Here is a 117899-nt window from a genome sequence, read left to right as displayed (position 1 = left end):
AGCGCGTATTCACAAAATTGAATGTGCGTAACTGACAATGGAAGAGGATCACGCTGCCGGTTCTGAACTCTTAACTGAGACAGAGCCTCGGGTTGAATCTGGTGTTATGGACTACACTGTAAAAAAGCGGACTGTTAAATTGAGAAAAAGAGATACTTGTTGATTTGATGGGTGATAAAGGTTATGTAATAGAGGTAAAAGGTACATTTGAAAAATATAATGTTCTCTGTGGTGACGCAAAAGAAATACATGCAACGTTGATGGGGTTGTTACCTGAAGAGGAGGTGGATCAGCATGAAATGTGGTATAAACTAAAAATGCTCAGTGTCAATGACTTTATTGCTGATGTAAACAAATGGTTGTTTTGCAATGAAAGTCACCTCAATAGTGAAGGTGATCTTCATAATGAGGGGGATAATGTGAAGCCTCAGGACAGCATTTCAAATGTTGAATCAAATGCTTCCAACAAGGGCTCAGGTCGAAAAAGTAATGTCTCAAAGGGCAGCAAGTCTACAACGTCATCTGCACGGCGTCAAACAGAGGCAGAGAAGGCTGCGCTCATGGCTCCTGCTGCAGCACTACAGAAAAGGCATGTCTTGGGGGAACAAGCGGAACATATATATATATATATATATATATATATATATATATATATATATATATATATATATATATATATATATATATATATATATATATATGTATGTATATACACACACACATATACACACACATATATACACACATATATATATATATACATACATATATATATATATATGTATGTATATACACACACACATATACACACACATATATACACACATATATATATATATATATATATGTGTGTATATACACACATATATATATATATATATATGTGTGTATATACATACATATATATATATATATATATATATGTGTGTATATACACACATATATATATATATATATATGTGTGTATATACATACATATATATATATATATATATGTATGTATATACACACACACATATACACACACACCTATACACACATACATATACACACACATACATATACACACACATACATATATGTATATGTGTGTATGAATAAATACATATATATATAGACACACATATGTATGTCCCATGTGCAAGCATGTACATTCACCGAACTTATACATGATTACGAACAATGCACATGAATAGTTAAGCCATTTGTTTGCTGTTGCCTCTACTTGGAATGTGCAAGAGGATGAGCTGCTGAAAAGCTGCAGTGGGTGTATGAGTGCACATGCGCTCTCTGCCTCTCTTGAAGGCACACATACTTCATCTCAAATACCTACACACACACACATTCCCCCTCTCTCTGACTGAATCTGACTGCACTATAACCCTCCTGGCATTACTGCCTCTTTTCTATGGTAAAATGTCTACCCATGATTCAGGGCATTCATTGTCGGAGACTGTTCATCGACAGGGCCCCACATTCACCCTCCCTTCTACCCCACCGCCACTGCTACCCCCAGTAAAACATGATAAGCATCTGTTATTGCTCTGCAGGAGCTGTGTGGGCCCTGACGCCTCGGTCTGCCTCCCCATCTGACTGACTAGACCATGTCTGGGCATTTATTTACAGGTCAAAACTTGTAGGATGCGTAGTGTGTTTGTGTGTCGCAGAGAGAAAAAGGGAGAGCGTGGAGGGAGAGGCGAGGGTCGGAAAAGAGGCATATGCATCAGGGAGGACACAAACAAGAAGTGTTGCAATTATTCCATACATTCACTGGAGGGCATGAGCCATATCTCTTTGACATATAACATCTATTAGTGCAATTTTAATGCTGCAAATGTTATTTGGTCAGAAGCAATAGCCGTGGTGCTGAGTGGTTTTGGTCCACCACGTAGCCTGGTCGAAAGCAAATTTTGCTGATATTAAATCTGTATCTTGATTTCAGGACTTGTAATGTAACATTTTGGCTGTGGTATTGCTACCTGCGTGAAGGATGTAACACCGCTGGTTACTGTCACTATGCTATCATTTATCTGAAAGGGATAATGTCTTCCTCACAAGACATCTTGGATACACATCTTGCGTCGGTGTCAGCTCACTAATTCACAAAATTGGAATGTATGACACAACATATACACTCGAGTTAACTAAAAACACACAAAAAAAGCTCTTGTCAAGAGACTCGGCATGCTGACTCAACAGCGCAGTAGAACATTAGGTCGTTTGTTTTTCTTTTTTTCCCCTCCACCAGTCGCTTGTACCCTTTGTGAAGGCAGTGGCAGAACATCTGCTTAGCTGGCTCCCTTTCAGATGGCCGGCCGACGAGTGTATGAAGAGGAAAACTGTGTGTGTGTGTGTGTGTGTGTGTGTGTGTGGGGGGAGAAAGATAATATATATGTGGGTGCACGTGAGTGTGTGTTGGGATGCGGGGCTTTGCAGCTCTCCCCCTGATGGCTGCCCATTGTTCTCTCTCTCTCGCTCTCTCTCTCTCTCTCTCTCTGTCCCGGCTGGTTTATGGGCCTTCCCATTTTCTCAATGCACACCGCAACAAAATGTATGCCCTCGGACACAAGCCTTTCTCAGGGTATAAATCAGTGTGGATGGTCCCTGTCAGAGCAGCGTTGCCAAGGGCCTGCAGCTTCACGTTCCATTATTGTCATAGCTATTCACTCATATTTTACCATTGAAGAAAAACATCTCAAAGGAGCTCTTATTGTGCCTCACTGCATTTATATCCACACCAGTGTCCTTTTAAAGCTGTTGATTTGTATGTTAGCTTTTGAACAATGTATCTTAAAGCTTTAGAGTGAACCTTTTAATAGCCACATTTTGTGCAGAGTAAAAATCTTTGAATTTGACTGATTTCCATAAAACAAGGAGTCGGTTTTAAAAATCTTCATGAGCACAAACAATCATGTAATTAAATCATTTGAAAACAAATAAAATGCATTGCAGTGTTTTGCTGCATCTGTGTGATCATAGCAGGGACAAACATTACAACCCGTACAAGTTAATATCCAAGCCATAATAAAAGGCCAATATCAGTGACCTGATTGGTGTTAACGTGAGCGTTCAGTGTTTGAGTTGGTGTGAGCAAACATCATATTGTGCTGTCCTCAACACAGATAAGCTTCTTATCTTGTTATAGATATAACCCTGAATGAGAGAGCTGCCATATTACCTCAATATTCAGTTTGCTCACTTTGACTGGAACATCTGTGAGTGTTATATTAATAAGAAGCATAGCATACAAAATATAACAAATAAGGCCCCTCTTAGCTGTCAGTGTTATCTCCTGTGAAGCACACACGGTGACTTATGGGGGATGACTTTACCACGGTCGGTATAAGACTCTACAACCTAAACGTCTTTTCACAGAACCTGCCAATAGAGAAAATGAAAGCAAAGCGCTCATTAATCAAACATTTTAGGATCAATGATGCCAGGGAGGATAGTGATCTGGATAAGATAAAGATAATGGAATTGGGCTGCATTAACCTTTTTTAGTAGAACACAAAGACCGCAAAAATAGACAGAATAAAATAACAGAAAAGACCATAAGTACCCAAGTGTCACATGGAAAACAAGTATACATATCCTTAATTCATATTTTAATAAATTATATTTATGCATTCATATAATTATATTATCATGATATGTTTATTTTCTTGATTAATCAATTCAATATTTTAAATATGATCAGAAACTGTAAGAAAAAAAGGAGTCCATTCCAATTTCTGGGCGCACAAGGTGACATCTCTAAATAGCATTTTTATGTCAAAGCACAAAGATATTAATTTTACTGTAAAAAATAAAAAAATAAAAATTAAATAAATTTAAAAATCAGGAAATCACCACATTGAAGAAGCTGTAACCAGCAGAATGCTTGGCTTTTATGCTTGAAAAATAATGTATGACGATGAATAGTTTATCAAGACAGTCTCTCGATTGACTATTAGTTTCAGCTTGGACAATTTTGAATGGATTGGTCCGGAATACATTCAAACACAATCAGTGGTGTTACTTTTATACACATCCCCACGGAAAAGAACACTGAAGACCTACAGTATGTGAGCTAACCGAGCAAAACAACTCCCTGCACCCACTTAAGTCTGATTGGGTAAACGGCAGGACAAGGGTGGAGATCACAGAATTCTTACAGATTGCATCTCCTGCATTACCGACCAGCAGCCAGGTTAGAAGGCCGCCGCTGACTGAGACACGCACACACACGCACACACACGCACACACACACACACACACACTGGGCCCGTCTAGTCGACTGTTCCACATCCTTATCAACAGACCACCTCTGACATGGTTATCATGAGGGAGGTCAGACTGCTTGTCTCTTGCTACTGTTCTCTGTCACGTCTGAGCTGAACGTTCCTTTCTCTGAGTGCATTCATCATGTGTCCAGGCCTAAAATCTTCAGCTTTGCAAGTCCATCTTCATGTTCCTTCTGTCTCTACGAAAACTAAATCACCGTGTGTGTTGCTATCACTTATCTTTGCAAGTGTTACCTTAGATTTAAGACTGCACTCAATATTTTTTAAAGAAATCAATGATTTAAAGAGAGTTTAACAGATAAAACATTGATTTTTTTCAAAGTGCTAAACCTTAAGATTCCCACATTTTAAATAACTTGACATTGTTCTTTGTGTTACGATTGTATAACTGCTCCTAAAAGTTGTCACTGGTGCAGGCAGGCATCATTTGCCTAAAAAGAATAAGTCATGGGACATAATGTATAAGTTAAGTTTAGACTTTTTAGATATTTTTACGATAGAAATAAATGGAAATTTAGTTTGACAAAGTACTTACTGTATATGAGTTTCAAAACCAACTGTGTTATTGTTTCTCCATTCCTAAATGTGTTACATTTCTTAGTAATTTGTTATCCCTCGTTCTGAATTGTTTTTGGCAGCCGATGAAGATCAGATGAAATCCTACAGATGTTCTTAGGTGTTATTGGAGGAATGGAACCAGCACATCAAGGGGGATTGGAAACATTCAGCTGCGATCAGTGGCCAGAACCACAATCTTCCTGTAATTTACAATATTATATTACTGCCTCACCATTGTTTGGAAAATTTGACTCCACGCTAAATAAGAGGAAAGAATCTGTGAGTTTCTAGACCACTGTCTTCTCTGAGCCAGGCAGTCCTTTTAATCTTTTTTGTTTTCTCTAAAAAGAGACGTGATTTCAACATATACCATACATTGATGATTACGCTCTTAATATTCTTCCTATCTAAAGTGAAAGCTCAAATGACAGGTTAGAGGGATCTGTTTGTCTCCGGCGCCACAGAGGTTTTCTCTTCTGCTGAACATCTGTTTCACACGATCGGCATGACTGCTGGGATCCTGAATGTTCCTACTGTTCTGATAACTGTACTTACTTGTAACATTGAATCTAATATGAAAGGCAAGAGAACATTCTGTTTGTTTAAATGATAGGAAATGAAGAAAATAGCCGGTTAACTCCAGCTAAATGCAGTTATTTGGTCTCATTTATAAAGTATTTGACATGTATATCTGTTGTCAATAGTACATGCTTATAACAAGGTGAACGTATATCTCTTCAAAGGGGCTGGATTACCTATTCAAGATAATGTAAAGTGATGCAGAAATGGCAGTAACAATGGTCAGGAACGTTCATTTAGGGACAAATACGCTTGTGGTTTGGGAAACACTGCTAGCACCATGGCTTTATGGAATGAAATGTCCATCTGTCAGTTGGTCGACCACTTTGATCCAGACTGAGATATGCCCACAACCATCCAATGGATTGCCATACAATTTTGTAAAGACATTCTTGGTTCCCAGATGATGAATCACTGGCTTTGGTGCCACCATGAGACATTGTCATCGTTAGTTTTGAACAGCTTGACAACTAGATATTTAAAGGGCCCTAGAGAATACATACTGACTGATTCCCTGACATTTCAAAAACATCCCCACCAGCCTCAGCTGTGCTTAGTGTTCAGCGCTAATTAGCAAATGCATGCCAACCTGCTCATCTGAGAAGATGAACGTGGTGAATATTCATCAGCTTGTTTGCACTGTGTGCATGTTAGCTCAGAGCACCACTGTGACTTTGAGTACAGCCCCACAGAGGTGCTAGCTGGGCTGCAGACTCGTAGTCTTCTATCAAAGAAAAACAAGAGGGGGAAACCATTCTTCTTGTGTCGGCCTCGGGTCCCCTGCAGCACCACGCAACAGCCACAACTCGATTTCCATACAAGCTGGGACATTGTGCCGACTGTGTGAAAATGTCATAAGTCAGATAGCAGCAGCTGTAGGCAGCCAGCTCAGTGAAGGTCCCTGAATGCTCAATGGCCATCATGAGGTCTTGACCTGCCAGTAAAGGTGTCACAGTGATAAACGGTTAGTGTGACTGACACTTTTCTTCGCCCTGACTGCAGCAGAAAACACTCCTCTCGTGATTTAGTGAATAAGTCACAATCGTTCAAATCCTGAGGGTGAGCATGGCACGTAAACCTTGTTTTTAAATTTTATTTAGACATTGGGGATTTTGTTGAGGTGAAATGTATCTTTTAGGGACGTCAGTGACTGATGCTGTGATAGTAAGACCGAGATGTTTTCTTTTATTCGATGAAAATAAGGTCAGTCATCTGTGACATCCAGTGGGACGAAAAAATGCTTTCCTCTGGTAACATGATCTCTATGATACAAAAGGGTCCAGGAATACAGTAGATGTCGTATCATCAGAGAGTAAAAATTCAAAAGCACAAAAAAATAAGCTGGAATTTATGTTTTCCACACAAATCTACGAATAGAGAATTGCATAATATATTATCTGGGAACTTTCCAGTCACTGATTCCTAAACACTGATGGATGTGACCTCGCTGGTCATTACTCATACAGTCCAGAGAGAGAAGTTATTTGTGCGTAAATATGGCCGATAAAATCAGTCTGCTGCTGCTGCTGTTTCAGACCAGGCACATACCTGGAGGCTGGAATCTTATCAGAAGCATATTTTTTGCACTATTTCATGTCAACCCACAACAGCAGATAGGCCAGGAATTCCCCTGAGCACTAAACTGTTGCAAAGTGGGAACTTTTTTCTTTTCGCTTCAATGCTTGGGAAACCATTATATCTGCTCCAATGGTCACAGAAATTCAAAGAATTATTTGGGGAATGTAACAAAAAGTATTTCGGCCGTTTTTTAGAACTTTGCTTTCCACTGAATGTGACCAAGGTCGGGGGGGGGGGTATTCCATCTGTGGGATGGAATACAAATATTTGTTTCTCAACAAAATGTAAAGTGATTCCAGTATGTTTGAGCATAATTTAACGACGAAGCGCAGCTATTTCGTCCAGGATAATCGTGACATGAAATAGTAATATCGTCCCATGCCCACTTCCTGTAGCACATTCGGAAATTGTGTCTTAATTAAGTCAATTTCAAATGACTGACGGAACAGTATTCTGCAGTAAAATACCGTATATGACCAAATGGATTATGATGAACACTAAAAACTATTTATAAAATGATCTGCAGACGACCAGTTTACACTGAGGAGCAGATTTGCATAAAACAGAACATTCCAAAACCATTTGGATACTAAACATGCAAGACGTTTTATTTCACACAGGTGTAAAGTGTTGCGTAATACAAGGTGCACGAGACCGAACGGTCTGTATGCATCGAGTATCTCAAGAGAACTGAGATGAGACTAACTTCCAAAGTGAAGATCAGAACTCCCCTCCTGACGAACAGCACGGACCCCTTCTTGTAGTTTGGGTGCCCAATGTGCACACAGTCAAAGTGAAGCAGACTTCACCACAAAGATGGAGGGAGCGTTTCCTAGTGTAGCTTAAGGGCGACATCTAGTGCTCATAAGCAGGAAGAACAAGCAGTTTAAAAAAAATGTAATTTCAACAGATTCACAGCCATTTTAATCACATTTTTTTTTTATAGGAAAGTCACTGTATTAACACAACACACACACATATATCTCATATGTCAGTGGTGATTGGATATTTTATACAACACAAGACAAACACAGACAAAGAAAAGCACCACAGCTGGACTTCACTGTTATTTTAGCTCGTTAAATTAAAGCAAACAAGAGGCAAAGCCACCTAACCACGTTCATGTTCAATGGGTCACAGCAGGCTAAACCCTGGTTTTTTTAAGTGAAACCACTTGGCCTTCATCATTACGATAACATTTATAGTCACCGACTTCTTTGCAAAGACTCAAACAAGAGCAATCTGGCAGGTTTAAACTCTCACGCCGCCTTGTCGTCTGGACTACATATAGGGAAGTAAAGCGAAGGTGATGCCCAGTACACGCTGTAAAGCTGTGTCTCGGGATATCCCTCATCCCCGTGAAGACAGCTGGTGGGTAAAATCAAAGAGGGACGATGACCAAAACTATGCAAAATACAACTCAGACTATAAAACACTTGGATTTTCCTTATACTTGGGAAAACAGTCCGTGGAGATTTACCAGAACCTGAGTTCTTAAAACGTTAACAGTGGGACTGTTAAAGTCCTTTAACAACAAAACAAACACGATAATATTGCAAATGATGTCAACACGTAGGTGAAATGTCTATTTATGTTTTGCAGCATACCACCTACTTGACCACTGTGCTTATATCTTTGAGCGTTTTCAGCCGACATAAAATATTTAAATTAAAAAACAGATTGTTGCGGGAGAGTTTGGGCCTCAATCGATATTTTGCCTGAGGATCCTTTTCTCCTCCTCTACGAAATTCTTGTCCGAGGTCGCTTGTCCCATGTCCCTCTTCCTCTTCTCCTTCTGCTGGAAGGTCTCCACCCGACGTTTCTTGGCGGACAGGTCGAGCTCTGATTCCTCATCTGATCACCAGGAGAGTGGTGGTGGTGGTTGGTTTAGGGATTTTGGGGGTTGGATGGAGAGCGGGAAATGATGAATTTTTGAATTACTCAACAGCATGCCAGTCAAACATATAAATAGGGACTATTTCCAAAGTGCGTCGCTGTCAATGCATTTCAGAACTAACCTGATTCAGGGAGTTCCTCCTCTGTGGGTAAGAACCGGGCGTTGCCAGCGAACGGCTGTGGTGCATCTTCCCCGTTGTCCTCGTACACATTGGACCACTTTATTGCCATGTCCATGCCTGGGGGAGGTCCCTTCTTCTTCTCTGGCTCTGCAATGTAGCTCTCAGGAGGGGGCACGGCGTTTGACTTCCACGGCTTAAACTCTCTGGCAGGCTTCAGGTAGCACAGAAGAAGAGGGTGTAAACTGGCTTAGAGGAGGTAACAAAGGAAAAGTCTGTAATATTTACTAAACTAGACACATAAAAGGCTCGAAAGAATGAGCTGTAACCTCTGAGTTAGTTTGAACTCTTTCCCCTAGGAGTTAAATATCGATAATAAAACCTGTACTGAGTATATGACATAAGTCACAGGTAGTCTGTCTACAAGAAGGCAACACTGTGCTGTGCTGGTCAAACATTGCTGAAACAATCAGTTAGTCAACTGACATTATATCCAAAACAATTATGATTATCAACTCATAGCTCAAGTCACCTTTTAGGACAAAAAAACAAAAGCAAAAATGAAAGTATTTAGTTATTTTGTAAGAATAAAACTGCAGATAGTTTCCAGGAATTATATTTTAACACCTCAAGCTAAAGGGACCAATAATAGATGAATGTTTTAATGACACAATAACAAACTTTTTTCCTCCAAGACTTTCTTGATGACTTGCCCATATTAGTGAAAAATGCTGTTACAAATTATGCCAAATAGGTCTCATCTTGCGCACTCATTTAGTGTATACGAAACAAATTTATTTTACATGAATATCAATGAAATCAACTCTAAAATAATGTTGCCCTCAACACCAATATGAAGACGTGTGTCTCATCTGTCCAGTCTTGTGGTATTGATTTGGAATCAATAGGTCAACTTACACGGATTCCTATATTTTACTGCTGCACTTGCTCCAGTCACGTCCTGTTTCTTCTTCATATTCTCTATATATTAGCCGAATAGTGCTGTCGACACCAGATGAAACGGAGTAAGAAGCAGAGATGCTCACAAGTCAAGTCCTAACTCTCTTATGGTTGGAATGAATGCTCCATTGTTATGGTTTGTCTGCTGTTTACAGTCCTTGTGATGCACTACAGGAATGTACCACTGTTTGTGTTTTGTTGGTCATGTGTTTGTTGTGTTACAAATGGACAACAACTGAATTGTTTCGTTGTGCATCCCTGTGAAGCACAATGACAATAAATGATCCTTGAATCCTTAAATCACCGGCTGCATGCCATCTAGTGTGCTTTGCACACTGCACAGCTACATCTAAGGGATTCAAACCGTGTACTTTATCATCACTCCTTTATATATTAGCATACGGTATCAGCATTGATTAGAGGATTGGTACAGGACCACGATAAGCAGGCTATCGCGATGTAATATGACAACTTTCCTAGTAAATACCAGTGTTGTGCCCATAGGAATAGATACAGACTCGGGTTACACGAGGTAACAGGAAGACAATGCCAGCATCATTAGGCGCGCGATGAAAAGTGTAACCCTTTGTCAATGACGTAAGTTAACTCTACGCATCGCTGTCCTAACTTGTGTTTTTACCTCTTCTGGAGCTTTGACCGTGAGACTCTCCCAGTCGATCTCCTTGTTCAGCGGGTTGTAGAGGAAAGCAGGCTTGGACACGGAGCCGAACAGCTCCTCCGGTTTGGGTAACGGGGCTCCACCGGCGGCTCGTTTGGTCCCGTGTTGGGAGGACTGGGCTCCGCTTCCCGTAGCGTCGGTGCCCGGTTTCTTCTTTCGACGTTCTGCCTCCTCGTCGGAGTCGCTGCTGTCGCTCAGATCGTCGTAGCTCGAAAAGAAACCTAGAGAGCTGGACTTATTTTCTTCTGTCATGTCTGCAGCGGCTCGTAATGTTTCCAACGAGTAACAACCTGTTTCTGTAAAAAACAAATACAAATATGACTGTAAGGCTATTTCGGTTGGGTTCGGATTAGCACCTGTAAGCCCTACTCCATTTTGAATCAGCCTCCAAGAGAGTCGTAAAGTGTGTAAGTAGTGTCGTGGCGACTGTCGTAAAACGATTTCATTAAAGGAGCAAGCCGAGTAAAAACAAAGTACTGTTGGCTTTGGACTTCATGTCATTTTGTCAACATTCAATCGACTTTTTTACCAGAAGAAACGTCTTTTTACCTTCTATGTATTTGCATGTGCTGTAGTAATTTATATTGTTGTAGTATTTTATCAGTAAACAGCCGCACAGTCGGTGTCAACTACAGATGTGAAACAACAAGATATATTACAGAGTGCTTTCACAAAACCTGGCAGTGAGACTTGGCGCTGCAGTCATGCTTCAGCTGTCGCCCGAGACCACTGTCACTGTTAAACGTATTCAAGTTGCACTGATGTCAAAATGCAATGAAATTAATTTTTATTTTTGCATTTTGACACATGATATTTTAGCCTGGAATCTTTTTCTGACTGTGATTATGTGAGACATGTGGACAGATTAGTGGGCTTGTAAACACATACTAGATATTATTGATGTTACGAGATGTGCCGACGCTTCGAAGCGTGTGTCGAGTAATGGAGGGGGCGTTTCCTCGAAGCGCGTATCGAGGCTTGCTTCATTTAGGGGAGGAGCCAAAAATGATGACGTCCGAAGCCTCGCTGCCCGGCTGTACCACGTGACTGCTTCGGGAAGTGGTACAGATTTTGCGGGAGGTTTGACAGCAATATAAACCCCTCAGGCTCCATTCAAAATGTGGGTTGTTGGTGGAGAGTTGCGGTCAGTTGAGAGTTTGGATAGTTTGGATAGTGTTTATATAGTTTGGAGAGTTTAGAGAGAGAGAGATAGTTTGGAGAGTTAGGAGAGTGAGGAGAGAAGGATAGGTGATAAGATGGAGCCAGCTAGGAAGAGGAGGATTTCCCCTGTGTGGGAACACTTTGATTTGATAACTCCTAATAAGGTAAGCTAAATCTAACTCTATTTCAGGCACATTAGGTTTGCTTATCAAGAACTGTATTTTTCACAGTTTCTTATTTTATTCAAAGGTGAGGTGTTTATTGTGCTCCAAGGAGTTGGGGTACAATAACAACACCTCATCCATGCTAAGGCATTACCGTGCCTTGTATGAGAATAAGGAGGAAACTGGAGCTTCACCCAGCCATGGGAAGTCATTACAATATTACAAATGCACCATCACAATTTTTCCCTGTTCACTTTTGTTTATTGTGCAAATAAAGACAGGTAACAGACACTGTATTTATTCTCTTTTAACCAGCCACCAGAAAACAAGAGCTGAATGAAGCCCTCGTCTCCATGATAGTGAAGGACACACAGCCCTTCAGTGTTGTGGATGATGTTGGATTCAGGGCATTTGTGTCCAAACTTCCGAGTTCCACAAGCACTTTCACTGTCCTTTCACTGCCAGTAGGTGGTTTCGTGTGCACATGAAGCTTCGAGAAATGAACCCTTTCTCGAACCAATTGGCTGAAGTGGTTCGATGCCTCATGAGGCTTCATCTCACCATCACCACTAGATATCAAAGACAGGCTTCAAACAGTCCCAACGATCAGTAAAGGTTTTTGTTAAACACTACAGCTTTTATTCAGCAGGCAGTGTGGCAGCATGACCATCAGCTTGTGAACTAAAGAACAGCAGTGCGCCATATGCATTAATATTTTCTGACCACTAGAGTGCAGTATAGTCCCACCAATGAGCCACCCTAAAAAAATACTGAGGAACTGACAGGAACTGAACACCAGACAACCAACCCTGCATTGGCCTGATCATTGTCCACTCTGGTTTGGAACTAAACTCTTACACTCAATAAATATTGGCTGTAGAAGCATGACCCTCCAGAACAAATTCATGATCTCTCATGCATCATGTTCACTCGTGCTTAGATGTTCGTCCAGTGAAGATTCTTTCTCTGCTCCCGTTACTTGGACCGTCGCCTTCAAAACGCTCAAGAATGCAGAGGGTCACATCTCTTCTCCTGGTGATTTAGAGCAGTTCAGAGAACCTAAACAGTTTATCTTGGGTTTTTTGGAAGTCTGCTAGACTTAGAGCGTTCTTTGCGCAAAGAGTCTTTGCGCGTTCACAGGTCAAACAATGACTATAATGGAAAGGATAGACAAGTGAATATAAATAATATACTGCTCCTAATTCCTCTCTCCATTCCCTGTTCTCTTCCTCACCATGCTCAATACTAATGATACAGATGCTTCAAATGAGATGTTTTGCATTTTTAGGTGCAGCTTGTGATCAGATTTAGATTCAACAGATCCAGAATGTAAATGTTCATGTGCAGGAAAATATTTAGATTGTTTCACTGCTTCCTTGTTGTGATTGAGGGTTTGACATTTTCTTTCTTTGTCTTTATTTCAACACCGTTGTGCTCTTTAGCAAACGTAGTAGTAGTAGCACCAGCAGTGGTGCTGCCATGATACGCACCTAAAGGAATCATTGGATGGGTATGACTGTCAGTGCATATTTCATGAGTATGTTATGTTTTTTGGCAACTAATGAGCAGGTGTGACCTCAGAGGTGATATTCACAGATATTATCCTTTTGACAGTTTATGGACCGTCTGGACCGTTTTAATGAACTGGCAATCGATGTGACTACAAATTCTAAAAACCTAGCTTCCGGAGGTGGTACCCTGTCTTTATTATCCTCATTGTTCAGCTGCACTACAATTAAATCAATAAAAAAGCAACATCTAAAAAAGCACAGCTTCAGCATTTAAGATCTACGTGTCTTAAAACGATAAACGTCGTGAGATAATTCCACTTTTTTCCCCAGTACAGTTCCCCTTGTTTTCCAGAATTGAGACTAGATGTTTGCAGATAGTTCATCAAAAAAAATATAACTTGAAATCAATTTGAATAACTATTGTATTGACCCTAATCCCTGTTTTCCCTCTTACCGGTCCCACTAATAGGACTATGAGACTCCATTTGCCCCCATATGTACTGCAGTTTCTTTTTTATTTTTCTGATCATATTGTTGGTTTTCAACCATTTTAGGCAAACCATATAATAAATCCAGCAGGGAGGATACTGTGCAGGGAGGATACTGCCCTATAGATGGGACAATTGGCCCTTCCTTTTGCGAACGTTTTTCTCTCCAATCTCCACAGAGACTGACCATGATATGAGAAATTCCCCATGAAGGTGAAAAGCCACACCTCTTCTTGTCTCTGTTTAATTTAGCCATTCATAATATCTTGAATGACTTTAATTGATCTATCTGTCTATCTTAGCTCAGGTCAGGACACATCTGTGACAGCAAATCAGTGGATAGTTTACTGTTCGCAAATACAGCATTGGGCAGATGTTTGATTCTCTCTATTTCTCTTCTAACTTTTCTACAATTAAGAGAGAGATGCCGACTAATTTGAGCTGACTAGGACTTTGTTCTCGAAATAATCCCTATTGGTTGACAGAAGGCATCTCCTCAAATGTTTTATAACACATTTGGTGATTCAGAGCATTTTTGATCTTGGTTGTGGAAATCCTGATTACATTTTTGATAATTAAACCCACGGTCCATCTTTAAGTTGCCAAATAACACCTGGAGAATAAAAAAAGGGTTATGATCTGCTTGTTAAACCCAGATGGAATTTTTCACTCTTTTTTTTAAAACTGTAACTGTATATCTTTGTGATTTTGTGTTGCAGCCCTCTTTGGAACAATCCAGCTGTTTTCTCCGAGGTCCAATCTGGTTTTTACCTGAATATCATTGTTTGTGATTGGTTAACTTAGTAAGGGAAGATCCCTTTAATATTCCTAGACTCTATCACTGCGTGTCACCTTATAAGAGTTAAAACAGCCTATACCACAGTAGTTGCTACCACTGGCTGATGCCACTGAGGTGACATTTGAACTCACGCTTTGTTGATGTAGTGGGATGACACAGTGACCTTAAAAAGGTTAATGATGAGAACAGACGCTGATGTCAAGATCATTGTCATTTTCAATGGACGTGAACGTGGCCTGTCTTTATGATTTAGGGGTTGTGTTTATTTATTTTGAGAAGTCATGTATGGCCCAACCAGCATTTCTATATGCAATTTCTATATAATCCACGAGATTCAAGTCTGTAACACCCTGGAGCTGCCATGCTGACAAAAGTGTATACCCAGTTAAAGCTAAATGATTGTTTGTACAGATAAACTATAATTTGGTGACACGACAACATATAAACTCAGTATAACAAACCAATCTTTATTTCTAGTTAACTTATGGACCGTATTATATTACGATGATCATCCTCTAAGTAAATGATACTGTACATTTCATATGCTGTTGCTGTTGATGTGTGTATGCAGTTTTTGTATGTATGAGAAGAAAGCTGGATACTGTTACCATTCCTAATGTTAAAGGCCCTTCTCCTGATTATCTTGATTTCTCAAATAAAACAAACACACATGTTTTTTAAAAATAACATTTGATATTGTATTTATTTAACCAGGATATATTTACATACATAAACTAGACATAATTAATTTACAATGTTCACTTACACCAAAACAAGAGAGGACATGTAAGGTATGAAAGATAGTGGCTTGACTCTTTAAAACAGTTGCAAGTGTTTTAAATGTGTAGCATTTGTGTGCCTGATGTGAAATGTTTCCATGTTTCTAAAAGTCTGTCGGATCACATCCACATCATGCATCTATATTGTGAAAGCCTCGAAAAATTGTAATTTCTAGACTTTTGTCATCATACCAGTTAGACTAAGTTTGAATTCCTCTTCACCTCATTGTCTGACTAGCTTCATGTACAAATAGGGAATATGTTTTTTTCCGTGATAATGGGCATTAGAAATTGATTCAGCTTGACATTCTCCAACAAGTGTTGAGGATTCAATTATTGTCATCATAAATATCATGTGTCAGTTGAAATATAAAAGAAATAACTGTGGCATTTAATTCATTTTCTTTGATATACAATTCATGGCCTCATGCAACTTGCAGCTGCACCGTTCCGCTACTGAAAATAATGAGTCAACTCCAATTGTCAAAGCAACACCTGGGGGAATCAAATATTCATGCTCACCTTTTTTTCCAGCATTACTCGACATAAATGTCATCACTCCTTTTATCTTCTTCCATCTCTTTTTTCCATTTCAATATAATTAACGGCTGAGGTGGAAATAACATGTGGTGTCATGACAGGTCTTTTTTTCCCCCTTTTTTTCCAGTAAGAAAGACTCAGCTGGAGCCAAGAGGCGACATTCATGTTAAAACTTGCATTTTTATATTCATACACGGTGCGTGTACATGCGTTGTCAAATGATGCATATTCACTTCCGCACTTCATCTTCATTCTTCAAGACTTTTGTTATCCATCCCTCGTGTTCCTCGCTTTCTGTCCTTCTCTTTTGATTCCTCTCATGCACTTCTGTTGATCACACCAATGTGTTTTCTCTGGTCACTTTAACACTTAAACCTGAGAGGTGACATTCTTTGGCTCGTCACATTAACTCGAGGCTGTGTTTGCACTGCGGCCTGTCAGGGCTCGTGGCTGGAGTCCGTAACGGGATCCAACTGATGTGGCAAGAATAGAGAAAGTGAGAGACAGAGAGACAAAAAAAGGGAAAGAGAAGAGACGAGGGGGCTGCTGGGAGAAGGTGTGGGAGATCTGGGTCAAAAGGACAGTTTGGGGGCGAGTGGGATGTGGTGTGGGCAGGTGCTGGGGGGTGGGGGGGGGGGGTGGGGGGTGATCATCCCCATCACATGTTCCACGGTGTCCTGCAGCGTGGATGGCTGTGGGCTAAACACACACAGCACAATCAACCCCATTGCCCTGATGCTTTGATTTTCATCGCTCTCTCTCCTCTACAGCCTCCACAACATGCCCATACAGACACCACACACACACACACACACACACACACACACACCTTGAGATCTCGACTGTACTTTGATCAGACCCATTCATACAAAAGTACATGTTAAAGAGAGGTAGTCAAGGAGGTTGTGAGTGACAGGACACTTTTTCCCACTGCTCTAGTTGATGATGGAACATCAGAATGATAAATGCGTACTGTATGAGGTAACCACGATGTCAGCTTTTGATTATGGGTCTTCATTCTCTCCATGTTCAACTACGTTACAACATGCAGGGGGGAACTGCTAACCGCAGCTAAACCTCCCACTCCCAAATATGTATCATTTGAGCTACATTCACAACTTGTTGACACTTATTGATGCTCAGTCCGTGGCAGTCCAAATCAACATCTTTTGGCTGTCCAAAACAGATTGGTCACTCCATGGAAAACCCCCCTTTGTCTACATGTTCTGCACATGTCACAGAAGAACGCTACTTCTACTTTTCGAATGCATAATTCAAATGACCCTTCTGTCCGCTAATCATCTCTACAAACAGGAGAAGAAGAAGGGGATTGAAGAGGTTAAGAGCCAGGTAGTGAATGAACATCAGCAAGGTCTATAAGAGAAGATCTGAAGCTCAGACAAACGGAGCCTTTCCACCTCATACTGTTGCACTTCTATCTCCTGTATTGAACGTTATTCCACATTTTCAAAGTGAACGAGACAGCGCCTGAAGCTTTTGCAACTGAATCTAGTAATTTGTAAGGAAGAAACTTACAGAAGAAACATTCTCTGAACAAACAGCTGTCTGTCGACGGAAACATCAATGTTTGTTGTCATTTGTCTATAGGCGATGTCGTCAAGTCAGAACTGAACTGTCAAATCGAATGAATTACTGTACATGTTGAAACCATGCGGAGAAGACATTTTCTTTTTGACAGCTTTAAAAAATCATGGTCCGTCTTGCAGGTTATTATGCTCTGGCTTTGTCAGTTGTTTAGCACCACTTTATAAGGAAATAATGCATGACCTCACATGTCCAGCGAAAGCTAGAACATGTTGATTGAGTTTTAGAGGTGCCAGTCGAACTGTTCCAATATGCTACCTGTCTTAACGCGAAGCTAAGTCACCGAGCTTCATATCTAAAAGACAGATTTCAATCTTCTCATCTAATTCTCAGCATGCATAGACATAATTCCCAAAATGTCGAACTATTCCTTTAAACATGAACCAATAACTCTACTGCTTCGGCAAATGCCAAACACTAACAGTATGACAACGGTCTGTTCCTGTGCCAGTCCTTCTCCTGCTGTAGGTCGCTGTGTGATGGGGCGTGAATGAAAGGGATTGGGGGCACATTTCACACCTTGGGGGCAGCTTGGTGGAGGGTTGGCAGTGTCTTGATGAACAGAGTGCACCTGGCTGACAGTTGAGGTCCCCCAGCCTCCCTGGTACAGACAAGGTTTACAGATCAAAGCAGGGTAATCCCTGCTTCATCCAGTCACACACTCCTCCTCCTCCTATGCCCTCTCCTCCTCGTAGCGCTTCATCTCCCAAACTCCTTATCCTCGGACGCTTGCTTTGCTTCTTCAACAACCCGCAAAGTGCTCTCTATGAAACTCACCTCAGCCTCCCCCCCCCCCGTGCTTGTACTACCTGTTTCCCCTGATGCCCATTTTGAACCCTGAAGCTCCGGCTGTGGGATTTTCCGACTCATTAGCTCTGCTCAGTCAAGTGGAGAAGCCTGCGGATTCCTTCCAGCCAAGTTCATCAACCCAGCCAGTGGCTCCGACTGTGAGGTGATAAGAGAGAGAGGGCTCCAGCCATCGGACCCCGCAGAGACTTTGTTTCGTGTGAAATGAGATGAGGAGGAGGGGGGACAAGGAGGAGTGGGAGTACAAAAGATGGGAGTGCTAATCAAGGCCTGTGGACGGGTTTTGATGCAGTGGGATACGGGCAGCGGGGCAGCACCACACCCTAACCCAGTGCAGCGTATTTAACGCAGCTTAGCAGTGTAGTTACGGGAGTGTTAACGCCTGTCAGTTATGTGACTGCTCCTCTTGGCAGCAGGTGTCTCTTTGACCCTGGGTCTGATGTGCAGACGCTGTCCTGTTGACCTGGTCTGTTTGAAGCAATACGTCTAGCACAGAACAACATGGAAAGAAGGGCGAGCACCTTTTCACACCAACATTCTCCAAAGGTTTACCAATGACCCTAACTGTTAAAAGAATGATGGTTGCTCATGTCAGATGTTCACTGACATTTGAACATTGTTCTTTTTGGGGGGGGGGGGGGGGGGGGGGGACGTATCTGAAAAGAGTTGCAAAGTTAATTGTTGCTGAAGAAACATGAATGTGTGTATATCATCATTACCTGAAATCTCCTCCTGAGCTCACTTTATTGGGCTTTAAAGGAATAGAAATCTAGATGACATCTGAGATTTTTGTTTGTTTCTTCTGAAACATGGCTGGTGAAAATAAAAACAGTAAAGTTGTAAACAAAACAATGAGCTAAAAGACATGAAGACACTCCGAGGGGAACTGTAGAGTCAGGTGATAATTGCCTTTAGGTTTGTCAATATGAGTGAGCCCTTTGACATTGTTCACGTCATTCTTTCCATTCTTAAACCAATAATATTGATTGGTAGATTTGGTGAGGTTTATGTAACTGAAACTACTTGCCTCTGAGAGGCAACATAAATCACATGACCACAAGAGGTCCTTGTCAAGTTAATCTAAATATAGGTTGTAGGCATTTGAACAAATGGTCCATCCTCTCTGCATGAGTGGTTTGAGTGGTGTCTATTATGGTAAGAGTTTTTGCTGTGAAACTGGGTCACCATTGGAATCCATTGTAACAATTTGTAATCCAAAGTAATGCAATGTTTGGTGCAAGCTTTATACATTTCAGAGCCACCTTACAAGACAATAGGATATTATCTGATAGGTAAACTATATTCCTTAAAAGTATAAATGGAAGCAAAATTATCTTTCTGTGTTATTATTTTCCATTCATGATCTAAGATGCAGAGTTTTATTTTCAGGCTTCTGGGGACGATGTACTTTAAGGCTGCAAGAGGACAGAGGTAAATCACACACCTCTGTTTGGTCAGGAGAGTCACAGGGTCCCTCTGTTGGACATTTACAGGAAGAACTCAGAGCGGTCTGTCAGACGCTCCATGTTACAAGAAGACATCGTCCAGCACCCGTGTTACTGCACATGTCAAAGCTCACAGCTCAGCAGAGCTACTGTGCAGCAAGTATGTGATGGGCTTGATGGAAGTATTTGAGCTGCTGTATTAAATTCCACACAGATTTAATGATTCAACGACAAAGCTCTGCTTTTTCTATTTAACCAAGCACCACTTCTACTCAGATCAGAGCTGAATTCAAGTATAGTTTAAATTGCAGGATTGTTGAGATAAATGGGCCATGGTGTTGAACATGTTAAATATCTTCCTCCTAATAGAATGCTTACCAGATTCCTGCTTTGTTTTCCTAATTTCTGGACTCTTGTCTCACATGCTGCTCACACATGTGGGCCTAATTTGTCTTGGCCCTGGAGCCATTTTTGTTTAAAAAAAAAGGGCTTATGCAGAAATAGCCCTGTGAAAGGGGAAGATCGCGTGTCCTTGTTTCTATGCTGATAAATGCAGAGGGATTAGAGTTCACAAGCAGCCGGAGTCTCTTAAATGACAACATGGTTATTTAGCCCTGAAACACCAATAGTGACACTCGCAACTCACACAGGAAATGTAAATGAGCATAAAACAGGCAAAGATCATGAAAAGTATGACTTTTATTTTTCAATTTGTGTCACGTAACTTTACAGAGAGCCATCTTGTTTCATTTAGGTGCATTTTCTACAATTTAGCATTCATTTTTCCTTTGAGTTGTCCAGAGAAGAATGCAGTCAGTGTGTAAATCCACCAGCATTTACAATGGTGGTGATTTTCTTCGATGTTTTACTTCAGTGGGTGCACTTCTGTTGGTTTTGATAACTCTGCTCACTTAAAGGTTCTCAATACAGAATTCAGAGGATATCTATTGCCTCCACACAGCTCTCAACATGGCAACGGCTGAGCCGTAGAGGATGCTGTTGCAGTCGTCGAGTCTGGAGGTTATGAGTAAGTTTGACATTTTTGGAAAATAGCCTACACTTTACATTTTCTTTCGTTGGTAAGATCACCTCTGAGAGTGGTATTGACCTTTGAGCTTGACTCGAATGAGCATATTCCCCAAAGTATCCACCTATTCCTGTAAAAATCCTTTCAAAACCAGTTGGAAAACTTGAAAAAATGTATTGTTATCAAGCTAAAAGTAAAACATGTTTCTGAGTCCGTTAATCATGTTATCCAGGATATTTGAACAAGATTTTCACATTTTCAACATCGTAACAAGTTTTATTCGATAAGATGAGCTACATTTTGTTCATATAAAAAGTGCTCAGTTACAAAGGCAAAAGATAACATGATGATGATTAGATTAAGTTATTTTGGGGGACATTCATTTCGTCTGTTTATAGACTTTATTACATAATACAACCACAGCTGACAAAGCCACAGTCTTGGCCAGTTCAATGTTTGGGTTTCCATGAAGTCCTGTGTCCAGCAGAGCTAGTCAGCTCAAAACAGTCTGGAAGTCATGATGGTAATGACCTCAGGGGTATCTCCGTCTAGACTGCTTGGATACATCTTTTATTTTCAGGTTAGCAACAGGATATGTTCCCAGATATTTATGTTGTTTTAATCACCACTCGTGTACAAAACATCGATTCATCTTTCCATGTATTGGATAAAGACATGTTGAAGGGTGTCCTACTGGGCCACAAGCACTGAGCAATTTCTCAACAAGTTAATATTACTGTAGTGTCTTATTGGCAAACATTTGGGGGTAAATTAGATCAAAACCTCTCGGAGTCCCAGTCTGGTAGCACAAAGAAGTCATTTTCAAATATTCAGTAATTTCTACTACAAGACATGAACTGACGTGCTTCAGTCAAGTCTTGAATTTCTATCCCAAAATGTAAATTATAGAACGATCACATTTCATATTAAAAAGAGAAATTACATAAAAATTCAGATTTTCAGACACGTAATAATAAAAAACACAATACCTGTAGCCTCTCAACTCCAGGCCAATTTGTTCAAACTGAAGATGTGAAAATGATGTCCTGCATATATAGTTTCATTTTTTTAAAGACTCAGCAATTATTTAAAACAGCTGAGCACCTTTAGCAAACGATGCTGAAACAGGAACATTTGTTGGGAACTATTTATATTTTTACATATTTGCTGCTCGAGTGAGTATTTACGGCAGCAGGACTGTGGATGTGAGATTGACTCAAAATAAACTGTACAATGAAGAAACATGTCACCCAGTGCAACAGTGTGACCCAATGAACTGTTTTTAGTCGTTTTTGGAAAACAATCGGATCAATTCGTGGTTGGTTTGGGTTTTTTCAAGGGATTTGCTGACAAGAGAAATATAGAATATATCCTTTAACAAAAAATTGTACTATCTGTTTTGGCTTTCACACATACTTGGTAATCGTGAAGTTGTAGAATCAAATTCAGAAGTGGAGAGTAACAGTCACTCCAGTACTGAAGCTTAATTTGAAGGTACTTGTACTTTACTTGAGTATTTCCATTTTATACTTATTATTTAATTTCGATACTTTAAGTACATTTTGCTGGTGTTACATCTGTACTTTTATTTAAATTAGTCACCTCTTAGTAGTTGTCCAATCAGTTTTGATAGACAGAGAACACTGAGTTCGCAGCTGTAAAATCTGTTGTTCCTCCTGCATGTCACGCCATTTGACGAGAAGGAGACAGTCACGTATTTGGAGGCGAGAATGAACTATAAGCTATTTCAGCTTCTCTTTCTCTGAGGATATGGCTGGCGTCAGAAGCTTGCGTGCGATGCATCCTGTTAAGGCCACAACTTCTGGACACAGGGAGAAATCGCCCCCCCCCTTGCAGCCATGCTGTCTCAATCGCCTCCAAAACACAACAGCAGGTTAAAGTAAAAATCAAATGGATTTATTATCCAAGAAGCATAAAAACAGTTACAAACCGAATCACACAATTATTAACAAAACAAACCTATATATATAAAATCAAATGTGAGATCCAATCCGAGCCACCCAGAAGGCTGGTCTGCCTCCTCGGTGGCCAGCAGAAGATCTGAAATCCCCCAGCGCTTCAAACCCTTTGTCCCCTCAAAGTTGCATTCCTCAGCTCATCGATCAGCTCACTGATTGGCTGAAGTCCAACAAGCCCCACCTGGGCCTATGCCCCATTGTCCTAAACTTCACACCTCTCCCTGCCACTTTCACACCACCCCCACTCCAGCACATTCCTCAAACCCCATCTCACAGACACTGAATGCATGAAATAAAACTTAAAACCCTCACAATTCCCCCTTTACTCACTCTTCAGAGTGAGTACATGAAACAGTTGTATCCATCAATGCATCATCCACTCATAACTGGTTGCCCTGTATATTAAAAGCATTTATAACAGTTCTCGTGTGGCATTGCTAAAGTAAGTACAAGCTGTTGAGGGAAAAGGATTATTCTTTACACATAGGTGTCATCATGATGTGTAAGCAGAATAGGTGTTACAAATTACATGCTAAAAACAGCAGACAACACATTGTGCCTCTAAGGTCACATAGTTCTGGGTGTTTCTTCGTCGTCCAATGGTGGGGAATTTGCTTTTCACTCATGTAAGTGTGTATCACTGTCAAAAAGTTCAGGTGAGTCTGTGAGTGCAGTGACTGTGCAGGGAGCTCGTTCTCGTGTGGGTGGTGAAGAGAACTGTCCATGACACCGCTCAGCTTGCCAGTGCCTTTGTCCTTTCCGGTTGGGGGTTGTGGAGTGGTTTGGGGGAAGGGGGGTTAATGAAGCCGCTGTCTCAGTGGGTGTAACCAGCTCTGCTGCCAGGATCATCGGTGTTTTTTAAGTCAGTGAATTGAGTCTGACTTGCTGCCAGTCAGACATGTCCTTTCACACCATTCCTGGTCCTCGTACCAGAACACATGTGCAATCTCCACCTTTTACAACTCAGATTGTGTGGGAGACAGAGAAACAGAGACAGCAGTATTTTTTGTCCAACAAACTCATTATACATTCCACTTCTCTCTCTTCTCTAAGCACACTCCAAGTTGATCACATTTTAATTGGCAAAAACTGCCTTTTTCAAGGAACCCCAATTCCTTATATTTGCCTCTGGTTTAACAGGCTATTTTGCGGGACTCCAACCGGGCCTCTCTGAGGTCTTATTTAGCACATTGCGGGACTCCAACCCGGCCTCTCTGAGGTCTTATTTAGCACATTGCGGGACTCCAACCCGGCCTCTCTGAGGTCTTATTTAACACATTGCGGGACTCCAACCCGGCCTCTCTGAGGTCTTATTTAGCACATTGCGGGACTCCAACCCGGCCTCTCTGAGGTCTTATTTAGCGTAAATGTCAGGAGAATGCACTTTTCCAGCTACAGGTTACTCTGCGGTCTTTCTCTGTGCCCAGATGCGGCCCTAAGGGTCTATGCGGTCCGTGAACACTTTCGGCTAAGATTACCAAAACAGATTTTTATTAAAATGGCTCTGCTCACCTTTTATTCGTGTACACTCCGAAAGTATCCGCGGCCCCACATCCCCGTCTTAGAGTTCGTCAAGTCCCATCTGGGGTGCCAAATTTGTTAAGGCCACAACTTCTGGACACAGGGAGAAATCGCCCCCCCCCTTGCAGCCATGCTGTCTCAATCGCCTCCAAAACACAACAGCAGGTTAAAGTAAAAATCAAATGGATTTATTATCCAAGAAGCATAAAAACAGTTACAAACCGAATCACACAATTATTAACAAAACAAACCTATATATATAAAATCAAATGTGAGATCCAATCCGAGCCACCCAGAAGGCTGGTCTGCCTCCTCGGTGGCCAGCAGAAGATCTGAAATCCCCCAGCGCTTCAAACCCTTTGTCCCCTCAAAGTTGCATTCCTCAGCTCATCGATCAGCTCACTGATTGGCTGAAGTCCAACAAGCCCCACCTGGGCCTATGCCCCATTGTCCTAAACTTCACACCTCTCCCTGCCACTTTCACACCACCCCCACTCCAGCACATTCCTCAAACCCCATCTCACAGACACTGAATGCATGAAATAAAACTTAAAACCCTCACAATCCTGGTACAAGTACTGCCTGCACAGCTCTGCGAGCAGGAGAACTCTGCTTTCTCGGTCAACATTGCACGCAGAAATATATTGCTTCAATTTACCATCAACACTGATTTGACATTGACATAAAAGGCGGCAAACCTCCCCTCTAATAAGGGGTTTGAAAGCAGGACTTTTATTTTAACACGGTGATATTAGTACTTTTACTTAAGTATGTTATCTTAGAACACTGACCTGGCTTCACTGACCATCTCATTTATAATCAAACAAGAGCCAAAACTGATTCTAGGTCAGGGTTATCCCACTGTCATTGAGAAAACATATGAAAGGAGTTCCTTCAGCAATTTAAATCACACTGCAGGAAATTCTTAATCTCATGTTCTTTTTAGTCCAAGAAATGACCTAAGACTTTGTTCTGTCTGTAATACTGCTGGTAGCCTGGATAGCATACACATATGAGTTAATGATGATGAAGTCCTTTGCAGCGAGCCAGACACACCAAACCTGGCTGTAGCCCTGATAGCCAACACATGAGGTAGTGGTGATTGCCCATCTGTGTCTGGGGCCTGGCTTTTTAACCTGTGTCCTGGCTAACAGGTGGTGTTACTTTGCCCCAGTGGACAGAGGGGCTTACAGGGCAAGGAAGCCGCGGCTATTTTTTGCCTTGGTGACACGAGGCAGCTGATGGATAGAGAAGTGCCTGAGCTTAAACTAGTCCTGACATGCAGGGGACAAAAGGTCCTTGCCACCCATGGGTTGCTGTAAAAAAAACGCAGAGTGGAAATTTACTGAAACATGACCTCATTGCTTTCCGATGACCAGTTTTCTTTTACCTTTGAAGCAGCTATTACTGTTGTTGGGATGTAATACTTGTAATCCTCATCAATATTCAATTGATGAAATTACTACCAGTATGTGCATGTGAAAGGTGTTGTTCTGACAAACCAACAGATAAGTATCACTGTAGTTCCCCTCAGCTCTACAAGGCAGTTTAGCACCTTTCAGTACATTGTTTTGGTTTGTTTTGAGTTTGTTTGTTATAAAGCCACTGCTCACTATCATGTCATTACCAAACAATGAGCAGTCAACTTAGCAACTAGCTGGAGAACAAAGTGGAGCGTTTAGCAGCGTAAGAGTAGTGGAGACAAAAACAGAACTGAAAAAAGAGCGAGTATTGCATTTGTCAGATGGTAATGAAAACATCCAAATGAATAATGCTGCTCCGAATCTGTTGAATGTGCATATCAGCTTAAAAGGTAATAATGTTGTCAGTGTTTTGTTTGCAGTGTGTCTCTGCTGCGGCCAAAAAGTTTTCGCCGTTTCCAAGATAAAGTATTTCAAATCTATCTCCTTTTACCAGTTTGAGACATGCAGCAGATAAAAGTGATCTATCGTACATCATTTGAAAGAATGAACCAATTGTTACACATTCTTTTATGGCCAAGTCAGCACTTTCACAATCTGAAATGTATCTACTTCGTCCCACTTTTCGGCTCAGATGTTGAATGCTGTCTGCTTCTTGTTCAAGTCTTCTTCGCCTCCTTTGGGGCGTTACTATGGAAACCAAGGATCACAGCGCGTCCTCTTCTCCTGCAGCAGTAAATGGATGTTACCCCCCCCCCCCCCACCCCCCACCTTGAAACTGGCAACAATTTTCTGTGCAGTTGTTACTAATCTTGTGTGTTTGCTCTCCCAAGAAATAAACAGTGAATCTGTTTGTCATTCTTTGTGTTTGAAGTTTTGAGTGAATGCACTTGGATCTCTCAATGCATCTGCACGGCTGCAGTTTCATGCACAGGTAAGTCTTAAGAGAGGAGGAAGAGCTTGCTTTTCACTCAGATGGCCTCACAGGGGCCGTCCACAACTATTGAAAGAGATATTAATCATCAAAACATGCACACATGTAAAAGCCATGAAAAAAAAATCTGGATGTTTCCCAATGTCCTCTTTCTCTGGTTTCTCTGAGCACTCCACCATAAAAACCTGCGCCAGATAGTATTTTAAACATCCCGAACGTTTGTTTGAATCCATTTGGAGTAGCAGATGTGGAGTGTGTATTCATAGAAAACTGTATTAAAAATAACTTTCCTTCTCAAGATAATCTGAACTTTTCTGCACTTACGCTGACTTTATGGCTAAGCGGGCTAAATCGAGAATCAAAGAGACTTTGTAAAGCCGAGGAAGAAGAGTTCAAGAGGCCAGGGATGCCTCTGTTTTCCAAGCTCTGCAGAAGCATCACATGGGAAAAAAAACCTGGTGGTCCATTTTCACAGAGCCACCGTGCTCAAGTCTGGTGTTGTGACAGGTGTCTGCGGTAGGGTTCCTTAGCACCTTTAAAAACATCCTAATCTCTCCCTCTGAATCTATGGACTGATATGACGGAAGACAAAAGTCAATTTGCGAACTCCAGTTGTTTCATGAACTTCGTTTGTCAGTGAAAATGGGAAGAAACGACAGTTTACTTTCTCCAGAACAACCCTCTGCTAGAAGCCATAATTAAATGAAGAATGATGGTCGACAGCGAGTGAGCTGGTGTGAAGTCTTTTCTGGGTTGGACACGCCTGTGAAAGATGGATGTACTGCTGAAGCCTCGTGTCATGGCTGCCATTACCGCCAAGGTCTCTGTTGAGCAGCACTTCACTTCTGTCTCCTGTTGTCGCTCTAGCACCTGTGTGATCTCTTCGACACTGTCTGAAACTGGACCCAGCTGCTACAATCTGCCCTCCAAGTATCTCAGCGCGGCCAAGTTTAGTTTAGTGTTCGTCAATTGCACTTCAAATACTTCCAAATATATATAAAATGTGCATTTTCCACAAATTTCTCACAGTAACCGTTTGGCTGAGGAAGCCCATTTCAGTCCATGCTGAGTAAGACATTCCCTGTTAGCTATGGCAGCACATGTGCTTGTCTCATATCCTGATAACAAAACTGAGCTTAAAGGAATGGTTTGACACTTTCTTGCCAATAATTAGATGAGTAGATTGATATCACTCTCAATTCTACTGTAAATAGGAAGTTAGCAGGCTAACTTAGTTACTAGCAGGCTAACTTAGCTTAGCATAAAGACGGTTGTATCCAAAGGTGATAAAATCCACCTACCAGCCACTTTAAAAAGATCACAAATGAATGAATTAGTTTAATCCGTACAAGAAACAAAGTGCAAAATAAAGTGCGCACATGCCAAATGATTTCTTTATGTTAAGATAAGTTAGCCAGATGCTGCTTATAGCTTCCTACAGACATGAGATTGCAACACATATTCTAATCTAACTCTCGCCAGTAACATGAAAATGAATACATGCATTCATCCAACGATCTACTACTGCTCATTAATCATGTGTTATGTAATTGGTCTTTGCTTTAATGGTCACAGTGAATGCAGAAATCATCGGAAGAGATGAAAGGATATCTGCAGCACACACAGGGTTTGGACACATGACATGCTTGAGGATTCATGAGATTTCAAAACACAACAATGATTTTCTTTGTGATCTTCTGGATCTCTATCAGGGTTGTTCAACACTTTATCCCTGCGTAAAGATTATCGTCATCAACGCTGGCTTCACTTGACATGGAAAATATATGGGATCAGGTCTAAATTACCCGAGGCCTACTGGAGATAAGACGGAACATGCCTTTCAAGCCATTCTCTCAACCCTCTCAAGAAATGAAAAGGGATTTTGTGTGAGGAACATTGTAGTAAGCAAGCATGAAGCCACTCTCTGTTCCACAGCCAACTCCTCAGAGAATTCAAGCCAGACAGAGGATCAGCTCCAGAGATGAAAGTGAGGTCAAGGTGGCTTTTTTCTCCTCCTCCTCAGGCTTCTCCTCTCCTCATCCCAAACGGGGAGCAGACAGAATTCAAATTATATAATAAGATGCTCTTTTTTTCTCTCTCTCGCTCTCGCTCTCTCTCTCTCTCTCTCTCTCTCTCTCTCTCTCTCTCTCTCTCTCTCTCTCTCTCTCTCTCTCTATATATATATATATATATATATATATATATATATATATATATATATATATGTACAATTGCATCCACATTGTGTAACTCAATATGCAGTTATGTGATACAGAAATCTACTTTTTTTACTGCAAGATTTTCAAAATAATTGCCTTTTGCTTGAATAAATCCTGAATCTTCTCAGAACAACTCCGCGTAAACAAAGTGCTAACTAACTGTTCCTTTCACCATGTTGCTCAGATTCAGTGAATTGAGTGGATTGAGAAGGGAAAGACAACCATTTGCTCAACAGATTAAGTTGATTGTTAAGTAGTCCTTCACCTGCTTTTTCTTACAGTTATTATTTGTTCTACCAGATTTTCTAAAACGGTCTTGTCATCACTTGTAGCTATAACTGTGACAGGCTATTTAGTAAATGCATGTAGGCTATTTGAGGATAACAATGCAATAAAGAGGGTTAGTGTGAGCAAACCAGGCTCGCAAGTTGAGCTAAAGAAAGTTTCCCATCTCATCAGTGGTAGTAATAAAAAAAGCATTCTGGATAAAATACAGCGATATCTTTCTAAAATCAATAGAACTCTTCTTCTAAGGAACATTGTTATCAAAGACATCTTCATGTCGTATTTGTCAGAGCCTCGGTGTAATCACCATAGAATGAGTAATCTAGCTTTTCAAGTTCACACAGAACAAGGTCAGAGAAGCACTGAATGATATATCTGCGTTTGGGTGTCAATTTGCTGACGTTAATGATGCCTTGCCACCACTCCACAGTCATTCATCATGTTTGCAGCGTCACCATAGTGGATGTATACTCCTCTGTGTCTTAAAACAGCAAATGCTTCATTCGGGTTTATGTTTGAATTCTGTTCAATCGTTTTAAAAAATAACTAGTTAAACACTCTCATTGGCATGTGCATTATGTGCATTATCCCCTAAATTAAAGCTTAAAGGCCACTTCCCTTCAAATTTCCTCTGAACTTTGCGTTTGTTTCATTTGGAAAATCCACAGTGTTTCTTTGTCCCCTTCAGTGAGATGGATAGGAAAGCCATCAGAATACTTTGGGATGAAGGCCTGATTTTTAACAACAGGTGATTTTAGAGAAAAGGCAGGAGTGGGACATTAATTACATTCACAGTATACAGAGAAAAATGTCTTCATCTTACTCAGCACATTTCTTCTTTTCCTGTTTTACTTTTCTTGCCAGGCAGTTGCTTCTCTCCTCGGTAGCCAGATTCAAGTACAGGCACTGCACTGGTTCCCCAAGCACTGTTAATTCATGATGTTGAGGAAACCATCATTTATTTAACATTCATCTTAAACGTGAGTCATTTCTGATGTGATTATGGCAACATTTGAATGCCAGGGGTTTTTAAAAGTTGACAGATGGGCTTCTTTTTGTGGGTTTGGTTGACTTCTGCTCGACATGTGCAAAACTAATTACACACACACACAAACCCCTCTGTTTGTGCAGCCGAACAATCGGAAGTGAAAGAAAGATCACTTTCTGGCAACACTATTAAACACGTTTACACATAATGATTTGTAAAAGACCTCAGTTTTCTTTGAATCAAAATGATATTTGTGAACTTGTTCAAATGAACCATCAGCTGACCAGACAATGTTTCAAGGGCCATAGCTGCAAAATCCGTCCGGAGTGCATACAAGGTTTCACGACGAACATGAAAAGCCAAACATGAGGCAACACCTCACTGTGCAGCGTGTGTGTTCCCCCTCTGTGCCCTCTCTCTACCCCATATGACCCGCAAAGGGACTTTCACTCTCTCTGCACACTCTCAAACTTCCTCTCAGCCCAAACACCCCCTACACCCTGGACTCCCCTGGCCCCTCTCTCCCTGCTTTCCCATGGTCCCACAACACACACACACACACACACGTTCTTACATGGAGCATTGTTTCAGCTATCGACTGCTCTGTATTCCACCATCTGTTAAGCACTCTCCCAGCTGTTGCCCACCCTCTCCCCGCTCGACAAAATAACAGCCCTACGAGCGGGTGACACGCATGCAGGACAGAAATGACACAGGGCCGTGTCTGCTAGAGACGGAGGCAGGTTTAGTGTCTGGTCAGGCTGCAGGTAGAGTCAACTGTCAACCTGGTTGCACACACACACACACACACATGCCGCCCTATTGCCCTCCCTCACACTGATTCACTGCAGACGCTTACTGATGAGCTGTTTAACCTAGCGAGGCACACTTAATCGTGTCTGCAGCATCATGTCAAGAAGATGGCACTTACAGTCGGCACTCAAAAGCACATTTTTATTATGTCTACTGGCCGGTTACAAGACAACATTTTGTTTTACGCTCTACCAACCGTAGAGCCTTCCCTCTTCCTCATCTACTTTCCAGTCCGGTTGACTTTGGCTTCACTCTGGTCCTGTGAGGCTTAAAGTTTCCACACACTCCACTTTTACAAGCTGTTACTGTATTATGAAATGTTAACTTGGAAGACAATATGCTCTCCAACCAGCACATGGTGTTCGAATTCAAGACTTCCAGAGGGAAGCTCTGGAGCTGAAATCACGAGGATGCAGACAGTGATACATGGAGCCCCTGGGACTGGGGCCAGTGACATCCCCGAATCCAAGTTAGGTAAAGAGACACAACATACTGCCAGAAAATGCAACCTATAGTTGTTTTTGTTTTGTGCTGAAGAAATTGAACAAGAAAAGGTCATTCTAATCATGTTAGAGAAAGTATGTTTTCCATTGCTTCTAAACTATTTCCTAATTTTGGTACAGTAAGAAGTCAAGCTATAACATACACATGCTCTCTGTGCATTATTCAACAGTTGATCATATGGAAAGACTTTGTTTGTGACCACATTCTGCTCTGATCAGAATCCTGCCTGGCCTTCGCACACTTCTAAAACTCTGTAGTCATTGTCCGAAAAACACGGATCCATTGACTAACATGGTGATTCTGGCTTCATTACAACACATTTATTGATTGTCTTATTGGATACATTATGAAACTGCAGGAGAGGAATACCACATGTGTTAAAGGAGGGGGTCAGTGTACACTCATCTGTGTCTGTCCATTCCTTAAGAGAGAAAAGGAGAGGTGATCTGATTCTGCTCATTGGACACCAGTCATTCCGTGGGCCGTTGAATGCTGTGGTGCTCAGTGCACAATGGACTGATTAGTACACATCTGGACATGTGAAAAAAAGAGAAAATTCATCTTGAAAAGTTTGCTGTAAATCTGCTTGCATACTTGGCTGAAGTAATCTAATGGTGTAATATAGTGAAAAGCGTTACAGAACCTTTTTGCAGCATGAGAGGCCCGATATCAATTATTTCATCAAGGTTTTATGAATATGACACATCTGGATTCAAACTTTCTCAAGTGTCTGCGAGACATTATTTAAGCAATGGCAATGTCAGGGCTTTGCTACAAACTGATCATCTAATTAGTTTGTTCATGATGTTGATTCACAGTCTTGTCAGAGAACCAGAATCTCAACATTTTTGCTTTCTGGAAGTGGAAGAAAACATCTGGTAGAAGCATTGCTGTCCCAAGATGCTGGCTGATGGTGAAGCAAGAGAGAGGGAGAGCATCCAAAGCAAAGTGCTTCTTCCTCTGAGATAACTGTCTTTGATGAAGAGGGGGAAGAGAGTCACTGCTGCAGACACACACAGACCTCCATAGCGTGTTTGCAGGCACCACGACATGAATGCTCCTTGTTTGGGCATTGTGACTGTTCACTGTAACTGTCCTTTTGCTGTTTTCAGGTTAAGAAACGCTGTGTGCTCCACGTGGGATTAGAGGCAGGGACAGCAGGAACTGCAGGAACTGTCTCCTTGTGGCGTCGCCCCCCCCAGTTCCCTAAACTGCAAACCATATGAACCCCCTCTACGTCCAGGCTGCGGACGTCTGGAGGAGGATGCTGGGGTGCGTTGGGGGTGGGGGGGCCCAGGGATCCACAGTGCTCTGTTTGTTCTAGGTCAATGGGTTATCCTTGATCAGGAAAGGTAGAAGTGTATTAGAGCCGGTTTGTTTGGAAAAATCGATGGGAGGGATAAAGAAGAGCTTCGGTGTCCTTTTCAAGAAGGAAACACGGCGATGCTGATCTCAGACATGGTTACAGAGAAACAAAGAAGGGTTATTTCTAACTACACTACATTAAGTGCCAGAGCAAAAATGTTTCATGATAATCACTGCTAGGGTTTATACAACTTGTACATTTGTGTTGAATTTCAGGACTAAAAACAATGCAGCAGATGGAACTGATGCCAAATCAAACGCCCCTCAAACTGCATGCATTGCTACCTATAGCCTGTTAAACCACCTTCATGTTTCATTTTCTCAGACCTGCACAGGATTATGTCACATGGTGGTCTGTACAATTTGAGTAGAAATTCAGTTATTAGATCTCTGGCCCACACTGTGCATTGCACTGTGAAGCCTGCAGGATCATAGGGAACCATTAACCAGCCAAACGATGCCCAAAATACTTTCTCATTGACCTGTTTCAAATGAACTTTTGCTGTGTCCAATCATAGTACTCCATCCTCTGCACCCCTGCTAAGAAAATATACTCTTAGATAAGGGTGCACTTTTAGGGATATGTGTCCAAAGACGTTTTGCACCAACAGTAAAAGTTATAAAGTAACCCTGATATGAGTTGCCGAATGATGGATAACATATAATGTTGCCATTGTGCCAGAACAACAGTGCCTTGAGCTGCAGCACCTGCAGATTTGCTTGTCAGCATAAGTCTGACATTGTCTGGTATTATTTCAGTCTTGGTGTGTACTCTATGTGTATGCATACACATATGGCAGGAAGTGCTGGTGTGTGTGTGTGTGTGTGTGTGTGTGTGTGTGTGTGTGTGTGTGTGTGTGTGTGTGTGTGTGTGTGTAGGTGTGTGTGTGTGTGTGTGTTTGTGTCTTTGCATGCAAGTTTATGCATTTTCGCGGGGGCTTCACTTCGGCGAGTATCAACTACGCTTTAGTTTTATGGTCACGACGACTATTAGTCAATGAACACGAGCCAAAAGTCCACCCGTGATGTCACGAGCCCGTAACTGGTGAAATTCAACACCACCGGCTGGTAGGAGTTGTGTCGGGGTGAATACGGATCCCCTTGCATCAGTGCAAGTCAAGGCACATAGCAGAAACCACCGCCTCGGGGTAAAGACGCTCAGAGCGCGGATCTGCTGTTGTGTTGGAAACCACTCAGTGAGAAGCTGTCGAGCTGTGACTCTCTGTATCGCACACAGCAGTTGAGTTAACTCTCCTGCAGTCCTCCAAGCCAACTTTTCCATGCAACTGTTGCGCGTCTCCACTTTGGATAGAAATAGTCGGATCACTGCGCGCCGCAGAGCGCAAAGGATCTGAGACGAGTGGGAGAGATCTCTCCTCCGGACTGCGATACGATGAGGACATTTTGAGGTGCAGAACTCATCCGTCCACTTTACGCTTCCGTTGGCTGTTACCAAAGGGCTAGCCCAGGAGCAGGTATCCTCTTGAGTGTGATTCTGTTTTCACCCAGATCTCTGCTGCCTGGACAAATGCATACAAATGCATTTAGGAGCTCAACGGACAAGGAGTGGACACGTTTCCGCGGCAGCAACGTAAGTGTGCAACGATTGGTTTAATAGTATGCAGATGTTAGGCCACCTATGTACATTTGAAACTGTTCCTGTGACAGATTTTCTTATAAAATGGCAACTGGGGGACTTATTTACGCCAATTGACGAAGCAAAGTGCTTGCAGAAATACAGGGTTTGCCACCAAAACGTGACTGAAAATACAGTATTTTCAATTCGGTCAATACGATAAATGCATTGAGTTTAATATTGAAATGATTGGTCAGTTAATATTGTTTTTCATTTTAGGATATTTTCAATTCGATCCTTTTGTTTCTGTTGACTTTTCGTCCCACAGTTCTGCACAATAATCATACAAGCCACAGCTGCACCTGTGTACTTTAAAAGTTTTGAATATTTACTGTGAACTTCTTTTTCATGCTGAGTTTATCTTGATGAATGTAGCTGACATCTTAGTAAGTGCAGGACTTGGCTTTGAACTAGCCCCATGAACATGCATTCTGAGATCTCCTCCATTATTATCTGAATACCATGTGGTCCACTGCTGAACGCCCTTTCACTGACTTAGCTACGATAAGCCGGGAAATGAACACTGAAAATGGCTTGGAAGCAATGATGCTTACTCAGCATCTCAGTGATAATTCCCTGTCGTGCTCTATTATGACAAGCACAAGAGAAACTGTCACAGACTCAAGATCTAACACATTAATCAAACTCTGTCATCGTGTTTGCCTTAAATGGGGGTCCAAAAACCATTCAGTGCCTTTGAACCTTAACATTCCTCATGGAAGTGTTTATTATTGACATCCTGCATGCAGGTTTTGTTGTCCTGTTACATTCAGCTGGGACTGTGGAGCTACAGAAATGTGCAAGCCTCCATAGGCTACTAAACAGGAAATGTATTTTCTTCCATCAGAAGTGAGTCCAAGTTGTCTGTACTCCATTATGAGTTCCTTCCAGATACGATCTAAAGAGAGCAGAGCTCACAAAGCATTCTGTTGTTCTCTCCGCTGATACCGTGTTTGCTCGATGGAAAACAAAGTGAACCTGAAATCCTGAGAGATGCTTTTTTTTCTTACGGGGGAAGTGTGTTAACTGAGAACAGTCATGGCCTCCCTTCATGGGAGAGTTAGTGTGTATGCATCAGTGGTTGACTGGCTCCTGAGCTCCAGACAATCGCCCACTGTTGCAAGTATTGCTGCTCCATTGCTGGTGGTGGTTGGACTGTAGAGCTGCAGCTACTCGCATACTGTACACGTTAGTGAGAGCATGCTGTCTCCTCAACGCTAGCTGGTGCTTCCCATGATAAGTGGATGATGCAAGTTTTTCAGGAAGTGGAGATGAGCTATACTTTGGAGGAGGGGAATCTCGACTAATGGCTGATAAAAATGGTAAATGTAATAATGGATGATGAGGTGGAATGTTTTTTGCCTGGTGCTCTGACACAGTGGTTAGTTTACAATTACTTTAAGTGTGATTGATTCATCTAAGGTGTGGTGCACCTGTGTTTTAATGAAAGGTGTGTTCAGTAGGTTGCTAAGGTGTTGGATACAGGGTTTCTCTTTTATTGTCAACATCAATGGAAACTAAAGAGGGTACAGTACTATTTATTTATATGAGGATTCAAATATCAACGTACACACTCTTCTTATTTGACTGGACCACCAACAAGTCGACTGTGAAGAACTACTCTCCAACTCTTGTTGTCGTTAAGTACAGATACTGTAGCTCGCCATGGGGCCATCATCACACTTACTGTGATGATGGCCTCACATCTTTTGTTTTGTTTTCTGTGTATTTTAAGCCAAAGAGTCTGTAATCTTTGGCCAATAAGAGTAACAAGCTCAGTTCAATCCTATATGGGTGGTATATAACATGAGGCTGAAGATAAAGAGCAATCCACCATTAAATTAAAAAAAGAAGTCTCAATGATTGGTATTTAGCTATGTAGCTAGTTTACTTCGACTTATACACCACCCCATAACAATAGAGGCGAGTAAAAGCTGTTTGTGAGATGTGAAAAATGTCTGCCCATGGTGAGGAACTGTTGATAGGAAAAGCATTGCCGAGGTGGCGTTATTATTATTATTGTTGTTGTTATTTTCATTTTTTCATATCAGAGTATTCACTCCTGTCAGCAAAAATAATGCAAGGTGGAATCACAGCCTGCCCCTTTTCCCTTGCTGCCATATAGTCACCTTTCTCCGCACCATTGCCTGCAGGGATTTTGGCCTGTCTGTGAGAGTGAGTGCATTTAGCCCTTCTAACATCTGCAGGTCCCACCCGCAACAGGAAAAGGGCAAACTATTAAAGGCCAGTGGAGGTTTACTCACAGCTCTTTGTCTGCTCGCTGTCTTGTGGACTAAGTCAGTCTTTACTCTGGTCTGCGGTGACCTCCTGACTCCAGCCAGTGAGCACAAACCACGCACCACGCTCGGCTCTTTGTCAATTAAGACGCCGGCGGTCTTACAAAATAAGATGAATAGTTTTGTTCACGACTTGCTTGGAGTTGTTTGGAAAATGCACCAGATCTGCAAAGTATTCCGATCCTTAGCCCGAGAGAGAACATCAAATGGCCAAATGAAACCTGGAAACTTGTCAACCTGCTAGTTTTTCGCTCACGGCAGTTTAGAAACGAGAAGAAGACAAGCCCTCTTAGTGCTTCCATTATGAAGTAATTATGACCAGGATACAGGTGCTAAAGCTGAAACATGGCCAGTAAGAGCATATATTGGCTGTGGATCAGTTACTTGCTCATATCCAGGCATTCTTTGGTAGAGACTGAGAAGCGAAAGCATGCAGTAACAGAACACCTGATTAACAAGACACTCAGATGCTTCCGTTGAGAGAAATATCTGCTTGGTCTTAGCATCTGAACGCTGTGTGTGTGTGTGTGTGTGTGTGTGTGTGTAATGCTGGGTATTAACAGAAGAACTCTACGGTTTATATGATGGATGCCATTTTTGAGCTTTCCGAATTCTTTCTTTCACGGTTTGATGTCTTCGCAAACTGACTAATGTTATGAAACTCATGACAGCGAGTGAGAGCACTGTGTCAGTTTATGTGTCGAAGCTATTTGCTTCACTCTATTTTGAATCCCGCTCTATTTATAACGTGGGCTCAACTGAGCCATATTTCTGCCACGAAGGGCATATAACAGTGGAGGTTAGGCAAATACTCCAAGATCAAGCTCTATAAACCTCCATTGTCTGAATGATGACTCCATGTGGACTACTTCTAAACAGTACTGCATCTACTCTTGTGCTATTCTGAAGGCAGAAACAATCTGATGGGTCAATCAAGGTGACTCCCATCGTGTTTGTTTCGATGGTCGAGCATGTCAGAGAACCTTTCCACCGAAGGCGAAGTGAAGAGGCGCTGCTGTACATGTTTTTTTTTACCCCAACACAGATCAACAGATCAACATTTTACGCGTACACCTTCCGTTCTGTTTATTCCCTCAAGAAGGCAAATATTTTAGAGTTGTTTGGGTAGATTAACAGCTTTGCATACTTTGATGATGCTAATGGCTTTAGCAAGTGGCCTGCCAAATGAGACATGTAAACATTGTACCGTGAACGTCACTGCTCACAAAAGTCACCCCCTGACAGACATCAACCATGAAAGTAAACGAATGGTTTCCTTCTCCTTATGAGGACTAAACACACCTTAAGTGACATTGCTCTCTTTGCCAAACCAGATGAAGCACTGCACCTCTCCATTTGCCCCTCAGCCCTTTTTCCTCAGTTGAATGAACCATTGTGAGGGATCCAAGCTAATTCTGAGAGGAGAAAGGCAAGATCTGTTACCGCTGGAATGATTCATTGCAGAGAGGAGTTTTAAGTTGGGATTATTTATAGTCTTGACATGACACCCACTCCCCACGTAGTGGCATTTCCCTCAGTCAACAGAGCAGTGTTTGGGGAGCTTTGTCTTTCAGTCTTTTCCATTAACTGCAAGGGCTGGAAAGTATGTCATCGTGTGCTGTCACTTAGACTGGGATTTACCACAGGATTTAATAAAGAAACAATGAAACTGGTGGCTCTGCCTGTACCCTAAATTCTGGGCAGGGGGAACTCAGTTCTGTCGCTTCCTTCCTGTTTGCATACAACTAAATAAAAAATCTTTAAAAAAGGTCTCACAAAGTTCACCAACCGATGCTGAGACGGAAGAATGGTAAATGCTAGGATTAAGGTAACTGCATCGCGGTAGATGTGCTGAAGCGATGACCTGAGTCTGGTCGCTTGATGAGTCTCAGGGATGCCTTAAATAGCCCTTTACAGGGAGACTGTGTGACTGTGTGGATCAGCATCAGATGGCCCCACTTGACACTCCAAAAGGCAATGTTACGCGTTATATTTCGGTTTTTTTCTTCTTTTTTGGTCTACTTTTAAACCCTGCCAACTTTAATGCAGAACCAGCTCGTCATTGGCTTCATAAATGTCAGTCTTATCCTCTCCCAACAGATGAATGATTGATCGTTTTTCTCTGTTGCATTTTCCTACTTCAGGGATATGTCTGTTCCCGACAGTGGAACGTCACACCACTTTCTCGATGGGGAACAAGTGACAGACACTGCCCATAGTGTTTCTACTTGCGCTCAATCTTTTTCTTTCCCTTTCCTCTTGTTGTCTTTTTCTCTTCATCTCTTTCTTTCTCTCTTTCTCTCGTTCTTTTCTCTGCCTGCGTCTGTTTCTCTTTGCTTTGCTCAAATCTGCAGGGCCACATTGCTCTGGGAAGACAAACATGGGTGCCTGTCTGTGGCTTTCCATCCAGCAGGGCCACACAAACACTACTGGTAGCCTCTTTGCCGGGTTAATCTTGTCCTCAAAGGCCATGAAGGAGAGATGTTTGTAGCCATAACAATCCCTGCATTTCTAAGGTGCGACAGCACCCGGTGATTGATAGCAGTCTTACATAACTGCATATTAAAATAGCAGAACTACGGTCTCCTCCTGTCATTTGCCCTACCGCCGCTGACAATCATCCAGCTAGTTGTCAAAAGCCCCTTCAAGTTGTGTCAGCAGCTGTTACTGCGTCCAGGACTGTCGATGTGATTGATTTGGTTTGAATGTACAGAGTATGCTTTGAAGCAGTCTGTAACTGCTCTGTAAAGTGTGTTGTGGGAAAAAAGAGATGGCGTGTCAGTGACGAGGACTACTGTTTAAAGCAAAATCCAAATATCAGATCATATTTGAGTTTGTATGCAAAGTTTCCCCACACTTACAAAAAAGTTATTATTCCATTTTTTTAGGTTTAATGGCTTGGTGTATTTGGTAGTTTGACATGTGATTTGACTGAGGAAATGATTATGCTCACCGGTAGTATTAGTTTTTATAAAGATAGGTATGGTTTAATACTAAAACACTGCTACATATCTTGCTTTGCTTTTTCACACCCCTATACTGGTTGACAATGTGAGTAAATGTTACACTGCATAGGATACCCACAACACGGATGGTGAGAGTGTATCGCCAGGATGAAATGTTCTGCTGTTGCTTTAGTTTTAGAGATTTCATTGAATAAAGACTGACGACAGGTGGGGACATTTGTGCACGGTGGTCTGTGTAATCGCTGGCCTCTGAATTACAAACGTTGCACATGCTCCCCATTTAAATCTGGTATTAACGTAATATGTAGTGTATGTGAAAATCTCTTCTGAATAATGGAAAATGAATGTCAATGTGACGTGTGAATGCACACTGCACTGGGTTTCTTTACATTTCTTTGGCTTGTTACTGATGGTGCACAGCACAAGCTGCCCTCCTAGCTATATGGTGGGCACTGCCACCTAGAGGTGGGGTCAGTGAGGGTCAAAGTACTGAAGTACTGAGGTCATGCAGTCATATATGAGTTACACGTATAGGTCCATCTCATTGCGTGAATATAAATGAGTGTACAGATTATGTTTCTTTCAATTGTAAGTGTTTAGCAAGATAAGTGTTTAGCCTTTTCTTTATCTGTTTTTAGCATGATGACAATTTCAATAGCAGTAGTATATAACATCACTGTATTATCATGTATGGTATGTGTGGCTTTTCAGAATATATAAGCAGATCATGATCTTATTTTATATTTTAAAAACGTGAACAAGAGAATGAGAATGAAGATCGATGAGACAAAGTGTTCTTTGCAAGTTAAACATATAATAATCTTGAAAAGCAGGCGGGGCTCTTATCAGTCTAAATGTCAGCTGGGGATTTGCCTCTTTGTGGTCAAAGCGTTGCTGAGGCATGCCTCCATGAACAGCATTTAATTGTTAGGAACCAAATGTGCCTCTGAGACAAAATCCACGATTGTTTGTGAACAGTAAAGTACGACACAGAAATGCTCCCTGCATGACTTATATTTAGGTTGCCTTTTAACAGATTCCCGCTTCTTACATGTTCCAAAAACTGATTTTGACTCAATGTGGTCTTGGGCTGAAACTTTTACTTTCACTATCAATCAATATGTCCAATCAAATGTCCAAATCCAAAGGTATTCAATAGACAATAATATGAACGATGAATGATTATGAATATTGTTACCAATCATTTTTTTGGGTTAATTGACGAATGAATTTACAAATAATTTCAGCATTAATGTTTACCATTAGCCAGTGAGCCTATAATTACATTTAATGTATAACGTTTAGATTCATTATGTGGTTTACAGCATAAAATATATTTGTTTTGTATGTTTATGGTAATAATTTAAGTAATTTCCTCTGCTGGTTATGTATGTGTTTACCATCACATTGCACAAGGTTTTCTTCCTTTATTTTGCCGATGGTGTGTTTTGCCCATGGTTTCCCATGGTGTGTTCGTCAAGGTCTTTTCTTTGTGCCATCTCATATCACGTTAATATGTGAATGTTACAAATGTTTATGCTTACCTCTGTTCTACTTTGTTGTCTTTAATGTGCTTGTTTTTATTTTTTGCATCTTTATTTTTTATCCTCTGTATGTACGTTGAGAGCAACTTGAAAACCGGAGTCAAATTCCTTGTATGTGTTCGCATACGTGGCCAATAAAGCTGATTCTGAGACATTTTGGCAATCACACGACTGCTTTCCGTTCGCTTTAGGTGTTTGACTTCTAGGGCCCGTGTATTGTGCATGCTGGTTCAACGTCATTGTTTACTGACTTACCTAAATTGAACATGGTCATCATTCCTGTTATTGATTTGTTTTTTTCTGCTATGACCTGTCAAAACAGCTGATGCGAGAAACGTTAAAGGCAGAGTTGGTAATCTTAAGAAACTAGCAAGAGTAAGCTATATTTAAAAAATGATCCAAGCGCTGGCAGGGATGGCATGCCACTCTTGTTCTAGTGGCATGTGGCAAGCCTGAGTGGTATGCCACTGTCGGTTTTGGTATACTGACTTCTGGCACTTATAAACAGTAACATGCCACTTGTGTTCTACTTTCAAGAGGTATGCCATCAGGCAATCTTAACCTCATCACTCAAGAGGCCCGTGCCTTCGACTCTAAATTGCTGATTTCAGGGAGACTCTCCCTATGTTGGCATGGTAAGGCTAAACCTTTAATAGCTAATGACTGAATCGAAAAAAAAGTCAATTTCTCAGACTTACCACAATTGTGTGCTCTATATTTCACCTGTGACTGAAACAAAACCTCAACAAGAGACAATTGTTCTTGGTAGAGCTGATTTATTATTTGACTTGAGTGTTGGCTCATCTGTGCGTCTCAGTGTACTCAGCATAATCAGTATGGTGTCTGAATGTAGTATACCATCATCTCTCTTTTGACAGTTTCACATGCAATGAAAACCTTGTGGCATGCATCTTTATGATGAACAGCAATTCCTTGTATGAACTATATCACCAGGATAGTAATTGGTTTGGAGAATGGGTGCCACCTTTGTTAATAGGTCAGCATTATTGCCTCACAGCAAGAAAGATCAGGCATGACTTTCCAGTCCTGGTCCCCTCGTATTTACTCATGGAAATCTAGTTTTCATCTTAGGCTGCAACACACGAGGCGACTTAGACACTCTAATCAGTCGTACATGAAAATGTGTTTGTTTATATCTATTTTCGCCCTGTGATGGAATAGCAACTTGTTCCTCAAATGATTCAGTGGACATACTGTATGTACAATTTGTAGAATGTCGAATTTTGATCTGAAAGGTCCTTCATTAGCTTAACACGATTACTGATTGGACCATCTGCCTACATTTCTCTGTTTCAAACTTTCAATAGATTGCAATTATAATGAGCTGAGCTGTTATTCATTTGTGTTTGTGTGTCCCTCTAGGTGGAACTTTATCCTGCTCCTGTCAGTATGCTCAGCAGTACTCTCTGGAGAAGAAGACTACCTAGCTCAAGGTAAACAGCAGAACCCGAATACATGAATTCAACATTAGCATTAGGATGATCACTTGTACTCGTTTTATATAAAGGTCCCCATCTTTCTTTATGTCTTTGTGACGAGTGAACTACTCTTTCTGACATTTGATCATGCAGCCATATCTACTGTCAGTTCTTAGAACTTCATCCATCTTTTGACATTCAGAGGTTTCAAAAGAATCGGTTTCAAAAGAATGTAAAGAAAACTGATATGTCTTGATTCCACGGGTTGCTCTCTGGGAATTTGTTGACGGGTTGCATCACTGGACCCTCTGCCAGAAATACCAGATAGTGTATGCACACTTAACTTAAGGGTGACCTACCTCTCAATGAATCCTCAATATTCCTCACATCTCCACATATGTGTGCATTGTCTAATTTCCCCTTGCACAGAGGAAACAAACCGCCTCAAGGGTCCCTACCTTTATTTCATCATTGTCACGAGCCCACTCCTAGCAGGATCAATCCATCATAACGAGGGGAGGAGGAATGCACACAGAGTTCTAGAGCAGCTTGTCTTCACATATGAGACAGGTTAATTGGAATCTGGGCTGACGTTACCTCGGGCTAAGAATGTCAAGGACATCTCAATGCGTGCTTAGATCAGCTGCAGATAGATAGTCTCCCTGCCAGGACTATAAATCCTGCAAAACAACATCCAGGATGGTGTACCGTTCTGAAATGTGACATACGGTATATTTGACAGCAAGGCTCTAGGCTAACTTTTCCCCACTGTCTACAAAGAAATATTAACCCGCTCAAAGTCAGAGTTAACAAAAAAAGGCTCTAAATGTTAACCTTATACTTTGTTATTGTCATGCATAAAAACACACAACTGAAATGATTAGGGAATACATTATTGTATTTTAATTGCAATAGTTGCTTTGATTAAAATAAACATTCTTGGCATTAGTAGTTCTAATTATGTATAACAAGCTGCTTAGAGCTAGTGTCACCAAGTTGAACAGTTTCTCGCCAGCCAAGTCAATGAACCCTTTGTTCATGTTAGCTGTTTGCTCTGTTAAAAGCTGTGATTACTCTGAGCTGCATGCATGGGGATGAATGACAAAATGATAAAGTGATGAAGTCACATGTTACAAATGTTTTTTTTTTAAGTTGCTCATCCACGACTTATGTTGGACTCGCAGTTGTGACAAATTGCGAGCTTTATGTCGTCTTCTCTCGCTTCTTCTGAAGAATTCCCACACCGACATCCTGTAGCGTGTGTGTGTGTGTGTGTGGTCGTGGTTGTGACATCGCTGTCTGTGCCGCTGTGTGTCAAGGCGACACTATCATGTGGCACGCTTGTCTAAATGTGACCATTTAAAACATTTGAAACTTACAGTATGTGACTGATAAAATGCTTAAATTCATGCTGCTTTCTTGTACAGGCATTCCTTATACAAAGTCCATCTGGTTACATGTTGAAACGTTCCTGCAGTTGACATTTCAGAATTTCAGAAGCTATTGGCAGTTTGATTTAATCCCTGATCAAGGTTACACGTCAAACATTTACATGTGCACCTCATCGGAAATATGTAATCGCTTTGATGTCTTCTTTTTTAGATTTAAAATTTTTGAATGTCTGCAGTCTGAATGGTTGTGAACCCACAATGCTCTCAGTTCAACCAACCTTTCAAATATTTTTTAATCTTAGGTAAAATATATAACAGAAGACAATGATTCAATTAAAATGTTGGCTCTGTAGGTGCAGAGTACTGGTTGAGTTATATTCAGTTCTCTTTCTTTCGCAAGTGAACATAAACACAGGCACACAGGTCAGGGCAGCTTCTTAAATGGCCGACCCATTTCTGATTCACTTGATATTTACATTTGTCTTTCTGGAAGTATTACTTCTCAATACTGACACGATGTGACACGTGTGACCCATATGTCTATTGCTTTCATTCAAAGCCAACACTGCACGGAACTTCCTCTGTCTCCAAATAATGTTTGATTGAACATTCAACATCTGTTACCTGTGGGCATAGGAAAAGAATGACAAGATGCTGATCTCATGAATCTTTGGTGGCAGATTGATTCAAAAGGCTGTGTGGACTGGTTTCCTTGATCTTCGTTAGGCCTCATCCTTTCTCGAGTCCCTTCCACTCATCTGGGCCACAGCTGCCTTTCTGGTCACTACTCCAAGAGAATAACTGGGAGGGGTCACCAGCAGCATCATTGGACAGCTGGTGACCAGTGACTTGTTTATTTTTTACTTGAAGGATATTTATTAAACCTGTGATCAGTGAGAATTGCAACACTATCTACAGATATCATGTGCGTGTTACGGTGGTCTGTAATGACTTGAATATGTTTGTCTGGGGACCATTGTCCCGCGGCGTTGCTCCCCATGTCTCTTGTTGGTCCTTGTCGTCAACTCTCGACCAATTACGTTTTCACAAAAGACATCAAAAGCCAAATTCACACTCCACGACTTTTGAAATTGTCAGATCGCTGTTCACACGATACAAATTGCTGTCTTGTAATCGTGATTCTTGAAGTCGTTGTGTTTCTCATGCTACATGACAGGGGGTCACACACTACAACTTTTCTCCAGGAGGAATTCCAGATGAGGTCTCTAAACTATGTTTTGTCACGATAACACACGCCAGAGGTGACACTGGAATAGCATTGCTTGTTGATGTTGGTGTTGGCAGACATGCTCACATAATAGCCAGTGTCAGCACATCCTAACTATTTCCCTATGTAGATCAGTCACTGTGTTAAGTTGTATGTTTATTCATGCCAACATCTAACACCCTAGGCACAACATCAACTTTGGTATTGCAAATGCAATACCGGTACATACAGTACATGAAGTGTCTCCCGCTGTCACTGGCCTTGGCTTCCTGGCAGACTCCCTTACAGCGTAAGATATTTAGTATTCTAGATATCTGGAATGCATTTGCCTCTTGGCTCGCGTCATTGAACAGTTCACACATTGCGTTCGCAAGCCGATGTGTGACTTCCGAGGCAACGTGGATTTGCCTCTGATCTGGGGCTTTTGTCGGAGAGAGGAAAATCAGGGCTAAAGTTGTGAGAACTATTGCTTTCATTAAATATAAACACAGGCATTATACATAGCAATGGAATGGTGTTGCCCCCTGTAGCTACAAGATGCTGAATCTGGCTTTGTCAGGCTAATTAAAAGATATTTGTCTTTTTTGGTTTATGATCTTAAATGGTAGTTGTTTCCTAAGGATCGTTGTAATCCGATAAAAAGTTAAAAGGTCTCTCAATTACATTACCATTACTCTTTGCTCTTTTTTTTCTATATTATTGTATCAATTTAATAGTTTGTAATTCGGTTTAAAAGTTTAGTTTCGTGGTTCTAGATAAAAGAGAGAGGGAGAGAAAACATGGTCCCCAGTAGGACTTGAAGTAGACTCTTCACAATTACATGGAATTAGACTGTTGCATAGAGCACAGAGCTACCTGTCTTATTATCTTTTCTTTTAATATTATTGCTATTTTGGTTTTGTACAGTTCTGTAGATGTGTCGCCTTTTATTGTTACAATTAACTATTGTGCGTTTCTCAAAATCCACTGCAAGTACCAATCTCAATTCGACAACAAATCCATGAAGATGACCTCGGAAAAATTCTACTCCAAAACAGTTCAAACTTGACAAACTTGACTTTATCTCGAAATTAATTGTCAATATTTACAAAAGTGAGTCCAGGACATGTTTAGTTTTCTTTTTTAGAAACTATTTAACCAAAGCTTAAATTTCTTAAATATCTGCTTTGTGATCCAGTTTAGGCATCTTAAACTTACCATTGTCTCCTCTGTCCTTCAGGAGTGGATATCCTCTACCGACTGGGGCTTTCAGCTCGAAGCAGCACAGAAAAGAGGACAAGCCCACCTTCGACTGCTCACGCCACTGTTCCCTCACCTTTCAATCTTCCTGTTTCTGGATATGGGGTATTATTCGACTCAAACTCCCTTTACGAGGCTCCGGCAGCCAGTCTGTTCCCACCTGAGATTGGCGAGGAGTTCTCTGTTGTGGTTAGCCTGAGCTCCTGGCGAGCAAACAATGCTTTTCTTTTTAGTGTCAAAGATGGCAGGGACAGGCTGCGTTTTGGCATTCAGCTGCTGCCACGCAGAGTGGTGGTTTACACTGCAGAGCAAGCCTCCATCTACTTCACCTACAACTGGCAGGATGGGCGCCAGCACCCTTTTGCTGTCGGTGTTCGTGCACACTCGGTGTCATTCTACGCGGATTGTGGAGCAGTGCAGCAGCGGGAGCAGACCCTGGGGAGATCTCACACACTGGGAGATTCTGGGGGTCTCTTCACTCTTGGCAGGATGAACTCTAAAGCGGCAGCGTTTCATGGTCGAGTCTGCCAACTAGATGTCTATCCGTCTGCCGAAGCTGCCGCACACTACTGCAACTACCTTAAAACACAGTGCCGGCTGGCCGACACTTACCGATTGCCTTTGCCACATCCGAGTTTGAATATTAAGGCAAATGACCCTCCTTCCGACCCTTTGACAAAGCCCCTTGTTGGAGTAGCAGCTACCCATCACACTCCCTTAAAAGCTACAGCAGCTTTCAAACTGTCCCTAGGTAATTCGGCCATGCAGTATTCAACACAGAGCCCATCAGGACAACCTCATCTGAGGGATCAGAGCCACATTTCCAAATCGGATCCCCTTGCTCTCTCCACCTCATCTTCGTTTCAGCGTGACAGCCCTACCTTAGCCACCCCGAGCGGACGAGCAGTTCTGGATCTCGCCTATAGCACAACTATCACCGCTAACAAAAATGTGTTGGCAAAAGGGAGTAGCCCGCAGGGGGACACCGATCACTCTGAAAACAGCACAGAGGAAGAGATCAGCTCTGGGAGCCTGCAGTCTCCAGATGCCACCCCAGGCCTGATTTCCCCAGTCAGGCAAAGTCGGGTGAAGGAAGGACTCAGGAACAGCACCATCAACAGCTCCAGGGACTCTCACTCTGGGCCTAAACAGACTCATCAGCTCCTGAAGACTCATCTGAGAGTCAATGGCACCACTTTGTACCGAGAGAATCAGGTGGACACGTCAGAACAGCATGAGCTGGATGGCAACTATGAGGATGTAGACATGGGAGGATATGATTATGGGTATGAGGATACAGACTATTCCTATGACTACGAAGATGGTTTCCGTGGCCCCAAAGGAGAGCCAGGTTCTCCGGTAAGTAATCTATGAATAACAAGTAGAGCTATGAGTGTTTATGGAACATTATTCAAAGAGTTGAGACACAAGTCAGTGCAATGCTGTCCATGCTCAATAGCAATACGAGGGACTCAAAGGTAATTTAGGGCCATCCGACTTAAAATGCTATGTAAAATTTGGCCCTGTGACATACACGCAGTATATATGAAAATATATTTTGGCAGGGCGCTGCAGTGATTTGTAGGTGATGGCATGTCCAAGCACTGTTCTTTTTTCATGTATCTACAAGTTGTTAAAATAACATGTCATTCCCTCGCTGAAATACTGGCAGCCACTTTTGCTCTTACGTTAGAGAGGAAACTCATCTGAAGGTTGGAAGTATACCCCGGCTAGAAAAGCTAGCTGTACATCTCGCCGTATGATGTAAGCAGGCTTAAGTCAGGATACCTTTGCCTCTGAACATGCTTTTACAGCTCAGACTTACAGGTATTGCTTAAGTTTCCATGAATGAGATGTGTCGGGACTGAGGACTTAAGAGTTTGTGTAATGATGTAAGATGTCTGGACTCATCTACCAGTTTCCATAGATCCACTTTAAGTGCCTGCAGGTCTGTGGGTGCAACACAGCTTTGCCAGCACTGAGCTGTTGCAACATATCTTCATGTCTCAGAGCACGAGTACACTGTACTGCAGTATTATGAGCAAGATACAGTCACAGACTTTTCCAGTCGGTCACAATTTGACATAAATATTGATATAAAAACATTCTTTGTCAGTCTACGTCTTGGCTACTCTCACCACTTTGTTGCAGGCATGCTTTGAATGCTGGGTCATCTGGAGGTCGGTGGCTCACTCTGTGTCATTGGCTCTTCGTTTGAACTTGAAAAGAGCTGGTTTACATCCTCAGGGGAAGTATTTCATAGTTTTGCAGCCACACAACTAGACAGCGGCATGTGCAGGGGGAAGACGTGAGCCTGGTTAACTGTTTTCTGAGCTTAACAGCAGTTAACAGAATCTTTTTCACTGGAGCTAATTTACAACAATGATAAACAATCTAATATGGATCATATATAAGTGTGGAAGTGTAGACTTCAGTCAGTCATCACGTCCGTAATGCATTTCCCGGCATTTCTTAGTTCCATGGTCTGTTATTAAGCTCCCTACAACAGACAGCTTGCATTTTTAACCACATGTTGGGTTACAATGCAGGGGCGTTTCAGCTCAAGTTAATGTCACACAATGCAACAAGTTCAAAAGATGATTCATTCTGTACCCTTCAACTCGACAGCAATTGTACTTCTTGAATTGAGTCCATTGGGAAACATTGACCCTTGTCTTGTGTGAAGGATATGAGTATTATCATTCCACTGCATGAGTGCCTCTCTTTCTTTCGGCCTTGTTGTTGTGGCGAAGTTGTGTGCTCACAGTTTCCATGTGTTTGTGTGTGTGGGAGTGCAGAGGAACACACAACTGCTTCTTTATTCATGTCTCCCTCGTGCCCATCTGCTCTGACCGGGGTTACGGATGCTCCAGAACACCCTGTCATGAGCTCTTGCTATAGCAACAATTCAGAAAAGTAAATAACAGTCAATGAAATAGCACAATGTCTGTTTTTCATCTAAAAGTGTGAGCTTTACCTTTGGGGGGGTAAAAGAACAACTTGAGGAATAAATAGCTTCCTTACCCAGAAGGGGATTTCCTGCTGACTCCTAAATGTGATGCAGTGTTGGTCATCTCTGTTCAAGTGTGTAATGTTCAATACAGCGCTCCTTTAAGTGAATCAATTAACACCTCAAATCTATTCAGCGTTCTAGCTAATGCCCTCCACTAAGTGTTAGTATTTTTAAACTCTGCCCCTTTTCCGCTATTTCTCTTCGGCTACACTTTGGCAATCAAAGCCGAGTGAGAAGAAGTAAAAGGTTTGACATGCCTGATGTAAAAGATCGGACTCAGTATTTTTGCATTTGTCTGTATCAAATGTCAGTAATTAGGGCAGATCGTTTAATATAACTGTAATTGTCCCTTAATAGAGTCACATCTTTGTGAAATTACCGGATATTGTGGTTCCGATTTTATTTGAATACATGTATTTGATATTATAATCGATTTTTCCAGCAAAACAATACAAAAACAATGGATATTGTTTAGCATGAGACTCCTTACCAGAACATGAAATGCAGTTTTTCCATGAAGAAGGATTTGTTCATGCCACAGACTGACCACGGGCTGGTGGTGTCAGTCTCATCTCGAGAATGTAACCTGACCTGTTCAGAGAGATTCCCAATAGAGCTTTTAGTTGAAAACACTTGGCGCCTGTCTTTGAACTTCATAGCTCTCTTACATAAATATAGCACATACTCATCATTGCAGGGCCTTGGACAGTGCACTGCATGTTATTGCTTGCCATTCACCTACTCTCATCTATCCCCCCTTCACTCCCTCTCTCGATATAACATTACCTTCTTGCTTTCCCTGTCCCTCTGTCTCTCTGATTCAGGGTCCTCCTGGTCCCCCTGGTTTACCTGGTCCTTCAGGAAAAAGAGGTTCTCAGGTGAGTAACCTGCGCAAAGGGGAAGGTACACAGGAACATACTTTAAATGAATTATTAACTATTTATCAGGAGGAGCATTCTGACCATCTCACTCTATGTGTTAGTGGTATTCAATAAAGAAGTTCTATTTAAAATGGAGGATTTATTTTCACTACCAGATATGTGTCTTTTATCTCTCTTCATGCATTCTCTGCTTTGCATCAAGGGCCAAACAATGCCCCTTAGCTTTGATACAATAACATCATATCACAGCCTGTTGTAAGCGTTTATAGACAAATTCCAATTTGAATCGGTTTTTATGAACACATGATAAAGTTCACAATACAATAGATAACCACTTATACTAGGTTTGCTTTTATTTGTTAGGTGGATGTGTGTTACCTGGCTTAGTGAGGATGTTGCTCCATCAATACGGAGGCGGTGGTTAGTGCATTTCTGCTACGCTCCTGAACATTCCTTTCTCAGATGCAGAGTGATACTGAAAATGCAAAGTCATAACAGTGGTATGTGGGTATTATATCACGGCTATGAACCAATCAGATTGCTTGATTTGAGTTACCCGTGTTATAAAACTCTTTTAGCTGAACTGAAATTTTGTTTTTGGTAGACTGATCTCAGAAAATATGAACAGAAATACCTGATGGAAGGTCATACATCACACAACAGAAAAGAGATGAAAAGGCAATCGTGTACAAAAAGTGCTGTTTTGTTTAAATGTAGACTATTGTAACATCTTTTGAGACGCTGGCCACTCGTCAGGGGCCAACATGCAATAGAAATGAAGTTGGTGCTTGGTTACCTATTGACAGTTTTGAACACCTGCTTTTGGAGAATGACTCAAGTGTACGAATAATGATCACTGACAAGTCATTGCTCATTAACACGGGAAAATGTTTTTAAGTGCATGAGCATAGTTGTTTCTTTCTGTGTATTAAATGTAGGCAATGTGTGTGTGGTTGTCTTTGTCGGTTTGTGATACCCAAAGCCTTTACACCGATTTTACAACTCTGGAAAATGGTCAAGGCAGCTATTATTTTATCTTTTGTCACGATGATTGCAAAGTTAACAGTCGAAGTGCAGCATTTTAGAGTAATGCGACGCATTTTGCCAGATGATGTCATGTTGCATTGCAGCAACAGTTGAGCCAGGTTCAACGTCTTATTGGATCCCCCTGCTTTGGCATCTCCACTGCGTTAAAATTCAAATTACTCTGAAAGCGGACGTCTGTTCTGCTGCATTTTAAGAGAGCACGACAGGTGGACCAGAAGGCAGATAGTAAAACATGTCTCCCAGTAAAAGGCTTGGAAAGCACATAGCTAATACATAACATACTCTTAACTCCATTGGCTAAGTCGTGAAGTGGAGACAGAAGGGAGGCTTGGAATCATTACGTGGTGGGAAGCCGAGGGCAGTGTGCGGTACTGTGGTTGTGTCTTTGCTGTCTCAGCACAGAGCAGCAGACGTATTTTGCTATTATTGCTTTAATTGTTAACGTTATCAGACTATGAGTCAGGGTTTACCATTTGGCGTGGGCATTTGTCATGGAAACAGGCAAATTTACTTCAGAGGTTCTTTTCTTTTAAACCATCTCTAAAGGTGGAGACAGTTTAAGTATTCAGTTGGTGATTGATACAATAGTCACGTATTATTAAGGAATGAAGGAAAGGGCTGCAGTGATTTTTGTATTGCTGTTTTGCAAACTTATTATATCACGATATATTGTTTTTTATATATCTTTGAGGCATACGTAAGCAAAACGTTTTGTAAGTTAACATTTAAGACTCTTTAATCACACTTTACCAAAACCAAATAATGACTTGAAGAGTTGACTTATATTCGATTTGTTATGGTCAACATGCTCTTGCGGAAACCAGGCTGAGATTACTGACAAAAAAGGTGCTGAATTTGAATTTCACAGCATAGCTAGTGCATACACTGGGCTCTATGGCTCATTGATGAAAGTATTGCGAAGTTTATGTATTTACAGTATTACAAACTGGGTGTCTGTGGTGACATTCCCGTAAATCAATGATGTATTAAAAGACTTCAGACTCCTTTAAACAAATGACAGTGGGAGAGAATAAGAAGGCGAGAAGGAGCGCCTGCTTCCTGTTTCTTGGCTGCAATGCAGAGAAAGCGTGGTCTGCAAGCAGCAGGATAACAGATGTGCAGGAATGTAGTGCATTTATGGTGTGTGTGTGTGTGTGTGTGTGTATATGAATGTGCACGAATGCACTAGGCATACATGTGGATGTGGGGTTGTGCATTCATTGCACACCTGTGATGTTCAAGGAATTCTGTCCCATGACGGACGTGGTGGTAGTGGAACTATCAAGGTGCTTTCCATTGAGAGATCTGAGCGAGATATGAAAGAGAGCCAAACTATTCAGTTATTCCAAAGACAGTATTTTCTGTCACAACTTTATTTCTCTTTAGTTCTGATTGCTGCTGGAAATGTAGCTGGCTTATGACTCGTCTTAAGACAGAACCAGGATAGGGTTGATTGCCAATTAGGTTATTCACAAGAAATAATACAATAAACAATGCTGATGAAATACAATAAACATAATGAGGAAATACAAATTATACAAAAAATTGTAGTGTACATTCAACGATAAAAACACAAGTAATATCAAGGTGACATGTTGCATCGCTACACAAACGGTGAAGGGCAGAGAGTTTGATCAAATATTGTTTTTTTTAAGCTGATCTTCCGCAATGGATACGACTGTGTATTCTCGCTTATAGCTCCTCTGGCAAGCCTCCCTCTCAATCCTTGCCCCCTGGAATGCATCCTAGGCTTCAAGATGAAGTGCTGAGATCAATTTACTGGGCGCAAGCCGGAAGACTGTGGAGCGAGGAGATGAGGAGCTACATAATTTAGAAATGGGAAGCGCCCCAAGTCAGTACTGAACTGTTGCTTTCAGCAATGCACAGCCATTTAATGTCATGCTCTCGCTCTCTCTCTCTCTCTCTCTTCCAGGGTCCCAACGGTCCGCATGGAAGCCCAGGACAGCGTGGACCACCTGGGCCCAAGGTGAGTGGCCTTCTCCCATGCTAGGGAGATACAAACAGTTACATTTGGCAGAAAAGGGCTCTGCTGTTTGAGGGAACTCTCAGAATCTGGATTCTGCTCAGAGAAAAATTAGAACAATGAACACATGGGGCTTTAACCAGATGGTTGGAATTGTGGCAGTCTGCAGCCAAAGTTAAAATCTTCAATTTATTTTCATAACCTATAATTTGACATCTAAGAAGTGGTGATGAATATGATAGCACCATTGTTAGTAATGGCACAGTTGGTTGGATTTGGGAGTCATTGTTTGACAGTAAAATTAAGATTTCAAAGAAGGGGATGACAGCCTGAACTCTCTACTGCCTGAGGCTGTGTGCTGACATTGAACATGCTGGCCTGCCGATCACCACCATCGAAAAAAACACAACCAAGAACGTGAGATGGCAATGTCATTGATGCCAAGTCTTTGATGCCTTTCTGATCAAATTGTCTGTTTTTGTCATTTGTAATCAAGAGCCATCTCCTCTCACAGGCAGGCAAACAGTCTGTCTGTCTGTCTGTCTGTCTGCATTGCAATCAATATCCTTTGAAGTTGAATATTGTTTGACACTAACATCTAATGTTTAGAATGAGTATTTATACTTTCGGATGGAAAACCAGCCAAACTCAGATCATGTGTCTGAATTTGTCAAGCCTCCCATACTTGACTCGGGTTGTTTTTCAGAATCTCTTCAGGAAATCTCTGCTGCTCATGTTGTTTTCCCTACAAGACTGTGTTGTAGTGATCTTACCAGGTCACTTAATGTCTTTTAAACCTTTGACACTTAAGTCTACTCTGCTGCAGTTAAAGTTTTCATCAAAAGGAATGAATGAATTAATTAATAGCAGATAATGAGCCAATCTCTGTTATTTAAAACCGTGCAAGTGGGATTAAACCAGACACAGCCAGAAGTCGGTAAGAGTGTTCTCACAGTGCAGCAGGAAAGGCTGGAAGAGACAAGGACGGTTGTTGGCCTAAATGACAGACCCCATAGCAGATATTGTTGTAAGCCGGGCTTTTCACCATTCCTTGCTCATTAGCCATGAGGCTGACTTCATATGAAGAGAAAATGAAAGAAATTAGGCATTTTTTAAAATCTTTGGTAAGTTTTTCCCAGCATGGCATCAGATGAAAAGGATACTTTGGTACAACTGAGCAAGGATGTGGGCCGATGGTTGTGGTGACTGTGGTCCCGACTGACTACCACAGAGTGGCTGCATACAGCATGCACTCAGTTAGGGAGCAGTCATTCTATAAAAGCTGAAACGAAGGACAAGTGGATGGTCCAACATCCCCTCCTTTGTCTTTTGATGTGAAACTGCTTGCTTATAAGTGAATAGCTCTTCATTTGGAATTGTAATACATATACTTTATAGCTAATGACAAGACACATATATGGAAGTACTTTTCATGAATTATGATCTCTTTGTCTGCCTCACCTCACACACATAAAGAGAGGAATGTTCTGTTTTCCTCCTTGATCAGTCAAACAGCACATCGACAGAGATGTATTTGTTCCGTGTCACCCTTGACCTTGCTGGGACACTGCGCTTCTGGCCGAGGGCGTGAAATATGTGGCCACCTGCTAGCTCGCTGTTCCTTCAGCTTGTAGACCCACGTTGGTTTGCACACAGAGAAAACTCGAAATCAGCGTATTTAATACCGTAGTGACCCGTTAGTGAGTCATGCTCACATCCCGAGCCCCGTTGTGGAGGCGGAATAGAGATTGAGAGACTCTTTGTCTCAGTTTGGAAAAATATCTCTTGTTGAAGTGTGTTTGGTTACTAGGACGAGAATACAAAGTTGTTTAGTCCCTGAAGCTGAGCTTAGTTTTAAGCACAGTCTGAAGTGCTATGACAATAAGCTTGCTGAACTTAAAAGATCTTCTTAGTCTGCTTCATGCACTGCTGACTTTTTCAAACAGAACCTGGTGTATTGATTGACACTTGTTTGACGTCTTTTCTTGCTTTCCAAACCCGTTTTCGTTATTGTTCACTTGTGTTCCTCATGAGCACAATTATGATAGATTTATCCCATTGATATCGATAAAGTTTAATGTTGTGATATATAACACGTATATTTTCCTGTGTATGTGTGTTAAACATGGTCAGATCTTGTATTTGTTGTGTGTGGATGCAGTCTGTATGTTTTAAGAGTAACGTATATGGACATAGCTGTGTGGACGAGCGACAGAGAGAGAGAGGGGTGGATGCGCTAAAAGCAGACTGGCGATCAGAGCTTAGGTTTGATAGTTTCGTTTTCACTGTGTGATTCAGTTTGTATTTGAAGAAGCATTGTTGCTCCTCAAAGCCAACAGTTGAGGATGTGGGCAATGGCATGTTCATAATTCTCTTGGGATGCAACTTAGGCAAGGACTGGTCTGTTTAACAAAATAACATTAATTTCACAATAACTCTTTAGATGAGTTATCTAGAACAACAAATAGTTGAAAAAAAGCACGATTACATTGTTGAATTTATTTAAATTAAAGCAGTCCTCAAACGTAGCTTAGCCATGTCATGTGATATGATGTCTGTTTTAATAAAAGCCACATGTGGCTTTGACTTTCAACTGAACATTTAGCTGAATTGTGCTTAAATTATGTTGAGGTATCCAAAGACTGCTGCTTCGTCATGCCATATCACCTCTGTAGATGCAGCTCTATCTGTAAGAATGTTTGAGTTCAAACTACATTTTTACATGTCTGACAATAGAATATATTTTATGACCCGATCCGCATCGGTTTAAGAAGAAAAGCCTGAAGACCTCTGGCTTTTGAAATGCAATATTGCTGTTCTTTGGAAATGCACTTACCATCAGTTCCACTCTGGCAGACTCTTTGATTTGTCTTCTGCCTTGTGGGAATAACACATGTGGTCTGGGATGACACAGAAACTGAGTGAGGTCCGGATCCTCAAAGGCATTTGTACTTGCGCTTCGTGTTACTTGCTTAGGATGGCAACTCTGCAATGACTTCTAGAACTGTCCTTTATACATGAAGAATTGTATGTACGTTTAAGTATTACATTGAAAGATCAAGGGTCCTTGATCGCTGCAATGTATTCAGAATAGGACTGAAATTCCTAAACTATATAAATAAATTGATGTGTCCAAGATGTACTCTTTTCTGGGCCTTTTTTGAATTTCTTGCTGTTTTAAAAGTCACTTAAAATGGTAATGATACTTAAATTATGCATCCATACCATTCACTGATATCAATAAATTGGGTGGATTATTGTCATGGTTGATTGAAAACTGTGGCAGCTGTCACAGCAAAATGCAATTACAACGAAAATGTTCGGAAAGCAAAAGTGGTCTCTTCAAAGGCACATACATGTACACATATTCACCAGTATTGCAGAGCATAAACCTCCCTCCATAATGCCTGCTGTGTCACGTATGGAACTGAGCTACAAACGGTTGAAACCACAGACTGTAGAGAAACATGGATATGACATCCTTGACTTAACCCATAGATTTCTAAAGGGAGATTTTAATTGTTTCAGCTGTTTGGAGCCACAATATCCTAATTTGAACAGCAGTGTAATGTTCATCACAGCGAGCAACTTAACTGTCCTTGCATCACCTATTTATACCTCTATTTTTAGAAAGGTTGACTTCAATACAGTTGAATATTTTTGTGGCTCGAGCATCCTGCTACCATTAGAGGAGCTGCATCTCAAGACATCTCCACATTGGCAACAGATTTTGCCGCTTGGCTATAGCCAAAGAGACAATGGGAGAAGCAGTCCCAATTATGAGAAAGAGAAAACATGCAAATCTGATTTAATTAACTTGCTTACTCACAATTAATGCACTTCTAAAAATCAACATCTTTCAGTTGTTTATAAAAAACAACAAACTTTAATGCTGGTAATAAAATAGGTGTTTCATCAGATTATTGAATAATTGATTTTTTTGAGAATAACCATAATTTGAAAAATCTGGTGGTGCCAAAATAATGTAGTTGATGTCATCATAAATCATCCCTTATCCTTTGACCCTGTTTCTATTCTAGGGCTCAAAGGGAGACCCAGGGCTGTCTCCAGGCCAGGCTCCACCAGGAGAGAAGGTAAGACATCTTCCACCGGTCTCTGTGTCAAGCTCCTTTGACGGTGATTCTTGTCTTGAGGCATTTTACCTGAGCTGGTCACACAGACACTTAATCTCTGCTTTTTATCTCTGCTTTTGATTTAATGTATCCGAATGTGGGCAAAGATATTGTGAAAAGAATCCTAAAATGTTTGTTCAGATCAGTAGATTATAATGGTTTATATATACTGTAGTGTCTATGATGAGTCACTTAACGCTTTCTAATATGTGGATGATGAAAAACTGATTTTTGAATTTCATCTAATTAACCATTTTCTGCATATGTGTGTTCCTTCAAATCCCCCTTTCTGCATTTGTGACTCTATTATCATCCATGTGTCTGATGACAACACAGCTGGTTTCTCTTACTCTCTACTCTCTCTCTCCATCATTGTCTCTTTTTCTTCCAAACATCATCACAGTTCTTGAGCAGCACAGCTAAATGTCTTGAACTAATTCAGCTCCAAAAGCATCCTTTTCCCTTCAAGCTTTAATACTTTGTGCATTAAAGCTCCTGAGAAAAACTGTCATCATGTCTCCCTCTCTATTATAACCAAACATATAACATTTGTCATAACAATTGTAACATTTGTTCCAACAGGGGGACAGAGGTTCACCAGGTCTGCCTGGGCTAGATGGATTTCCAGGTCCAATGGTAAGATTTTAGAAGGATGTAGAAGGATGTTACCGCTTTTATTGTTGTAGCCTGAGTAACGTCATATGTCGCTATATCCCTTTCAGCTGAAGTGAGAAAGCAGATAACAGCGGACGGTCCGAGATACACTTCAACGGTTAAACAAACTACATCACAGTAGCATTAGTGCGAGTATACACCACGAGGCTGGAAAGGCTGAGTAGATGGCGCAATGAAGTTGCGCCGTCTCATTTCGCCATGTAAAAGCTAATCTAGTTATTTTATTTATTTTATTTGAAATCAAATAAAAAAATGCATAAAGTTATTTCAGACATCTAACCAAAAATCCATTAAAAAAAATCCATTGACTTCGAGACAAGAGATCCAAAAATGCTACCTATGTCCGGGTAATAAGGCTCATTCCTGCAGTACTCTATTGCGGAACGTGCAGTCAAGCCAGCCGTTCCTCCCATCTCCACCGTCAAATCAGCCGATGCTGCAAATGAAGTGCACCCACATACTGACATGTTTGTGAAAAGCATTCAAACTGCCCAGATTGAGCTGACCATACATGTATAAAGAGAATGGAGCTGATGCTGAGCCGACAGACTGATGGTTTGGGCAAAGTTAGCGGAAGCATACATGTGTGACTACATCTGGTTTTCAAAATAAGGTGATAACAAAGGTTATACACAAAATAAATATATGTAAATAAGATTAATTCGATTATATTCACAAGAAGAAAGTCAAAGATGTTTACTGTATCAACTGATTTTCCAGAGTAAAAGTCCCTAGAAGTGTATAATTCAACTTTCTCTTGTTTATATTTTTACTACTGTTAAACCAGTAAACAAAAATCGCAATAAATCTTAATAATATATGTATCTTAACAATACTTGCAAAATTGCAATAGATATCAAATCAGCAGTGTTTTGAGCATCTCAAAGTGGCAGATAACCATATCGTCCCAGCCCTATAAGATTGCTTCTTATATTTCATGTTTAGAGCAGCGTTTCTCATCACCTTTAAAACAGCAGCTCTGTCTTTTAATCGCCTGCATTAATTAGGCACGAGGAGGCACACGTATTACTGGTTAACTCAAGGTAAATGTTAGTTAAAGAGGAAGTTTAAGGGTTAAGATCATGCATTCAAACACACGCGCAAACACACTTTGCCTATGTGTGCGCGCGCACACACACACACACACACACACACACTGGATCGGTGTTCCCACTGTGTTCTAGGTGTTAGCCACAGACATCAGCTGAGGCCTCTTGTGGCCTAATGTGGTCAGTATTAGGTTACCCTGCCAGAGACAGCCTACAGCCCACCCTGCTCTCTGCCTGGCTTCATTATTTACTTTTATCTCAATAGAAAGAAACATTCAGAGAAACCAATAACCTTTTCTTGCTTTCTTTTTTTCATATATCTTCCCTACACTTGCTTTTCTTATTCACTGTCCTTGCATATCTCTCTCTCTCTCTCTGTTGTTGCCCCTCTCTCTCTGAGCCTCAAACCTGGCTGTTAAGATTTGGTGCTGCCACACTTAAACTCGATATGCTTCGAGGTCAAGATCAAAGGTCTTCCAAAAGAGGAAAGGCACACTGTTAGGAGGTCAATGACGCTCACGATATCCCATGCCTCCTTAGGTCAGCAATTGTCATGCCTACGGAGTATTTCAAGGATACAGCTATCGACAAAATGCAGGACACTGCCATTCTTCCTATATCCACCAGTGAGCACATATTCACAGGCACACTCAAGCCCTTTACCTGTTAACTCAGATTTGTTCTGTTATGCTGTATTGCGTTTCATTTCTTCCTGTGACTAGAACTGAGCTTGTGGCTTTACAGAACAGACGTAATCTGTTCTAGCAGATCACACTGCTGCCTTGGCTATATCTACACGGAAGTCCTAGTTGCCTCTTATTGAAGCTTTAAGTCTTGTCTCCACATAGCTGGCCTTCACCTTGCCTCTCAGGAGGCCATCCCAGTGTTTGCAGTCGCTGAACCTAATATACCCAGCACATGACCTGTGCCCTCTCAAGTATTTCCAGAGGAAATGAATGGCTCGGGTCCTATGCTATTTAACCCCAAGTTGGCCTTATATAGAGTGTGAAGGTTCATGTGTCACAACCTTGGAAGCACCCAACGGAGTCAATGGTACCGTGCAAGAAGGTGTCTTGCTTCCCCATAAAGACAATGACCTGGCTTTGACCATTGTGTTTTGGAACTGTTAACATCTGTTGTTGATAATCAAGTAGAATAGAAAAATAAAAGGGCTGAAGAGAAGCTTGGATTTACCGAACAATAAATCTTGTTTAGTTTATAAAGAAGTGCCTGTTTAGCAAAGGAACTAGCAGAATTTGGCGGTAGTACAAAACTGACTGTGGATTAGAATGAGCAACTTATTTTATAGATTTTCTTTTTAGTCGTGTCAGTTTCCTTTTAACCTCAACCACACTGTACTCTGCAACCATTCAGTCAGGAAGTCCTGACAACTGTTGACTGACATTAACTGACTTTTGTGTAAAGCCACCAAAAATGTAATTAGACCAACACTTCAGCCTTCCATTAGCCTCAGCTTTACTTTGTGTTCTAATTGACAGATGCTAGCCTGCTAGCATGGTAAACATTGTACTTGCTAAGCATTAGCATGTTAGCGTTGCCATTTTGAGCATGTGAACATGCTGACATGAGCATTTAGCTCAGCTGTGCAGCATTCAGTACAGCCTGATAGAGTCACAGCATGGCTGAAGACTCGGCTCGTTCATGTCTTTGGTGTTTTTTGGGGAAATCTGCTCAAAATACATTTGTTTTATTCCATTTCCAAGGGTCTTAAAGGTTATCCAGGGTCAGCCGGACTGCCAGGAGAACAAGTAAGTTGTGATGTCTGCTTGTGTGTGTGTGTGTGTGTAAGCAAGAGAAAGAGTTTTATTATTCCTCTGCGTCGGCAACAGCTGTGGCCGTGGCTGTGGTTGGAGGGCTGCAGAAAGGTACAGTTAATAGACAGGGTTGTCTTGGTGGAGGTTGTCCAGAATGAACAGTGCTCGTTTTATTCCTCAGTTGGCAATGCTGGTAGAGGTCTGTGTGTCTCCTCTTTCACTTTATCCATCCATCTAATCTCCCTGTTCACCGTTCATTCAGCTCTCTCTCTCTCTCTTCCTCTTTCTCTCTGCTGCAGGGCATTCCAGGACCTCCAGGGGAAGCCGGGGCTGCAGGTTACCCTGGCAGGCAGGTGCAGTGAAAAATACAAAAATACGCTTTCAGGTCCTCTATCGATCCTCTTAGATTCTTTGTTGCGCTATCAAGAACTCTACAGAAAACACACAGCAATGATCATGCTAACTGCATAATGCACACTTCTTTCTGCTTTCCTATGCACGTTTCTTACCCATTTTGGATTCGGAATTAAGCGGTAACATACTGCTATTTCCCTTACAGCGTATTGGAAAATATAGTTTACAATGAAAGGCATTATTCAATGCAATTGGTGTCATGATGTATTTTCATGTTTGCCGCCTGTGCACTTAAACCCTGTGCAGTGTGGACGAGAAAATATAAAGTCCAACTTAAAGTATAAAAAAAATATTTTGTTTTAGCTGTCTTTCAGTCCATTTAGAGTCTGATGTGTTGATGTTTCTCCCACCATGTGAAATCACAATTCACCTGAGTCCTTCCTTTTTTACAGGGCTTAGCTGGGCCACAAGGTAACCCAGGGCCTAAAGGTGCCCGTGTAAGTACAAGTTGCTCTTTGCTCTCATTCTCCCCTCTTTTATTTTGCAGCGCTGGATGGAACAGTTAATTTCCTGAAAGGATTAGGACAGTGTCAGGCCGACAGCCTTATTCCAGAGAGGCTGCTCTGAATCTGAGTTGTATTTCTGACATACTGCCTGATGAGAGACTGCTTGTGGGGGCCGGTCTGGGCAAGCAAAAATGCCCCAAAACAGGAGAACAGAAGAATGAGAAGAGGATGGAATACAAACAGATGGGAGAAAATATTCAAGCAGACGGACAGGGGTCAAATCAGCTAGTGAGACAAGGGAGTTAAGTGGATCATTGCAGCTCAGAGAAAGAGGATAGCTGGGATTACTGTGTCAGAGTGAGGCGTGCAACGTGAAAAAGAGCCACAGATAAGCTGAGATACAGACACTGATTAGATTTGAATGTGAGAGTGTGTAAAAGAGCAAAAGAAGGAGACAGGTTTGTGCAAATTTCTCATACACACTGACTACATCTTATGACACTACACTACAGCCAAGGTATTGGTGCCTGAAAAAGAATCTCACAGTCGTCATGTCCATAATGACAGCACAGCTAACACATTTCAGTGTTTTACATAAAAAATATTATAATGCGGCTGTCGTGTTTCACACTATTCACTGATCGACAGGAAGCGGTAACACACAAGGTATGCAGCAATGTGCCAGCAAAGTCAGGAAAGAAGACCTCAATCATTTATGATATCAAACATCATAACAAGGTTTACGAGCAATGTGCAGTGTTCATGCTAAATAGAAGTGTTGTGTTGAGGAATGTTTTTAATGAGATACTGATATCACGCTGCTGAAAAATGTTCAGACAATATTTTGATGTGAAATATTGCTGATTTCCAGGGTTTTATTGGGCCTCCAGGCGTTGCTGGGCCACTGGGGCTAGAGGGGGACAAAGTGAGTGATGCATATGATGCCAAGGTCTTTTTATACTCTATTCCTGTGTACTGGGACTTTCTCATTCCCATTATTAATCACATTAATCTCTAATAATCTCTATTTGATGTCTTCCCACTTTTGTTCTCCATTTTATTATCACATATTACAAATCTCTCTGTATAATTGTCGTTGTATAAGAGGAGGGCAGTTTTCCTATGGTACATTTTATTCCGAAAAATTAATCAGATCGATACGGGAGATTAGAGAACCAATTCCCTCGTAGCAGCACAGGTTCATGACGCAGATTTGAGTCACTTATCCACTTCTTTTTCTTTTCTAGGGTATTCGTGGTCCTTTTGGAAAACCTGGCCTCAAAGGAAGACACGTAATAATTCTTTTTTTTTTTTTTATTCCTGCCCTAGGTCCTAGTTGCTTCGAGACAAAAAATATATATACCGTTGTCATCCATCAATAGCTATGAGGAGACAGCTGCAGGCATGAATATCTGCATTATCTTGTGTGATAAATCAGGGAGATTGTAAAAACTGATAAAAATGTCATCCATCTGATAATTTATACAGTGTCGCCTCTTAAAGTAGCAGTACTCCACATCCACAAAAGTCCCGGAGACAATTCCATTAATTTGTGAGCTGCATCTGGTGTTAATGTGCTCAAGCTAAATCCTTTAGATCTGTGGTTCTCAACTGGTCTGGCTGCGGGACTTCTCAAATGTATTTAATGAAAAGATGGTGCCGTTTGAACCTGAGCTGAAAATGTCCTCTGCAGCCGTAGTATAGTGAGCTCTCTTCTGCAGAGAAATTGTTCCTGTGAGTCCCCGTCCCACACATGTTTCACGTAAACAAGTAAAACTGCTTTGTTTGTTATGTCTGTAGATTCACCATTTGTAATGCAAAATGACCACTTGCCTAAATTCGAGCTGTGGTCTGTTGTTTGATGTCATCCGTCTTCAATTCGCCTACTTATAGTGTAATTTGACAGAGGTATAGTTTTCAGTTTATCCGTTGCGGATTGATCTAACACGTCCATGTCCATGGCTGCAGGTAAGTGAGACACTTTTGTGACGTCCTCGGGTCTTGAAGTCGTCTTCTAAAGTACTCTCCATTAGCATTACAAAGCATTAACGCCAAATACTGTTAATGAATAACTCCGCTGCATAAAAAATCCCCTTCAAAATAAAAGCACAAGATTTTTTTTATTCAGGCAAAGTTCCGCGAGGGTCGTGACCCACCAGTTGAGAATCAGTGCTTTAGATGACTTAACAAGATGTGTCAAATCACATTGGCAATGTTGGATGGCTGTATTTTGGCATTGGTCCTGCAATGCCAAGTTTGTTCCCGGGTGGCATTAAAAAGAAACACAGATTGAGATGGATACAAATGGAATGTCAAGATCGGAACCTCACACTGTGAAAAGTTAATGTTTTAAAAACAGGCCTTGGGTTGTCTGTTGAAGTTGCCAAGCGGGCAGTGAGCCCAGTGTTTGATCCAAAGTGTTTTTTTTTCTGGAATGTTCAGCGATGTCGAGCTAACTGGATCAAAGTCTGTGGTCTCAGGGCTGTTCCTATCCACAAGCTCACCAATAGACAGGCGTATCTTGCTTCATTAAATAAGTATTATTTTCACACCATGTCAATGCAAATTTGATCTTGATCAATCACTTGGGGGAAATTGCATGTTAAATGCTATATATATATTAAGTAAAGATTGGAGGCCATGAATAACATAGGAATTAAGTAACAGTATGGAAAGTGGACGGTATAACTGGCAGTGGTTGCACTTATACCTTAAATTGAGTGTGGATGTACTTCTCCCACAGGGTGTGGTGGGACATGTGGGGGTGAGGGGTCCTCCTGGTCCTGATGGCAATGAGGTGAGAACTCCTGTCCACCTCCTGGTGAATTAAGTCGTCCTCTTTTTTTATTCTGCACTTTTTATTTATCTCTGCCTGTTATTTAGCCTTTCTGTCCTCCATCTATAAAGTCTAGTTCTCCCTGCTTGTTACCTGTCCTCTTTCATCACTGACTGTGTGTGAAGTGTATGTAAAAGTACTGGGCTATTTCCTACTTATTCACATTAATATGCGTGAATCATTCCGTGCATGTTCAGGTCTTTTGTATCCACTTCTGAAATGTATATATAATGTGTAATACAAAAACAAAAATATTTTTACACACATTTTTTGAGATCACAGAAGGTGGACGGATAGTTTATTGAATCGTGTTTCTCGATTTATTCGTTTTTGGGTTCAGACATAGATATGTTAAGATGCTTTGTCATCTCAGATGTTTGCACATGAAAACATTAAGTTAATCTTACAGTATTTCCAATGAAGCCTTTGGGATGAGGAATGCGTAATACTGTAAGTATCCTGTCCTGTGTACTTAGGATGTTGCTGTGATGTTTCACAGGGGCCTGTTGGTGGGATTGGCATTTGTGGCTTTCCTGGTCTGAGGGTGAGTATCAGTTTTGCAACGTTATCATTTGTATTAATGTGTTACATTTCCCATGGCGACAATGTTTGATCTGTCATTCAATTGGTTCACAGTTCTGCTTCTGTCTCTCGTACTTGTTACCGAGATTGCTAGTCTGTCCATCTTTCTTTCGGCTTGTCTGTCTCGTGGTTAGATTGCGGTTAGGATGATGGATAGCGGGATATGCTGTGTTTCTTCATGCGTGATAGATGTGAATTTTCTTGCTACCATCTATGTTTTGGTTAGATTTGCTGGAGTACTTGTTTTTTATGGCAGTAGCTCATTTCTTACTATTAATGACCAGCCACGACTGAAATCTAAGTAATCTACAGGTACTCAAAGGAATACAATATAAATAGGACAGGATTCAGAGTTAAACTGTTTTGGTTGCACCTCATGCATCCTCAGCACTACTAGGTCCATGGGCATGACGGTGCCAAAAAAGGCAAACAGCTCCAAAAAGTTGACTTGTAGACTTAAACTTACATTTTGGTGAATTTCCTGCATGTGTAGTGACAGAGATGTGCATTATACTGACACAGTTGTTCATGGTTGGGCACAGTGAAGATACTGTAAATATGTTTAAGTTTGACATACAGTATGAGGGAAGCATGTAAAATGTGAATAATGGAAATTAAAAAAGACCTCCAGTGTCTAGCTGCCGAAGGTTTAAATGTTACCAGCACAACCACTTGGGAGGCTCTGTCTTCTTATGGCAGTGAGACAAACATCTAGACTGTCACAGACCTTATAGAGAGCATGCTCTCTCTTTTTTTTTTACTGCGCAATATACAACTGTTAAAAAAAGTCTGAGTTCACAGAGGTCTCCTAAACATCCCCCTGTTCATGTCAGAGTTTACCTTCATATCTCAGGTCTCACTTAGACCTGACACTATAAATCACTTTGCAAACAAGAACGAGCAGCAAACGGCAGTAAATATGCTCCATTTCTCTGTTATTATCTCAAACTATATTATGAGGGGGTGGGTGTTAATTTATTGCGTGCCTTGGCAATCCATTTTGCAAAAAAAAAGAAAAGAAACAAGTGCCCTTGTTGATGTCTGGAAAGCGTGGACACTGAGTTGTTTGTGGTATAATAGTTTTGGTCATAGCATTACCGGTATCTCCCCTTTTTTGCTCTTTAAATTTGCATGTGGTATGGTGAGGCCTGACTATATACTGTAGTAATGCAATTGTGCTTTCCCCACTCGCAGGTTGTATCAAGTATATGATACAATCAAGTATATGATACACTGAAACATGTTGTGTTTGATTGGCCTTTCTGAGGCTACGGTGGTTGTGTTAAAACAAGAGGTAAAGGAATGCTCCAATCTGGATTCTGTCAAGTCTTAACCCACTTGTCTTAAGTGTGGCTGGGAGATAATGGTTTGGGTGGTGTCAAACCACCTGGCAGTCAGGCTACATCTTGACAGCAGTGTGGGATGTTTATGTACCAGATCCCTTCAGCTGGGCTGGTGGACACCTGAGTTATGGGGGGAACGTTCTTTTTTCTTGCCTTATCTCCCCCAGTATGACATTTTTCATGTGTTCTCTGTTGAAAGTTTCCTTTGATAGAGTACGTTTGATTTGTGCCTGTCCCGTTGCAGTACCACAGGGGAGGCGCAGCATCAAACACCAGACTTACAGGGTCCAGATGGATTCCTAGTTGAAGCCACATGTCGTTGATGACAGAATTAAGCCATGTCCTCTCACTCACTTAAGCTTTGTTTGCATATATTTTTAATGTGATAAACTTTTAGATTGGATTAAGTATGATAGCAAATCATTCGCCTCTATGTTCATCTATAATACTGGAAATGGATCATTTTAACATACGTATACAAACATGGTATTCTTGTTTGTCCACGTTTATTATGATATTCATCAACTACCCGCCAAAGGGCTTTTATTAACCCCTCTAGTCTTTAAAATATCCCCTCCTCCCTTCCCCTACCTACCCCATTAAGACAACCCAAGAAAACAAAACTGAAAAATAGAAAAGCAAAATATATGTTGTTTTACTTTGTTTGATGGCAGATTGTTGTTTGCCATTGATTCATTGCCAGCAGCACAGTTGCCAATGACATGGTTGCAGCAGTCATAGTGAAAACCACCATCATCAGTGGCCATCAGTGACCATTCTCACCTTGCGTCTGTCAATTAGAATGGATGTTGTTGGCTGGAAGTGATGAACACGGCCAAGCCCATACCCATAAAAAACAGCAGATAGTGTTTGTGTCAAAATAACGTCCCTGCCAAGAAGAAATCTGAAACATTTAGTGTGAAATATGCCAGTGAGTCTCAGGTAGCAACCATTGGCCAGTATAGAAGTGTGCGTGTGTTTCTGTTTATTTGTGGTACATCATTTCCATTCTGTACCTCCTTCCCTCTACAGGGGGAGGCTGGGCCTGAGGGACTGCGAGGACTGCCTGGTTTGGCGGGGCCTCAGGTAAGTTAGACATTGGCTACTGGAAAATGCTGCAAATTTTAGGAATATACTGTACAGTACTGTCAAATCATTGAGATATCTAAAGTATCCACTGTATGTAACTCCACATCATAAATCTAGCACCACCATAAATACATTTTCTGGCCTGTCAAAATATATAAAGACAAATAAGTTTCAAAACATTTGCCACAATGTCAAGTTGTATTATCCATCAGCCTCCTCCTTGACTTCACTTCATTTCAAATTCCTGCTTCAAAACATCTTCTGTAACAGAACATTCCTGAAGTCACATTTTCCCTTTCTTCTCTTCTCATTAATGGACTGATTCTTCTATTTCCCCCTCCTTCTTTCCTCTTCCTGTGGCAGGGGCCAGCAGGACCAGCCGGCCTGCCTGGATTGAAAGGTGATAAGGTGATCTAAATATTTACATTATTGCAGTGTGTATCTGTGTGTAATGTGTCAGTAGTAGCCCAGCTCACATCCTGTTAACATTTGGATAATGCAGCCACTATGAACTCAAATGTAATAACATGATAGTAAACAGAGCACGTTAACAGTAATTTATGGAAGAAATTGATATTGCTCCAAATGTGTCTTTACAGTGTTGTCATTTGTTTTTCCGATATTCAAACTGAATTTTAACTGCAACTTACCTTGAAAGTTTACAAGTGTTGCTGCATGATGTTCTTATGTATACAGTACATACTTTATTTACAGGTACACCTTTTTGTATCTACTGTAGGGCCGTATTGTGATCACTGTGGCAGACTAGTGTTGTGTTATATCTCTGTATGATACTGTGACATTCAGGGTGAAGTGGGACGAATGGGCGAACCTGGAGAGATGGGGTACCAAGGTGATAAGGTACGTCTCCCGTCACACAAGTACGATTTTAAGTAAAACACAGATGCACACCATTTCAACATTATGTGCATGGAACTATTGTTCCCAGTCATTTAAAAAAAGATAATTCGATATTTTATTCCCACGCTCATAGCGCATGACATCATTAGAAAAAATACTTGATAATACTTTTACAATTCATGCAGTGTTATATCTCTTTGTTTCAGGGTGTTGTGGGTGCACATGGTCCTACTGGGCCAAAAGGGAAACCTGGACCACCGGTATGTGAGTGTGAGTGTGTATGTGTCTCTGCAGCCAAGGGTGCATGTGTAGCAATTCCTGAAGGTGTATTTATATGCGTGTTTATGTGTATTTGTATATTTATATATTTGATTCTGTATTTTTATGTTGGATGTATGTGTGTGTGTGTGTGTGTGTGTGCGCTTGCCATGTTGTACAGGTTTTATATACAAAGCCAAGTAAACACGGTGTGCCACAACGAGATCGTGAATTGTTATGTGTAAACTGAAGTAAACTCTGTCACATTCACAACACATCACCTTTATTGTGCCCTTGCTGTTTGTGAGTTCCAATGAGGGAAGAAAGAAGCCTACATTATTGTGAATTAATGTCTCTCTTTTCACGGTGGAATACTGTATAAACAAGTCCAGATGCTGTCCTGTTCCAGAGCACCTAGTTCCTATGCAGCATCAGCTGTTGCCGTAGTTCAAGTTACCACAGTCCTCTGAAGAAACAGAATAACCGCACTGTTCACTACAGTATCATTTGACGAAGAAGAAAAAGATGTGGCGTACTACCACGCAGTGTTAAAGTCTATCCAAACTTAATTAATTCAGTATCGTTTCAGGAAAACAGCTTTCTTGTCCATAGTTTTGCAAATGCAGCTGCACAACATGCCCACACAATGCATACTAAGCCAGCAAGCATTACTTGAGAGAGAGAGAGAGAGTTTAGTCTTGATCCCTGATAGCAAGTGTACATGCAGCATCATGTTGTGACCGATTGGTGCTTAGTTTGTTGTTGCTCTCGACACCCATCAGTGCGATTAAGCATCATATATCGAATGGCTACAAGAACACAATGTGGCATCACATTAGTCACATCTATACTCAACTTCATGTTGAAGAAAAAACAACAGAATACATTACCTAAATGGTGACAGAATGAACACGTAATAATTATGATGTGTTCTGTGTGTTTTAAACAGGGTAAAATTGGTGACATCGGGGCAAAGGGACCACATGGACCTCCAGGACCAGAGGTAGGACATACATATCAGCAACTGTCTTGATAAAGGATTAATTGTTAAAAAGTGTTTTGTTGAGAAGGATCTGAGAACAGTAAATCAGTATAGTCAGTGTACTCCGTACAGTACATCAGTAAGTATCCATTCCATCTAACATGGTGTTGTATGGTGTGATGTTTGAGGCCTATGGGAGCTGTTGGTATTTAGACATTTAGTCCTTTTATTTCATTTGACACTATTATACGGCGTTTCATAATAATAACAAATTGAAATGTTACTTAGACTCAGTGGAATAGTTGAATTATTCATGGTTCACTTATATTGACATATCTATATATCAGACATATATATATGAGCGCGGGCAATGGACACATTAACCAACTCGTCTTACTAGCCCTAAAATAGGCTGCAGTACTCGATATACAACAAGATGAATCTTGTGCTTTTTCTGTTCTGGCATCTCCCTCCAGCAGGTTTCTGCTTTGGAAATAGAATACCTCACCTTTTGTCAAAGAGGTCATTGTTGATGTATATGGAAAGTATGGAAAATGCCAAAGACACGCAGCAGTGCAACATGACCATAAGTCACATAGGCCACAGCTAACAGGTATAACTCTCTAAAATGACTAATTGTGTCATGGCAGGTGTGCCTGAAGGTATTCAGCCTCTATCTGCTCACTAGCAATCCATCACCATCTCTATATCGGTTTGCAATAAGTTTGCCTACACTCTCAAGAAAGGCCTCACCCCTGTGTCTGCCTCATACAGATGTGTGCAGGATGCTTCCAGTGATTTGCAAAGAGTAGCTGCTGTCGTACATCAGTACCTGCCTTTTTAAATGCAGTATAATTCTACCCCTCCTGTAATTTAGACAGAGATGTAATGAGTTAATTTACTGTATGGAATCAAACTCCACCAATAAGTCACGTCACTCATCATTGCAGGTGAATTAATAACATATAATGATAATAATTTCACTCTCCTCCTGTTTTTGAAAGGGATTTCCTGGGGACATTGGAGTACCAGGGCCCAACGGTCCACCTGGGCCAAAGGTAAGACAGCATCTCTCACTCTTTCTCTCTGTACATCCATCCATTCGTGAAAGTCGTCCAACTGAATTCATGCATTTGGCTGTGTTTCAGGGTTTGCAGGGTGCCAGAGGGCCCCAAGGCCCGCCAGGACCACAGGGAACACAGGTGAGACAATTCAACATCTTACTTAATCCCACACGTCTGCTCGGTTCTTGACTCGCTGACACAGAAAAGTGGGAAATGTGGCTCTTGAAGAGATTTCCATTGGATTATTAGTCAAGATTAACTTAAAGCCACGATTAACCAACACAATACTTCTCATTTGGTCACGGTCATATCTCAAACAGTTGAAGCTTGGATCCTAATGGGAGTTTTTTTTCAATACCATAACTCTCGGGGCATGTTCCACCGGGTGAAGTCATGATTCATCATTGGGTGCTTATAAAAACAAGACTCAAACATTTCCAGCTCTGGAAAAAAGGAACAGAAGCCGTTGTAAGGTGTACAACATATACACACACACACACACACACACACACACACACACACACACACACACACACACTTTCCTGGTATGGGTCACAGCACCTCAGTCAGATAGACTGCAGAGGCAAAGCTGTTTGACACCTGAAAGTATAAAAGTGGAATGTAAAAAGTACCTTCACTTAAGTGCTGTTCTTGAGTAGTACTGCAAAGTCGATTACATTTATCTAACTGTAGCTGGAAGCAGGTTTGGTTTCAGAAGCTGGCGGAGCACAGTGAAGGAGGGAGGCTGAGAGTTAGAAGTAATGCAAATGGAATGGTACCTTTACTGTGTGTGCATTTCTATGTGTGTTTTGGGGTGCCAGCTGTATTTACTTGTTTGTAATTGAGTCTGCCGTGTATATGTGAGCTTTTGTTTGTGTTTATGTTTGCAAATATTTGTGTATGATGAACTATACTATGCTTCCGCAGGGTGATGAAGGACCACTCGGCCCACCTGGCAGCGCTGGCCCTACCGTAAGAACTCCCAGATTCACATACGTCATATACACTGATACACAAAGAGAGACATGCACACAAAATGAGCCTTTTGCAGGTGATTTGAATGAAACAATTTGCTTTGATATTCTCTCAGGAAGCAGCTGGGATGAGATGTGATAAATACATTATAAGCTTTGCTGTATTTTGATCATTACGAGTATGTGTGCGTGTGCGTGTGTGTGTGTGTGTGTGGGTGTGTGTGTGTGTGTGTGTGTCTGTCTCTCTGCCTCTCTTTTTAAAGGGGAGACCTGGAAGGAAAGGCTACACAGGCGAACCTGGCCCGGATGGTTTAGAGGTGAGTCTCGTTCTGTAACAATGTATCATGCCACAACATTGGGGATAACAAAAATGAGTTAATATATGCATTGTGGACTTGAAAAATGGGTTGCAGGATGAACCTCTGATCAATTCAATGTTTAGTGTCTTAATTGTAATGATATCATTTTTATTTGTATATTTATTTTGCTTGAGAATGAACAAGTAAGGTATTTTCCACTGTAAACCCCTTATCATCCAAAACTGAGACTAAAGAAGACTTTGATTCAGAAATAATCTTCAATGTCGGTTTTTGGTACAGACCAGAGTTGGTTCAGGGTTCATTTCCAATGTGTGTTCTAAAAGAAGTAGGTAGGTTTGTACTTAGATTGGCCTTCTTTGTTAATTAACACATTGCAGTTGAACTATTTAGACAAACACTCTTCTACCGAGTTACTTTTGCCTCCATTGCTTGCCAGGACAAATTATTAGACATTAAGAAAAATGAAAAGAATGCCTCTGTATGTGTCGTAATAGATTGCCTCATTGTTCTTCTTGTTAGCTTCCTGCCATTCACATTGTTGTAGACCTATGATTCGAAAAACAAATGAAAAGCATCTACTCTAGCTACTTTACCAGAACAGCCTCCATCTTAATGAACACCAACGCTCAGTCTTATGTTTTATTTAACTGTCAGTTTGTTGTGCAGTTTTTTACTTCAGCATACCACAGCATTCCCGACTTCATCCTCACCCTTTTTTATTGGCTGAAATTGGCTTTTGTGCAAACCACAAATGCAGTGTCATCATCACTGTGTCATGTGTTTCAAAATGTTCTTACTTTGTCTCCTGCTTGCCTCTCAGTGCCAGTTTCACCATGTTTGTGAGCCATTTATTCTAAGCCGAGACTTACTGTGTCGTAAACATGCTTTTGATCAGGAGAGAAATGTATTTCTTCCAGGGATATCATAATACACATTGGCAAACCACAAAGAGAAGCAGCACAAAATGAATTTACAGTCACATGCAATCTCTGAGTGTCCTCCTTTTAACTCTTGTGATATGCTGAGTCCTGTGCCAGTAGCAGGGCAGGATGGTGACAGAGATCTCTTTAATTACAGGAAGCTAACCAGCACACTGTTTGATGTTTTCTGCTTTCAGGGAGAGAAAGGGGATTTGGGAAATGTTGGAAAAATCGGACCACAAGTAAGTTGCTTTCGCAGTTGAGATGTACTGACATTAATTAACAGCCCTCCTGCTGTCGATTAGTAGCTTCTCATTAAACCCCTTTTTAAGAGTGTCATTGTGGAGTCTGTGCAGTAGCTTTTATTAGCTTGAGTTCCTGTCCTTGAATGTTTTAATAGTTTGCTTAAAGATGAATGTACTACATGTTACATTGAGATAATGATGTAGTGCTTCCACAAGTGAATTAAACCTCCCAGTGTGGCAACTGTGGAGGAAGTAACAGGAGCATTTTCTGATGTCTTGCTGTTTTCCTGATCCACTTTAAACATTTAGAGACATTTGGAGCCTCTCCCACCACAAAATAGTGTTCTCATCATGAAATCGGCCCCCGGAGTAGAACAAAGGGAACACCAATCAGAGATCCTCTGTGGAAGTCGCCTTATTTGGGTTACACACTTGTTTATGGCTCAGACCCTGCCAAAGTGTGTTTGCCATCTGGTCTCGCCAAAGAATCAAACTTATGGTGCATGTTTTAATATACTGTATTTAACTTAAGTTGAAAACGTACCAAAAAGATGTTGGTCTTTGTCCATCAAGTGGCTTTGCCAGTGTCCCAAAACATCTGTGTTAGGATTGTTTTATCAATTAACTGTAAAATCCCAGTTCCATGTGTATTTCCTTCTGCTTCAGTTAATGTTTTATACCCAGCACAACTACTGGAGAGAATTGTTGGGGCATGTATCCCCTTTCTTAAAGTACACAACTGCGCTGAACATCCAAAGTATGTCCGTCCTTCCCGGAGGCCCCTTAATGTTAATATTTTCATTCTGTTCATAGTGGAAGCAACCAAGTGGGCCATGTTGGACTGTGTTGCTGCAGTGCACATATGAGAGGGATTAAGCACTTACTGCGTAGAGGGGCCTTTGAAGCCAAGGAGGAGACATGGGGCTATGCAGAGAAAATCCAGTCCATGGCTCATAAAACATGTATCAGTCCTCAATTACCGAAGGCAACCAAAGGTGTGCTTAGAAATACAGTTGGCATGTCAACCTCTGTGTTTTGATTTTAACGTCAGTGACCCAGTGTGTACTTGCATGTGTGCACAGGAAAGAGGCACGTATGAGGGAGAACCTTAATACTCTATAAGTGACTTGGGCTGTCTTTCTTCGCCAACTGTAGGGATTAATGGTCATACCAGTACTTTTGTAATCCAAGCTGTGTCTGAGAAACCCGATCGCCTTCAAACAGTGTCATGGAAACCCCTTTCAAACAATGTCCTTCTTAAATAATACGGTGTACCACATTGTACCACATTCATCTCCCATTTAAGGGATTTGAGGTCCATTTAGAGCTCCTGTTCCCATGCCTGCAGGCTGCATCCCTTCACAGACACTCTGCTACTAATCCGTCGCTCAACTGTTTACTTGCATCCAACAGGATAATACTGTTTGGGAGATGATACATGAGTAACACTTGTGAGGCTGTCAGCCTTTCTAGCTGAGTTATGGAAACGCAAATGGAACAAATTCTCACTGTGTTGATCTTACTGGCCTGTTTCTTTTCTTTCACTTTGTTGCACTCACTTTATGCAACTGTTAAGTTACTCTCAAGTTTCTTTTTGTCCTTCTTTCCCTCTCATCCTCTAAACACATAGAGGGACACAAAAAAAGAAAAGAATAAAAGTAAATAACAATAACATACACTGTATTATCATGTGACAAGTAAGATTAGCGGTCATGTAGAATTGTGTAACCTTTAAATTATGGGAATAAATCATTTTGCAAGGAAGAAGCGCAGCAATGGAATATAAGCAGAGGGAGCCGCAGTCTGACCATGCTGGCTTTTGTGGTTGGCCAGAAGTGAGACAGTGGTCTGTAATTGGGCTGTCATAGGAATTATTACAGGAACACAGTTGGGTTCAGATGTTGTGGGAGCTTGCAGTGTCCCGGTGGCTTTAGTGCACATGCTGCGGTGCTGTGCATTATTGTGGCTTGGTCTGACATGTTACTCCGTTTATTGGCCACTCTTCATACTTTTACTATTGTCACACAAAGTTACGCTACGTTTTGTTTTGCTTTCGTAGAAAATTAAAACACGATGACAGGATTTCAAAAAGTACCGTACAGCTGCCTTTTCTGGCTGAATGTCGACCCAGCCGAAACCAAGTCTTACATTTGGTCTGAAGCTCCAGATTGTCCAGTGGAGAGGCTGGCACTGGTCCAGACCACAGACCCTGTCCCAGACGACTGATCTGGAAGTGGTTAAGATCCTCCAATAACCCTCATATTTACATTAGCTGTTCTTTTCCCCATGAGGGGAAGTAGTTTGTGACTTTTGGGGGCCATCTGCATTGATTTACTTTATGCTGCGATGCTACCATGCCCCTAGTAAATTCCCAATTGTTGATATTGTGGACAAGAAAAAGCGAGTATAATAGTTAAGTTCCACGATTCACAAAAGCTTCAGAAAAGATCAAGGTTGTAATCTTTTGTACAGCTATCTTTGTTGAAAAATCCTATATTTTTACGTCAACATGGACTGTAAAACAGTTTTTGAATCACTAATAGTATTCCATGGTCACTGGCAAATATTGATGTGTCATCTGCTTTTGCTTTGTTTTTCTGTCTTACTTTAAACTGAAGCAGGAAGTGTCTTGTTTACACTGTGCAAGACCCCTAAATATGAAAAACATTCCTTTACAAAATGATTTATTTCAAGATGTAAAGCTTTTTTTGTAGCATCTGTAAAGTTCTATTGTGAATAAATTGAAATTTCAAATGAAATTAAGCCTGCAGGTTTGTTGCAAAATCACCATTTAATGGATGAACCAGGCCCTCACACTAACATACTTTCTCCTCGTGTTATCTCCTCTCCTCTCCTCTCCTCTCCTCTCCTCTCCTCTCCTCTCCTCTCCTCTCCTCTCCTCTCCTCTCCTCTCCTCTCCTCTCCAGGGTCCACTCGGCCTCATTGGGATAGCTGGTGTGACGGGAGTTCCTGGTGAAAAGGTAAGCTCGGGTTGTCTGTGATTACGCTGTCAGTCAGCATCACCTAGTTGCCTGTCAGTGGCAGACCCCTGTAATTTGGGCTGTGTTCAGCAGCCATGGCGTTAGGCCCCAGAGGGCCCAGAACACATGCTTTGATAAATACTCAACACTCTCACATCCACATCAATAACAATAAAGTCAAAGCCATGTCACCATTACTGCCCCTCATCCATCCTCCCCCCTGCCCGAAGCAAGTAATTATAAGGTTGATTCAGGAGATACCGGTCTATGTCAGAAAAGTGTATTTCTTCCTAAATGGTGACATATATACATTATATATACTACTGCATATGCAGTCATAAAACATATGAAAAAGGATAGCACCACACAGCCAAGTCTTAGATAATACTCGTGATGTAATCTGGAGAGGCCCTGAGGCTTTATCCATGTTTGGCTCCCATTGCCTCGCTCTCAGCTTAAAATCATATATTTGAATTGGCTCTGCTCAAGTGAAATTATTTAGAAAGAAGTCTGGATGTTGATTATTGACTTTCCAAAACAAACCTCAACCTGTTCCCCTTCCCTTCCTATCTAGAAGCTGTGTGCCAGAACATGTTCTGGAGATGGGAGGCCGTCTGCTTGTCATAGTCTTACTTGCCCTCAGCCCCCTCTTACACGAAATCCTTCTCCTGGTTCAATCTGTCAGCACCAGCCATACCTTGACAGCCCCCAAATTCCTTTCACATTATATATTGTACAATAGCAATCCCTGGATTAGACTTTTCTTTCCACTATAGAGCCTTAAAACTACTTTTCTCACGGTTTGATTGAAGTGAAAGAACTAGACGTATACTTGTACGGTCATGAATGTAACGGACCGTTCAAGAAGGATTGAAGCATGACTGACACAAGTGTTGTTAGAGTGGAGACCTAGGCAGCTGTACTGCTCACCTGGGGTTACCTTTGCTTCACGCAATATGCCACCAACTGGGTTTCAAAGTACCTGCTCAACCAGGTGTCAATCTAACCTTCTGCATTTGAGAAGCTGCTCTCGAGTTTCATGGGTTTTTATTAGGAAACGGGTTTGTGAGGCTGTGTTGGTTTTTTTGTGTGTTTAGTTTACAGGTCAAAGTTTAATAATCGGCTCTCTTTCTGTATTTCTTTTCCCCCTAGGGCGACCGAGGACCAGCGGGTCCAACAGGTCCAGCCGGGGAGAAGGGGCCGATGGTAAGTGCAGTCACACAGGATGTACTGCAGAGCTCTGCTTCCTGTCTGAGAGGTGGTAAACCCCAGAGCCATAGTGTACAAACGGAAAAAAGGATTTCCCCAGAAATGAGCAAATCCTACCCAAGCTTGAATATATTGTTCAGTTAACTAATGTCAAAGGATGATGAGTATAAAGCTGAACCACTGAACAATTTGGGCTGTAATCTTTGGCAGATGTTTTTTAGCTGCAATGTTTATTTCATGGAAATGAACGCAGACTCACACGGTCTTAAAGGTTTCAGACGACTCAATGTTGCAACTTTTGTCGATATAAATCTTCATAATTCAGCTGTGTTTAATTGTTTTTTCCACAGTCATGTAATGCTGAAAATAAAAATAAAAACAGCTTTTATTTGAGTGACTCTTTTGGATCACTCAATCTGGTATGTGTATATATATATTTTATAAATACTGGATTTGGATCTGATGCAAGACCTTTTGGTGTTCTGTCTGTGATGTCTCTTTGCCGCCCTAAAATTCTTTGTCAATCCTCTGTTGCTGAGACCTGTGATAAATCCAACTAACTGAAACAATGACGTTTGGTTTATCAGTCTGAACAAGAGGCGGGTCAGTATCACTCACTCCCAGTTTGTACCTTATCGTGACAGTAAAAGGCCCCAGCAGCATTCAGGTTTGTGTTGTATTGTTGTTGTAATTTGAAGTTGGAGATTTGTGGAACAGGAAAAGCACATTTGTCCAATCTTAAAGCGGTTTCAAATGCCAGAGTGGGTAACCTTGTGTCTTATTGACGGTGTTAACATTTTTAGGGACTACACCAACTCTTCAATACTGAAAAAGAACAAAACAAACTGATCCCTGCACACACCTATGTGAAGTCCAGTAAAGACTGAAATAATATCTTGCTGAACGAGAGTATTCCTCATTAACATTTTTAATGACTTTTGCACAAAAATAGTAACTCATTGTGAATTGTTTCTGTTGTTTTGCCCTAAATCCATACTTTATGTTCATGTTGGGTTTGATAAATGTTTGTATATTTGCAGGGTAATAGCGAGTAAATGTTACAACAGTAACCCACACACTACTGTGGAAAATGTGTTTTCATGGAAATTATTTTGACAGTATTGATTCTCTGGAGGAAAAAATAAATGCTGCTGTCCAGTGCAGCAGTGTCTCCGCTGTCTCCCGTACTGCTGCATGAGAGAGGTTGTCCTGCACCCCTCACTGTCCTGGGGCCTTGGATTATTAGCTCAATGTCTGTGGCTTTGGGCCCCAGTCCTGACCCAGCTGGCTAGCAGCCTGGCTGGAAGAGAGGGTGACTAATTTGGCGGCTGCCTGGCTGAATAGTTAGATGATTGAATCACTGCTAGTGTGTGTGTGTGTGTGTGTGTGTGCATGTTTGACTGAGAGAGCAAAAAGAGAGCTTTGCGACATATTCAAGGAGTTATGGGGATTTGTGTGAACCAGTTTGTGCTAAAACTAAGCCACTTTAGTGAGGAGTGGCAGTTTGAGCTGTACTACCACAGATGACAATGATAATTTCATGAAGTTCTGTTTCTGTTCAAAGGCATTATAATTTGCAGGGATTGTAGCATTTCTAAGAAAACGTAATATGAAATGCAGTTCTGCAGAACAGTCCCTATCCACAGATGTTACAGATGTATTAACATTTTACTGCACAGTCTTGCCCTGCTGTTGGGCTTTTCCTGCACACCAACAAGTCATTGTTGAAGCACTATTGCAGCATCATTTGAATGTGTATAACGGTAACTACTATGCCATTAAACAGTCACATGGTTTCTTGTCTACCTTTCTATAATATCTGTCATTTCTGTTTTGGTGTAAGGGGTATCCAGGGTTGCCAGGAAGTCCAGGGGACTTCGGCCTGCAAGGTGCAACAGTAAGTGTCATACCTTCCTCAACACTGTAATACCATGTAGTGATCGTTTGCATTGGGATGAGCGGTAAATCCAATATATTATAATACATTATGTATTGTATTACTCCTTGCACTCGGGCTGCAGCTTTGAATTGTTTTAGTAATCAAGTATTTGACAGGTTATTTCATCAATAATCGAATAATTGGATATAAATTACTTTTGCTTTATTGAGGAGCAATATACAAAAGAGAATATAAGACTGAACAATGAATTGGTTTCCTTTTTAGAAAAATCTAAATTTGTATTGCTTAAATTGCGTACAATGATATTATCTGTCAAAACTAAACCATAATATCGTTGTACATTCTGGGTTTTAAGGCTCCAGACCAACTTTTTTCTCAACTGTCCTGGAACCGTCTTGAAAAAAGAATTTCAACCGTTCCGAAGTCAGAGTAAACTGTAAAAAATTAGAAATGTTAAATTTTGACCTTGTTATTGCCATCTACACAATTTTATTCAGATGAGAAATGAATGATTTTATTTCTTGGCATTAGTAGTTTTATTTATGTATTGCTTGTGTAAACTGCTTAGAGCTAGTGTTCGGAGGTTCATAATCCCGTCTGTAATATCTATTTTATATTGATGTGAAAATATCTACTTCAAACAACTGGATTTATTTCAGTTTCCTGCCAAAAAACAAATTTGACAAGATTACATTTGAATACATCATGATGACGTTATCACTTATCTTCGCTCGATACAGATTTTAAGCTTGAATGCATCATAATGTAACTCAATGCTAGCCATTAGCATTGTTATTTAGCCATGCACACTGTTGATAAGCGACATTGCAAACCTGCAGGGGGAGTTAAGGGAAGGGATGATTTTTTTGAAATTCAGTTACTTGCCAAGCTTTATGTTTTCTCTTCTTTTGCTCACTCTGACTTTAGATTGAGTCATAACTAAATATACTTAATGGACTGCGAAGTTTGGATGCATTTACTCATCTTCTCTACTCACTTTTCTTTGGCTTGATATTATAAACACTTTAACACAAGACCAACTTGGACCCTTAAACTGAGTTGGAGGAAAGTACTCTTGGCTTTTGTAATAAATACATAACATTTAAGGGGGCGATTTGATATATCAGTTTCCCTGTTTCCCACAATTTAGTTTAGACCCTTCTAAACAGTATGTCTTAGCTGGCAGATTGTTCAGTAGTTCTGCTGACGCCTTCGTAATGCATCCAGTGGGACTAATGTTGGTGTGGACTAAAAGTTTGTGTAAATATTCACACTGTATTTTACGGTTTGTCTAACTGCACTATGCCAAAGGAACACGATGAAAACCTTCCGAAATGACTACGATTTCCCAATCTTTATTCTCTCTCTCCGATCCAACTTGTGTCCGTCTTGTTTTTTCTCACAGGGTCTACAGGGGCAGAGGGGTACTGCAGGCATTGCTGGGCCAAAGGGCAGGAGGGTAAGAGCAACCTTTATCTTTGGGGCATTAGTTGTACTCGTCCTTTGTGTGATATGTATGTGAGCCCACCTTAACTCAACAACTCATGGAAACTTCACTTATCAGACCCTTGGCGGTCTGTTTTAGTTTAAAGCAATTTAGGACGTGTGTTTGTCCCTCTACTTGGCCCGAGCTTCTTTATAGGTGAATTAAAACTGTTTCATAAGCCCCATCAATCTCACGTTGGCAGACATGGTAATACTGGTGAGACATCGTGTGGCTGAGAGGTGAATGACACCTTCAGATAAGGCGGTAAAGATCATCTTAAATTAGACACAACTCATAGAGACTAGATCACGGTTTGTGTGAGTTGCCTTCGGAAGCAAAATGAAATCGTTTTTATTCAAGAGCAGCTTAAATGATGGGATTTAAGGTGTCTTGGGCCAAATTGCTGGGTCTTCAGATCACAATAATATTTGTTGGTGCTTGTGCACATGCACATGAACAGTTTGGACCTCCATGGTATGTTAAAATGTAAAAACAAAAACAAAAGAAAAAACAACAGCAGCACAAACAATATAGAGTTTGCTTTACTTTCTGGGATGCAAATGCTCAATCCAAGTTTTGTTATTGACAAATATAATATAACATTAATCTCTGTAACAGCATATACTATAGAAATATACTGTAGTTTCTAAACAGTGGCCAAAGCACATGACTAGGAAGCAGTGTACATACAGCTATGAATATCTATTTTCACTGCATTAATATGAGATGAACTGTTATCTTCTCACTAAACTGATGGTTTGCATGCACTTTACCTGAGCAACAGACTGCCTAACAATGCTACATGACTAAAGCTAATGCAAGAAAATGGATGAGGAACACTAACAAGCCAATGTAGTTCTACCTGATACCACACTACTTCCCTCACACTTCATCACTTATCCATTATTCACTTCCATTTAGGCCGAGCATGTGGCAGTACTTAACATGCCATGGCTTGTGCTGTTTACTGTAATCCAATCACGTGTCAGTCTGTGGTTGCATTTCCTGTCTGGCTGAGGTAGGATATAGTTACCCTCATCCCCCCCCCCCTCTTCTAGGGTTTATCTCCATTGTCAAAGCATTATGATCGATCATGGACCAGTGAAAAGGTTAATCATTTGAACCAAAGTCACAATATTCCCCTGCTCGCTTTTGCTTTAGGAAAACTTTTCAGAAGCAAACACCATTTCTTTCTCAACACATTAGAGATTGACCTCAGAATGCAAGATAAAGGAAGCGAAATGAAACTGCTGCACAGCTTATCACTCGTTCTTATCAGTTCCGCCTCTAAGCTCTAAAAAAACAAGTCATACCCTGGAGCTGAATTATTGGTGAGCACCTGTCCTATTTGCCACACATCTGCAATGGTTCTAAAGTTTCAGGTCGCTGTGGGAAAACAGTTCCTGCCTCCTCTGAATTATGAGTTGCTACCGTTTCATCGAATCTATCTGTCTCCGATTCCCCTTCCCCATTTTAATGATCACTCACAGTGAAACACACCTTACCTGCTCCAGTAATGTTGCCGTAGATAAACTGTTGTGTCATAATTTGTGTCATAACTTGTGAATAAGCAGTTGTTGAATTGGCTTGAGAGAAACGGTATTGGGTTGTATTTCAAGATTCTTATCTGTCACCCTGCCTGTGTGGTGGTGCTACATTGCTGGGAAACCTCTGGAATGTTTGTGGGAGTGGTGACGATACAGAATACAGACTAATGACTGTTGTTGGTGCTATTTCAGAGCTGTCTGTATACGTATCTATTAATGTATGATGCTTTGATGTATGCCTGTACTGCTCATTCTTCTTTGAGTGATGAACGGTGTGTCTCATGTTGCTTTCGCATAGGGGCCCCAGGGTCCAGATGGCCCACTGGGAGAACCAGGCCCTGAGGGCACCAAGGTAAACATGCACACCACCCTGTGTGAAACATCACCGTGCACATGTAAAGATGGGATGAATGTAGTACTTTTGCAACAAATATGTCCATCCCCCTGTATATCAGCCACAGTATTATATTATAGTTGAAGTTATTTGCTCAACTTGGGAACGTATGGATGATTTATTTCTTTAGTCCATCCTAATTTTTCCAAAATGTATCATACCTTGTCTTTGCAGGGTGAAAGGGGTGACATCGGACAAAAAGGAGAGCAGGGATTCATCGTAAGTAGTCTTTAAATGAATATGCAGACTTTATTTTTGTCTTTCGTCTTTTACTAGCTTACGTTGGAGAAAGACAGGAAAAGAGCAAAGTACCTTAAATAACATGCTACAAAGTTTATACTATGAAGTATTAAAACACTTGTAATGTACCTGCTGAATAGTTATGATGCTGTAAATTTTATGCGTATCACATTTCCAGATGAAGGCTTCAGGCTCTTAAGAAATGAGAAGACATGTTTATTCAGTCACATTCATCTAAAGCCAAGAATGATCATTGTCATAAAAAGGCTTACTTTAGGTTAACATGCACATCACTTTTGAAGATGCACACTGACCTCATGGAAAAGACATTACCACATCTAGTACAACCCTCGGGCCTCTGTAAAAAGCTTGGTTAGCCTTTAATCTGATTTTATGTGCAGAGTTTATCTTTTCACCTCTGTCTCAGGTTATTCCCAAATGCAGTTATTATGTACTGATGCCATTCTTTATAGAAGAACCCTGAGCTATATATCGGCTTAGGAGTAGCAGGATGGACATACACTTTGAAGTTAACGGATGTAGTTGAGAGAAACGCAATCCAGCTTCAAATGACCTGTTATGCCTAGTTTCAATAAAAAGATTTTAAGTGCAATGTCTTTTCCCAAAATTGTACATCACAGCCGCTCTAGCTGTGGGCATGTCATGTTCATGCATGGTATACTTATGTGTTTGTATGTGATGCCTCCTTAGGTGCTGGTCATTTAAGTTGAGTGTAGTTGATGGAACAAGATATTTGTAATTGACTACCATTAAAAGTGATACTAATACTATGTGTCACAGATAGTTGCCACGTTAATATTTCACAGTGGATGATCAAAGGATTGATTCAGCCATCTTTTTTGCCCACTGTCTGGCCGTCGCAGACAATGTTGCTCAATTATCCTAATAAAACCAACGAAAACCTTAAACTTTAAAGGGCTTCATAACATTGTACTTTAAACAAAACATTATGTCGAATGGTTTATTGTGGGGCAAATTTATGAGCTGATGACAGTAGGTTTAACTGACATCAAAATCTGTAAAACTGTTATGGATCCTCACTTAGCAAAGCAATTAACTGCAAATGTGTTTCCACCAAACACGTCAATGTCAGAGCCATAACATTTATAACTAGAAAATGCATTTCCTGCTGAAAATGCGTTGGAATGCTGAAAGCTGAAATTAATGTCAAAAACATTGCTGAAAATAGATATCCAATTAAAAAAAATTTGCAAAAAGCTTAATAATTCAAAAAGTTGAAAGATTACAAATATGAAGTCATATCACCCCTCTCCTGAAAGAGCTGAACATTTTGATATTCGAACGGTTTCTGTAGCTTAAAAGAATTCCAGCGGTAGTGATATTTGTTGTAGTAGTAGTAGTAGAAGTTGTAGTTGTAGTAGAAGTATTATTAGCAGTATAATTATTAGTAGCATTTGAATAAGTACTAGTTGTAGCAGTAGTGATATTTGTAGTAGCAGTAGTAGTAGAAGTTGTCGTCGAAGTATTAGTAATTAGAAGAAGTAGTAGAAGTAGTAGTATCAGTAGTCGTAGTAATAGCTGTAGTAGTGGTCGTAGTATTTTATATAACAGTAGCAGTAGTAGTATAATAAGTAGTAGTAGTAATAGTAAAGTCAGTTTTTGAAGTAGCAGTAGTAGTAGTACTAGTAGCAGTTGTACTAATAGCTGTAGTAGTATTAGTACTGGTAGTAGCAGGAATAGCAGTTGTGGTAGTGGTAGTAATAGCAGTAGTGGTAGTAATCATATTTTTGGTAGCAGCAGTAGCAGTAGTAGTAATAGTAGCAACAGCAAAAGTTGAATAGTAGTAGTAGTAGTCGTAATACTAGATATATTAGCAGTAGTAGTAGTTGTCGCAGTATTAGTAAGAGCATTCATTATTTCAACAAAAAAGCCTAATTTTGAGCGAAACGTTTCAATACAGTTAATCCATGAGGCTTTTATTTTGAAAGGGTGGGACTGGGTGGGGGAGGGAGGGGGAGAGGAGACATAATCATGTTTGACACATAAACAGAGGTTATTATATGACAGGCTTCATCACAAGCAGTTCAGTTAGAATTCACTCTCTGTGGCTTTTATTTTGAAGTTTATTTTTGACCTATAAAGATCCCTAAGACTAAGATTGTGGACATAGTGGCAAAACACAAATGTTTTTTTCACAAGAATCTCAAGCTGCTCTTCACTCTAGCGGTGACATCACACACTCTAAGCTGTGCAATACACCCATTATAAAGTCAGAAAAGGGCTGAAAAATCATAAAAGTTAAATTGCTGCAGTTCAAAAAGTTTAAAAGATATCGGAAAGCTGAATTATGCGGCAATAGTTCAGGGTTTTCTCAACATTTGAAAGTTGAAATGGTGTCTTTATTGGTGTCTTTATTGTTGGAATGCTTAACAGCATTCCAACAATAAAGAAACAGGATAACAATAGTTGGAATGCTTAACAGCATTCCAACAAATATTCCAAGTGTTCTTGTTGCGCTGAATCATTCAAATGCTTTTGGCCAGATTAACTACACACACTTGGTCGACTAGTCCACTAATTGATCTTTGTCATTTTCTATGCTTTTGTCAGTCTGAATGACTTATTCCCAAGGAACTAATGAGCACATATCTGGTAAACACATGATTTAAAGTGGTGCTTGTGCAGATATGGAAGATTAGTATGTTGCCAATATTTTTCTCAAAATAGATTGAAATCAGTTGGGTTGATTTAAACTGCTTGTTAATAATGATTTCTCCTCTGAAGGGCAAGGCTGGCACTCCAGGAGCGAGAGGCCCTCCAGGGAAGAATGTAAGTCATGTTTAACTAAATGCTGACTGTCAAATGTCTCTTTCAGAGCTTTAATTATCCTCTTCACTTTAGGAAGAAGCATCACTATGACTACAGCAGACACCACACACTTGTAAAACATTTGCACATCCTCTTTGACCCGTAATGTATGTAATTATAACTTTAAGAGTGTGGACCCATAAAGTCACTGAGTTGACATAGTTAAAAGAAGGTACTGTGCATTTTTTTTCAAAGCACAATCAAAACCAATGTGTGTATTGCCCCTTCTTCAACAGGTGTGTGTTGGTGTGAGGTTATTGTTGAACACATCGTTCAAACATAACTGACACCTTCCTGCCTCTGAATTGAAGAAATAATGATTCATTCTTCATATACTTTGTGTGGGATTTTAACACTGTTCACATAGAGTTTAGACAAGCCATTCATATGGAAACATTGATTTACGGTTTTTATTGTAAATTATTTTGACCAAGATATGTACAGTATGGAGCAGAGGACATTGTACAGTTAAAAAAATAAACTTTTCAGTGCTCTCTGGTGGACAAATGATGTAATGGCGAAACTCTTTCTAAATGCCCACAAACATATCTATGGCATTTCTACACTGCAATTTCTGCAATCCACTGACATGTGTGACAACACCAATATATCCAGCTAATAGTGGTCCATGACATCAGCCAGCTGATTCATTGGTCAGGCTCCACTTTGGATGGGACTTTAACTACCCCAGAGGACACACATTGACTTTAGTGTCTTTTGACTTTTATGATACCACACAATAGACATACTTTTAGCAGCTTTGAAGCACCATTTTGCAGACTCTTCTATTTTTACCATCAAAAAAACGATGGCGGGTAGTTTTTATATGCTTTTGAACTGCGACAGGATGAAATAACTCATGTTCCACAGATGGTAGAAACATGTAAACAAAACAAAAAACTGATTCAAAAGCTGATTCAAGTGGGCTGTCTAACAGTCAAATGGTGATCATCATATCCACAGTGTGTTTCTGTTTGTGTCATCCATTTATGGAAGGACTCACAAAGAGTGAGAGAAAAGCCCCTTTACCTGCATGCCTGTTTGGCCTTTCCACTAACAAATGAGCTGCTCCCCACTCTCTCTATTCATCTGTTGGCTTAACATTTGACATTTCAAATACACACATGCAGGCCTGTTCTCTCTCTCTCTCTCTCTCTCTCTCTCTCTCTCTCTCTCTCTCTCTCTCTCTCTCTCTCTCTCTCTCTCTCTCTCTCTCTCTCTCTCTCTCTCTCTCTCTCTCTGATTAGCCATCTGGACATCCACACATAGTTGTGACCTGTCCTTCTGAGCACATGCTGCTCGATGCTAAATGGAGATCTCTTCAGAACTTGCCCACTACATACTGTATCTATAGAGGGGGTCAGCGTTTACATTCTCCATCTCTGGACACATAGCGCCATCTGGTGTTTGATAAAAACAAATCATCAAAATCTGTTATCTATCCATTCCTCACAATTTCTGTGCTCTATGGTTAAAAATGATTGTATCCCAAAATGATTGAGTCATCTGTGATGTCAAAGCCTGTTAAGTTCAGTGATTGTGAATGTGGTTGTTGTCCCATTGCACTGTATTCTACTGCAGTTTCCATACATCTTTTTGTCTCCCTAACATCTTGGAAATCAACACAATGACAATTCCTCTCGCTGAATCAATGTTTTTCCTGCTCTTTCATTTTGCCTTGTTTTCAGATTCACTCTTGAAACACACCTCATTCACACAGCTTGAGACATTTAAGATATATATATTTTTATATTTTGAGTAACATCTACTCAGTGAATAGAAGCAAAAGTTATCTGAGTGTTAATTGTCATGAGTTAGGATGTAATGTTTCACGATAGAGTTTGTAAACCAATTCATTCCAATGATTGATGCTACTGATTTCATTGTTATCTCATCAAATTCTGGAACGTATATTTCAGCGCTTGAAACAGCCAGCTACCACTCACACGCAAAGGTCTTGGCGTCCTCTTTCGATGTTGGACTAAACGCTGTTTCAAATTAGCGTGTCTTGTCTAAACTCGGTAACACAATGTTTGGAATACAAAAAGAATCTGACATTGCAAGACAGCCAATCCTTTTTGTCTTGCATCAAAGAGTTTCTGCGTCATGCCTCGAGGCGTTAGGCAGCACTGAAATATTAGACTCTGTTGTCATGTTTGCGGTTACGTTGCTGATGATGATTATGATCACGATGAGAAGAGGATCGTGGCCAACGCCAAGCTTTCCTCTTGCTTCTTTTCTGTGATCACACAAATGAATGAATGAAGCTATACTTGACTGTGTGTGTTTCCAGGGTAAAGGAGGTATTCCAGGCAGCACCGGGGAGAGGGGACCCCACGGTGAACCAGTAAGTATGCCGTCTTCTAACTGTTGAATGTGGTTGTTTCAGGAAACTACAGACAAACGTTGCATTTTGAAAAACGAAATGTCTGGAGTTTATAATTAATCTTCATTCTCGCAAAAGTTTCAGGAGAAAGAGTCGATCAGGGTCGAAATTCTTTCATAAACACCTCTCTGGTGTTGCTGATTAAGAGACATTGAACTGTTTGAGAGGGAAACGAAGGAGTTATTTCGATTTGACTTTGGTTATTGCTTTCTCTCGCTACGTTCCGCATACCTTTAAGCACTACACCTTCTGCTTCCCTTCTTGGATTAGTATTCAAGTTCTTGATTTTCCTGCAAATCAGCCAACCCCTCAGGAACATAGAGAATGTCAAACAATCTGATAGAAATATTTATTCGGGTGGGACGCTCCAATAACACTCGAGGCACGGTTTATGTTATGGGTCTCATCTTGCCTTTGGCTGGTCTCCAATTTTACTACAGGCACTCTCAGCTCTCAGCTTTCCCTTCTCTACACACTTAAACATTCAAGTGTATGTTTGTGTCTCGTCATTATATGCTAGACTTGTATATTATGTTGTACTGGTGTTTTATTACCCGATTGTCTGTATCTAGCAAGTCCAATAATGTTATTGTTGTATAATTGAACTGCGCAAGCTGCTTTAGGCATCTTATGATGGTTCATTTTCTTGCAGGGACCCAAAGGACCTTCTGGAGAAGCTGGACCTGATGGAGAGCAAGGACCCGAAGTACTTTTCATTTATTTATTTTTTTGCTTTTTTATTTTTATAGTTGACATTCGTATGTATACAGTACAAATTAAACATTCCCTTTGTTTCTCATCTTTTTAGGGTGGGCCTGGTGCTGAGGGGGAACTGGGTGCCAGCGGAGAGCCGGGGTCAAATGTCAGTACGACCCCTGTCATGTTTTTTGCAACCACTCCTCTCACCCCTGCATCTTAGGAAACATTTGTCATGTGGCGCTTCACTCCCTACCACCCTCCAGCAATGTGAAAATATGTGACCCTGCTCACCCATTTTGACATAATTGGGTGAAACAGCAGCTCATCGTCAACTCTAACGTTGCCCCAGCTTCAAGTGTCAGTGGTTGGTTGAAGTCTGGGTGTGTGCATGCGCATATGAGTGTGTCTTGACCTCCAGACAGCCCCTTTGTTTATTTTGTGTCCCTGCAGGGTGAGATTGGGCCTCCAGGAGCTGAAGGGGAGCAGGGACAGGAGGGAACGAGTGTGAGTAACTGCAAACATCCCACTAATCCCTTCCTTCCTTGTGTTTGGGTAAATTAAACCCAGTCGTATATTTACTCCAGCTCCTTTTTGACGACGATGTCTAATCCCCCAGCAGAACAATGGACGATATAAATAGCACCGCCTGAGTCTCATCTTACTGTTATGTCCACAGAATCAACATTCTTTAACAATGTTACATAACCCACTGTCATCAACATTGCATTTTTACTCAAAATGTCACAGTTCTCACAGTTGATATGTCACTTTTTACAGTCGTGAAGAGGCTTTGTTGTGAATGTTGGTGTGTTTGTAGGGTCGTCCTGGTCCCCCTGGGGAAGATGGCCCTCAAGGAAAAGATGGAGCCAAGGTAAACACAACAAGACAGTCTTCACTTATTTCTTACAAAATCAAGCCTGTAGCTAAAATGAGTTATGGATTAGTTTCGAGCTGGGTTCTCGATATGATGACAATAATGGGTGGTTTCAGTACACTCTGCTTGCTTTAGGTCAACAAAGAGATTAGTTGAGGATTCAAGTCATACTGAATATCAGCACGATACACTAAGAACACCAATCCGACCAATTTCACACGACCGTAGATTTGAATGGGTAATACAGTTTAATAAAATAAGCCTTTTTTCAGCTTCTGAACACCACAGGTTGTCTGACTGACCTGTCTCTGTATGTAATATGTAATATGAAACTTACAAAATTTTACTTTTACTCTGTTTTCGCTGGTTGGTCAGGGTGAGCCTGGTGAGCGTGGGCCAATCGGAGAGCCCGGGGACAAAGGAATAGAAGGAGACCCTGGGCCCCTAGGCCTAGCTGGAGGGCCTGGGAAACAGGGCTTTCGTGTAAGTTTATTTTATGTTTTCAAACTGCCAGATACAACAGTTTCAATGAAACAACCTTTTGACGGAAAATGACTGAAACAGAATTTGCTGCCTGTATTGACTTTTTACTCAGAAAAGGCACACTTGCGTGCAGCGAAAGTAAAAACTACCGGTAGATCTGAATAGAAGCTGCTGGATGCTGCTGGTTTCAGAACTGTTCCCTTTGTTTTTTTTTGTTAGTATGGTTATTTATGTGAGAGCCAACAAGAGATTGATGGATCATAAGCATACAGCTGATGAGACATGGCAATATATATCACACCCAGAGCTTTTTAAATACCTGCCACTGACTCAGCAGATTACAAAAGTGCTCTGAACCAAACAATGCTCTTGTGTCCCAGTAGGGGTCAGCCTTCTCTTCAACAAAGCCTCTTGCTACTGGCAGAGTAAAAGTTACAATGTCATAGATTGTGGATTTTTAGCACTGCATGATAGATGTCAATAAAAGTCTCCTCAGTCTAAGTTAGCTGTGAGATCCGGATCTAGATTTATCTGTCGGTGTTTGGGGGCAGGAAGGTCACGGGTATCAGGATGGAAGATTCAGGGCACACATACAAAGCTCTGTGAGGAAACTGTGAAAACAAATAAGCTGATAAAGCTGCTCAACGTTTTCAATGGTATTGTGGACTACAAGCAATTAGCTTCTGCACAGAAACCTGCCTACTCATAATGTCTGACATAAATGCTGTCGTCAGTTTGGTGTTTACAAGTCATCAGGCGCAGTTATCAATGCCTCTGATTATAGAATACATTTTTGATGTCTGTGGTAACCTTTTCATGTGTCTCCCACAGGGTCCAGAAGGAAAACTAGGGCCACCAGGGAACAGAGGGCGGAACGGAAAGAAGGTAAGGACCTTGTTTCCCACCACATTTGCTTAACATGATGTTTCTCAGTGAAACAGCAGGAACTAAGAGGACCTAGTCCATGGTCCTTTGGCATTAAGGTGGTTGCAGAGAACTAGTGGGTCATCTCTTTCAGCTGCCTGAGCTATCGTTTGGTTCAAATGTAAAGCTTTTGACCGAAGTTCTGAGAACTAACCGCAACCAGCATTAAAGACAAATATCCTAAGGACTAGTGTGGATTTATTTTCTTGCTGAAGGACATTCCAACAGAATGGATGCTGCGTGCCGTTAAAAGAGGTTGAAAAGCGGCCTTTCAACTTCAATGGTTTTCTCCATATTGGCATGTCAGTGTTGCTGTTTTTCATCCTCCATTGGCATTCTGCCTCTTTCCAGGGAGAAAGAGGTCCTCTGGGGCTTGTTGGTGAGATCGGCACACGGGGAGACATCGGCCAGACAGGCGAGCCGGGGCTGAAAGGTGCCAGGGGAACTCGAGGCACACCGGTGAGTTCCCATCCTTCCTGTGTTTCCTCTCACTTAATCCTGTCTCAAAATCTGACTGGAACGGAGTGATGGTAAAGTCCAACTGAAGTCCAACTGATGGTAGAGTCCAACTGAAGTAACATTTAGGCCTCCGTTTCAGAGTACAAAAAAAAGTCAATGTATTTTTTTATTATTAAATGAAAAAAGGCCTTCAGAAAAATATCAGAAATGGTCCTTTTTGTCTCAGCCAACTGAAGCGGCTTGTCGGCATTTGATTGGCAGCAGCTGCCAGGCGGCCAGAGTGCTAGTGTACCACCGCAGAGAACGAGATTATGCAAACCAACTTGTCTGTAGTTTACATTTAGTGGGCTGACAGTGTGTTGTTAGTGAATAGAAAGGACCACACCAGCATCTAACTGGACCACAGTGACATACAGGTCATTATACAAGCTGGTTAGTGTGATGCAGCTCAGCAAGTAATTAGCGATACATTCCTCAGTGTACACTATATTGACAAGAAAGCTGAGCTATGCAGTCAGTGACAATATGTGACAGGACACATTGAGCGCATTGTTCTGTCCAACATCGCCTTTATGCACCTCGTCACTCCACTCAGCAGCCGGGGAACACGACTTGAGGAACTTTAGCATTAATTTGTGCCCAAACGACACAAATACGCAATACTCTATTGTTCATTCACTTGATATCTTTACTGCTGAACTTCAACTCTCCTCTTCTGCGATTACTCTCTCTCATCTGCTCACACTTCAGTCATGTCACTATCTTTCTCACTCCACCATACACTCCCTATGCACATACACACACAAATACAAAAAAAAACGCACATACATACACACACACACACACACACACGCACACACACACACACACACACACACACACACACATACACACACACACACACACACACACACACACACACACACACACACACACACACACACACACACTACAGCAAGGCAAGGCAAGTTTATTTGTATAGCACATTTCAACAACAAGGTAATTCAAAGTGCTTCACATAAAACCATTAAAAGCATCAAAACATAAGGCAAAAGAAAAGGAGATTTAAAAACAATTAAAGAAACAGTGTAAGAAATAAAATTCTGTAGTAAAATGCAGAAATGCAGGAAATTGATTAATATATGAATTGAACGTGGTTCAATTAAAGGCAGCAGCAAACAGAAAGGTCTTCAATCTTGATTTAAATGAGCTGAGGGTCTCAGCAGACCTGCAGCTTTCTGGGACTTTGTTCCAGATATGTGGAGCAGAAAAACTGAACGCTGGTTCTCCATGTTTAGTTCTGACTCTGGGAACAGATAGTAGACCGGTCCCAGACGACCTGAGGGGTCGGGATGGTTCATAAGGTAGCAGCAGATCAGAGATGTATTTTGGCCCGAAACTATTCAGTGCTTTGTAAACCAACAGCAGGATTTTAAAGTCAATTATTTGTTGGACAGGAAGCCAGTGCAAAGACATCAGAACTGGAGTGATGTGATCCACCCTCCTGGTCTTAGTGAGGACTCGAGCTGCAGCGTTCTGACAGACTTTTTACAGAGACCTGTAAACACACACCGTTACAGTAGTCCAGTCTGCTGAAGATAAATGCGTGGACAAGTTTTTCCAAATCCTGTTGAGACATAAATCCTCTAATCCTTGATATATTCTTCAGGTGATAGTAGGCTGATTTTGTAATTGTCTTGATATGGCTTTCAGGTTGAGGTCTGAATCCATAACTACACCTAGATTTCTGGCTTGGTTTGTGGGTTTTAACATGATTTTCAATTGTTCGTCCTTGGTACCGAAAACAATTACTTCAGTTTTATCTTTGTTTAATTGAAGAAAATTCTGGCACATCCAGTTGTTGGTTTGTTCAATGCAGTTACCCAGCCCTTGTATGGGATTATAGTCCCCTGGTGACATAGTTATGTAGATTTGTGTGTCGTCTGCATAATTATCATAACACACTTTGTTGTACTGGCTTTGCTCTTCTTAAAACGAGCTACGCTAATTTTACAACAACCAGTCGCTGTTTGCTCACGGCAGCTTAGGTTCTGGACGGTCCCCGCTGGCCATTTTCGCTATTTGCAATACAAGCAAAGAGAGCAAGGACGTTCTGTGTTCTAGAGCTGGTATCTGGCTAGCTAGAGCATCCAAGTTGCGGAATTCATTGAATTGATTGCCTACATTTACCATCAACACTGATTGGACATCCACATAAAAAGAGCTACATTTTCACCTTAAGAGCAAAGCATCAAATTCCATTCTCCATTCCAAGCCTGAGCGAGAGCAAGAAAAGACAGGAAGAAATCAAGAGGAAGGCATCTATTCTTTTCTTCTTTACTTTGCAGAACCACTTAGACCGTGTTTTGATTGCTGAAGAGAAAAGATTTATATCCCCATCATAACAGATCCAGGCACAGGATTCAGTTCGCGTTTGTGTCTGTTTGAGGCCAAGCCAAGGTTATATTGAGCTGGACCTGCAAAACAAAACAAAAAGCAAAAACAGCAGCACTGTAACGGATTCTTGTTTTGTGTGCATTTTCTGCGTTGCTTGCAGGGTCGGCCTGGAGTCATGGGGATAGAAGGGCAACCAGGGCTGGCAGGATACACAGTGAGTTTCTCCTGTCTGTGGCTTTACATGATCCATTTGTTAATGGTCACATACATGCTATACATTTCTTCCTGGGTAGTTTAATCCCTGACTGGTCCCTTTGGCTCACACATCCCACTATGCTTACATTCATTGGAGGCCTATCTTACAGAGGAGGATTACAAAGTTTATATAACCTTTTGTAGAAAATCCGGGATTCCCCTACAATCTGCAACTTGGCAAGTAACAAGTAGCTGTTCAAGGTTTATCTCATCAAACCTAACCCTGCTTCAATAAACTTCATACATGCTTATAATACCGATCTCAACTCAACATAGCTGTTTTCAATCAAGCTTTATCCCCTCCCTTGGTAGTCTTGTGCCTTAATCCTATGTGCTGGAGACACCTGGGGTTAGAGTCTGGTGGAGGACACATCATCCTTACTATTATTATATTTTACATGACTCTTTATTGTTAATTGTTCAATGAACACAAAAGATAAGGGAAGAAAATCTACATCAATAACCACAACAGCAAAAACAAGAGGTGGAATCGAAGATGGCGAAGTCTTCAAGCGAATTTTTCCAGGCAACTCTACAACCTGGTCAATACCAACATCAATGGGTTTACGTTGCACAATGAATATGTATTAAGGCTCTCAGACTTGACTCAGGTTGCTGAGTGAGTTCTGTGTCTGTGCCAAAACACAAATCCTGAAGTGACAGAATGTAAGAGCATCTCTACAAAGAGTTTTGTTTATTTTAAACTGTTCGGCTGACTAACTCATGTTTTGGCTGAGAAACATGCTGTAGCCAGTATGGTGGCTTTGTCAGCTACAATAATCAGCTTTTTTCTATTTAGGGTCACTCTGGCAAGCCCGGGCCCATTGGACCACCTGGGCCTAAAGGTGAAAAGGTAATATGATACCTCAAGTGTTTGAAATTGAATTATTTCAGTGTTTGGGGTTTTAGGTGAAATGTACTTTAATGTACTGTCTGGCTGCAACATCTTATGTCTGCATGTGTGATCGTGTGTGTGTTGCTGCATTCCAGGGTTATCCAGGCGAGGACAATAAGACCCCAGGACTCCCAGGGCCCTTAGGTGAACCAGTAGGTTTTGCTTTCCTTTAAACTCTCCTTTCTGATCCCGAACACTTCTCGCTCTGTTGAGTCCAAGCCATTTATATATCTGATTGACACTTGAAATCGAAGTAAATCCTGATCAACCCCTGATTTTAACACCAAGTACACACCAGAGTCCCACCAGATCGACAACAATGTGTCAGTGTTTCTGTTCTTAAAACCCGTCATGCATATGGACCCGATTATCAACCTATGTGGCCCAAATCTTTTCTACTCATTGCAGGCTGAGCATGAACAAGTCAAAATGTTATACAAGGTAAAGGTTTAAGCGTAGCATTGTTAGTGTTCTTATATCCACCAACAATGAAAATAGAGGTATTTTCACAACATTGAACACACATGTTCTACAGTTACACTTGAAACAGGCTTCATTACTCTGCATTTATACAAAGGATTTGTATTTTTGACAAGAGCAAGAGTTTCAGGGAGGGCCATTACTCACCCGAAGTTAACTCAAAGATTTTGCACCCAAGAAAACAAAGTCATTCCTTGACTAATAGCAAGAGGATCAAAGCGAGTCTCCGCAGCTTGCTGCAGCACAAAGCTATACAGCACCATGGCTGTTATGAACTTTGAGACACATTTCTCAGCATAGGACGTGACCACTGAGTCAGCCCTATAGAGCATTAACAATCGGGTCTCTGAAGGTCTACAGGGGTCTAGATGGCAACCTACCATCTGAGTGGTATTGGATTATCAAGTTGGCACACGATCTCAGTACATACTGTAGCATGAGCAATACAATGGTAGCCTGTGTCTTGTTGCAGCCTCAACCAAGATTGGCTGAAAGTGAGGTTCAAGGTGAAATGAAGCTCCAGTAAAGATCCAGACTCATAGATCACATGTCTACAATATGTTTCATGTGTGTTGGCCTGAGAAGTGACTCTGTCTTTAGGTAGCTACCCAGCTCAATTGAGGCTTTGTGGGTATAAACGAAGGCACGACTGCACCGTACAGTATGTGTGTTCATGTGTTTGCATCTGTGTCTACACAGGGGCCCCCAGGAGAACGAGGAGAGCGGGGAGAGCCAGGGGATGAAGGATATCAGGTAGACGAAACCACTAAATCAACATCAGATATATCAACCAGTCACCACTCAGTGTGTGTGTGTGTGTGTGTGTGTCCACTTGATTGTTGTTCATACTCTTTTGGCTCCAACAATTGCTGCTCTGCTCAGGTACTGTAAGGGAAGACCACACATGTTTGGAGAGGATTAACACATTCCCAGCAATAAGGCCGCAAAAAATCTGGTGTTTCTGACACTTCATGCCTCTCAGGTTCAGGAATCTTTGCTCTTAAAAAAATACACATGCACGCATTCACAGTGCAAGCAACTAGGTATGTGGGCTACACGAGTTTGAACAGTGTGGTCTGTAGCTACAGCATTTTAAACAGGCAAATACAAAACTATATGATTAAGCTAAGGATAACAATACACTTCATATGTCTTCTAATCATAAGTGTGTTATCCCTGTATTCCTCCCTATAGTCCTATGAATTCTAATTATAAGTTATTAAGGAAACGACCAAGGACGCAGTAGGTCCCAATCATCCTTTTTTAAACACCGTAAGATTGTGCCCGACCCTCTCACGGCTTTGCTTAAATTCCCTTAAAGTAGAGTGACTTTTTAAGGATTCTACTTGTATGCTGAATGTCCGTAGATGTACTTGCATTGTTCCTAGGACACATTTTAGTCATCAAATACCTATCTCATACTACAGCCCAAACTATAACAGCTATGTAACCATTGGAAGTGTAGACCTGCGAAGAATCACATGATAGTCCAGCTCCAACCAAGGTTCACAGTCATAAGAATGAATTTAGTTTTCATTGAAGTGCAGAATATATTGATCCCGTCGAGACATTAAACTTGGCTTCGAAACTATTGTATGTTGTTTTGATGCTGTGAAGCTGTAATTGAGCAGATTGTCATTACTGTATATGTGGAAATGGTACTCGTGAAAATACACATGGCTTCGGGCAAAATGACATGTACGTGTCATATCTCACCACTAATAAAGATCAAGAATCAGAGAGGAAACTATAATTTTATATCAAACTGTGTTTCAGGGCCATATTGGTACCACTGGATCTCGTGGAGCTGTCGGACCACAAGGCTCACCGGTAAGTCAGTAAATATACGTAGCACAGTAGCTATGGTGTATAATAATGGAACTTTTACATATGCTTTTTGTTGTGTACCCATGTTGGAGCGCTTCAACTATAAACACTGGTGTAAAAAGATTGAAAGTGTTGGGAAAAACTAAACATATGATGACAATTGTGCTCTTTTTAGAGCCTTACCAGTTGCTGGGCTCAAAATGTGAATTCTGTAAATGTTTGACACAAGAGTTGGGCATAGAGTCATTTAAAGCACAGGGATTGTTTGGGGGATTATGAGCTATTCTTTGTGCTTAAAAGACAATTTGGCCTCATGGTGTTTCCACAATGTACAGCCTTGGATTAAGAAGCAGCAGTGTAGATAAAGTGCGACTCCATTTATTCCATGATGTCATTTGCCAATTTTGGCATCCACAATAATGTTGTTTTATCGATGTAAACATAGTATAGATTCATACAACATCTTAGTAATATTGTTTGTGTGTTTGTTTGTCTTTGTTTAGGGATCACCGGGCATCTCTGGAGAATCAGGCCCAATAGGAGACACAGGAGCGCCGGTGAGTCCATGCAAATCCTGATAGCAGGAAAATCAAGCATATATCTACGTACATCGTTTCTCTCATTTATAAAGCAAAGAGCGTGATCTATTATTAAACTTGGTCTCCTTCCTGCAAATAAGATCAATAGTATCAGCATCAGAGTGTTTCTACTACCAGGCTGCTTGTGTTGTACTGAATAGGGGTTTAGCTCTTAACAAAGCCAATACATCTATTAACACCGCCTCATTCAACCACTGCCAGCAGGGTTGGGTTTGGTTCGGCTGGTTTTATAAATCTGGAATAAAAAATCCTTTTGTTTGCTGCCCAAAAGGAAAGACCACCCACAGACATTTCTCCAAAACACCATGTTGTTCACCTGTTACCAGATGAGCATGCTAGTACAAAGACGAAATTCAGCTTACTTCGTACAAAGTATTAAAAGACAAGTGCTATAAATAGGTTAAAGAAGGAAGAGTGAATAGTAACAAGGGAAATACAGCAAGTTTTTCGTGGCCAACCTAAATTCTTGATCCTACTCATCTAAGATGCCCTTTTTAATGCATCCGCGCTGGTAACAGAATGAATATGATAATTATGACAATTTCACATGTAATAATTATTAATATATTATAAATAATATGTTGCTTTTGTTCTTCAATCCTTAAATAGCTTGCAAAACCACCCTATAATTTGGGCAGTTCTTTCCTCAACCGCTTTTTGCTTTCTTTCTTCCTCAACCTAATCACATGGCGCACAGAGTTTTAGCAATATTGTCACATGCAACATATCATCTGTTTAGAAACAATGATAAAAGTATGCTGGAAAACACAGCAAACTTTTAGGATCCGCAACATTTTTCTTTCAAATGTATCGCTTTTGTAAAGCATCCCTTCAAGGGGTTTCTTTCTATGATTGTACATATACTGTACATGACTCACTGTATCGGGGCCTGGAGAGAAAATATGAATCGCAAAAGGATGGTTTCATAGGAAAGACACATTTTTCGATGTACCGCACAAGTTTATAAAGCTTATGTTATTTAGCGTGATGATATATACCGTATACTATCATGTGATATTATGCCACACATTATATTTCACTCAAACACCTCAATGTGATTTAATCCAATGCTATTTGAGGTGTTAAACATACAGTTTACGGTGGTGTATATTTCCTTTGACTGTCAGAAATAAAGCACAGACACAGTCCTGAACTTGGGTCCTCCATAAGACTCGTGTTAGACATGGTCTTTAAAACGTCCGCTCTTCAATGAGAGGCGATTGAGATTTATAACCCTGTGTGTTTTTGTGAATGCCGATGTATGTTTTATTCTTCATGTGTGCGTTTATCCAGGGCTCAGGAGGAAATAAGGGAGCACGAGGGCTGAGTGGAGCTCCTGGCATTGAAGTGAGTATCACCTCAACCAAATGCATGGCTAAGAGACAGACAGCAGCGGCATTACAATTAAGAGCACTTTCCACCGTGATTGGCTGTGTGATGAGGATGCAGTTGGGTATAGGGAAACAGCAGAGTACCACAGCCGTACCAAAGTATTGCATGTTTACCAATTGGTTACCACCACTGCATATAAAAATGAGAGAGAAGGCAATTACATCATGTGACTTACAGAATGCTTTGCCGCTTTCCACTCTTAGATGACATAATGCACAGGTGCGGCAACAGTATCGTATTTCCTTTTAAGTGTCACTTTTAAGTGATCCTGGCATATATTTATTTTATTTCGAAATATCAGGAAGAGTTAGAATGTAGAAACCTGGTATGATACATTTTGGTGCTCATGGGTAGTCTGTAAATGCCCCTCAAGCTGCGATTGTGTGAGATTGTCACTGTTCTGAAAAACTTTCCAGGGCCCATTTGGTTTACCTGGACTCACGGGACTGAGGGGTTACCCAGGGCTGGATGGTCACCCGGGACTTACTGGCTTACAAGGATTTCCAGGACAACGTGGACGACAGGTAATCAGTGACAGCACATAACTGTGTGTCATTTTAATGGCGTACCCATTTTTGATTGATTCCAAAGTAAACGGGAACGTAAAGAAAGTTGTGAGTAAACGAATGGCTTCTCTTCCATTTGCAATATTTCTTCACGGTAATTTTACTGTTTTGAAGCTGTAGCAGCAGTAATACTGATTCCTACCAGTAGCTGATTGCTTGAATTGCAAACATGTTACTTTTCACATTACAACAATAAAGTAGTATGAGTACTCTAACAACCCTAACAATGGTCATGACAGAGATAACTGAGCTACATGGATGATGACCAGTTTGACTTTTGGTCTGGCACCAACAATGGTGATCAATTAAAACGTGGAATTTTGGAGGCGGGGTTCACATTGGAAAATGATGATGCTTATGTGCTATGTCTCAAAACAATCTTGGTCGGCACCATGAATGCAGGCTCCAGAAGGAGTCAGCATATTTATTTTCATGACTGAACTTTCAAGAGGACCTTTCCTTTGCTGTGCTTAATGCATACTCTATACCAGACTTGTGGTTTGCATTAGAAGAATTTGAGAAACCAATGATACACCCTCATATGTGCCTCTCAACGACCTAGCCTTCACTGATTCCTTTTTGTCTTTTGCCCCATTCACCTAAAGAAGCACACAAATATACATGGTCTACAAGTAATAAAGCTGTGTAAATATTACCTGCAACGCAGCCAAGTGGACTGGCGGTACAAGTTGTCAGCTGAAAACAGTCAGCAGTCCAAACAGCAGAGGTTAAATACAGCTGCAGACAACTTAATCACCATATAGACCTCACTACCCATTCAGCCATTACGCGAACTTCTGCTTAATTGTCCTCTTAGCACAGGGATTGTATTTGACTGCTACTATCTGTAGATTTAAGACTGAGGCACGCGGCATGTGATTGACTTATCAGTAAATGCCTTGTTTGATTTGATTGGCTTCTTCTGGTTGCGACGCAGTGGGTCTTTCAAAATAAGTGTGCAGCCAAAGTGGATTTGGATTTCATGCATGAATGTCTTTGTCCTTATCAGCCAAGAGACACGTCTTCTCTGTCTCGCTTTCATTTACATCATGTTGTTGTCTAAAAGTCTAGTAAGTCTAATTTTGAAATTTTGACTGAAATGATATGGTTTCTCATAAGCAGAGTGAGTTCCATTACTCTACTGCTCCTAAATCACCAAAAATACTGTAAACTTCAAATATATGCCTGTTTTTTTTTCACAGAGAGCTTTTCTTATATGTGGCCTGTTTTTAAAAATAGCAGGGTTTTTAAAACCAGTCTGCTTCAGTCTAGAGCTCTTTGGGTGCTTTTTTACTGTCTCGGCAGGAGATGTCCTCTGATGGCAGGCTACGAAATCATGCTGACAAAGTTTCACCAGCAACTCAGGAACTAGACCGGTGTTTTAGCTTGAGACTCCAGCTTTTGTGTCAGCCATTTAAAATAATCATTTGTATTTGAAAGCTATCCACCCCATTCCTCCAACTACTCATTTCACATTTAAGGGAAGCAATTTTTTTATTTTGCATTGATGATGATTTAATCCATGTGCTCCCCGTGGTAATACTATGTATATCTATCATGAGGTTCCTAGCACCTGTAAGTTGGGGGTTCACCCAGAAAATCTGGTTCCAGACTTATCCGCACAGTGATCGAGGAACAGAAGCCACGTGTAAGGCGACGTCCCACTCACTCACTTCAAATATCACTCGCTCCCTTCTGCCTCACCACACGGCTCATTTGTGGTGTGAGAAAGCAACTCAGTGACAGCCAGTCACTTTTGTGGGTAGGCTTAGGGGAGAACACTGCCAAGAAGTATGATAGAGGCCAGCAGACTTTGCTGTGGCACTGAGGTTTACAGCTGTAAAAAAACAATGAATTCAGAAATTAGTTTGGATATATTGAAAAAAAAATTGAAATTGAAGAGAATAATTGTTTTTCATTGTATATTAAACAGCCATGCCAGCTGTTTTTTTGGCCTATGTTTGACATAGCCTGCCATTGACTGTTGAAAACTTTTCCCTGTTGGTGCATTCAAGGACGCCCCTACATTACAAGTATGACTGTCAGCTGTTTAAGAGCAAACTTTAAATGCAAGAAACGTCCATCAATTTGTGTTTTCTGTTAACCACCATTATGAATCTTCACGAGTCTAACCTCCAATAAATCTTTCAAGTTTTGATGAGTAAGGTTGCCTTATGTAAGGACGCTCACACAAACTGCAGATGGCTTCATGCTATTTTACTGCTGTAATGTTCCAAGAAATGTTGCAATGCATCAGCAATGGCTGGGAAAAAGAACAATTATTGCTGTAAACATGGTCGTAAATGATGCAGGTTCCAAAAATAATAATAATATATACATTTCCTCGTGAAACAACACTTACTTTATTGTTTTGATTTGACATTGGCAACATTTCTTTCAGGGTCAGAGAAGCTCGGTGGGGCAGGAGGGATCTGCTGGACGTCCAGGTCCCAGGGGAGAGATTGGACTTCCTGGAACACTTGGAGAAAGAGGACCGCCTGGTCAGAAGGTGAAAACGAGAATACATATTGAGCTAATTTATTATAAGTTGTAGCAGGGTGTCTTAACAGAACAAAAAAGTCTCTGGTGAAGAAACATTTTTCCAAAGTTGGACTAACTTGACATTGGTTGGATCAGGGAGACCTGGGACTGCCAGGGGACGGGGGAGCCTCGGGAATCAAAGGCTTGGAGGGAGTTGCAGGTGACCAGGGCAGGAATGGTGACCTGGGAACCAAAGGACAACCAGTGAGTACATAGAGGCATTTGTGATTTAAAGAAAAACATCCATCCTAAAGTAGGATTAGTTTATTTCCACAGCCTGAAATAATTGTATCAATAATAGTGTATTTGATATTGCGTCAGGTCAAATTCTAGGGATATTGGCTCATGTTTAGGTTCAGATCTGTCAGTAGCATTAACAGATACAGTATCAACTAAACTCTGGTAAATAAGTAGAAGTGGAAGTGAGCTAGTCACACAAAAACGCGTTGTTCCAACATGTTTGCATTGCAGGGTATATGACAAGATGTGACTGAAATGTCCTCCTTTTGAAGTGAATATTTTATGTTCTACTCTGTTCTTCTGATGTTTCGCTGCAACTGTTTGATTCTCAGATTCATGCCTTTTTCTTTAATGGTCATCAAATGTCTCCTTAACACATAACATATCTTCTTGAATTGTTCAAGTCATGAAAGTGTAGGTTACTCCATTGCTTGTTTTAAATTGACACCCACCGAGGGTTTTATGAGCTTATATACATTCTTCAATACGTCTCTAAATATAGCTTCAGGGGGTTAGTTAGACAGTCTGTGTGTTTGACACTTTTCCACCCTGAGTGGAGTAACAAATTATCTGGGCGAGACCAGGAATGGAAACATTCCGCCTGTTAAGACCAAGTTATGTAAGATCCTCACCCTCCAGAGACCTGAAAAAGAGGTGCTCCACTTTACTCACGTAACTCCTCAAAGAGAAGAAAAAGAAACAACATTCAATCCCTCGCTCTCCTCTCCCTCCACTCGTTTCCCCCATTGATGCCTGTGAAACAGAGAGCAGACTCGGGCCCTTGGGTCGGATCCCTTTGCACTGTTCAGTCAATAGAGTTTCTCGGGTCAAAGTCACTGGCCCGAAAGTGGAGCTGTCTAGAGGATGTGGACGACTGGCTGTACAAACATAGGGTCTGCCACTCTAGACGGCAGACAGTGCTCAGACACAGAATAGGGTTCAGACACCAAACCCCACAGTTTCTAGGAGGGTGTGTGTATATGGGCTGAGGCCACTGTAGATCCAGACATAAAGCCTTGTGTGTGCCCCGGCTCTTTTGAAATGGACAAGGACATTTTTAAAAGGGTATGAAAAATCACTTTCACACACACACACTCACACATTGTACTTATGATACGATGTGTTTGTCGAATGCACACTAAATGTCACAATGACAGTGTGTAAAATGCAAAGCTCCTCTGTTGCTATGATGTGATCTTCTTTTCTGCTTGCAGGGGGAAGCTGGATATCTGGGAATGGTTGGTTTGCAGGGCTTTTCAGGGCCAACGGTAAGAGACGAAGAGAGAGTAGCCAACCAACAGTTAGAGTGCAACAAATGATAAAACAGAACAGAAGGAAATAAGCTAGAATTAAAAAGAAGTTCTCGATCCTATTGTCCCTGCATACTGACACACGGATTACCTAAACCTCTGTTTCCTTCTAACAGGGGCCGAATGGTGATTTGGGATTGAGAGGCTTCCCTGGCCCGAAAGGCCCAATGGGCACTCTGGTAAGTGTAACAGTAAAAAGAAACAGTCAGCATACCAAAGTGCTTTCTGTACTGCAGGGATTCAAATCCTAGTGTTGTCATCAACACCCTGAAGCCTTGTGGGATAAACTGTTACCGTCTATTCAGCAGTCTCACTGTTGTAGAACGTGTACATGTCAGACTTGTTTTATTAATCCTCAACCCTGCTGTTTGTTTCAGGGATTCACTGGACCTGTAGGACCTGATGGAATGATGGGCCCAATGGGAAAACCCGTAGGTTTCTGTGTGTGTGTGTGTGTGTGTGTGTGTGTGTGTGTGTGTGTGTGTGTTTGTGTGTAATGAGAGTTGTATAACAACAAGGCAATCACAAGACAACGATCTTTTGATAAAGCCAGTATATTAACTGGCCATGTGCTAATTCAAGTTTATATAGAATACAGAGTGGGAAACAATACTGTTTATCTTTTCCACAGGGGCCAAGGGGTCTGAAGGGAAGCAGCGGCGAAATGGTAAGATCTGATTCAAAGCAGTAACCAACACTGAAAAGGCTGACTGCGACAACGATTACGTATGATTACATGCTGATATACCATGTGATTATATCATGTTCATACTTTACTGAAAGATCAGACTTGAAAAGTCCTGAGTGAGAAAGCATTGCTGGGCCAGTTGTCAGAGCGCCACCTCAAAGCAGATTGTAAAACAGACCGAGTGTAGAGGACGAAGGCTGTGTAGCTGGGCTTCAGTGGTACTTTCTGTGACTGTCCTCAAGTGACAGCAGATCGGTGTGGCTGAGTGGAAGTAGCTGATTTCAGTGTCTCGCTGTGGGGCCTTTCAGTATTCTCAGACCCTCTTGTGTAAACACTTGAGGAAATGCCTTGTCAAAATATTAGCATGGCAAACCACAGTGCAAGCTGCGTCCAGTAACCACAAGGTTGCCGTTTCGCTCCCTGTGCCGAAGTGTGCTTGAGCAAGACACAGAACCCCAAATCGCTACCCCGGCTGCTTCTCAGCAACCCACTGCTCCTAAATATGCTGAGGATGGGTAAAATGCAGAGGTCAAATGTCATATATGTACCTCATGTAAATGATGATTGCAATAAAGTTTAAGCGTTCACTCTAACCCTGATGCTCCATTCAAATTATCCAATTCACGTTCTTTTTTAAAGCTCTCAGCCGGTAACATGGTATTCATGTAGGAGTTTACACATGGGCTGCTACATTCTTGAGGTCGCCAGAGCAAACAGGACAAACTGTAAACATTATTAATGCATCAGTTTAGCCAGATTAACACTGATATTCTTTCTCACACTTTCAGGGGCCTCAAGGACCAGAGGGAAGTCCAGGACCTAGTGTAAGTGCTGACCTCACTATCACATTTCAGCTTACAGTACTCATCTATGAATGTGTTCATGAAGTTTGGTGATATTTTAAATTATGAAGCATAGTGGATGAGCTTGCTTTCAGTCAGTGCAGGCAGACTTTTTTTTATTTTGGGCCTGATTGTATGAAACAAAGGAAATAGGACTGATGGCTTTTCTCTATGAGATTGCAAATGATTTATTTTATATTTACACCATGAAATACTATAACTAACAGACTACTCCATTCCAAATATTTTGGTCAGTCCAGACAGGGCAGTTCTCTGGTCGCACCCTCAAACATCTCCCAGTAATGAATCCGACATGGTAGTGAACTGACCGCAACCACAATGGGCTCATTTTTCACTGCGTCACTCATTTTGTCTTCTACTTTCTTCCCACTTTAGGGACCTCCTGGTGCTCCAGGTCCAACAGTAAGTGCCTCCTGTCACTCAAGTAGACAGGTAGCCATACAGCTAGAAGGCAGAAGTCATGTTTTGAATGCCGTGCAAAAGACTTGCAAAAGAAAGGTTTGGATCATAAAGTTGGAGGGGAGATTGCCCAGAACTTGGCTAATTGATAATTTCAAGAAAGTATTTATATAATTTACATTTCACTGAACCTTGTAATCTCAGTCTGTCTGGAGAGTAACCATGTTACATCCCTATCTCTCTTTGCTCCTGAAACCCAAGCTTTGTGACTGCCCAAGCTTTATTAGACTTTTCATAGAAATAGAGAAACGACAGCAGAGCAAAACCAGGATGGGCAAACATTTCTTGTTTGCGTATTTGCAAAACTAAAGATGATCCAATAAATCCATGTCAGGGTTAGGACTCGCAAAAAGAACACTTTAGATCAGTAGCATTGGCGGTGGAGGTCAATGCTCTAACAACAAAGTCTTGCACTGTGATAGAAACCTTCTGCACATCTCTGATCTGTCGTAACGTGTGGATTAAGTGCAGCTTTCTGCTATCTGAATGACCTTTTCCTGTTCCAACAATTCTAAGAACCCAGAAAAGCAACTGTATCAGATCCCTTTTTGTTTACACGCATTATATGAACACTGTAGTGTTTATGCTGAGTGGAATGTGTTATTCCCCCCCCACTGAAGTCAGGTCAGGAATGTCAGGGTTTATTGATGCAAGGCTTATTTCACTGCTTTCCTCTGGCGTTAAAGTGTATTCTTATTCTTTCTCTATAAACAAGATGTGTATTGAAACTTTCATGTTTTCTACAACAAATAAAAAAAGCCTACGGATTCAAATCTTTCAGTTCAATAATGAACAGGGCACTGAATGTGTTATGTTTTCATGAAACTGAATATGTTGATTTTGAATCTACAGAGGCAGATTTATGTCGACTCGGCAGTCTATGGTCTATCTGACTCTAACACCGCCCCCAGGACAGAGGTAAGGCACTAATACACAGAGCCAATGAATGGGGTGAATGGGTGGGTTGCTGCATAGGCGGCAGATAAGTTGGCAGATGGAAAGTCTAATGAATCATCGGGAAGTGGTTTAAAACACTTCCCAATTCCTTTTGCACTTTTTGTTCGTATCGTAACTGTAATTAAGGTTCCTAATATGTCACTTTAGAGTTTGACAGTGCCGTCTTTCCCGTTCTTAACCAGAGTTTCCAGAACACAGAGATGAGCCTGCCAGACCAGAATACGGAGATACTTAAGACCCTACGCTACCTAAGCAGTGTGATTGAGAGCATCAAACAGCCTCTGGGCACACGGGAGAACCCGGCTCGTGTCTGTAAAGATCTGCTTGACTGTCATCACAAGCTCAGAGATGGTGAGAGTCGTATCTACCTGATATGCTGAATGGACGCAGGATTTTAGGCATTTGAAGATGTTTGGACATGCCTTTATAAAATCCTTGCCCTCCCTGTCTCTCTGTCCCTGTCCTGCCTTTGTATTGGGGACTTTTAGGTTGGTTCTGGATTGATCCAAACTTGGGCTGCACTTCTGATGCTTTCAAGGTCTACTGCAACTTTACCGCAGGAGGGCACACCTGTTTACACCCAGTGACCTCTAATAAGGTAAAATTGCCCCTGTTTTCTTTATTAAAGTATAAATATGGATAAATAGAAATAGTGGCTATGCTTTGGATGGTGGGGACAAGAATGTGCTCGGTCATTGGCGTCTCCATCCATGTCAGTTGATTCCTAGAACTTGTCCACATTGTCTTACACAACAATAGAGCGCTCATTTAGAACCTCAACTGCAACAATCCTCTGTATTGTCCTTTGCTTTGACATTGTAGGAGGCTGTGTCACGTCTTTTTAAACATAATTGAATTGTGAGTCTTTATCCGATTGTAATTGTGTAACTGATGCACACTACTGGTTCTGCTCCCCGTTACAGATGTTGTTTGATGTAGGGAAAGTCCAAATGAAGTTTCTCCATTTACTGAGTAGTGAGGCCACTCACAGCATCACACTCCACTGCCTAAATGATCCTCCATACGGCACCACCGGATCCTCGCCGCATGAGAACGCCACACTTCGGTTTCGTGGCTGGAACAAACAGATGTTTGAGAAAGACACACTACTTGAACCACATGTGCTACAAGATGAGTGCAAGGTAATGAGCGGGACAGAGAACTGGTTCAGCAATTCCTTTCCAAGCATAGTCTGGAATATTTATGATCCACCCATTCTCTTTCAGATCCAAGATGGCCGCTGGCACCAGTCACGTTTCTTCTTCCATACTCAGGACAGCCGTCAGCTACCTATTGTAGACATACAGGAGTTTCCCACATCACAGTCCAATAGTCAGCAGCATATAGAAATCAGTCCAGTCTGCTTCCTCTGACACCAACAGCACCGTCCTGTAACCTATTTACATGAACTACTAAAATGCAAGGCTGTTACAAAACAATGGCTGCCTACCAAAGAGGGCGTGTCTGTGAGATATTGTTGCGTTTGTTGGAAACCGGTAGTGGGACCTGTCAGAGCAACAACTGCCCCATGTCCAATCGAAGGCAGACCTGCATGGAAGAACTCAATCTCTGTGAAAAATCCAGGCCAAGAAGGCCAAAAGATAAGAGCCTACACCAATATTCATGAATTGTATAAAGTTTGTTTCGTGGATAATTGTTAGTCAAACGGTGCTTAGGTTGGCTGTGTATGGACCCATATCACTCCCTGATCACAGGGTAGGGTGTGACTAAGCAGCAGCCTATCCAAACCCCAAAACTCACGCCTCCTTCTCACCCCTCACCCACAAACACACCCAGACTGTCCTAAGCAGAGGCCTAACTCGAAGGAGCGTGCCAGGCCTCTACATAGGAGCACTGTCTAACGTTTTTATGAGTGCAATAGCATGCCGATAATGTGTGACTGCTTTAAATATTTCAATTTCCGATCAAAGGATTTATTTTCATGATATTTTTGTCTTCGGTCCTGCCCAGTTGGACCTGTACATCTTGACAGATGGTGCTCTACCTCTACCTGCTCATTTGCTTTCGAGAATAGTTGCTAATGTCAAGTTGGTCTTTTTTTTTTTTTGGCCTTTTTGTTGTATGTACCGGTTACATCAAGAGTTGTTATGTTGTCCAAGTGCCTATGTTGATTTGGTCATTTCTAATTTATGAACCATTTTTTGAGCTTTTCCTTCTATGTGGTAGGTTCTTCAGGGGAAACCTATCATTGGTGCTGCAACATAGAATAAGTCATCAGTGAGTTTTTACATTTCCTGTGTATATATTGACAGCATACTGTATGTTTATTTATATCCTTTTTGTTTTTTGTTCACATTACTGAAACACAGTAAGTTATACTCTCAGAGAACTATTTGGTCAACCACAGCTCAGTCTAAAGAAGTATTTATGTTAAAAGGTGTGTTTTTGTCTTCACACCTGTGACTGCATGTTTATCACACTGTTATTTTCGTTAATTCAGGGGTGGTTCGGTGGACTGGCAGCTGCATGAGGCCAGAGTCAGAATACACAGAAAACACAGTCATATTCTTAAGTTATGTTACCTTGAACAAAGTGTAATTATATAAGTCTGTGCAGGATGAATGTGGATTCAAATGTGTAAATAATAATAACACGTTGACAAACAAATAAATGGAGCATTTTATCCACAAATGGTTCTGTACTTTTTTTTTAATATGGTCATACGCTGTCAAAATCATACAATCTGTTGGGATCAAATTACTGTTGAATGTCAACTGTATGATTATACATAATATAGTATGGTATAATGTTTCCTTTTCTGTTTTAGATTAGTGGTGGCATAAAGGTAGCGATGCAGTTTGATACCTGCAGGATTAATCTTGAAGGGGGAAGTGAAAGAGTCCCTCTCTCATTAACATGTCGAAGTTGCCCGACAGCAAAGGACATTAACCCCAACTGCTCCAGTTGTGTGAACTATTGCTGACTGTGTGAATTAGTGATCCAGATTTGCAAATAAACACCCCAAGTATCGTGTGTAGATCATAGACTGTCTACACTTAGAGCTACATGGGGGTCATACGAACAAATCTGCAGCTGGGCACAGAATGATGATTTGTAATCACTATCTTACAATGCTATTTACTGAGCTTACTATGAGGGGAAACAAAAGCTCTGCATTTTCTACGGTCTGTGTTTACTTTTTGTGTGATTATTTAGAGATACGTGACTGCCTCTCCCCGACAGTACACGCTCACTGTCACGATCAGGGCAACCAGGGAAGTTACTCTTGCATGTGTCACAACTACGTTAGAGGCAAGACCAGTGTCCAGATATAACAATGATCCATAGAAACTTGTGAGCAACATTTTACACAGTTTGTGAATTATTTTACAACTGTATGATTATAAATACTATATTTCAAAATATCCCTCCTCTATGCAAAGCTCTCTAAGTTTTACTGTACTTGACCCTCAGTAAATAATCAATGCTAACAATTTGATATTCAAGGAGGGATTTGGTAATCCTTAAATTATTATAGTGGCATCAAACATACTAAGCCAAATTCCGAAAAGTGCTAACGGACAAAATCTATTCTGAATCCAAAGTTACAGGTCAGATATGCTGCTGGTTCACACAACAGGAGTTTGGTGAGAGTATATTACCACAGCAGCCGACATCGGACACACCGGAAGCCTGAAGTGAGCTCTGAGGCAGACTGGCACACAGGCTTCCTGCCCCCTGGTAGCATTGAAGACTGGCCGACCATCTTTACACTCTGCTGACGGCAGCCACTCAAGCTCCAGAGGAACAAGTCCTCCGGGCCGCGCTGGCTTGCCCCACAAAGAGACACCTATCACCATGCAGGGCTTAAGAGCACGACTGAGTCTTCCCCATAGTCCAAACGCCCACCGTCAGCATTGGCTCCGAGAAGCCAGGGCTACTACCTGGGTAACTCCGTAGTCTTCCCAGAATGCAGTTCTTAAGACAGGGGTGTCAAACTCAAAGCCCACGGGCCGGAGCCCGCGGGCCTCGAGTACCCCTGTCTTATCATCAGCGCCATGCTTTGTCGTCGGACGCAGCATGCTGACTGTGCAGATGCTATGACCAGTGGTTTTTCCGCGGCCTGCCTCAGAGCTTTCCAGGTGTCTTCTGTGGAGTTGTTGAAGACAGTAGGGGCAGGCTGAAGATCTAGATGATGGCATGTGGAGTGGGACTGCCCTCAGTGGAAGAAACCTTGAGCACCGATGTGATGATGAATGGGGAGGAGGGTCACATCGGTTTCTACTGAAATGACAGCTGACTGCACAGAAGAGAACAGGTCTTTAAAGTTTGACAGGAAATATATGATTGGCTGAGGGAGGCCGTGGCGAAATCGCCCACTGTCAGCTGATAGAGTAGGAGCCAGAGAGCGAGAGCCAGAGAGATGAGTGAGTGAATGAGAGCATAACAAGACTGTCCTAATGTAGGAAGTTAGAGTAAATCCTCAAACTTTACATACCGGTAGTGATAGTATTTATAATCATACAGTTGTAAATTAATTCTTTCAAAATATCACTCCTCTGAGCAAAGCTCTAAGTTTTACTGTACTTGACCCTCAGTAAAAAATCAATGCTAACAATTTGATATTCAAGGAGGGATTTGGTAATCCTTAAATGATTATAGTGGCACCAAACATACTAAGCCAAATTAAGAAAAGTGCGAATGGACAAAATCTATTCTGAATCCAAAGTTACAGGTCAGATATGCTGCTGGTTCACACGACAGGAGTTTGGTGAGAGTATATTACCCCATCATCGTACATCGGACACCGGAAGTACCCAAACGCATGTTGGCACATGATTTGAAGACTGGCCATCCCCTTGTTTGATACTACTGAAACAGCAGCCCAACACAGTGACATGTCACCGTTCAGGACTCTCACTCAGGAGATACGTGACTGCCTCTCCCCGACAGTACACGCTCACTGTCACGATCAGGGCAACCAGGGAAGTTACTCTTGCATGTGTCACAACTACGTTAGAGGCAAGACCAGTGTCCAGATATAACAATGATCCATAGAAACTTGTGAGCAACATTTTACACAGTTTGTGAATTATTTTACAACTGTATGATTATAAATACTATATTTCAAAATATCCCTCCTCTATGCAAAGCTCTCTAAGTTTTACTGTACTTGACCCTCAGTAAATAATCAATGCTAACAATTTGATATTCAAGGAGGGATTTGGTAATCCTTAAATTATTATAGTGGCATCAAACATACTAAGCCAAATTCCGAAAAGTGCTAACGGACAAAATCTATTCTGAATCCAAAGTTACAGGTCAGATATGCTGCTGGTTCACACAACAGGAGTTTGGTGAGAGTATATTACCACAGCAGCCGACATCGGACACACCGGAAGCCTGAAGTGAGCTCTGAGGCAGACTGGCACACAGGCTTCCTGCCCCCTGGTAGCATTGAAGACTGGCCGACCATCTTTACACTCTGCTGACGGCAGCCACTCAAGCTCCAGAGGAACAAGTCCTCCGGGCCGCGCTGGCTTGCCCCACAAAGAGACACCTATCACCATGCAGGGCTTAAGAGCACGACTGAGTCTTCCCCATAGTCCAAACGCCCACCGTCAGCATTGGCTCCGAGAAGCCAGGGCTACTACCTGGGTAACTCCGTAGTCTTCCCAGAATGCAGTTCTTAAGACAGGGGTGTCAAACTCAAAGCCCACGGGCCGGAGCCCGCGGGCCTCGAGTACCCCTGTCTTATCATCAGCGCCATGCTTTGTCGTCGGACGCAGCATGCTGACTGTGCAGATGCTATGACCAGTGGTTTTTCCGCGGCCTGCCTCAGAGCTTTCCAGGTGTCTTCTGTGGAGTTGTTGAAGACAGTAGGGGCAGGCTGAAGATCTAGATGATGGCATGTGGAGTGGGACTGCCCTCAGTGGAAGAAACCTTGAGCACCGATGTGATGATGAATGGGGAGGAGGGTCACATCGGTTTCTACTGAAATGACAGCTGACTGCACAGAAGAGAACAGGTCTTTAAAGTTTGACAGGAAATATATGATTGGCTGAGGGAGGCCGTGGCGAAATCGCCCACTGTCAGCTGATAGAGTAGGAGCCAGAGAGCGAGAGCCAGAGAGATGAGTGAGTGAATGAGAGCATAACAAGACTGTCCTAATGTAGGAAGTTAGAGTAAATCCTCAAACTTTACATACCGGTAGTGATAGTATTTATAATCATACAGTTGTAAATTAATTCTTTCAAAATATCACTCCTCTGAGCAAAGCTCTAAGTTTTACTGTACTTGACCCTCAGTAAAAAATCAATGCTAACAATTTGATATTCAAGGAGGGATTTGGTAATCCTTAAATGATTATAGTGGCACCAAACATACTAAGCCAAATTAAGAAAAGTGCGAATGGACAAAATCTATTCTGAATCCAAAGTTACAGGTCAGATATGCTGCTGGTTCACACGACAGGAGTTTGGTGAGAGTATATTACCCCATCATCGTACATCGGACACCGGAAGTACCCAAACGCATGTTGGCACATGATTTGAAGACTGGCCATCCCCTTGTTTGATACTACTGAAACAGCAGCCCAACACAGTGACATGTCACCGTTCAGGACTCTCACTCAGGAGATACGTGACTGCCTCTCCCCGACAGTACACGCTCACTGTCACGATCAGGGCAACCAGGGAAGTTACTCTTGCATGTGTCACAACTACGTTAGAGGCAAGACCAGTGTCCAGATATAACAATGATCCATAGAAACTTGTGAGCAACATTTTACACAGTTTGTGAATTATTTTACAACTGTATGATTATAAATACTATATTTCAAAATATCCCTCCTCTATGCAAAGCTCTCTAAGTTTTACTGTACTTGACCCTCAGTAAATAATCAATGCTAACAATTTGATATTCAAGGAGGGATTTGGTAATCCTTAAATTATTATAGTGGCATCAAACATACTAAGCCAAATTCCGAAAAGTGCTAACGGACAAAATCTATTCTGAATCCAAAGTTACAGGTCAGATATGCTGCTGGTTCACACAACAGGAGTTTGGTGAGAGTATATTACCACAGCAGCCGACATCGGACACACCGGAAGCCTGAAGTGAGCTCTGAGGCAGACTGGCACACAGGCTTCCTGCCCCCTGGTAGCATTGAAGACTGGCCGACCATCTTTACACTCTGCTGACGGCAGCCACTCAAGCTCCAGAGGAACAAGTCCTCCGGGCCGCGCTGGCTTGCCCCACAAAGAGACACCTATCACCATGCAGGGCTTAAGAGCACGACTGAGTCTTCCCCATAGTCCAAACGCCCACCGTCAGCATTGGCTCCGAGAAGCCAGGGCTACTACCTGGGTAACTCCGTAGTCTTCCCAGAATGCAGTTCTTAAGACAGGGGTGTCAAACTCAAAGCCCACGGGCCGGAGCCCGCGGGCCTCGAGTACCCCTGTCTTATCATCAGCGCCATGCTTTGTCGTCGGACGCAGCATGCTGACTGTGCAGATGCTATGACCAGTGGTTTTTCCGCGGCCTGCCTCAGAGCTTTCCAGGTGTCTTCTGTGGAGTTGTTGAAGACAGTAGGGGCAGGCTGAAGATCTAGATGATGGCATGTGGAGTGGGACTGCCCTCAGTGGAAGAAACCTTGAGCACCGATGTGATGATGAATGGGGAGGAGGGTCACATCGGTTTCTACTGAAATGACAGCTGACTGCACAGAAGAGAACAGGTCTTTAAAGTTTGACAGGAAATATATGATTGGCTGAGGGAGGCCGTGGCGAAATCGCCCACTGTCAGCTGATAGAGTAGGAGCCAGAGAGCGAGAGCCAGAGAGATGAGTGAGTGAATGAGAGCATAACAAGACTGTCCTAATGTAGGAAGTTAGAGTAAATCCTCAAACTTTACATACCGGTAGTGATAGTATTTATAATCATACAGTTGTAAATTAATTCTTTCAAAATATCACTCCTCTGAGCAAAGCTCTAAGTTTTACTGTACTTGACCCTCAGTAAAAAAATCAATGCTAACAATTTGATATTCAAGGAGGGATTTGGTAATCCTTAAATGATTATAGTGGCACCAAACATACTAAGCCAAATTAAGAAAAGTGCGAATGGACAAAATCTATTCTGAATCCAAAGTTACAGGTCAGATATGCTGCTGGTTCACACGACAGGAGTTTGGTGAGAGTATATTACCCCATCATCGTACATCGGACACCGGAAGTACCCAAACGCATGTTGGCACATGATTTGAAGACTGGCCATCCCCTTGTTTGATACTACTGAAACAGCAGCCCAACACAGTGACATGTCACCGTTCAGGACTCTCACTCAGGAGATACGTGACTGCCTCTCCCCGACAGTACACGCTCACTGTCACGATCAGGGCAACCAGGGAAGTTACTCTTGCATGTGTCACAACTACGTTAGAGGCAAGACCAGTGTCCAGATATAACAATGATCCATAGAAACTTGTGAGCAACATTTTACACAGTTTGTGAATTATTTTACAACTGTATGATTATAAATACTATATTTCAAAATATCCCTCCTCTATGCAAAGTTCTCTAAGTTTTACTGTACTTGACCCTCAGTAAATAATCAATGCTAACAATTTGATATTCAAGGAGGGATTTGGTAATCCTTAAATTATTATAGTGGCATCAAACATACTAAGCCAAATTCCGAAAAGTGCTAACGGACAAAATCTATTCTGAATCCAAAGTTACAGGTCAGATATGCTGCTGGTTCACACAACAGGAGTTTGGTGAGAGTATATTACCACAGCAGCCGACATCGGACACACCGGAAGCCTGAAGTGAGCTCTGAGGCAGACTGGCACACAGGCTTCCTGCCCCCTGGTAGCATTGAAGACTGGCCGACCATCTTTACACTCTGCTGACGGCAGCCACTCAAGCTCCAGAGGAACAAGTCCTCCGGGCCGCGCTGGCTTGCCCCACAAAGAGACACCTATCACCATGCAGGGCTTAAGAGCACGACTGAGTCTTCCCCATAGTCCAAACGCCCACCGTCAGCATTGGCTCCGAGAAGCCAGGGCTACTACCTGGGTAACTCCGTAGTCTTCCCAGAATGCAGTTCTTAAGACAGGGGTGTCAAACTCAAAGCCCACGGGCCGGAGCCCGCGGGCCTCGAGTACCCCTGTCTTATCATCAGCGCCATGCTTTGTCGTCGGACGCAGCATGCTGACTGTGCAGATGCTATGACCAGTGGTTTTTCCACGGCCTGCCTCAGAGCTTTCCAGGTGTCTTCTGTGGAGTTGTTGAAGACAGTAGGGGTAGGCTGAAGATCTAGATGATGGCATGTGGAGTGGGACTGCCCTCAGTGGAAGAAACCTTGAGCACCGATGTGATGATGAATGGGGAGGAGGGTCACATCGGTTTCTACTGAAATGACAGCTGACTGCACAGAAGAGAACAGGTCTTTAAAGTTTGACAGGAAATATATGATTGGCTGAGGGAGGCCGTGGCGAAATCGCCCACTGTCAGCTGATAGAGTAGGAGCCAGAGAGCGAGAGCCAGAGAGATGAGTGAGTGAATGAGAGCATAACAAGACTGTCCTAATGTAGGAAGTTAGAGTAAATCCTCAAACTTTACATACCGGTAGTGATAGTATTTATAATCATACAGTTGTAAATTAATTCTTTCAAAATATCACTCCTCTGAGCAAAGCTCTAAGTTTTACTGTACTTGACCCTCAGTAAAAAAATCAATGCTAACAATTTGATATTCAAGGAGGGATTTGGTAATCCTTAAATGATTATAGTGGCACCAAACATACTAAGCCAAATTAAGAAAAGTGCGAATGGACAAAATCTATTCTGAATCCAAAGTTACAGGTCAGATATGCTGCTGGTTCACACGACAGGAGTTTGGTGAGAGTATATTACCCCATCATCGTACATCGGACACCGGAAGTACCCAAACGCATGTTGGCACATGATTTGAAGACTGGCCATCCCCTTGTTTGATACTACTGAAACAGCAGCCCAACACAGTGACATGTCACCGTTCAGGACTCTCACTCAGGAGATACGTGACTGCCTCTCCCCGACAGTACACGCTCACTGTCACGATCAGGGCAACCAGGGAAGTTACTCTTGCATGTGTCACAACTACGTTAGAGGCAAGACCAGTGTCCAGATATAACAATGATCCATAGAAACTTGTGAGCAACATTTTACACAGTTTGTGAATTATTTTACAACTGTATGATTATAAATACTATATTTCAAAATATCCCTCCTCTATGCAAAGTTCTCTAAGTTTTACTGTACTTGACCCTCAGTAAATAATCAATGCTAACAATTTGATATTCAAGGAGGGATTTGGTAATCCTTAAATTATTATAGTGGCATCAAACATACT

The 117899-nt window shown here is 41.4% G+C and overlaps 2 protein-coding genes across 2 annotated transcripts; one reads left to right on the top strand and one right to left on the bottom strand.

Moving 5' to 3' along the window:
• Positions 1-7908: 7908 nt before the first annotated feature.
• cUnh1orf52 (chromosome Un C1orf52 homolog) lies at positions 7909-11028 on the bottom strand. The gene is made up of 3 exons (XM_079266872.1): positions 10617-11028; positions 9020-9230; positions 7909-8855 (listed from the first exon to the last, which is right to left on the bottom strand). The coding sequence occupies exons 1-3, from the start codon at positions 10905-10907 to the stop codon at positions 8704-8706; spliced, it is 654 nt and encodes a 217-aa protein (XP_079122998.1). The 5' UTR covers positions 10908-11028; the 3' UTR covers positions 7909-8703.
• Positions 11029-34160: 23132 nt separating this feature from the next.
• col24a1 (collagen type XXIV alpha 1 chain) lies at positions 34161-110185 on the top strand. The gene is made up of 60 exons (XM_079267588.1): positions 34161-34601; positions 42837-42907; positions 46731-48109; positions 50588-50641; positions 53625-53678; positions 57716-57769; positions 58391-58444; positions 61257-61301; positions 61607-61660; positions 62114-62158; positions 63039-63092; positions 63415-63459; positions 64911-64964; positions 65503-65547; positions 67961-68014; positions 68381-68425; positions 68825-68878; positions 69085-69138; positions 70086-70139; positions 71123-71176; positions 71267-71320; positions 72110-72154; positions 72420-72473; positions 73594-73638; positions 76569-76622; positions 77775-77828; positions 79675-79728; positions 81137-81190; positions 83063-83116; positions 83333-83377; positions 86165-86209; positions 88542-88595; positions 89287-89340; positions 89443-89496; positions 89784-89837; positions 90151-90204; positions 90583-90690; positions 91522-91575; positions 91966-92073; positions 94631-94684; positions 95525-95578; positions 95716-95772; positions 96800-96853; positions 97877-97930; positions 98431-98484; positions 99820-99873; positions 100335-100442; positions 102886-102993; positions 103122-103229; positions 104480-104533; positions 104692-104754; positions 104953-105006; positions 105207-105242; positions 106052-106087; positions 106502-106528; positions 107438-107503; positions 107725-107893; positions 108031-108140; positions 108466-108684; positions 108769-110185. The coding sequence occupies exons 1-60, from the start codon at positions 34549-34551 to the stop codon at positions 108913-108915; spliced, it is 5160 nt and encodes a 1719-aa protein (XP_079123714.1). The 5' UTR covers positions 34161-34548; the 3' UTR covers positions 108916-110185.
• The last annotated feature ends 7714 nt before the right edge of the window (positions 110186-117899 follow it).

Source organism: Melanostigma gelatinosum (genome assembly GCF_949748355.1).
Source record: "Melanostigma gelatinosum genome assembly, chromosome: 4".
Taxonomy (NCBI): domain Eukaryota; kingdom Metazoa; phylum Chordata; class Actinopteri; order Perciformes; family Zoarcidae; genus Melanostigma; species Melanostigma gelatinosum.
The sequence above is the reverse complement of the archived record's forward strand: the minus strand, read 5'-3'. Positions and strand labels throughout refer to the sequence as shown.

Coding starts and splice junctions, on each gene's coding strand:
- cUnh1orf52 (XM_079266872.1), bottom strand. CDS start 10,907: ATGACAGAAGAAAATAAGTCCAGCTCTCTAGGTTTCTTTTCGAGCTAC. Junction 9,231..10,616: donor CGGTCAAAGCTCCAGAAGAG/GTAAAAACACAA, acceptor TGCTACCTGAAG/CCTGCCAGAGAGTTTAAGCC. Junction 8,856..9,019: donor GGAGGAACTCCCTGAATCAG/GTTAGTTCTGAA, acceptor CCTGGTGATCAG/ATGAGGAATCAGAGCTCGAC.
- col24a1 (XM_079267588.1), top strand. CDS start 34,549: ATGCATTTAGGAGCTCAACGGACAAGGAGTGGACACGTTTCCGCGGCA. Junction 92,074..94,630: donor GGGGAACTCGAGGCACACCG/GTGAGTTCCCAT, acceptor CGTTGCTTGCAG/GGTCGGCCTGGAGTCATGGG. Junction 105,007..105,206: donor TGGGCCCAATGGGAAAACCC/GTAGGTTTCTGT, acceptor TCTTTTCCACAG/GGGCCAAGGGGTCTGAAGGG.